The sequence below is a fragment of the Apium graveolens genome, chromosome 2 (genome assembly GCF_009905375.1).
Source record: "Apium graveolens cultivar Ventura chromosome 2, ASM990537v1, whole genome shotgun sequence".
In the NCBI taxonomy this organism is placed as follows: domain Eukaryota; kingdom Viridiplantae; phylum Streptophyta; class Magnoliopsida; order Apiales; family Apiaceae; genus Apium; species Apium graveolens.
The window spans coordinates 62794961-62939139 of NC_133648.1; the positions used below are offsets into that span (position 1 = coordinate 62794961).

The 144179-nt window shown below is 37.1% G+C and overlaps 1 non-coding gene across 1 annotated transcript; it reads left to right on the forward strand.

The window, feature by feature from the left end:
- Window positions 1-48306: 48306 nt before the first annotated feature.
- On the forward strand, window positions 48307-48413 carry LOC141709477 (small nucleolar RNA R71). Its single transcript, XR_012570051.1, has one exon. It is a non-coding gene; the product is annotated as a small nucleolar RNA R71 (small nucleolar RNA).
- Window positions 48414-144179: the final 95766 nt, after the last annotated feature.

Consider the following 144179-nt stretch of genomic DNA (forward strand, 5'->3'; position numbering starts at 1 on the left):
CCTGATGAAGGATTTAAGGATAACCTTAGAAGTTTTACAAGGAGAAAGGTAAAATTCAAAATTCTCAAGAATAGAAATGTTGATAAAGGAAATATGACGTAATTATAGTGATGCCAAGTGAGGCACGTGTTAAACCACGAGAAAGTAGGGATCGAACCAGTAAAGGTCGAAATTGTTCAGGGCAATTAGGACCTAAGATAAAAGATGTTCTAAGTATAATTGAGAGTCAGTCGTGACAGTGATTAACCTCTAAAGACTGAGGCAATAACTTATGGAAAAATGGTGATATTTTTTTTTCTCATCAGATATTAAAGAAAAGCATTTTCACATAAGCAGTGACTGAAATGAGGTAGAAAACTTATTTGGAGGTGGTTAAAATGACATTGACTGTAAGGAAATTTTACTATCAGGAAAGGCCAAAGAGGTGGCCGACACTTTAAGTGTAAGAGGACAATTACAGGCGCTCGTGCCAGAGGAATACAGTGATAATGGTTGAAGCCGTAAAGGTTGTATTATGGTTTGAAAGATTGACATTCCTTCTGATGAATGTGCAATGCCCAACCGTAATAATAGTTGGTAAAGGTTTAATTCGTGTAATCGCCATGAGCGGGCTATCCATCTTAGAAGGTCCTATCTTGAGGATAATCCAGGACCATGTTTCAAAAAGGACTAAACGAACCTTCAAGTTAAGTCTTCTAATTAAGGCATATGATTAAGAGTGGTATTCACCTGCTATCGTTGCTTTGACTGAAACTCTTCTGTAATTTTATCTGCTTCATGTCATGTAAGTACGTCAAGTTCAGGAGTGTTCTTCATGAATCATGAACGGTGATCATGTTACCTCCTTAGAAGAATTAGATACGAGATGTATGGACTCTGTATGGTTAGCTATTAAGACTTCATGGAAAATAAATGACTACGGTGGGTCAGTAGTGGACCATAGTAATGCAGCAATGATTCTGCGAGTAATGAGCTGATTACAACCGTGAGAGTTGTATTGGAATGGATGTTGAGATTGAGTACCACTAATCGGGTCATGGTAGTGTATAAGTTATCATTGAGAGACTAATTAAGTAGAGTATCTACCTATTGAATATTTATTCCCTCTTATGAAAAGAGAGTCGTATTACTATATGAGGAAGGTTGCGGTGCAAGCATAGGATTCTAGTAACGATGATGTCTAGAATGAGACTCCAGATTCGATTTTCGATGTCGAGGGAGTTTCAAAGGTGATTGAGTATAAGCTCGAGGAAGAGCATGGGTCCGTAGAATGATGGGTGGAATAATAAATATTTAGGCATGTGAAATACGATGCTAAAATACTTGATGTTGATATAAATACACATATGTTTTGTTCTCCTATGACAAACCTCTATAGTTCAGAGGTAGGTTCCAAGCCAGATATTTTGTGGCAGTATATTTTTTTTCATATATACAATTCTCTTCAATTCGTTCTTTTCTTTTCATTTCATTTCATATAAACTGAGAAGAACAACCCTTCCAGAAGGGGAGGTATTGCCGAATGACTATCTATCTGTGTGATAGAAGCCGAGTAGGATACCAGCTATTGTTAAATTGCTTGTCAAGTACTAAAGGCTGGCCACCTTCTGTACTAACTATGCGATATAACAAGTGTTCATGATCATAGTGATCTCTCAATAAGTTCTTTTACTTCTATATGATTAATCAAACCTTGGAAAATGGAAACAGCTAAAAAAGGAATAATAAAGTTGTGGTAGTATTTGGAATGGAAACACATTCATGATACTAAGGTTGACGTGGTTATTAAAAGGTTATAGAACGCTAACGAGCAGAAGTATAACCAGTATAATATCAGGAACGGAAGGTAGTAGCGATTACGAACTGGAAAAGAATGGGTAGTGAGAAGCAAAAGCTATAATGCTAGAAACTATGATGAGAGCCGGTGCAATAGACTTGAAAGAATTTGGAATGATCACTTAACGTGGATAAATTATCTCACGATAATCGATCTTATGTCAGTATCGAGGTATCGCCTTATGAGATCCTTGAGGGAAGACAATGTCGATCTCCCTTATGTTAGGATGAAGTTTTAGAGCGCAAGATGCTCGGACCCGCAGTAGTCCAAAGGACCAGGGATATAATAGATCTAATCAGAGGACGGCTGGTAGTAACCCAAGATGGACATAAGAGGTATGCTGATTTGACTCAAAAGGACAAAGAGTATGAAATAGGGGACCTAGTAATGTCATAGGTATCCCTTGGAAAAGATGGATGAGGTTCGGAAAGAAAGGAAAGCTAGGCCCACAAATTGTTGGACCCTTGGATATAGTAAGACGTATTGGGAAGCTAGCATACGAGCTAGCCCTACCCCCGAACCTGTAGCAAGTTCATAACGTGTTCTACGTATCAATGTTAAGGAAGTGTAATTCGGATGCCAGATAAATAGGGGCATATGAGCGCATAGACATGCAACCCGACGTAACCTATATGGAGCAACCAGGAAGGGTTATAGAGTGAAAAGGAACAAGTGATTAGGAGAAGGGTTATCAAACTAGGGAGAGTGTGGTGGTAGGACCACAATGTGGCAAAATTTACTTGAGAGTTAGAAAGTGCAATGCTAAGAGAGTATCCCTATTCATTTTCTATCTGATTCCGGGACGGAATCCTTTTAAGGAGGGGAGACTGTAATAACCCCAATTTTTGGAAATTTTGAAACCCTTATGAATAGTGATTTTGCAGATTATGCTGAATGAGAAAACTTTTCATGCCACACTATGTAGGGGTTCTGTTATTGATCTTCTGGGATATTATTAGTACTCTATGTGGTATATAAGTGTATGTAAAGATCGTCAGAATCTAATTCCGAACACTTTGATTTTTCCCGGAAATCCACTAGATACGGAAAGAATTGAGTATAAGGTAACAGGATAAAAAGGATTTAAATTAAAGGATTATAAGAGAGGATCATAAAAGGAATATAATATACTGAGAAAGGTTAAGGGAACCTAAGTAATAAGATCCCAGGTATGATCCCTCAAACGATAAACGAAAACGAAAGTTAAGCGAACCGTATAACAGATCAGCGGTCATTAGGCAAACAATTAGGAAGTTAATCAAAGAGATTAGTGGGGATGATGTCACCCAACCAATGAGAAGAGGACAAGGAGGGAAAGATGACATCATAGCATGACATAAGCATGACATGGGAAGGAAGGAAATGTGGTGGATTATTAACCACACAAAATCAGGGGCAAATAGGTAATTTACCAAAACAAAACTACAACCAACCAAGCCAAATAATTCATTCTTCATCAAAACAAAAAAAAACCAAGGCATTATTTCTTCATTGCTCTCGGCTTTTACTATTGCAAAGGAAGAAGAAATTCAAAACTCAAGATCAAGGCTTCCTAAATTGGTAAGATAATTCCCTAATCATCCTTATGCATAGTTATGGCTATATCATGAGTTTAAGCTCCCCATTCATTCTCAATCTTCTTCAATAAATCAATGAAGAAGACAATGAATAGTGATTTCAAGGTTTTAACTTTATTTTTCTTGATTTTCCTTTAAGATCCAAGCATCCCTAAGACTTCTCAAGGCTTCTTAAGGCTTCCTAGCTACTCACACCACTTCAAGGAAGGTATATCATCTCCAAACCCTAGCTTTAATTTGTATATTAGGTTGATTATGGTTGTGAGGATAAAGAGTAGCTTGAAACTTGTTTGTTTAAGAGTTTGGGTTGGAATGGTGGTGATTGATTTGTTGAAATCTTATGATTTGGTTAAAGAGTGTAGTATAGTTTAAATTCAAGTTTTTGGATTAAGTAGATTGATTATAATGAGTTGATTTGGGGCTGTTGTAATGTAGTTTAGATGGAAGTTTGGATTGGGTTGTGAATTGGAGTTGAATTGTGGTTGTTTGAATTGGTTTAAATTTGGGAAATCGCGTAAACATAGCCGTCGTAATGTCCGATTTACTTTAGGATGTTTTTGTTCTTAACATTAGGACACGAGAACCCCCTGCTAGATGTTGACCATTGCCATGATTAGATAGCTCATGTTACGAGCTTCGTTTTGATATGTAGTTCGTTCGATTCCGATGCACAGTTTAGGAGAAACGACCGTTTCAAGTAACGGCGTTTCGCGAATGAAACTTTTCCCCTCGCCTTACTTTGAAAGATAGGTTAAAGACCAAAAAGGGTTAATTAATGTATGAAACAATTATGGTAAGTGTGTTAGGCAGTTGGTAAGACACCCGCGAAAGAATCGCCTTAAAACTCATAATGGTTAATTTATTAAAAATGGTGGAGCCGAGGGTACTCGAGTGACTTAAGAGAATCAGTAAGCGCAAAACAAGCGTTAGAATCTAAGTTAGTTAAAGTATAGATTTGCAAGTGACTTTGGTTTAATTCCAACTTACTTGTTGTTTATAGGTTACCAGACTCGTCCCGAGCCTTTTATCACCCCCAGTCGCTGAGGCAAGTTTTCTACCCGTTATACTGTTGTTGTGATGTATATATGTATATGCATTATCTTGCGATAGATGCATGTTGGTTAATTAGCAAATGTTGCGATATATTGAAGCATGCTGATATGGTATATATATGCATGCCTATTTCGTATTCTTGCCATATATATCTGTTGGTTCAGTTGATAATACCTATGCTAGAGAATATCAGTAATTTGCATATACCCTTAGTATAGGGACCCAAAGGTGAAAACATTTTCTAAAACCGGGAGTCGAGGATCCCGAGTAGATTTTATATATATATATATATATATATATGGTTATATTTTTCAAAACTATTAATCGAATAAGGTTTATTCGATAACTTTATTTTATTATTGAATATTATTTCGAATATTCATCCGAGGACTTATGACTCCTTTATTTTATTATTAAATATTATTTCGAATATTCATTCGAGGGCTTATGACTCAGCTTATTTTATTTATTGAATATTATTTGAATATTCATTTGAGGATCTATAACTCCGATTATTTGCTGAGATATATTCTTTATTTTATTAGAGAATAAGGTGTCAATAATCAAACTTATTTTCGATTATTCAAATAAAGATAGTACTTTCATATAAGTATATCTTTGGTTATTTAATATCCATTTCAAGTATAAGTTTTAAAACTTCTACTTCGATTGTTTTTATAAGGATTATCTTTATGAGAATATTATTTAAATAATAATATTCAGATATTTTCTAATATATCGGGACTGATTTATTTTAATAAATCAGCAGTACTCCAAACATTCTTAAAAATGTTTTCGAGTCTTCAAAATGATTTTTAAAGTTAGAGTGGACCCCAAAACTCATTTTTTTATATTTAAGATCTTCCTTTCAAAGGGGATTTAAATACTCGCTCAAAACATAGGGGATCCAGCTCTGTGGTGCATTTTACATTCGCAACGTGGTTGCTGTTTTGAGAAAACAAATGAATTGATTACTTACCCAACGTTCAGGAAGTAAGCCTATCTAATTGAGTCGGCATAAGCGACAGGCCGGGGTACGGTCTATCAAAGTGTAAGTGGCTGGGTGGCAGTCCATCAACGCGTAAGAGGCCGGGTGGCGGTCCAGCACAAGGTCTTTATGTGGCCAGGGTGATGACCGGTGGGGGATTCATCCATCTACTAGTAGAAAAGGTTACTTATTGGTATCTTTGCCTGATCAGCAAGATATCAGGTTTATGCCAAAATTCTTTCCTTTCCAAATTTATTGGATATTGCAATTCTGTTCATACTTTACATGACAGAGGCTTCCAGGAAACGTATGTATATATATAGGTGTATATATATATCGGGACTTAATGAAGTATATCATAAATTCATTTCCTTCAAAATATTTCAAAGATTGAATCTATTCAAGTCTTATCTTGTAGTCTCATCAGTGTGATGAACTTTTGAAACTAATTATAACTTGAACGGTGGTAGTTCAAGTAGTATTTGGAAAAGATATAAGTATATTGGAGTATCTTGTAACTTCATCTTTTAAACTTATATCTAGTAAATGATTATCTTATGCATGACAAAGATTTTCAGAAAAACGTTGAGACAAGGTTAGATATATGAGATCACCTTGCAACGATATTTTTATACGGTTATACACTGGAACTCTGTGTGTATTATGCATGGAAGAGGACTTTCCATATTTTGAAAAGTATATATGTATATATATATACTGAATATTTTGCGACTTCATCGCATTAAGATATTAACTTGGTTCATTTCTTTTGACCAAGACTTTCATGAGTACTATGAGAAGGCTCATATATTGTTAATCATTATACATATTATTTTGGTGGGCTTGTTGCTTACCCTTGCTTCTTCTTTCATCACACAACATCAGATATATAAGATGAACAGGACCAAGCTCCCAATTCGCAAGCGGATAGGAAACGTTTCGCAGCTTTCTGGAAGCGTTGAGGCCGCTGTAGCTGAGGTAGAAATTACCAATAGGCTAAGTTTTCAATTACTAATGTACCAGACTTATGTATATTATGAATTGTAATAATGGCAAAGAAAATGTAAATTTATTCAGAAAACCTTTTAAGGTGTATTGGCAGATAATTGTGGAATAAAATGACTTGTGATTATTTTTGGATATTCATCTCTGAGACTATAACTTGTGGTGTGTGTGTTTATTGTGGGGTCAAAGTACAGAGTAGTTGATTATTTATTAAGATTGGGTGTTATTAAGGGAAATGGAACTCGTGACAACCCGGATCCCCGACCCCGGATTTGGGTGTGTTACAAAATTTATCCCAAGGACGATAATAAAAGCCCAGGCGTTGGCCAAATTCGTCATGGAATGTACCTTCCCCGAAGTCCCAGAGATGCCTAGAATTCAACCCGGAGAAGAAAAGGAGATTAGCAACATAAATTCTTGGACACTGTATGTTGATGGTTCGGCAACAGCAGAAAGGTCCGGGGCTGGCCTAATCCTTACCAGCCCGAACGGATTCACAATCCAACAAGCCATAACCTTCGCTTTCAAAGCAACAAATAATCAGGCTCAATATGAAGCTCTCCTCTCCGGACTCAGGCTAGCCAAATCCCTTGGGGTAAGATGTTTAATCATCTATAGTGATTCTCAAATTGTGGTAAGACAGACCAACGGTGAATATATTGCGAAGGACCCCAATCTGGCTCGATATCAGGAAATAGTGAGGGCTATCCTGGAAACCATCCCGGACTCAACCATCTTATAAATAAACAGAGAAGAAAACGCGAAGGAAGATGAGCTGTCCAAGCTCATCCAGAAAACTTCAGATTTAAGCAGCTCAGTCTACTTCAAGGAGCTCGGGGCACCTAGCACCAACCGGCCCGAAGTCTTATGTATCAGCAGCCCGGGCAACTGAATGACTCCTTACATAGCTTATCTTAAAGATGGGACCCTACCATAAGACCAGAATAAGGCACGCTACCTCAAGTATAAGGCTGCCCGTTTCTTTCTAGAAGACAATCAGCTATACAGGCGAACCTTCTCTTCCCTGACTCTAAAATGTGTTGACCCGGACGAGGCAGATTATTGTCTTCGGGAGGAACACGAGGGAATTTGCAGAGATCACTTAGCCGCTAAAGCTCTAGCCTACAAAGTCATCAGACAAGGCTACTATTGGCCCACCATCCACGCCGATGCGGTTCCCTATGTGAAGAAATGCAGCAAGTGTCAAAAGTTCAGCAATGTACCAAAGCAAAGTCCAAGCCTCCCCGGGTCTGTTCTATCCCTGGTCCCATTCACCATTTGGGGAATTGATATCATGGGTCCTTTTCCCCGGGCGAAGGGGGATTTACGTTACGTGCTGGTTATGACGCCCTCCAAACCCGGGGTCTAGATTTGGGGGTCACTTGCCAATAAACCAAAATAAAATAATCACAGCGGAATAATATAATAAATATGACCCCTTGCTTGCAACTGGATCAATCACAAGTTATAGTATGGAACAGGCACTAATACAAACCAAGTGTTATTACAAACCATAAGTCTAATTAGTTTTACAAATTATTCAAATTTTATTACAAACCTCTAGACTTATTCAAGCGTCCCAAAACAGTCTATCTGGAAAACACACCGTACTACCTACAAGCACTTGACTTCTGATCAAACCTGGATCTCAAGCCTGCTCTGGTTTAGCTGAAAGATTAGATTGATAAACAAGTATGAGCGAAAGAAATGCTCAGCAACCAGTATAAAATGTGCTTGAAATGATAAACCACATTCTGATAATAATTGAACAACAGAATAAAATCAGTAATATTTGATTAATAATAAAAGCTTCATAAGGTATCAACAATAAACGATAATTTTTAGATTGGAATCTAACTCCGACAGACGTACTATCACATGCTGATCATCCCGTGTGATAGCACAAGGTCATGATTCATAGAAATATGTCCCCAAAATATGAGTACTCAAATAAAAAGGCAATATACCTGCCTGTGGCAAAAATAGTGTCATAATATTTCATATAACACATTGAAATAGCCCTCCACTGGACCATCCGTCCCGGTCACTTACGCATTCATCCAATCCATAAAATATTTTGATCAAAGGAGCTGAATCATAGGACATCCTTAACCATATAACTCTCCATTTCTCATGGTCCAGAGTTATCTCAACAATCGATGGCGCAATAACTAGAACAATTAGTTATTCGCTAATCCCAATTCAATGTTCCACTGTATAGAGTGATTTATAGCGAAATATATAAAACGTTTAACTATTCTGAACTTAGAATAGTTTGGAAATTGAAAGAATATAATTCAGAGACAATATCAATTGAATGATAAATGAAGATATAATATTTGCATAATATGATTCAAACTAAACATCACTTGAACAATAAGTGAAGTTAGGGGTACTTGCCTGGTATGCTCGATAACCTCTTACTATAACTCAGCTTATAACTGATAGCTACTATCTCCGTCTAACACTTGACTGCACTCCTTGCTACTCAATTCTATAAACAAAAGAACTATCTTAATTGACAGAACCCAACTCAATCGACATAATTATACGTCTTGACATCTACCCGATCGTTTATAACTAGCATGGTATTTTAAAAATATAAACAGATAGCCTGCATTTCATGTAGCACATAATCATGGCATTCGTATAACACGTAATCACATAATTCATGCAATATATAAGTCAGATCGTTAAAAGATACGTCTCAGTGCGTTCAGAATGAAAATTAAGTCAATATTAGCATTTACCGATCAAATACCGACTCAAACTGATACACAAATCAAATTACATTTCAATACAAAAGAAATTAGGGCTCAAAAGTATTTTTATTGGAAGCGCAATATTTTTCTGAGTCTGTACGCGTTCGTTTCGTATTAAACGGACGAACGGTTTAATTATTATGAATAAAATAAGAAATAAATAGATTTAAATCAATTAATAAAAATATTAATTGATTTTTATATACCAAAATATAATTTTTAAAACCTTAAAATAATTTTTAGGAATTATTTGGATTAATTATAAATAATTTACATTTATTTAACTATTTATAAATAAAATTAATTGATTAATTGATTTTTAATCAATTAATTAAATTTATAAATAATTAACTAAAATAAATTATAAATAATTAAATCAAATTGTATTTTTGAAAATAATTAAAGAGAATAATTTTAGGAATTTAAAATAATTAAGAAAATAATTTTAAAATTACAGATATTAAGTAATTGATTTTTGAAATTAAAATAAATAATTTTAAAACAGAAAAATGAATTTTGATTTAAAAATAAACAAAAACATAGAAACAGAAACTCAGGGCAAGCATAACCGGAAAATGGTTCAAAGGGCGGCCGTCCAAGAACGCGGTCGGAGTTCTTGAAGAAAACCGCCGGAATCTGGGAAAACCCAGAAACCGGCCGGTGAGCTTCGAACTCCGGTCGAGCTCCGGAAGGCCCCTTAGAGGGTCGAAACCACGCGAATCACCCCGTTTTTCTCAGCCAAAACATTCTAAACAATCCCCTAACCCTCCTGGCAGTCTCAGTTCGTCCAAAATCATCCCGGAACTCAAGTTCCGATCAAAATCGATCCCCCTCCGGCGAACCAATTCGGAAAAATCCGAATTCGATCAAATCTCCACCAAAAACAATGTTTCAAGCATCAAAATAAAGCTGGAATCATTTGTAACCTAACTACATCATCAAATACTAACCCAGATTCAAGAACAACCAGAAAAATCAAATCAAAAAAACCCAAAACTCAAGAACGCGGTTTCAATAATCTTGAACTAAAATGATGCAACTAAGTACATAAATCGATCATAAACATCATTCTAAAGTTGTCTGTAACATCAAAATCAACCTAGAATCATCTGAAAATAAATAAGATTTTCAAGAATAAAAAGATAAAAATCGACTTTTCGATTTATTGTACCTCAGATCAAGATATCGGTATCAATGGAAAGCACTCTTCGAGAGGAAGATTTTGGTTACTAGCACGTCTGATTTGGTTTCCAGAATCGATCAAAAACCGTGTTTGAAGTTGAGGAAGAAATTCTCACCCCCAAAGTTGTTCTTGGTGTTTATGAATTTTCTGAATTTTTTATAAAATAAAATGAATAAATTAATCATGTTCAGCAATTTATATTAATTCTGAAATTATATCCCCAAAATAAATTAAGGGTGTTTTTATCCCTAAATTACAATAATTAAGCCCCAAAATAATAATTAGGGGGAATAATTTTAAAAACGATAAAATACAAAATTAATGTCAAAATTTCCCAAAAATTGCGAATAATTCAAAAATGCAAAAATAAAGGATATTTGAAATACGAATAATTTTATAAAAATAAAAACATCGATTTTGTGGGGTTTGTCGTCCCAGTGGAGTCCCGGTCCGTTGATTTTTGAAAAACGGAAACGATCCCTAAATTATCAGAAAATCCCGAAAACACGTAAAATACATTCAAACGCACATAAAATCAAATAAAACGGGTATCTTAATAAAGATGCTGATAAATATGCATCCCGATTGCAGATAAGTTCATATAATTGCAATTTAAACATATTTTTAATCAATTGAAAAATTTTATGGCCCGCACGAAACACACATAACAATTATAACATCTCATATCATGGCAATGATCACTTTAAATTTATAAAACACCTAATACATATTTATTTAACACATAATATTCACAAAATTTCCTCGGATATTACATCCTACCCCCTTAACAGGATTCTGTCCTCAGAATCAGCCTAGGAAAACAAATAAGGATATTTGGATCGCATTTCGCTTTCCAACTCCCAGGTCGACTCTTCAACCTTGGGATTCCTCCACAAGACTCGCACTAAAGATATAAACTTATTCCTAAGTACTCTTTCTTTCTTATCTAAAATCTGCACTGGTTGCTCTATAAAAGACAAATCTGGCTGAATCTCGATTGGCTCGTATTCTATCACATGGTTCGAATCAGGCAAATAACGCTTCAACATTGATACGTGGAACACGTTGTGAATATGCTGCATGTGAGGTGGTAACGCTAATTCGTAAGCAACCTTTCCCACACGCTTCAAAATCTCAAAAGGACCAACATAACGCGGACTTAGCTTTCCTTTCTTTCCAAATCTTGATAAACCTTTCCAAGGAGAAACTTTTAATAGCACTGCTTCACCAACTTCAAATTCCATATCCTTTCTGGCAGGATCAGCATATTTACGGTGACGATCTTGAGCTGCCACTAATCGTTTCCGAATGAGTTCAATTTTCTCTTTCGTCTGCTGGATCAATTCTGGACCCAAAATCTTTCTCTCACCAACTTCTTCCCAACATATTAGAGATCTGCATCTTCTCCCGTACAAAGCTTCATACGGCGGCATTCCAATGCTGGCATGATAACTATTGTTGTAGGAGAATTCAACCAATGGCAAATGTTCGTCCCAACTTCCTTCAAAATCTAGAGCACATACCCTTAACATGTCTTCGATAGTCTGAATCGTCCTTTCACTTTGGCCGTCTGTCTGCGGATGATACGCGGTACTCATGTTCAGCTTCGTTCCGAGACAATCTTGAAAACTTCTCCAAAATCTTGAATTAAATCGAGGATCTCTGTTTGAAACTATGGATACTGGAACTCCATGTCGGGTCACAATTTCCTTAAGATATAACCGAACCAATTTATCCATTGAGAATCTTTCGTTGATAGGAAGAAAATGTGCTGACTTCGTCAATCTGTTGATAATAACCCAAATAGCATCATGATTTTCCCTGGTCCTCGATAATCCAACTACGAAATCCATCGCTATATGCTCCCATTTCCATTCTGGAATGTCCAATGGCTGTATTAGTCCACTGGGCCTTTGATGTTCCGCTTTGACTCGCTGGCAAGTATAACACTTACTTACCCATTCTGTAATTTCCTTCTTCATGCTTGGCCACCAAAAGTTTTCTCTTAAATCTCGGTACATCTTCGTACTCCCGGGATGAAGTGAATATCTAGAGTTGTGAGCATCTCGGAGAATTTCATCTTTCAGCTCGGCTACGTTATGTATCCATATTCTGGAGGAAAATCTTAATATTCCTTTATCATCCTTTTGATTCCCTATCTCTTCTCCTGACAAACTGTCTCGTTCATGGCTCATAACTTCTTCCTAACATCTTCTTATCTTCTCTAATAGTTCTGGTTGAAAAGACATTGCACACAACACCTCTGTAGACATACTTGGGGTACTGATCTCTATTTCCAGCTTCTCAAATTCCTTGATCAACTCCTCGGATGAAGTTATCATATTCAATCTTTCTTTTCTGCTCAGAGCGTCGGCAACCACATTTGCTTTGCCTGGATGATAGTTAATAGTACAGTCGTAATCCTTGATTAGTTCTAGCCATCTCCTCTGCCTCATGTTCAATTCCTTCTGGGTAAAGATATACTTCAAACTCTTGTGGTCCGTGTAGATCTCGCATTTTTTCCCATAAAGATAATGCCTCCAAATCTTCAATGCAAACACTATAGCTGCCAATTCAAGATCATGAGTTGGATACTTCTCTTCATGTGGTTTCAATTGTCTTGAAGCGTAGGCTATCACCTGGTCATGTTGCATCAAAACACATCCCAATCCTTTGTATGATGCATCACTATAAATCACAAAATTTCCTTGTTCGTCTGGCAAGACTAGTACTGGAGAAGATACTAATCTATTCATTAATTCCTGGAAACTTTCTTCGCATTTCTCGTCCCATTCAAATTTCTGATTCTTCCTGGTGAGCTTTTTCAATGGCGTAGCTATCTTTGCAAAATCTTGCACAAATCTTCTGTAGTAACCTGTCAATCCCATGAAACTTCTTACTTCTATTGGTGTTTTTGGCCTCTCCCAGTTGATTATGGCTTCAATCTTTGCTGGATCCACTTCCACTCCTTTATTGCTAATCATGTGCCCCAGAAATCGTACTTCTTTTAACCAAAATTCACACTTGGAAAATTTTGCGTATAATTTCTCATGTCGCAGTATCTCTAGAACTATCCTCAAATGCTCTGCATGCTCCTCTTCTATTTTAGAATAGATCAAGATGTCGTCTATGAACACGATCACGAATTTATCCAAATACTTCTTAAATACTCGATTCATCAGATCCATGAAAGCTGCTGGTGCGTTGGTTAATCCAAATGCCATCACTAGAAACTCATAATGCCCATATCTGGTTCTGAACGAGGTCTTTGGAATGTCTTCAGGCTTGATCTTCAGTTGATGATATCCGGATCTTAAATCAATCTTAGAAAACCATACAGCGCCTCTCAATTGGTCAAACAAATCATCGATCCTTGGTAACGAATACTTGTTCTTAATAGTCAGTTTATTTAGTTCTCGATAATCGATACACAATCGCATACTCCCATCCTTCTTTTTGACAAACATTACTGGTGCGCCCCATGGGGATACACTGGGTCTTATAACTCCTTTCTCTAAAAGATCTTGCAGCTGAGTTGCCAATTCCTTCATCTCCACTTGTGCCATCCGGTACGGAGCTTTAGAGACTGGTTCTGTTCCGGGTGCTAGGTCAATTGCAAATTCAATTTCTCTATCCGGAGGTAATCCTGGTAGATCGTCTGGAAAGACGTTTGAAAATTCGTTGACAACTGGGATCGCTTCTAGTGCTGGAACTTCTTTGCTGGTGTCTACCACATGGGCCAAATATGCTTCGCAATTCTGACGTAATAACTTTTTCATTTGAGCTATCGTTAAGAACTTCTTCTCTTGCCTATTTCCTCGAAATATCACCTTCTTCTTACTATCCAAGGTATGAAGTCTCACTTTCCTATTCTTACAATCAATCTGAGCGTTATTGACAACCAATCCATTCCTAAAATAACATCAAATTCTCCCAACTTAAAAGGTATCAAGTTGGCATAGAAATGATGTCCTCCTATCTCAACATCACACCTCGGGTATACTCGGTCGACAAAAACTTGGTCCTTATTAGCTAACTCTATCATTAACACTTGTTCTAACAACTTAACTTCACAATGCAGTTTATCAACAAAATCTTGAGAAATAAATGACCTTGTAGCTCCAGAATCAAATAGAACTTTAGCATCTACGGAGTTGACTGGAAGCGTACCTGCAACCACGTCTGAACTCTGAACAACATCCTTCATAGTCATGTTAAATGTTCTGGCTTTGGGTTGAGCTGGTGGTCCTTCAATCCTTGGCACACTCTGAGATGGAGCACCTGTAAGCCTTGGCGTGTTACTTGTTATACCTTGTGTTGGACAATTTCTTGAAAGATATGCCCTGGCTTCCCACACTTATAACAACCAGTTCCCAAATTCTGACCTTGAGTCGGATTCTGACACATATTAGCAAAGTGTCCCTTCCTGCCACACTTGAAACACATCACATTGGCATTACAATTCCCAAAATGCTTTTTACCACAGAATTAGCAATCTGGCACTAGTGGACGATTGGGCCTCTGCTGATTTGAATTCTGAAAACGATTGCCTTGTCCTCCATTTCCTGAATGTGGTCTTCTGAATCCCATATTCCTATTACCCTGAAACTCTGGCCTTCTGTTGAAATGGCTCTGGAAATTACTTAGCTGCTGACCTTATTCTGAGGTTTATATCTTCCTTTTCTTCCCATCTTTTCCTTTCTGAGACATGTCACTCTTACTTTCGATCACCATTGCTTTCTGAACCACTGCCACATATGAAGTCAACTCAAACATGGCCACTCTGTTCTGAATCCAAAATTTCAATCCCTGCTCAAACCTTCTTGCTTTCTTTTCATCTGTGTCAACCTGGTCTGGCACGAACCTTGCTAACTCAGTAAACTTAGCCTCGTACTCCGCCATGGTAAGATCACCCTGGGTCAGGTTCAAGAACTTAATCTCCACTTGATTCTTCATATACCTCGGGAAATACTTCTCTAGGAACAGCTCTGTGAATCTCTCCCAAGTTATAAACTCACCTCCTTCCAATGCTCGCGTGGATTCCCACCAATAGTTCGCCTCGCCCTTCAGAAAGTAGCTTGCAAACTTGGTCTTCTGTTCAGTTCCTGCTCCGACTAATTCAAAAGCCTTTTCCATCTCCTTGAGCCATGCATTGGCTTCCACAGGATCAGCACTTCCCTTGAACTCAGGTGGCTTCACAGCTTGAAACTGCTTAAAAGTCAATGCAGGTGGTGCTGCTGCTTGCTGCTGTTGCTGTTGCTGCTGTTGTTGCTACTGCGTAAGATGTAACATCTGCTGTTGCATCAGTCCCAACATCTGGACAATCGCTGGATCCATCGGACTCTCGGTATGATCCTCTCCTGAATTATTCCTTCTCTTTGGTGCCATTATTCTGGTAAGAAAACAAGCAACATATATAATAATCTGTCAAGCATTATGTTAAATATGTAGCAATTCCTTAGCATATCAAAATTCGCAAACACTATCTCTTCTCAAAATATCATAAACTTGCTACCATATTAACACAAGCGACATGATTATCACATAATCCTGCTTATTATCTTGAGAATAATAACACAAAGAAAATTTACTCCGAATTATCCGAACTTTTTAAATCCTTGCTTGAAATCTCAACTAAACCAACAAAATAGCAGGGCAATGACACAAGGCCTAAGGCTAAACGCAAAACGGGAACCTAAACAAATTAATTATAACCCAGCCCAATAACCTAAATCTAATCCTATAAAAGCTAAACTACACGCGCCTATCTTATGTGATCTTCCTATGACTCATCTATGACAATCATACGCCTGTTTCAGTGACCATAACCTGTAGCTCTGATACCAACCTGTGACGCCCTCCAAACCCGGGGTCTAGATTTGGGGGTCACTTGCCAATAAACTAAAATAAAATAATCATAGCGGAATAATATAATAAATATGACCCCTTGCTTGCAACTAGATCAATCACAAGTTATAGTATGGAACAGGCACTAATACAAACCAAGTGTTATTACAAACCATAAGTCTAATTAGTTTTACAAATTATTCAAATTTTATTACAAACCTCTAGACTTATTCAAGCGTCCCAAAACAGTCTATGTGGAAAACACACCATACTACCTATAAGCACTTGACTTCTGATCAAACCTGGATCTCAAGCCTGCTCTGGCTTAGCTGAAAGATTAGATTGATAAACAAGTATGAGCGAAAGAAATGCTCAGCAACCAGTATAAAATGTGCTTGAAATGATAAACCACATTCTGATAATAACTGAACAACAGAATAAAATCAGTAATATTTGATTAATAATAAAAGCTTCATAAGCTATCAATAATAAACGATAATTTTTAGATTGGAATCTAACTCCGACGGACATACTATCACATGCTGATCAGCCCGTGTGATAGCACAAGGTCATGATTTATAGAAACATGTCCCCAAAATACGAGTACTCAAATAAAAAGGAAATATACCTGTCTGTGGCAAAAATGGTGTCATAATATTTCATATAACACATTGAAATAGCCCTCCGCTGGACCGTCCGTCCCGGTCACTTACGCATTCATCCAATCCATAAAATATTTTGATCAAAGGAGCCGAATCATAGGACATCCTTAACCATATAACTCTCCATTTCTCATGGTCCAGAGTTATCTCAACAATCGATGGCGAAATAACCAGAACAATTAGTTATTCGCTAATCCCAATTCAATGTTCCACTGTATAGAGTGATTTATAGCGAAATATATAAAATGTTTAACTATTCTGAACTTAGAATAGTTTGGAAATTGAAAGAATATAATTCAGAGACAATATCAATTGAATGATAAATGAAGATATAATATTTGCGTAATATGATTCAAACTAAACGTCACTTGAACAATAAGTGAAGTTAGGGGTACTTGCCTGATATGCTCGATAACCTCTTACTATAACTCAGCTTATAACTGATAGCTACTATCTCCGTCTAACACTTGAATGCACTCCTTGCTACTCGATTCTATAAACAAAAGAACTATCTTAATTGACAGAACCAAACTCAATCGACATAATTATACGTCTTGACATCTACCCGATCGTTTATAACTAACATGGTATTTTAAAAATATAAACAGATAGCCTGCATTTCACGTAGCACATAATCATGGCATTCGTATAACACGTAATCACATAATTCATGCAATATATAAGTCAGATCGTTAAAAGATACGTCTCAGTGCGTTCAGAATGAAAATTAAGTCAATATTAGCATTTACCGATCAAATACTGACTCAAACTGATACACAAATCAAATTACATTGAAATACAAAAGAAATTAGGGCTCAAAAGTATTTTTATTGGAAGCGCAATATTTTTCTGAATCTGTACGCGTTCGTTTCGTATTAAACGGACGAACGGTTTAATTATTATGAATAAAATAAGAAATAAATAGATTTAAATCAATTAATAAAAATATTAATTGATTTTTATATACCAAAATATAATTTTTAAAATCTTAAAATAATTTTTAGGAATTATTTGGATTAATTATAAATAATTTACATTTATTTAACTATTTATAAATAAAATTAATTGATTAATTGATTTTTAATCAATTAATTAAATTCATAAATAATTAACTAAAATAAATTATAAATAATTAAATCAAATTGTATTTTTGAAAATAATTAAAGAGAATAATTTTAGGAATTTAAAATAATTAAGAAAATAATTTTTAGAATTACAGATATTAAGTAATTGATTTTTGAAATTAAAATAAGTAATTTTAAAACAGAAAAATGAAATTTGATTTAAAAATAAACAAAAACATAGAAACAGAAACTCAGGGCAAGCATAACCGGAGAATGGATCAAAGGGCGGCCGTCCAAGAACACGGCCGAAGTTCTTGAAGAAAACCGCCGGAATCTGGGAAAACCCAGAAACCGGCCGGTGAGCTTCGAACTCCGGTCGAGCTCCGGAAGGCCCCTTAGAGGGTCGAAACCACGCGAATCACCCCGTTTTTCTCAGCTAAAACATTCTAAACAATCCCCTAACCCTCCTGGCAGTCTCAGTTCGTCCAAAATCATCCAGGAACTCAAGTTCCGATCAAAATCGATCCCCCTCCGGCGAACCAATTCGGAAAAATCCGAATTCGATCAAATCTCCACCAAAAACAACGTTTCAAGCATCAAAATAAAGCTGGGATCATTTGTAACCTAACTACATCATCAAATACTAACCCATATTCAAGAACAACCAGAAAAATCAAATCAAAAAAACCCAAAACTCAAGAACGCGATTTCAATAATCCTGAACTAAAACGATGCAACTAAGTACATAAATCGATCATAAACATCATTCTAAAGCTGTCTGTAACATCAAAATCAACCTAGAATCATCTGAAAACAAATACGATTTTCAAGAATAAAAAGATAAAAATCAACTTTTCGATTTATTGTACCTCAGATCAAGATATTGGTATCAATGGAAAGCTCTCTTCGAGAGGAAGATTTTGGTTACTAGCACGTCTGATTTGGGTTCCAGAATCGATCAAAAACCGTGTTTGAAGTTGAGGAAGAAATTCTCACCCCCAAAGTTGTTCTTGGTGTTTATGAATTTTCTGAATTTTTTATAAAATAAAATGAATAAATTAATCATGTTCAGCTATTTATATTAATTCTGAAATTATATCCCCAAAATAAATTAAGGGTGTTTTTATCCCTAAATTACAATAATTAAGCCCTAAAATAATAATTAGGGGGAATAATTTTAAAAACGATAAAATACAAAGTTAATGTCAAAATTTCCCAAAAATTACGAATAATTCAAAAATACAAAAATAAAGGATATTTGAAATACGAATAATTTTATAAAAATAAAAACATCGATTTTTTGGTGTTTGTCGTCCTGGTGGGGTCCCGGTCCGTTGATTTTTGAAAAACGGAAACGATCCCTAAATTATCAGAAAATCCCGAAAACACGTAAAATACATTCAAACGCACATAAAATCATATAAAACGGGTATCTTAATAAAGATGCTGATAAATACGCATCCCGATTGCAAATAAGTTCATATAATTGCAATTTAAACATATTTTTAATCATTTGAAAAATTTTCTGGCCCGCACGAAACACACATAACAGTTATAACATCTCATATCATGGCAATGATCACTTTAAATTTATAAAACACCTAATACATATTTATTTAACACATAATATTCACATAATTTCCCTGGATATTACAGTGGTAGTGATTGATTATATGACCAAGTGGGCAGAGGCCAAGGCCATGAGGAGCATCAACCAGCAGGAGTGCATAAAATTATTGGATTCGATTGTAATGAGGTTCGGGATTCCAGTGATCCTGATCTCGGATAACGGGCCGCAGTTCGTTGGTTCGGATTTTGAAGCTTACCTGAAAGAGCTCGGGATAAAGCACAAGAAAGCATCTGTGGCCCATCCACAAGGAAACGGACAAGTAGAGGTCACCAACAGAACCATACTCCGAGGTTTGGAAAAAAGGTTGGAAGAGTCTAAAAAGAACTGGCCAGACGAACTCCCGAAACTCCTGTGGTCCTACAGAACCACCTCCCGGACTGGAACCGGAGAGACTCCATTTAAACTCGCCTATGGCACCGAAGCTCGGCTACCGCTGGAAACCGGAACCCCTTCCCACAGAGTGGTCAACTTTAATGAAGTGTCCAATATAGAAGGCCTTAAAACCAACCTTGAACTCTTGGATGAAGTAAGAGAGCGGGATGTAGAGAAAATGGAGAGCTACAAAGAAAAATAAAGCTTTACTTTGCAAAGAGGGCCAAGATAAGAGAATATGTGGTGGGAGATCTAGTACTCCGGGACACCGAAGCCTCGGACCCAACTAACAAGGGAAACTGCAGCCGAACTGGGAAGGCCCCTACACAATCAAGGAAATGCTCCGACCGGGAACATACAAGCTGAACTACCTCAGTGGGACCGAGGTCCCCAATACCTGGCACGAAACCCGGTTAAGGAAGTTCTACCAGTAAGAGAAAGGTGCATTCTGGGAATATTTCTATATTTATACTATGATATTTTGATGTAAACACTATTCTCATTCACCCCGGAATGTAATTTTTTCTTTCAATATGAATGAAAAACTCGACTTTAAGCATCCCATAGCTTGAACCAATTTCATTATATTGCTTCTTAGAAAATTTCTATTAATTGGAAATTTTACCCCTACCCGGGGTTACTTAAAAACTTAGCCCATGAGTACATGAAAATTTTTATAAGTTGAAAATTTTACCCTATCCCGGGATCTGCAAAAATGCAGCCCATGTGTACTTAGAAAATTTCTATTAATTGGAAATTTTAACCCTACCCGGGGTTATATAAAAGCACAGCCCATGTGCACTTATAAAAATTCCTATAATTTAGAAATTTTACCCCATCCCAGGGTCTGCAAAAACATAGCCCATGTGTGTTTAGGAAAATTCCCAACTATTCCTAAATTTCTGAGATAGAAATTCTCATATGTGAATCAAAGCGACAAGTGAAAAGAAAGAAAAGCACAACTACATTAAACTACCCCGGGGAAACACACCCCGGGGGGCAAATCAAAATCATCCAAGTTACAAAAAAAATTAAAATAGCCAAAAGGCTGAGTTCAGACGATACTTAAAAAAAAACAGGAAATGGAAATTACATGCCAAAAAATGGCAAGGTATTCAAGCTTCTGCTGCTGGCTCGGCAGGAGGAGACGGAGGCTGCTCAGGATCGTCTTCCGGGAGCGGAGGCTGCTGGGTGAGGGGTGACTCGAGAAGAGGAGCGGCGCTGCTGGAAGCTTCGACCCCGGACTCCCTTGCCTGGATGGCTTCTTTTCCTTGCTCTAACCGGGTCTCCTCCTCAATGTACTTCTCCAGGAAGACGTCGATCGTACCTTGAGGTTCTTGCCAAGGTACTTGGAAGCAATCCTCCAGCAAATCTGGATCTTCTCCAGCGCTTTGTCGTTCAACTCCTCAGAGTATGCCGGAGTACCCCGGAACCCATCCAGGACCTCTTCAGGAGTGGGCCGGGCGGCGAGATCATCCTTCAACTTCTTGTTTTCCACCCTCATTTCCCGGACTGAAGCTTCGGCCCGGTCCTGTCTCTTCCGGATTTCATCAAGAAGCTTCTTATGTGTTGCTGCCTCCTTCGCATTCGCCTCCTACAAGTCCTTGACCTCCCGTGACAGCTTCTCAGTTTCGGTTTTATAAACCTCGGCAGCATCAGCCTTCGCCTGCAAGCTCCGGGCTATGCAAACCAATCCAGCAACCCGGGAGTTTTCCTAAAATTATTACACATCACGCTTAGACTATACAGATACACGAAAAAGGCAAGTGCAAAATCAAGGTATTACGAGGAAAAGCTTATAGCGGTAATCTCCTCCTGAAGTCCGACCAGGAAGTCATCAAGGGGCTCTTTCCTGTACTTCTTCCTTTCGGCGGTGCTGGCATAGTTTTCAAAGAGCTCCCTTCGGCGAGTCTCCGGAGTAAAGCTAGCCAGCAAGGCCTTCAGGGTCTCCAGGGTATCCGGGGCCAGCTCAACTGCAGCCTTCTTGGAAGCATGGCCCTCAGAGCCCTCTCCTCCTCTCTCCTCGGGACCTGCAGGGGCACCCTTCCTCTTCCGGGGCACTGGGACCCTCATCACATCCCCCTGCTGCACATCCTCAGTCCAAGGTTCATTGATCACAATCGTGGTCCTCCCCGGCCGGGTTGGCGCCGCCTTCCGGACTGTATCTTCGCCCTCACCAACCTTCTTCTTCTCGAGATCCACACTTGTCACTCCTCCAATCCTTCGCAGCTTAGCTGACAAATCCTTGAGCTGAGCAGACATGTTCGGGGGATAGGGAATTAACTTGGGAATACCTGAAAAGGAAATAACAAGATGCCAGTCCGGGATACAAGCAAACAATAAAAGATAGAGTAATGAAATGAAGCTAGAACAAAAGACTTACAGCCGGCAGCATGCATATTTTCATTGCTATTAAAGGTGTCCCGGGTCCATTGCGTCCCAAGTGCCCCACAGAAGGCATAAACCATCGCGAGAGCTGCTTGCCCGAGCCGGTAGATCGGAAATTTATCTGTTTTAATTTTGAGCTTATAGAGTGGCATGAACTCCAAATCCCCACCCCGAACAAAGATAAACTCCCGGTGCCACCCCTTAAGTAATGTCAACATGCTGACCGGGAGTACCATCTTATCTGAGTGATATCCACAATCCTCGATCCGGAATAAAAACTCATACATGGTCCGGGATGTGGATCTCTTAATCTTGAAAATATGGTGGAAAAGTTTGAAGGTGGGGAGGTAGTTTTTGGCATGACAGCAGGCTAAAAACTAACTTATCCACTTTACTGAATTCGGGGCCAATTGGGTGAAAGGAATCCCGTACACATCCCGACATAGAGATTTGGTGAATTGATGTAATCCAAGATGCATGCCCTGGAGGTGTTCCAGGGGAATCCCGACCCATCCCCCCTCTGGTCTGTGATACACCCTCTCATGAATCTCGGGCCATCTCCATTCGTATTTATCCTCAAGGTTAAAGGCGAGCCTAAGGGCACTATCTACCTCGACATCTGTATACTTATCCTGGATCTCTTTATGAACCGCCCCACACTCGTACCTGGTCCCCGGGGCGGTAAAAAACTTCATGTTCATGTCATCCTCGTTATAGGGCTCCCTACCGCCTAGCCCATTCGGGCCCCCATACGCCTCAGATAAATCCCTGTAATAAAAACCCAGGGGCTTAGGGTTTATTCGGCACTGGACGAAGTATTCATCTACATCCTCCTAAGACCCATCTAGATCGAACAAAGTACCCCCGGGGCCTAGAACTAAGGTTTGCGCCAACACTTGGGCAGGCGGTTCAGCTCGAGGAGGCATCTCTGAAAAGCTACTACTAGAAGAAGAAGAGGTGTAGGCTAACAACAATTCGCTTAAACCGCTGGGCAGCTCGGGATACCGGATTCTAAGGTTAGCAGTATTCTTAAAGTGACTACCTGGCATATACTATATATATACATACGTATGTACCCCGAAGTCAATGCCAAACCCCGAACCCAAATACAAGAACAAAACAGAAAACAAGAGAAGTTTACATACATCTACAAAATAAAAACATATGCCAAGAACATACCCCGGGCTCAACACGTTTTAACCTTCAAAACCCAATGTTTAACCGCACACAAACCATACAAAAACAAATTTCTATATGCGCTTATAACAACAAATCACTCCAAAAAACTCCCCACGAGACAAAAACACAACAAAACCTCCTTAAAAACTCCAAACACACAATTAAACAGTCACAAAACTCGAACAAAAAATACACAGTAGCGAAACAAAAACTCACACAAACACGATGATATGCATGGCATAAAATGAAAGGACAGAAGAATGAAGAACTTACAAGTGAAAAGGAGAAATATGAAGGCTTCAAACTCGCAGAAATGATTCTCTCCAAAAGCTTCGATTTCCCAATTTCACTCTCAAACTCCTTTATCGCGTAAAAGAAAAAAGAAAGTGAAGAGGCTGGTATTTATAGAAGGAAGAGGGACAGGTGAAAGATGAAAAGTCTTTTGGGGTAGAAATTAACCCCCCACTCCATGTGGCACACTCCGATTGGTCCCAGAAAATAACTGCACAGCAGTTATTACACGACTTGTCACGTAATCATTATGTATGCACGACTTTTTAGGAGAAAAAGGGGGGAAATTAAAAAATGGTACACTCAAAAGATACAAATATATATACGCGTGTATTTTTGATCCCGGCTGGAATCCCATTAGTCTTCTGCCCCTCCGGATTTTCAACATCAGCTTTTCAGAGTCAAATCAAATGTCAGGATTGTCCTTATCCACCAAACCTTGCCCAAAATTCAAATTACAAAATCATATGACTAGCCAAGTCAACCCCGGAGTCTCATTCCCATTTGACCCCGGGGTTAGGGGGCAACAAATCAAATAACCCCCAAAAATTTTCTAAGTACTTCAAGGAATCCCACCTTGAACTAAAATCAAATGATTAGGCAAGTCAACCCCGGAGTCTCATTCCTATTTGACCCCGAGGTTAGGGGCAACAAATCAAATAAACCCCCAATTTTTTTTAAGTACTTCAAGGAATCCCACCTTGAACTAAAATCATACGATTAGCCAAGTCAACCCCGGAGTCTCATTCCCATTTGACCCCGGGGTTAGGGGGTAACAAATCAAATAAACCCCCAAAATTTTTCCGAGTACTTCAAGGAATCCCACCTTGAACTAAAATCAAATGACTAGCCAAGTCAACGCCGGTGTCTCATTCCCATTTGACCCCGGGGTTAGGGGGCAACAATTCAAATAAACCCCCAAAATTTTTCTTAAGGCGTTGCGGCACAATGATAACTAATCTACTCCCCCATCCGGGCAAACCCGCATAAGGGAGTGGGGGAAAATGATAGCCTATATTAGTACAGGCCCAATAACAGAAACCCAGGGCCCAATAAGAAAAACCCAGGAAGCACTCAGCTTTAACCTTGGAGAGCCCATGACGCGTGACAACATCACCACCGTCCAAGTACCCTGGATCCAGAACATTCCTACGGTCCGGATTTGATAGTACTTCGGCACATCCAGGCGTCCACACGCCCTACAGTCCAAAAGACACGCCTACGGTCCAGATTAAAAGGTACAAACCCCTAAACCCTAGTAGGAGGCCTATAAAAGGCAGAACAAAAGCAAGGTTACAGGTTATACACTCTCTCTCTCACACAAACTCACATATACACACACGCGCACACACCACCATATTCTCGTATAATTCATGTTTTGCTCCTTTTCTCTTTCAAAACCCTCTCTCATTCTCACACCGGAGGTGTCGCGGGGACGCCACCCCCTTCCGGTTCTGTTTTGTAGGTTCCCACCCTACAGCTACACCACACGCCGCCGTCATCTCTGTCGAAACAGAGCTTGAGACCGGGCCCAGCAAGTAGAGGACCCCGGGGGCGAATTGGGATTATCAAGAGCCAGAATAGCACTAGGTAAAAAAGTGTCCAGTATGAATAAGGAGTAGGATTTATGGAACAAAAGCCCTCTTCCTCTCAAGATAAACCCAGTTCATAAGAAAATTCCCATTCTCGTTCATAAGGAGAAGCCTATTTGTGAGTCTGTTGTTATTCTTGAGTACATTGATGAAGTATGGAATAAAAAAGCCCTCCTATTGTCTAGTGATCCTTACCAGACAACCCAAGTTAGGTTTGGGGTCGATTTCATTGACAAGAAAGAAGGTATCATTTCCTTTCCTCTTGATAGTATTTTTTTACACAATGGTTTTCAAAAGTTTTTAACTAATTAACAAATTTTAAAATAAAATGCTAGATCTTTGATGCCACCATTTCCATTGTTGCTTTCACACAATCTCTGATGGAAAACCATTTTGGAAGAATTAGCTACCAATATTATTTTAGGAACACTGGAAAATGAAAGTTCCCACCGGCTGTACTGCAGAAATCAGTGTAGATATCGAGACTAGAAGATATTAATGGACCAATTGAGTTATTCATACTTCTTGTGAAGGAAGCCGAGTGTCCTGGATTAGCGAGACTTAGCCTTATTGTGGAGCTTCTTGTGACAATGCAGAAGAATGAACACTTAAAACAACAAAGAGGCGGTCATACAACACATTAACATCAAAATTACTGTCACTAATAAATTCACTGCCTTGAGCATCATTATTATTTCCTGGATTAGTTGCAGTGATAATCATCCTCTGTTCAGACTGATTTGAAAATTGTGATAAAGACTGTAAAGTTGAGTAGGGAGGAGCCAGGATGTTGTTATGTAAGGAAGGATATAGATTGTCACCGGTAGTACTACAAGCACGGACAGCAGCCATGTTGGTGGGATTTGAGTAATAATTATCAAATATATTTGGTCCGAATAAATTTCCCTGACTTGTATTAGTGGCTGAGAAATCGTTATCCTTGGAAAATAGATGCTAAAGCAGTGCACCACACAGTGTCCGGTGTGCTATATAACTGTCACGCCTGTAACAATGAATCAATTTATCAAAAGAGTAGGTATTGATAATCCCAATTCGCCCCCGGGGTCCTCTCCTTGCTGGGCCCGGTCTCAAGCTCCGTTTCGACAGAGATGACGACGACGTGTGGTGTAGCTGTGACGCCTTCAATCTCGGGGTTAGGAAATGAGGACCCACACACCTTTAATCTAATAATTAAATAAGCATAAACCCCGATTAACTACTAACATGATCAAACAGGATAAAGTATGAGACAAGATTACAACCACCAATCATAAAATATAACTTACAACCCCAAAATAATATTAAATAAATATAATCGATTCCGTCTTGGAACCGACAGATAACCCATTATATTTTTACAACCTTTTGGCTAAGCGCTTTCTCACTCAAAAACACCACTACCTGCTCTGGCAACGAAAAGCCCTCAACACGGTAAGGGCCACCAGGTACGCTCTTACGAGCAGTGCGCCTAAGTCTGGCCATCTTCTTGCTTAACTACCATGGTTAGATTAATACAAAACATATGAGTATAAAACTCAGCAAGTAACTATAAAGCAGTACTATGATATAAAATCCACAATATAATTACCAATCTCAGGGCATTCTACTTTATTTGTTCTAGGTGGCAGATTTCCATCTTTCGGGTTATGAAAGGGTTATGAAGGAAAAATGTGGGGTTTTCAAGGAACAAGGCTCGAAGCAGGGTGAAAACCGACATTCATCACAAATCATTAAAGGATCAAAACAGATCTTTCAGAAAGGAAAGCAACAATATTTCACTATATGGAACCAATTATATGACCAACAAATTAAAATCAGGGTTCACGAGATTTAAGTTTCACAATATCACAATCAATTATTTTCAAAGCAATATAAACCATTTCCATTTTTTTCAAAGAATCAATTACTGAGTAGGAAGTTTCAATTCCTTTTTAAAATCAATATAGAACCCTTGATTGGACCATTTTATTTTTTCATTTCATTATAATACGGGTGATCAGCCCGTACCAACCTCCATCCGGTCTTTAAGGTACCATACGGCATAATTTCAGCCTTAAACTGGACTAGACCCGCTAGCCTCTTACAATGACTTGAATAGTCTCACTAGCCTCTTACGTCCAATCCAATCCATCAGGAATTCGTTTGGAAAAACTTGAGTTGGAAAAAGTAGGTTTTCTAAATTCATTTTATCATTACCAAGAATATGAAATCATTGGGACTCTTTAAAGTCGAACCTCATTCTTAGATTCAATTTCAAGAATTCAAAGTTAAGGAAATGAATCAAGGATAAACAAGATGAAATTTTAGGGGTTTTGAATCAATGATAACTAGGTACTTAAGTTAAAAGAATCAGACTGTTCCAAGGATCAATAGGGGATATGGTGATCAAAGAATATGGCATCATTACAAGAGGATTCGTAAAGGTAATTATAGGGTTTATAATAGTGCATGGCATAACAAATAAGTTGAACAGAAAAGATAGGTTACCAAAGGGTTGTATCAATAAGCTTATCAGTAACAGTTTTACAAGATCAAAGACAGGGTATCTCAAATCGATATCAGGGGTTCATCATTTTAACAGTTCAGTACTCTACATGGTATGAACAACATTCTTTCTATAACCATTTACACAAGTAATTAGAGTTACTTTCCTGAATTCGCTTTCCTGTTTCACAAAAGTTGAACTACTGCCACCTAGTATACCTTTCCCTTTCCTAGCCTGAATGCCCTCACGTTCCGAATCTACAATCAAAACCAAAATCTCAATTAGTTTCTTAACTCTCGTTCCAGGCACGTTCACTCAATACGATAGCTCGATTATACTTCTGACTCGAACTATACGTGTATAGCTTATATACACACATGCACATAGCACATAACATATTCTTTTCTTATAGCCTTTATATCTCTATATATATTTTCGATCACCAACTTATACTCGCTAAATCTTGACTACTCTCTAAATCAAACATTTATAACTCATACGAACACACAATTTTATTTATAGCTAATTACTTACGACCATAGCTATTACTTATCAATTAAATTAATTCCCTTTTTCCTTTTATCCTTAATTCGAACCAAAACCACAATCAAACAAACAATTCCAAAGATTTTCACATATAAACACTCAATCATTCTATCAATTTCCAAAAATCAGATTTTGACCTTTAATTCCTATGGCCTATTCGGCCTTAACACTTATCATAATCAAGAATCAAACATGCAAAACCCTTATTTGACATGCATCAAGTATATCATCCCAAAATAGTTTAATATCATTCTTACAACTCATTTAAACTCATAATTCAATCATAATCATGGATGATCACTCAATTTAACACTTAATTCAACTTAATCAAGTAGAAACATTCGAAATTTCCAAGAATCACAACATGCATGCATCAATTTGGACTTTTAATCATAATTCATTCTAATTACTCTACAATTTATAAAACAATCATCAATAGATCATTTGCACCAACAAATCAACATGATTTTCCAGAAAAAAATAGGAACCATTCGGCCTCTTCTAAGAATCCTCACATACAAACTCAATTTCAAACTTTTGCATCTTTAATCACACTAATCTCTTAACATTAAGCTATATTAACATTCATAATCAACAAGAATCAACTCATCAACTTGTAAACTACAAAACCATTCAACCTTTCAAAAGAAACCACATGCAAACACAAAATAATTGATTAAATACTAGAGCTTAGTGTTTAACATCATTGCTCACCACCGGTTCACCGGAGTACATCACCGGTGGAGGTGGCATCTCGGTGGTGCCCCCATTCGGGGGTTTCCAACCAACAACCACCAATTTTCTCAAGTAATACACACATGCAAACACATATCTTCACTCTAAATCATTTAAGAACAAAAACCCTTTTGTTTTCATGAAAACTGAATTCAAAACCACCAAATCCAACTTTGGTTTTTCTCAAAAACTTGAAAATAGTGACATGCATGTATGTATATGGGTAGATATCACAAAATCTCACATAATCATGGTTCTATAACCGAAAAAGAGTGAAGAACAAGTGAGAGATTGAAGAGAGAGTGTACCGAGAGTGAGAGAGAGAGAAATCCCGAGAGGGATGAAAAATTGAGAGAAAATGAAAGAGAAGAGAGAAGCTCGGGTAAAAAGAAAGAAAAGAGGAGGTGGGTGAGATTATATACTACCAAGGGAGGGGTAGTATGGTAATTAGGTATCTCATTTATGATTCACTTTTTATTCTTAAAAGAAAACGAATTTGATTTGCAAATGTCTCTCTCGAAAAGATGAATTTGATACAAATGATAATTTTAAAACGTGAATCTCGAAATTAGATTTCCAACCATTACTCATAATATGATTTTGAGCGTATGGTTGATTTTATATGATTTTTACAAGTTTGTGCTAATAATAACATTTTATCACATAAAAATCAATTTAAAATGCAACGATCACCAAATAAATCCGTCCATCATTTTTAGAAAGTCTACAGGATTATTACAAAGATAAGATAACAAATCTCATGTAGTTATCTTACTTAGATAATTTTATAAAAATGTGTGAAGGTTAAATAAACTTTTATTTAAATCAATTAATTCCCTTAAATCCATAAAAATGTGAACATATCACGTAATCATGCATACAGATAAGTAAGCACACATACGAACACATCTCAACTCATGTTTGATCATAGAAATTATCTTTCTTTAATATTATTCCTTTTTACGCGTTCCGGGTCACGTTTTGCCTGACGGCCCGACGTTCAGCGTTTCAATTACGCTTCTCATTATCATGGTATCATTATCTTTATCGACCGACATGTCACTAGGATGCAATACTTTATTTAAACATTCATTTCATACAATCATACATATTTCACATTTTATATACTTTAAATCCTTATGAGGACGGGTTCCGTTCTACCTGACGGCCCGACAACACAGCTTAACTCCTAAGCTGACTCTTTAAATTGGAACGCTTCTATTTACGCTCCTAGATTCTAAAAGACAATCAACCAACACTTAATCACATAATTATAATCACATCATACTTTATTGACTTATTTACGTCGCAAAATTCTTAGTCGTCACAATCTACCCTCCTTAAAAGGATTCTGTCCCCAGAATCTAGTCTAAGCGAATAGATGGGGATACTTTTCTTTCATTTCACTCTCTAATTCCCAAGTTGATTCTTCTACTAATGGATTTCTCCACAACACTCTGACTAGAGGTACTACTTTATTTCTAAGTGTCCTCTCCTTTCTGTCTAAGATTCGAACTGGTTGTTCCATATAAGACAAATCCGGTTGAATTTCCACTGGTTCCAATTCGATCACGTCGTATCAGCATTATACTTCTTCAGAAGAGAAACATGAAATACATTGTGTAGATGTTGCATTTGCGGAGGTACCGCTAATTCATATGCCACCTTCCCAACTCGTCGCAGTACTTCAAATGGTCCAATATACCTAGGACTCAACTTCCCTTTCTTTCCGAATCGGGTTAAACCTTTCCAATGAGATATCTTTAACAAGACTTTGTCTCCAGATTCGAATTGCACATCTCTTCTTTCTTGATTTGCGTACTTTGCTTATCGATCTTGAGCTGCGATTAATCTTTTTCGGATCATTTCTACCTTTTCTTTGTTTGTTGAACCAGCTCTGGGCCAATTAATTTACGCTCACTAACCTCGTCCCAATATGTAGGGGACCTACATTTTCTTCCATACAACGCTTCATAAGGCGACATGCCAATACTCGTGTGATAACTGTTGTAGTAGGAAAACTCAATTAACGGCAAATGATCATCCCAAATTTCCTTTAAAATCTATTGCGCAGGTTCGCAACATATCTTCAATTGTCTGAATTGTCCTTTCACTTTGTCCGTCCGTCTGCGGATGGTACGCCGTACTCATTTTCAGCTTAGTTCCCAAATGATCATGGAATTTTTTCCATAATCTCGAGTTAAAATTTGGATCTCTATCAGACACGATAGATATAGGGACTCCGTGACGCATCACAATCTCATCCAAATACAATTTGACCAACTTTTCCAACGAAAATCTTTCAATTATCGGCAAGAAATGTGCTGACTTCGTCAACCGATCGATTACCACCCAAATCCCATCATGATTGGACTTGGTTTTAGGTAATCCTACCACGAAATCCATCGCTATATGTTCCCATTTCTATTCTGGTATATCCAGCGGCTGAAGCAATCTGCTTGGCCTCTAATGTTCCGCTTTGACTCTTTGACACGTATAACACTTACTTATCTATTCCGCAATTTCCTTTTTCATGCTTGGCCACCAATAGCTTTCTTTTAAATCCTGGTACTTTTTCGTACTTCCAGGGTGAATTGAAAATCTCGAGTTATGCGCTTCTTGCAAAATTTCGTGCTTTAGTTCCACGACATTAGGTATCCAAATATGTGAGTTACCACAGTATATTCCTTTTCCATCCTTTTGAGCTTTAATTTCTTCTCCTGTCGACTTATTCTTTTCGCGATTCATCACTTGCTCTTGACAGCATCAAATCTTTTCCAAAATTTCGGGTTGAAATGACATCGCATATATAGCTTCACCTCCAAATTCTGGAGTCTGCACTTCTATTTCCATCTTTTCAAAATCCTTGATTAATTCTTCCGATAACGTTAACATATTCAACCTTTCCTTGCGACTTAGAGCGTCCGCTACCACATTTGCCTTTCCAGGATGATAGTTTATCGCACAATCATAATCTTTGATCAATTCTAACCATCTTCTTTGTCTCATATTCAATTCCTTTTGAGTGAAGATATACTTTAAACTCTTATGATCTGTATAAATCTCGCACTTTTCCCCGTATAAATAATGCCTCCAAATCTTAAGGGCAAACATAATTACTGCCAATTCCAAATCATGTGTTGGATACTTTTGCTCGTGCGGCTTGAGTTGCCTTGACGCATATGCTATTACCTTCCCGTGTTGCATTAACACACATCCAAGTCCTTTATACGAAGCATCACTGAATATTACAGATTCTGCTTTTTCATCAGGTAACACCAACACTGGGGCAGTTACCAGTCTCTTCTTTAACTCTTGAAAGCTTTCCTCGCACTTTTCCGTCCATATAAACTTCTCGTTCTTCCTTGTTAACTTTGTTAATGGGACAGCAATCTTAGAAAAATCTTGCACAAACCTTCTGTAGTATCCAGCTAATCCCAGAAAACTTCTGACTTCCGTAGGAGTCTTGGGCCTTTCCCAATTCATTACAGCTTCTATCTTGCTGGGTCCACTTTGATTTCTTCTTTATTAACTACATGACCAAGAAATTGCACTTCGTATAGCCAAAATTCACACTTCGAAAACTTAGCGTATAGCTTCTCTTTTCTCAGAATTTCCAAGGAAATCCTCAAATGCTCCTTATGATCTTCTTCAGTCTTGGAGTAAATCAGTATATCATCAATAAACACAATAACGAATTTATCCAAATATTGCTTGAACACTCTGTTCATAATATCCATAAATGCGGCTGGCATATTCGTCAAACCAAATGCCATTACCAAAAACTCGTAGTGTCCATATCTCGTTTGAAACGCTGTCTTGGGTATATTTTCCGCTTTAATCTTTAATTGATGATACCCCGATCTTAAATCAATCTTAGAGAAACACGAAGCTCCTTTTAATTGATCAAACAAGTCATCGATTCGCGGTAGAGGGTACTTATTCTTAATCGTCAACTTTTTCAATTCGCGATAATCAATGTACAACCTCATACTCCCATCCTTTTTTTACAAACAATACTGGTGCGCCCCACGGGGATACACTCGGCCGAATTACTCCTTTATCCAACAATTCTTGCAACTGAGCGGCCAATTCCTTCATCTCGACTGACGCCATACGATAGGGAGCTTTCGATACTGGTTCCGTTCCAGGAGCCAAATCAATCGTAAACTCGATCTCTCTATCTGGAGGTAGTCCAGGCAATTCATCAGGAAACACATCCGGAAAATCTCTTACTATTGGAATATCCTCGATCCTTACGGATTCTTTCTCCACATCCATAACATGAGCCAAATAAACTTCGCATCCTTGACGTATTAATCTCCTCGTCTCGATCGCCATTAGGAATTTCTTATCTTGCCTCTTTCCTTTGAATATCACTTCATCACCATCCTTGGTCCTCAACTTCACCTTCTTACTTTTACATTCTATTTGCGCTTCATGGTTTGACAACCAATCCATTCCTAGTAAAACCTCAAATTTTCCTAACTTAAAGGGAATCAAGTCAGCAGAAAGGTGCCGACCTTCTACTACCATATCACAATCGGGACAAATCTTATTAACAATAACTTTCTCTTGATTTGCTACCTCTATAATCAAATTAGGTTCCGGAGGGTACGCAACACAATTTAACTTATCAAGAATACTTTCAGAGATAAAAGATCTAGTTGCTCGAGAACCCATCAATACTTTTACTTCTACTGAGTTAATAACAAGCATACCTGCTACCACGTCCACATCTTGCATTGCATCTTTCATTGTCATATTAAAGGTTCTAGCTCTGGGTTGAGCTGATGGTGCTGGGAGAGACGGCGGTCCAGCAATCCTAAGAACATTAGCCTTTTGAACAGGCTCCTTGTAATTCCTGGCCATATGGCCCACCTTTCCATACTTGAAACAAGCCAAGTCAGGCTTCTTTGCTCCGTTTGGACATTCTGAAGAATAATGCCCTTTCTGGTTGCACTTAAAACAGGTCACATCCAACTTATTACACCTTCCCGGGTGTCTCTTTCCATAATTCTTGCACTCTTGAATCTGAGGTCTATTATCCTTCCCCGGTTGTCCTGCTTTCTGGAAACGGTTCTTCTGAGCTCTGTTACCGGGTTTAAACTTCTGAAACTTTTGGTTCTGACCTCCACCATTCTTGCCAAACTTTCCTCTAAACTTTGAACTTCCTTTCTCTTGCTCCGAGCTTTCAAATTTCCTTTTTCTTCCTTCATTTTCTCTCCTCGCAGCTTCACGCTCTCCTTCTACTATCATTGCCTTCTGTACCAAGGCAACATAATTCTTGATCTCCAACAACGCTACTTGACTCCTAATCCATGGCTTAAGTCCCTGTTGGAACCTCTTAGCCTTCTTTGTCTCCGTATTCACATACTCAGGTACAAATCTAAACAGCTCCGATAATTTAACTTCATATTCCGCTACCGACATATAATCTTTCCTAAGGTCTAGAAATTTCATCTCCAACTGATCTTGCATATAGCTTGGCAAATACTTCTCCAGAAACATCTCTGTGAACTTCTCCCATGTTAAGTCCTTTCCTTCCAACAACGCTTTCGAAGACTCCCACCAGAAACTCGCTTCATCTTTAAGGTAATAACTTGCATACTGAGCTTTCTTATCGTCCTTAACTTCTGCTAACTCAAAAGCTTTTTCCATTTCTCTTAAACACAACTGTGCTTTAATCGGGTCTGGCAAACCTAAGAATTCTGGGGGATGAACATATTGAAAGTGTTTGAAATTCCCAACTTTAAAGGCCACAGGTTGTTGCAAAAGCTGAGCAAGTATGCTCATTATGGTGGTTTCTGGGTTTACTTCTGGGTCATGGGTTGGTATTTCTTCTTCTTGGTGATCTGGTGAGTTGGCCATTTCTTACAAACCTGATTGAGCAATTATTTAGCAATGCGATAGTATAACATGTATACAACAACATTTTATTATGAAATCTTTTTGCGGGTTTTAAGCTTTACCCAAATTTGCTCATGCAATCCTATTACTACATAATTCTCATATCAGTGTTTTTTTTATCATGGCACAGAATAGGGTATTACGAATTTTAAACATGGTTGTACGGAAACATGATATTTAGAACAGTTTATGAGATATTTAGAGTGCACAATGGAAAACAAGATAATGGATTTATTTAAACAAAGGGTACATAAAGAAAAGTCTGGTTACCACAAGTTCAGAAATAAGGTACAATAATATAACAGGGTTAAACAGAGGAAAAACTGGAAATAATCCCCATATCTACCCCTAACTTCTAACATCTACTACTACAAGGTTCCGAAATACAACATAACAAATGAAAAAGGGATCCCGGCATCTGACCCAGTATCCCAAAGCCTACTGGTGCTGAAAAACAACAATCTACGGGCTCAACCAACAGTCCCGTCTAATCATCCAGAATCTCTCTCAACACAACCAACATCCAGCGAATGATCTTATGCAGCCTCCGGGCCTCAGCATCAGCATCACTAGTGGATGGTCCCTCATCTAGTCTCCTCCGGGCAACCTGCTCCACCATCTTAACCCAAACTCGCCACTCATCATCCATAAATAAAGTGTTCTGCCTAGTCTCTCGAGCTAGCCTATCCACCGAAGCTCCCAACTCAGGAATACGGGAGTAAACAAAGTCTCGGTCCTGGGCTAACTTGCCACCAACACTGACAGGTACAGTCTTAGGCATCTCAAACTCTGGCTCAGGGGCAGGAGTCTCTGAATCTGGCCTCAAGAGTGAAATCTGCATAGGGATCTCACTACTCTCAGAGGGATCCTCCTCTGGGTCTGAACTAACATACACAGGCTCCTCTGGAGAGGGTAGAATGGGGTCCACTGGGGTACCGGTCAAACTAATCTCGGAATCTGAATCACTACCACTACTGGGATCCTGAGAGAAAACACAAAACAACAACCAAGAAACAACGTTAGGGTTAAATAAAGCTTCCAGCTAACTCACACCCTAACTCTAGTTTCCACTTTCACTAATACACACTTTCCTTAGACTACACCTAATAGTCTAACTCAACTCTATATGAGTCGAACTCTCTCGCGATATAAATATACCCAAAATACCCTTTTTAATCCTAACTTGTCTCAGGGACTAGATCCTGTAGCTCTGATACCAACTTGTGACGCCCTCAATCTCGGGGTTAGGAAATAAGGACCCACGCACCTTTAATCTAATAATTAAATAAGCATAAACCCCGATTAACTACTAACAATATCAAACAGGATAAAGTATGAGACAAGATTACAACTACCAATCATAAAATATAACTTACAACCCCAAAATAATATTAAATAAACATAATCGATTCCGGCTTGGAACCGACATATAACCCATTGTATCTTTACAACCTTCTGGCTAAGCGCTTTCTCACTCAAAAATACCACTACCTGCTCTGGAAACCAGAAGCCCTCAACACGGTAGGGGCCACCAGGTACGCTCTTACGAGCAGTGCACCTAAGTCTGGCCATCTTCTTGCTTAACTGCCATGGTTAGATTCAAGCAAAACATATGAGTATAAAACTCAGCAAGTAACTATAAAGCAGTACTACGATATAAAATCCACAATATACTTTACCAATCTCAGGGCATTCTACTTTATTTGTTCTAGGTGGCAGATTTCCATCTTTCGGGTTATAAAGGAAAAATGTGGGGTTTTCAAGGAACAAGGCTCGAAGCAGGGTGAAAGCCGACATTCATCACAAATCATTAAAGGATCAAAACAGATCTTTCAAAATGAAAAGCAACAATATTTCACTATATGGAACCAATTATATGATCAACAGATTAAAATCAGGGTTCACGAGCTTTAAGCTTTACATTATCACAATCAATTCTTTTCAAAGCAATATAAACCATTTTCATTTTTTTCAAAGAATCAATTACTGAGTAGAAAGTTTCAATTCCTTTTTAAAATCAATATCGAACCCTTGATTGGACCACTTTATCTTTTCATTTCATTATAATACGGGTGATCAACCCCTACCGACCTCCATCCAGTCTTTAAGGTACCATACGGCATAATTTCAGCCTTAAACTGGACTAGCACCGCTAGCCTCTTATATTGACTGGACTAGTCCCACTAGCCTCTTACGACCAATTTAATCCATCACGAATTCGTTTGGAAAACCTTGAGTTGGAAAAAGTAGGTTTTCTAAATTCATTTTATCATTACCAAGAATATGAAATCATTCGAACTCTTTCAAGTCGAAACTCATTCTTAGATTCAATTTTAAAAATTCAAAGTTTAGGAAATGAATCAAGGATAAACAAGATGAAATTTTAGGGGTTTTGAATCAATGATAACAAGGTACTTAAGTTAAAAGAATCAGACTGTTCCAAGGATCAATAGGGGATGGTGATCAAAGAATATGGCATCATTACAAGAGGATTCGTAAAGGTAATTATAGGGTTTATAATAGTGCATGGCATAACAAATAAGTTGAACAGAAAAGATAGGTTACCAAAGGGTTGAATCAATAAGCTTATCAGTAACAGTTTTACAAGATCAAAGACAGGGTATCTTAAATCGATATCAGGGGTTCATCATTTTAACAGTTCAATACTCTACATGGTATGAACAACATTCTCTCTATAACCATTTACACAAGTAATTAGAGTTACTTGCCTGAATTCGCTTTCCAGTTTCACAAAGGTTGAACTACTGCCACCTAGTATACCTTTCCCTTTCCTAGCCTGAATGCCCTCACGTTCCGAATCTACAATCAAAACCAAAATCTCAATTAGTTTCTCAACTCTCGTTCCCGGAACGTTCACTCAATACGATAGCTCGATTATACTTCTGACTCGAACTATACGAGTATAGCTTATATACACATGCACATAGCACATAACACATTCTTTTCTCATAGCCTTTATATCTCTATATATATTCTCGATCACCAACTTATACTCGCTAAATCTTGACTATTCTGCAAATCAAACATTTATAACTCATAAGAACACACAATTTCATTTATAGCTAATTACTTACGACCATAGATATTACTTATCAATCAATTTAATTCCCTTTTTCCTTTTATCCTTAATTCGAACAGATTTTCAAACAAACAAACAAACACTCAATCATTCTATCAATTGCCAAAAATAAAACACACAATTCCAAAGATTTTCACATATAAACACTCAATCATTCTATCAATTTCCAAAAATCAGATTTTGACCTTTAATTGTTATGGGCTATTCGGCCTTAACACTTATTATAATCAAAAATCAAACATGCAAAACCCTCATTTGACATGCATCAAGTATATCGTCCCAAAATAGTTTAATTTCATTCTTACAACTCATTTAAACTCATAATCCAATGGTAATCATGGATGATCACTCAATTTAACACTTAATTCAACTTAATCAAGTAGAAACATTCGAAATTTCCAAGAATCACAACATGCATGCATCAATTTGGACTTTTAATCATAATTCATTCTAATTACTCTACAATTTATAAAACAATCATCAATAGATCATTTGCACCAACAAATCAACATGATTTTTCAGAAAAAACAGGAACCATTCGGCCTCTTCTAAGAATCCTCACAAACAAACTCAATTTCAAACTTTTGCATCTTTAATCACACTAATCTCTTAACATTAAGCTAGATTAACATTCATAATCAACAAGAATCAACTCATCAACTTGTAAACTACAAAACCATTCAACCTTTCAAAAGAAACCACATGCAAACACAAAATAATTGATTAAATACTAGAGCTCAGTGTTTAACATCATTGCTCACCACCGGTTCACCGGAGTTCATCACCGGTGGCGGTGGCATCTCGGTGGTGCCCCCATTCGGGGGTTTCCAACAAACAACCACCAATTTTCTCAAGTAATACACACATGCAAACACATATCTTCACCTTCAATCATTTAAGAACAAATACCCTTTTGTTTTCATGAAAACCGAATTCAAAACCACCAAATCCAACTTTGGTTTTTCTCAAAAACTTGAAGATAGTGACATGCATGTATGTATATGGGTAGATATCACAAAATCTTACACAATCATGGTTCTATAACCGAAAAAGAGTGAAGAACAAGTGAGAGATTGAAGAGAGAGTGTACCAAGAGTGTGAGTGTTAGGGCGAAATCACGCACTAATATTCACGCAAGTATACGCGTTCGCAAGTAATATAGAATACTTTCTAGTTCGTTCCCTCAGAGACTCAGACTAATTTATTGTCTAATTTAACTCACTCACCAATGTATGACTACTTCTCAATGTTAAGATAATAACACTTAAAATTGTTTATTAAATATTAACTATAATTAACTACTTAATTAACCACTTAACTAACACTTCAATTTATCAATAATAAAACACTCATGAGATCACAACTTCATTATTACTTCCTTCTATAGCCATTGTTATTACCTTTAGCATGTGACAGTGATGATATTAATCGAATAACACAAAACTGATAAAAGCCAACTTTCATTGTACTAATACCATTCTACCAAACATCCACAATTAAGATAGAAGTTGAATAGTCATCAATTATGTTGAGTTCCTATATGTCTACAGAAATTGACAACACAACGATTTAAGCACAAGTTATTCCTTTTTGATTACATAGGGCAAATAAAACTGTTAGAGTTACCCACTAATCATGCACAACGTACATGAACCTATGCTAGCATGGCAAGTTCTAAATCTCAAGATCCACCGTCGCTTCACAAGAGATTAACACCCTATCTTATATGTTCGCGACGCACATAAGACGAATACGCACAACCAATACTAGATATCATGCAATCATCACATACTAAAGTATTAAAAAATTAACTAAAGAATTCAATAATAAATCCGTTGCAACCCCATGATCACGATTAGCCCATAATAGAACTTATCGCCATCATGGGTTCATATGAAATCATGATAAACAAACACAAGAAAATAATAACTAAACTGATTATATTAAAACAGAGTACGTCACAAGAGTAAATAAGTCAAAGCAAGAAAACTAGCATCCAACGTTACAACGAAACAAGAATCACAAGAATATATGCTTCCTCTTCGTTGCTGTGTGCTAAATCGGTCTTCTTCCTTATCTCCTTCGCTTCTTGCAAAACACAATCTAAAACATAATCTCCTCTTAATCCTCTGTGAAAAACGTCTCAAATCTACCTATATAATAGTCCCATAAAACTCAGATTACATAGAAGTTGGAAGCCAAACAGAAGTAGAAGTCTAAAATAATATATCTTTTTCCCCGACCCTGCGCGGCCGCTCAGCATTTCTGCGCGGGCGCGCAAGGCTGCTGCGCGGCCGCTCAGTATTGCTGCGCGGGCGCGCAAGACCCTACTGGAAAAATTCTAGGTTTGCTCCGTTTCTTCGCCGTAATCTGCCCGTTCTTTTCCTCTCTCAATGGTGAACACATGCCAAGGCTTATTCTTGATGATTCCTCCTCCGAAATGCAACTAATACCCTGAAATGCATAAACACTAGAAAAACGCATCAAATACACAAAATACTTGATTTCAAGACACCAATTTAAGCCATTTTAAGACGTTCTAAGTGGTATAAAATGCCACTTATCACACCCCCAAACTTAAATTGATGCTTGTCCTCAAGCGTCACAGACTCAAAAAAATATGCATGAATGCAATCTATATAAAAATGCAACGATCCCCCTTACTACAATTAACCAACCAAATTGTCACGTCTCAACGAATGCAGTTAGACACTAAAGATCAATAAACTCATGCAAACAAACATACAGCCAGAAACGTGGTGTGTGCAAATGCTTAACAGATATGCTTCGGAACTAGACCAATTACTATGACTAGACTATCCTCAAGGCAATCCTACGATTATACAAAGAATAAAAATTCTAGGCACAAAGTGATATACAACACTACAAGAACTCTGGAGCTTACTACGGAATCGTGCTTTTTATTTACAACTCAAATGCTTATTTGACCGTGCAATGAGTGAGGTCCACAAAAGACTTATACAATGGTATCCATGTAATGAGCGTTAGGTTAGCGGATCCCAGACTCTAAAAGCCTTAGGTCACTAGGCACAAAGTCCCCTAAGAACTTAATAACTCGAATACCAAAGAGCCCACTCTTGATCAATTATGCAAATTTTTTTTTTCTCTGAGCAAGTGCGTTTCGCTCTATCTTGCTCAACCCTAGACTACTCGCATAACATGCGAGCCGGCTACTAGCCATTTGACGCCTAGCCACAACTAGCAACAAATTCCATTTTTACTCCATTTTTTTTTTCTTTTTCATGCCCTTACCACTAAGAACCTATTATCAAATTCTAAGCATAATAAATAGATTATCCTCGAAAATAATCAGATCATAACAACAATCTAGCCATTAAGCATTCTCTAAGACTTAGTGAAAATACAAGTGCTTCTGCATGCATATCAACCTACACAACTTAATATCACTTTAATGCTATCACTACACTCGCATCAATATCACAATTCAGTCGATAAATCATTGCAAAAGGGATCATGGTATATGCATGAGCTATATGATATGACAAACAAATAAAGCTATATATAAAAAAAACTATATGGCAAAAATTATGCAACTATATGAACTAACTATCATGAATATGCAGCTATATGACACACACAAAATATTCCTTAACTACCACCCCCAAACTTAAAATCTTCACTGTCCCCAGTGAAGGTAGTAGAAAGGAACACAGGGTATACCTACTCGGAGTCATCATCTTCATCACCCTCAGTGGGTGGAGTATCAGGCGGCGGGTATGCAGAGTCCTCACCAAAAACTGGCCACTGGATATCAGCTCCAAGGCCTCGAAAAGCAGTCCCTAACGCAAGAGTGAGCTCCTAAGCAAACCTGCTCTGCATCTCATACATGGCATCCATCCGCCGTGAAAGCCTCCTATACTGGGCATCACCCATCCCAGCACCCTCCTGAGCTCTCGAAGAACTAGCCTCACCACGCCCTGGCCTGGCCATAGTAGCACCTCGTGCTGGACGCCCTCCTGGAAGACGATAACCCAACCCATGCTCCTCAGGCTCACCACCGGTCCACTCCTGCATCCCATTCAGAGTGCCAGAATCTATCGGAGCTGCTGGCAACTGCAACTGCTCATGAGCCGGCCAGTTCACTCCTACTGCTCGGCATAGCTTTGTAACCGTGGATGCATAAGGGATGTTCATATGCTTTGCTCCCCTCAAAAACTTCAGAATTCCTTGGTAGATAAACTCACCAAGGTCCACATAGTATTCCTCATTCAGAATTCCCCACAACAACTGTGCTCTCTCAACTGTGACCTCATGTGCATGTGAAGAAGGCAAAATATTAGCACATATAAATGCATTCCATGCACGGGCATACCTGTTCATGGCGATCGCCGGAAAGTGACGATACTCATTATTGGCTGGACTGCGGTTCCAAACTGTGCCCGGTCGACAGAGAGTCGCACAAATCAAATCCAAGTCAAAATCCTCAGCAGTCTTTTCATTCCAGTTCTCCTCCTCGGGCTTTCTCTCTCGCTATCCAATCACACGGCGAATCGCCGCAGGATGATAATCAACCGTCAGCCCACGAACTACAGAAAACCCATTCTTTTCAGCCTTCGCGTTCGCGTAGAACTCGCGAACAACACTCATCGGTACTGCTTCGGGTGACTCACAAAAAGCTATCCACCCCTTCTCTGCAATCATGGGCAACAACTCACCATCCCTCCCTGATAGTAAAAACCCCCTCTCCTTCAGAATCGGCTTCCCCAACAGCCTAGTGTACTCCTCCTCCGCAACTCTGTCAGTTAACCGAGGCCTTGCAGCAGTACCCCTTGATGAATCAGCAGTAGGAACTGTGCTACTGCTGTCAATAGTGCGTGCTCTCTTGGGTGCCATTGATTTGTGAATAAAAGTGTGTAAGAACTGATTTTTGATGTTTATGAGAGGGTTTGAGGGTAGGAAGTTGTGAGAGATATGTAGGATAGGTGTATGTATATATAGGGTGTGGAGTAGGTTAAATTAGATTAGGAGTGAGGTTGAGGGATAAAATCATGGGGTAATGGGAAAAGAATTCGTGGGTTTATGGGCTGTAATGGGTTTTTGTGTTTTTTTTTTTTTTCTGAACTGATAAAAATTTTCTGGAACTCGACCCCTGCGCGGCCGCTCAGCATTTCTGCGCGGGCGCGCAGCAAGATGCACGGCCGCTCAGCATAGCTGCGCGGGCACGCAGAGGGTCTCTGGAATTTTTTTTTTAGCCCCTGTTTTCTGATTTTTTTTGTGTTTTTGGATAGGTTATTAACTTCTAAGGGTTCCTGTAACAACAATTCATGGGTTGCCTCCCACGCAGCACTTCTTTTTCGTCATTAGCTTGACGTTCCGTACCTTTCTCAAATAGTCAACAAAATGGCACTAACCACCTCTCGGTTTGCCATATCCCCATAGTAGTGCTTCAACCGCTGACCGTTAACCTTGAATGCTTGGTCCGAATCATTCTCAAAAATTTCCACCGCTCCATGTGGAAACACAGTTTTGACAATAAAAGGTCCATACCACCTTGATTTCAACTTCCCAGGAAAAAGTCGGAGCCGAGAGTTGAATAACAGAACTTGTTGCCCTGGCACAAATAACTTAGGATGTAGCTTCCTATCGTGCCACCTCTTCACCTTTTCCTTATACATTTTGTTATTCTCGTACGCTTGAAGTCGAAATTCATCAAGTTCATTAAGCTGAAGCATTCTTTTCTTACCAGCTGCATCTAAATCCAGGTTCAATTTCTTCAATGCCCAGTAGGCCTTATGCTCAAGCTCCGCCGGTAGATGACATCCCTTACCGTACACCAACTGAAACGGTGACATCCCAAGTGGAGTTTTGTATGCTGTTCTGTAAGCCCAAACAACTTCATCGAGCTTTAAAGACCAATCCTTCCTTGACGGACAAACAACCTTCTCTAGAATGCGCTTTATCTCTCTGTTAGACACTTCCGCTTGACCATTTGTTTGCGGATGATAGGCAGTAGCTACTCGATGATTCACATTATGACGCTGCATCATAGAAGTGAACTTACGGTTGCAAAAATGCGATCCTTCATCACTTATGATTACCCGAGGTGTTCCAAACCTTGTGAAAATTTGCTTATGAAGAAAATTTAGCACTGCCTTTGCATCATTTGTCGGTAAAGCTTTAACTTCGACCCATTTTGAGACATAATCGACTGCCAGCAAGATGTACTGATTATTGCAAGACGAGATAAAAGGCCCATGAAATCGATTCCCCATACATCAAAGACCTCGACTTCAAGCATCACATTTAATGGCATCTCATCCTTCCTTGACAAATTTCCCACTCTTTGGCAACGATCACACCTTAAAACAAACTGATGAGCATCCTTGAACAAGGTAGGCCAAAAAAAACCTGCTTGCAGAATATGAGCTGCCGTCTTCTCACCTCCATAGTGTCCACCATAAACCGTGGAATGGCAGTCTCATAATATCCCCTCCATCTCACAGAACGGGATACATCTCATGATGATCTGGTCAGCTCCCTGTCTAAACAAATATGGTTCATCCCACATATACCACTTCACCTCATGCAGAAACTTCTTCTTTTGCGCGGATGTCAAATTAGGAGGCATTATATTGCTGACAAGATAGTTTACAATATCTGCAAACCATGGTTCTTCCTCCTGAATTGCAAACAACTGCTCATCCGGAAAAGATTCATTGATTAACGTCCTATCTTGTGAAGTAGAATCGGGATTCTCCAACCTAGAGAGATGGTCAGCTACTTGATTCTCAGTACCTTTTCTATCTTTGATCTCTAACTCAAATTCTTGAAGTAAAAGCACCCAACGAATGAGTCTCGGCTTCGAATCCTTCTTAGAAACCAGATAGCGAATAGCTGCATGATCAGTGAATACTGTCACTTTCGTACCAAGCAGATAAGATCGAAATTTCTCAAAGCCAAAGAATATAGCCAAAAGCTCCTTCTCAGTAGTGGTGTAGTTCAATTGGGCCCCATTTAAAGTCTTACTCGCATAGTAGACCACATGGAAGAGATTTTTCTTGCGCTATCCCAGAACTGCACCTACCGCATAATCACTCGCATCACACATCATCTCAAACGGTTCTGTCCAATCTGGTGCTGTAATAACTGGTGCCGTGATCAAACTCTCCTTGAGAGTCTCGAATGCTGCCAAACATTCATCATCAAATTTGAAAGGCACATCTTTCTCAAGTAGATTGCACAACGGCTTAGATATCTTTGAAAAGTCTTTGATGAATCGCCGATAAAAACCCGCATGACCGAGAAAACTACGGATTCCTTTCACCGAATTAGGTGGGGGAAGATTTTCAATGACTCCCACCTTGGCCTTGTCCACCTCCAGACCTTTGCTAGAGACCCTATGCCCAAGGATAATGCCTTCACGCACCATAAAATGACATTTCTCCCAATTAAGCACCAAATTAGTTTCCACGCATCTTTTGAGTACGGCGCGCAGATTATTCAAACATTCATCATATGAGTGTCCAAAGACAGAGAAGTCATCTATGAACACTTCGATGTTATTTCCAATCATGTCGGAGAATATAGCCATCATACATCTCTGAAAGGTGGCCGGGGCGCCACATAACCCAAACGAAACTCTACGAAAAGCAAATGTGCCAAATGGACACGTGAAGGTAGTCTTTTCCTGATCCTCTGGTGTAATACAAATCTGATTATACCCGGAATAACCATCCAGAAGACAAAAATACTCATGTCCCGCCAATCTGTCAAGCATTTGATCAATAAATAGAAGAGGGAAGTGATCCTTCCTTGTGGCTTTGTTCAATTTTCTATAATCCATGCATACTCTCCATCCTGTAACTGTTCGAGTAGGGATGAGCTCATTCTTTTCATTTGCGACCACAGTGATACCTCCTTTCTTAGGTACACATTGCACGGGGCTCACCCACGAGCTGTCAGAAATAGGATAAATGATGCCTGCATCTAGCCATTTCAGAATTTCTTTCTTCACCACCTCCTTCATGATCGGGTTCAGTCTTCGCTGCTGTTCCACAGTTGGCTTACTTCCTTCCTCTAGCAGAATTTTATGCATACAATATGAAGGACTTATCCCCTTGATGTCTGCTATGGTCCATCCTATAGCCGATTTGAATTCTCTCAAAATCCTTAAGAGCTTGTCTTCCTCACTACCTGAAAGATCAGCTGAAATAATAACAGGTAACGTAGATGAATCACCTAAAAAAGCATACCTCAAGTGTTCAGGTAATGGTTTGAGCTCTAAGGTAGGCGCTTCCTCTATTGATGGTTTGAACTTCCCTTCAGCGTTCTTGAGGTCAGAAGTACCAAGAGATTCAAATGGTATATCCAGCTTTCGCTTCTAGGGAGAAGCGTTCAGATATTGTCATTGCTCGTTGCTATCTTCATCATCACTGTCAAATTCCCCCACTAGGGCCTTTTCCAATGCATCAGACATTAGCATGTGATCGAGTTCTGAAGTAACCGCAGAATCAATCACATCCACTTTTAAGCACTCCTCATCTTCTGTAGGGAATTTTATTGCCTTGAATACGTTGAAGGTCACATCCTGATCTTGGACCCGCATAGTAAGTTCCCCTTTTTGCACATCTATCAAGGTACGACCAGTAGCCAAGAAAGGCCTCCCCAAGATTATGGGAATCTTCTTATCTTCCTCAAAATCCAGAATAACAAAATCTGCAGGAAAGAAGAGCTTATCCACCTTGACGAGCACATCCTCAACTATGCCCCTTGGGTAAGTAATGGAACGGTCAGCCAATTGTAGCGACATGTATGTGGGTTTTGGATCAGGCAGATCCAGCTTTTTAAAGATCGACAACGGCATCAGATTAATGCTTGCTCCCAAATCGCAAAGGCACTTGTCAAAAGTTAGATTGCCAATGGTGCAAGGAATGGTGAAGCTTCCTGGATCTTTCAGTTTTGGTGGTAACTTTTGTTGCAGAACTGCGCTGCATTCTTCCGTGAGAGCAACGGTTTCAAGGTCATCCAGTTTCACCTTCCTTGAAAGAATAGTCTTCATAAACTTTGCATAAATAGGCATTTGTTCCAGAGCCTCAGCGAAAGGTATATTGATGTGAAGTTTCTTGAACACCTCCAGAAACTTCCCGAACTGTCTATCCAGCTTTTGTTGCTGCAATCTCTTAGGAAAAGGTGGTGGAGGATAGAGCTGTTTCTCCCCTGTATTAGCCTCAGGCAGAGTGTGTTCAACAGTAGTCTTCCTTGGTTCCGCCGCTTTCTCCTTTTGCTTAGATTCTTCATCTCTAACTTCAGCTTCGACTTCTTTTGCCTTTTCAGCATCAACTACTTTTCCAGACCTTAAGGTAATAGCCTTGACTTGCTGTTTAGCTTCCTTCCTTCCTGGTACTTCCGTGTCACTGGGAAGAGTGCCAGGTTGACGATTGAGCACTGCATTGGCTAATTGACCGATTTGATTTTCCAAGGTCTTGATAGAAACCGCTTGAGTCTTGCACAACAGCTTAAGTTCCTCAAAATCAGCACTAGTAGGTGCAGCTGCACTTCCCTGTTGAGGATATGATTGCCTTGTAGCATACTGCTGTGGTTGCTGGAATCCAGGTGGGTTAAACTGTTTACTCACTCCTTGCTGATATGGTGGCTGAATAGCATTCTGATTATTCCCCCAGCTGAAATTTGGATGATTTCTGTTGTTAGGATGATAGGTCGCTGGCACAGGCTGCTGTTATCGCTGATAATTATTCACATACTGAACAGATTCGTTGACAAGAGAACACTGATCCGTAGCATGAGAACCTGCACAAAGCTCACAAACCATAGCTATTTGATTAACTCCATACGTAGCCAAAGAATCAACCTTCATTGATAGCGCTTGGAGCTGGGCTGCAATAGCGGTGGCTGCATCAACTTCCAGAATACCTGCTACCTTGCCTGACGTCATCCTCTGAGTTGGGTTTTGATGCTCATTTGCAGCCATCGTCTCGATAAGATTATACGCCTCAGTATAGCTTTTAGCCCATAAGGCGCCTCCAGCTGCTGCATCGAGCATGGGCCGAGATTGGGCCCCCAAACCATTATAAAAACCAGTGATTACCATCCAATCCGGCATTCCATGATGTGGACATTTTCTCAACATTTCCTTGTAGCGTTCCCAAGCCTCGCACATAGATTCTGTAGGTTGCTGCGCAAACTGAGTAAGAGCACTCCTCATAGCAGCAGTCTTTGCCATTGGATAAAACTTCACCAGAAACTTTTGCACAAGATCTTGCCACGTAGTGATTGACCCAGCTGGTTCAGAATGTAACCAGTCTTTAGCCTTATCCCTCAGTGAGAATGGGAAAAGCCTCAACTTGATAGCCTCATCAGTCACGCCATTATACTTAAAAGTGCTGCAGATCTCGACAAAATTCCTTATGTGCATGTTGGGGTCTTCAGTTGCCGCTCCTCCAAAAGAAACAGAATTCTGCACCATCTGAATAGTGCCCGGCTTGATTTCAAAGGTGTTAGCTTGAATAGCCAGATGAAGGATGCTTGACTGAATGTCATCAATTTTAGGCCGAGAAAAATCCATAAGAGCTGGATCAGCTTGAACAATACGATCTCCCATGTTTACTGGTTCTTTCTGCTCAGTTCCTGAATCCGAATCCTCAAAATCTAATTCTCCGGTGTATCAAGAACTTCGTCTTTCTCCTCATCTGTATCTAAGATCCTCTTGCGAGCACGAGAACGAGTTTGCATAAACGTTTGCTAAAGTACCTGAAACACAACCGAAAAGAGTAATTAACTACTACGTCCTAATCACTGAGTCCTAATGACCAATGATGGTAAGTACATAAACTAAACAAATACGCCGAGTCCCCGGCAGCGGCGCCAAAAACTTGTTAGGGCGAAATCACGCACTAATATTCACGCAAGTATACGCGTTCGCAAGTAATATAGAATACTTTCTAGTTCGTTCCCTCAGAGACTCAGACTAATTTATTGTCTAATTTAACTCACTCACCAATGTATGACTACTTCTCAATGTTAAGATAATAACACTTAAAATTATTTATTAAATATTAACTATAATTAACTACTTAATTAACCACTTAACTAACACTTCAATTTATCAATAATAAAACACTCATGAGATCACAACTTCATTATTACTTCCTTTTATAGCCATTGTTATTACCTTTAGCATGTGACAGTGATGATATTAATCGAATAACACAAAACTGATAAAAGCCAACTTTCATTGTACTAATACCATTCTACCAAACATCCACAATTAAGATAGAAGTTGAATAGTCATCTATTATGTTGAGTTCCTATATGTCTACAGAAATTGACAACACAACGATTTAAGTACAAGTTATTCCTTTTTGATTACATAGGGCAAATAAAACTGTTAGAGTTACCCACTAATCATGCACAACGTACATGAACCTATGCTAGCATGGCAAGTTCTAAATCTCAAGATCCACCGTCGCTTCACAAGAGATTAACACCCTATCTTATATGTTCGCGACACACATAAGACGAATATGCACAACCAATACTAGATATCATGCAATCATCACATACTAAAGTATTAAACAATTAACTAAAGAATTCCATAATAAATCCGTTGCAACCCCATGATCACGATTAGCCCATAATAGAACTTATCGCCATCATGGGTTCATATGAAATCATGATAAACAAACACAAGAAAATAATAACTAAACTGATTATATTAAAACAGAGTACGTCACAAGAGTAAATAAGTCAAAGCAAGAAAACTAGCATTCAACGTTACAATGAAACAAGAATCACAAGAATATATGCTTCCTCTTCGTTGCTGTGTGCTAAATCGGTCTTCTTCCTTATCTCCTTCGCTTCTTGCAAAACACAATCTAAAACATAATCTCCTCTTAATCCTCTGTGAAAAACATCTCAAATCTACCTATATAATAGTCCCATAAAACTCAGATTACATAGAAGTTGGAAGCCAAACAGAAGTAGAAGTCTAAAATAATATATCTTTTTCCCCGACCCTGCGCGGCCGCTCAGCATTTCTGCGCGGGCGCGCAAGGCTGCTGCGCGGCCGCTCAGCATTGCTGCGCGGGCGCGCAAGACCCTACTGGAAAAATTCCAGGTTTGCTCCGTTTCTTCGCCGTAATCTGCCCGTTCTTTTCCTCTCTCAATGGTGAACACATGCCAAGGCTTATTCTTGATGATTCCTCCTCCGAAATGCAACTAATACCCTGAAATACATAAACACTAGAAAAACGCATCAAATACACAAAATACTTGATTTCAAGACACCAATTTAAGCCATTTTAAGACGTTCTAAGTGGTATAAAATGCCACTTATCAGTGAGAGAGAGAAATCTCGAGAGGGATGAAGAATTGAGAGAAAAAGAAAGAGAAGAGAGAAGCTCGGGTAAAAAGAAAGAAAAGAGGATGTGGGTGAAATTATATACTACAAAGGGAGGGGTAGTATGGTAATTAGGTATCTCATTTTTGATTCACTTTTTATTTTTTAAAAGAAAACAAATTTGATTTGTAAATGTCTCTCTCGGAAAAGATGAATTTGATACGAATGATAATTTTAAAAGGTGAATCTCAAAATTAGCTTTTCAACCATTACTCATATTAAGATTTTGAGTGTACAATTGATTTTATATGATTTTTACAAGTTTGTGCTAATAATAACATTTTATCACATAAAAATCAATTTAAAATGTAACGATCACCAAATAAATCCGTCCATCATTTTTAGAAAGTCTACAGGATTATTACGAAGATAACTGAACAAATCTCATGCAGTTATCTTACTCAGATAATTTTATAAAAATGTGCGAAGGTTAAATAAACATTTATTTAAATCAATTAATTCCCTTAAATCCATAAAAATGTCAACAGATCACGTAATCTTGCATAAAGACAAGTAAGCACACATACAAACACATCTCAACTCATGTCTGATCATAGAAATTATCCTTCTTTAATATTATTCCTTTTTACGCGTTCCGGGTCACGTTCTGCCTGACGGCCCGACGCTCAGCATTTCAATTGCGCTTCTTATTATCATGGTATCATTATCATTGTCGATCGACACGTCACTAGGACGCAATACTTCATTTAAACATTCATTTCACACAATTATACATATTTCACATTTTATATACTTTAAATCCTTATGAGGACGGGTTCCGTTCTACCTGACGGCCCGACAACACAGCTTAACTTCTAAGCTGACTCTTTAAATTGGAACGCTTCTATTTATACTCCTAGATTCTAAAAGACAATTAACCAACACTTAATCACATAATTATAATCACATCATACTTTATTGACTTAATTACGTCGCAAAATTCTCAGTCGTCACAATAGCAGTAGGGTGGGAACCTACAAGACAGAACCGGAGGGGGTGGCGTCCTCGTGGCACCTTCGATGTGAGAATGAGAGAGGGTTTTGAAGGAGAAAAGGGGCAAAACAGGAATTATACGAGAATATGGTGGTGTGTGCGCGTGTGTGTATATGTGAGTATGTGTGAGGGAGAGAGTGTGTAACCTGTAACCTTCCTTTTGTCCTGCCTTTTATAGGCCTCCTACTAAGGTTTAGGGGTTTGTACCTTTTAATCTGGACCGTAGGCGTGTCTTTTGGACTGTAGGGCGTGTGGACGCCTGGGATGCGCCGAAATACTATCATATCCGGATCGTAGGAATGTTTTGGATCCGGGGTACCTGGACGGTGGTTGGTGATGTTGCCACGCGTCCTGGGCTCTCCAAGGTTAAAGCTGAGTGCTTCCTAGGTTTTTTTTATTGGGTCCTGTGCCTCTATTATCGGTCTTGTACTAATATAGGTTATCAATTCTCATGCTGAACATGTCATTGTTCTGACTTGTTTCACTTTGGTGAGGCTTGTTGGTTGGAGACTTTCGGTAAAAATGTGAAATTGTAAAGTTTGAGTATTTTTTTATTTATTAAGGTCTCACCTGTTCTATACTAGACGGGATTATGTTAATTTTTGTTTCGGTTAGTGGAACTTTTAGATTATTTTACACTAAATGTGTCTCTAAGTTATGTCATTCAGGGTCTCTCAACTATTCTATACGTGTCTGTGACTAAAGTCAATTTTATATATTAAGGTCTCTCAACTATTCTACACCTGTCCTTATTTAATACATTCTCTGAGCTATTGTACAGTGTACGTCAGGTTCTACACTAAACACATATGTGAATTATCTCAATTTTTGTAATAGGGGGCTCAACTATTTTACACTTGTCCTTGAGTTATGTCATTATGTTAATATAAAGTAGGGTCTATCAACTATTCTACATCACATATGTCAATTTTATTTACCGGATTCTCTCCACTATTTTTACAAACATGTCTTCTCTTACTCTTATAAACTTCTTTCTTCTTTTTTCTTCTTTACTTGACTTGTTGAATATTCTAAATTGTTTATGAAAATTATGTTTTTTCTCTATGTTTGATAATGCCTTTATGACTTATTAGATTATTTAGTTAACTTTACATATTTTTTATTTCCTAGGGTCACAGATAAAAATATTCCCACTACTTTGTTTCATAACTCCTATAATCTTAAACTAATGAGTCAATTTTCACAAAGTTTTAAGTAACAATATTCACTCTAAAATTTAAGTAACATTCACAATCTTGATTACATTATTATTATATGAATGGTTCTCAGTACAATATGGATGTATGGCTATAATAATAAATACTTCACCAATTGTGACCGATTTATGTTGAATTTTTTATCAAATATATATTTAATTTAAACTTTTATTTTAATTATGTGTTAAATGAAAACACATGTAGCCACTGATATGATAAAATTTTCTAAATATTAACATTGTCTTTAATAAAAAATTATGAAAAACATTTGAACTACATTTTTATCGTGAGATAATTACAATTTTTTTGTTAATTGGTGCTACGTAATGAATGCAAAAGTATAAATATAAAATAAAGTGGTGAAACAATTTAAGATATATATTACACTTTTTCAAATATAGGAAATTATATGTCTATATGTATATTATAAATCTCTATAAGTTTATTATTAATATAAAATAATATATTTATTTAAGAATCAAAAAAATAATTTTTTGTTTAATAAAAATGTATATCTAACTAAATTTTTTCGGTTCGTTGTATGAAGTTTAGATGTTTATTTTGGTGCTAAATTGTATTTTGTCTAAAGTTATATATTATTAATATTAAGTTAATAGTTGTATTGTAACAAAATTAATTTTAATAAACATTTAACGGAGTGGTAGGAATAAATTTTAGCCATATTATAATTTAGAATAGAATTTTTTTAAGCAAATTATGACTATATATTATGAAATATTTTACATGTTAATTATATTATTTGTTCGAAACATGAAAATTTAAAAGGTGATGATCTAAAATGCCTATTTTTAATTTCACGTCTCTTCTTACCACAATACTCGTCGGCCATATTTAGCATGTGATACATATTTCGAATTTGCGCATTGGGGTTAAGATATTTTGGTGATTCTTTCTAATTTAAATATGAATAAATTTGTTGAGTAGACTCTCGCATAGAATTCTCATAGTTGACTTTACAAAAATATTTCTAAGTAGTTGATAATTTGTGCAAACACAACCCAAAATTAAAAATTTTAAAATTGTAAACGTAATATTCGTAGATAATTGATCTTGCATAATAAATCTGAAATAGACATAAATTAAAATATTAAATTATTTAAATAGTAGTACTTGTAGAGAATTCAACAGAATGAGAATGTATTATAAATACATATTATTAAATTATGTTTTTATGGATAATCGACATAAGCGAATTTAAAGAAGCTAAATTAAATAAATTATTCTTATATAATTATGTGTTGGTAGATAATTCCAAGTCAAGAGTGAAATGAATTCAGTCGAGTACCAAAATTTAGGATTTTTCCTATTTTTAAAGATTATAGAGAGGTTGAATTAAAAAAATTAACATTATTTGTATGTTATTAGTTATGAAGTTTGTATTATTTCCTAAACAACACCTTAAAAAGTTAGAATATATATGTCATAAAGTTTGTATTGTTTCCTAGACTTATATATTTACTGTTGGAGACTTATAAACCACATAATTTGCATCTAAAATATTTTCTGCTAGGAAATGGTAGTTACTCTTGCCTATATATTTTTGGCTCACATGATGGCTTCTTGTGTTAACTACTATAAATTAAAGTAATTTTAGGCTTCTTGCGCCAATAAGTATAAATTGATAGGGATAGGAAGGATAAATAAAGAGTACTTCCATCTCAGTTACTCTCCTGCCTTATATAAAGTTAAACCTTATACAGTTATACGGTTGAAATTAAATAAAAAATTTACTTAATTCAGTATTTTCACTATTTTATCAGGATTTGAAATACACTGACTCCATTTTATTGCTATAACTTTAAAAGATAATGATTGATTTCTATTTATATGCATGCCAATACCTGCTTAGTTTGTTTTTTAATTGTGTTTAGCACATACTTATCACGCATAAAAGACTAGCTAGTTACATATATCTTTTCAACATTTATCCCGGATAACTTCAAAAGACATCTTTAATTTGCATTATATGCATGCAGATGTCAACCTAGTTTAGTCTTATTTGAACGAGGCACCTAATTGTTTTCAGTAAATCAAGAGTAGCTGCAAAATAAATACAAGGTTTTGTTCTTATACTACTCATGCACATCGACTAAGTAATTATTATCCAGAAGTTACAGATGGACACCAGATGAAGTACTTACATATTTGTACTTGTATATGATGTGTTCACTTGACTTAAGTAATGACACTTCATATACATAATTGTGTTTTTTATATACTCACCTCTAAATTTTAAGGTGTGTCACACTGATAGGGATAAATAAATCCTGATTGTGTAATTAAATATTACATTGATTATATGAGGTGTGGGCTGCTAGGCCCAATAAGAAGATGTATGATATTCAGACCAGAAAGGTTAACATGTTGATCAGGCCTGATGGACCAGATCAGGCCTGATGGAACAAAGAAGACCCAAAACCCTGATTATTTATTAATTTCATAATTAATTAATAAGGGAGAAAAACAGCTATTAAGATAAGTCCTAATGGGGATATAAATCCTTGTAGATTGGCCTCCAAGGAACCTCATAGGATAAGGAATCAGCTTCCTACTTCCTAGGACTCCTAAGTCCATCCTAATTCAGAGACTTGACCACCAAATCTCCTATACTAAGTACAATTCAAGGACTCCCACATCTATATAAGGGGCCTCACCCCATAGATCAGAACTACGTTTTTTGGCTTGATTCTCTAATTCACATAGATACGTAGGCATCTCGTAAAGGCAGAGTTAAGCTATGAAACACGAGAGCAGCCATTAAAGGCCTTGAGCTTCCGAACATTGGGTACGAATATTCAACTATTGTAACCACTAACCTCCCTTATGGGATGCCCCTTTACCCTGAGGTTGGAGGAAGTGGACATGCTGGACGGAGTGAAGCACGAGGGCGATCGCCCCCTTACATACGAGATTTGGCTCCTATCCCTGAGGATCATGAATTTTCTGGTCCTTACACTGAGAGAGACTCTGAATCTTCGAATGATGAAGTAGCCCCAAGAAGGAGACGTGCTGGCAAAGAACCGATGGCTGATGGAAGTCAACATCCCCAAAGCACCCAAGGGACGAATCCCCAAGAAGTACAGGAAATGATCAGGGCTCATGAGGCTGAGATTCAAAGGCTAAGGCGTGACTTGGAGGCGCATCAGACTTCTAGACCCCCAGTACCCCCTAAGGGGAGAAATTCTCCTCCTATCATAGACCTGGATGGTCCAGTACGGAGAAGGGCTGTTGTCCCAAGGGCTGATCCAAGCAATCTTCTTCCCCTTGGAGATCCTGATGATCCTACTCCGCCCTTCACTGAAGAAATAATGAATGCCCATATCTCAACGAAATTCAAGATGCCAACTATCAAATCCTATGATGGCACGAGAGATCCCACTAATCATGTTAGGACATTCTCTAATGCACTGCTACTGCAACCCGTGAATGACGCTATTAAGTGTCGGGCTTTCCCTCAAACCCTGTCGGGTATGGCTCAAAGGTGGTATAGTCGCTTGCCCCAAACTCTATTGGGTCATTCATAGAATTAAGTCAGGCTTTTATTAAGCAATTCATCAGTGGGAGAGTTCATGAGAAAAGTTCAGCATCTCTTATGAGCATCGTGCAGGGAACAAAGGAATCCTTGAGAGATTACCTGAATCATTTCACAAAGGAGGCTTTAAAGGTCCCAGACCTTGATGATAAGGTAGCCATGATAGCACTGCAACAAGGAACTAGGGATGAGTTTTTTAAGATGTCCTTGGCCAAACGTCCCCCTGAAAGCATGTTGCAGCTCCAGGATAGGGCAGGGAAGTATATCAAGGTTGAAGAGAGCATGAGGAAGATCGTAGTGAGTAATGAGCCCACTGGAGGTAAGAAGCGGAAAAATGGTATGGAGTATATCACCAAGGACAAGTATCCTAGAACCGAACAAAACCCTGATTCAACCCCCAAAAGGGGATGACCTGGGCAAAAGTTCACCGAATACGCTAAGCTGAATGCTCCTAGAAGCCAGATCTTGATGGAAATCGAGAAAGATCGGGATATTCGTTGGCCTAAGCCCCTGAAGGCTGATCCTGCCAAGCTAGACAAGAGCAAGTATTGCAGATTTCACAAAGATGTTGGTCACAACACCGATGAGTGTAGGCAGCTGAAAGATGAAATTGAGTTCCTCATTCAAAAAGGAAGATTGAACAAATACACTGGAGAAGGAGGGGACATGAATAATAATGGAAGGAAGAACTTTGAAGATCGTAGGAGGGACCAAGACGATCAGGGGAGAAACCCCCAGCCTAGAGGACCAGTGATAAACACAATTTATGGAGGGCCGCGACCTCGAGGGCCTGTGATAAACACAATCTTTGGAGGTCCAACTACTACTAGATTATCCAAAAACTCCAGAAAAGCATATACTAGAGAGGTTATGCATATTGTTGGAGAAGCCCCGAAGAGAGCTAGGACAGAAGTAACATTGGCTTTTGATGATTCAGACCTAGAGGGTGTGAAGTTTCCTCATGACGACCCGTTGGTCATAACACCGATAATAGGAAATAGCCCGGTCAAGAGGGTCCTTGTGGATAATGGTGCTTCGGTGGATATCTTGCTCCATGACGCCTTTCTAAGGATGGGGTATAACGACTCCTAGTTGACCCCGACCGACATGCCGATATATGGATCTGTAGGAGTAGAATGTCCCGTGGAAGGGATAATCAAGTTGTCAACCACCATAGGTCAGGAACCAAGGCAAGCAACGCAGATGTTGGACTTTGTGGTGGTAAAGGCTAGTTCAAATTATAATGCTATCATGGGGAGAACGGGGACACATGCCTTCAAGGCAGTCCCTTCTTCCTACCATTCAGTTATGAAGTTTCCCACCCGGAATGGGATTGGAGAGGAGAGAGGAGATCAAAAAATGGCTAGAAGCTATTATGTAGCCTCCTTGAGGGTAGATGGAGTTGGGGGGCAGGTTCTTCCTATTGAAGATCTGGATATTCGAGAGAATGATGAGAAAAGAGGAAAGCCAGCAGAAGACTTGGTTTCAATTCCTTTGGCCCCTGAAGATCCTGGGAAGGTGACTTTTATTGGAGCAACGCTCGAGGAGCCCCTTAGAGGGAAGTTGGTGAAATTTTTGCAAGAAAATAGTGATGTTTTGCATGGTCAGCAGCTGATATGCCAGGCATAGACCCGGAACTGATTACTCACAAGTTGAATGTGGACCCAAATCGGAAGACGGTAAAACAAAAGAAAAGAAGTTTTGCTCCAGAAAGGCAAGAAGCGATCAAACAGGTGGTGGAGAAGCTCTTAGAGGATGGTTTCATTGAGGAGATTCAATTTCCAGAATGGTTAGCAAATCCTGTAATGGTGAAGAAGGCTAATGGAAAATGGAGGATGTGTGTGGACTTCACTGATCTAAATAATGCCTGTCCTAAGGATTGTTTTCCATTACCAAGGATCGATACTTTGATAGATGCCACTGCTGGGCATGAAATGCTGAGCTCCATGGATGGATTTAGTGGATACAATCAGATCAAGATGTACAAGGACGACATTCCAAAGGTATCATTCATCACTGACTTTGGTGTTTATTGTTATCTTGTTATGGCGTTTGGTCTCAAGAATGCAGGAGCCACCTATCAAAGGTTGGTAAATAAAATTTTTAAGGATCTTATTGGCAAGACTGTGGAAGTTTATGTTGATGACATGCTAGTCAAAAGTCTAGTAAACACTGATCATTTAGCCTATTTAAGGGAAGCTTTTGAGGTCCTGAGGTACCACAAAATGATGTTAAATCCTGCAAAGTGTGCATTCAGAGTAGGATCTGGAAATTTTTTGGGATTGATGGTGTCCAAGAGAGGGATCGAGGCTAACCCCGATAAAATAAAGGCAATCCTGGACATGGACCCACCAAAAACTATCAAGAATGTTCAGAAGCTCACAGGAAGGTTTGCTGTATTGGAACGATTCATCTCCAAGTCAGGAGACAAGTGCCTATCATTCTTCAAGTCACTAAAAAACATTAAGGACTTTGTATGGAGTGAGGAAAACCAGAAGGCTTTCAAAGAATTGAAGAAATATATGGCGTGTAACACCCCCAAATCCGGGGTCGGGGATTCGGGTTGTCACGAGTTCCATTTCCCTTATCAATACTTAATCTTAACAGTCAACCCACTACTGAGTACTGTGACCCCACTATATACACACACACCACAAGTTATAGTCTCAGAGATGAATACCCAAAGATATCACAAGTCCTTATATTCTACAATTATAAACCGTTACACCTTAAAAAGGTTTCTGAATAATTTTACATTTCTTTGCCATTATTACAATTCATAAAGATACATAAGGCTGGTACATCAAAAGTTGAAAGCCTAGCCTATTGGTAATTCCTACCTCAGCTACATCGACATCAACGCTTCCAGAAAACTGCGGAACGTTTCCTAACCGCTTGTGAATTGGAAGCTAGGTCCTGTTCATCTTTTCTATCTGTTGTTGTGTGATGAAAGAAGAAAGCAAGGGTGAGCAACAAGCCCACCAAAATAATATGTATAAAGATTAACAATATATGAGCATTCTCATAGTACTCATTAAAGTCTTGGTCAAAAGAAAAGAACCAAGCTTATATCTTAATGCGACCAAGTCGCAAAATATTCAGTATATATATACATATATACTTTTCACAATCTTTGAAATCCTCTGATATGTATTATATACACAGAGTTCCAGTTTATAACTGTATAAAAAATATCGTTGCAAGGTGATCTCATATATCTATCCCTGTCTCAACGTTTTTCTGAAAATCTTTGACATGCACAAGATAATCATTTACTAGATATAAGTTTAAAAGATGAAATTACAAGATACTCCAATATACTTATATCTTTTCCGAATACTACTTGAACTACCACCGTTCAAGTTATAATTAGTTTCAAAAGTTCATCACATAGATGAGACTACAAGATAAGACTTGAATAGATTCAATCTTTGAAATATTATTGAATGAAATGAAGTTATGAGATACTTCATTAAGTCCCGATATATATATATATATATATATATATATATATATATATATTCATATATATATCTCCTATACGTTTCCTGAAAACCTCTGTCATGTAAGTATGAACAGAGTTGCAATATCCAATAAATTTGGAAAGGAAAGAATTTTGGCATAAACCCGATATCTTGCTGATCAGGCAAAGATACCAATAAGTAACCTTTTCTACTAGTAGATGGATGAATCCCCCACCGGTCATCACCCTGGCCTCATTAGGAACTTGTGCTGGACCGCCACCCGGCCTCTTACACGTTGATGGACTGCCACCCAGCCACTTACACTTTGATAGACCGTACCCCGGCCTGTCGTTTATGCCGACTCAATTAGATGGACTTACTTCCCGAACGTTGGGCAAGTAATCAAATTGTTTTCTCAAAACAGCAACCACGTTGCGAATGTAAAATACACCATAGAGCCGGATCCCCCAGGTTTTGAGCGAGTTTTTGAATCCCCTTCGAAAGGAGGATCTTAAATATAAAAGAATGAGTTTTGGGATCCGCCCTAACTTTTAGAAATCATTTTGAAGACTCGAAAACATTTTTAAGAATGTTTGGAGTACTGCTGATTTATTAAAATAAATCAGTCCCGATATATTAGAAATATCTGAATATTATTATTTAAATAATATTCTCATAAAGATAATCCTTATAAAAATAATCGAAGTAGAAGTTTTAAAACTCATACTTGAAATGAATATTAAATAACCAAAGATATACTCATACGAAAGTACTATCTTTATTTGAATAATCGAAAATAAGTTTGATTATCGAAACATTATTCTTTAATAAAATAAAGAATATTATTAAATAATAAGCGGAGTCATAATACCTCGAATGAATATTATAAATAATATTCATTAAATAAAATAAACGGAGTCATACATCCTCAAATGAATATCCAATTAATAATTATTAAATAGAATAAACAGAGTCATAAGTCCTCGAATGAATATTCAAATAATATTCATTAAATACAATAAAGTTATCGAATAAACCTTATTCAATCAATAGTTTTGAAAACTATATCCCTATATATATAAATATATATATATAATATACTCGGGAACATCGACTCCCGGTTTAGAAATATGTTCACCTTTGGGTCCCCTAGACTAAGGGTATACGCAACTACTGCTTATTTCTAGCATAGTTATTATGCAACTATAAGCATTGAAATCAACAGATAGATAACCAGATTATAAAAGAGACATGCATATATTCCATATCAGCATGCTCTAATATATCGCAAAATTTGCTAATAACAATCATGCACTTATCACAAGATAATGCATATACATATATTTACATCACAACAACAGTATAACGGGTAGAAAACTTGCCTGAGTGCTCCCGGATAGACTTAAGCTTAGAGTGGGTCCAATAACCTATGAACAACAACATAAGTCGGAATTAAACCCCGGTCGCTTAAGAAACTAGACTTTAACTATTTAGAGTCCTAACGTTCGCTTTCGCGCTTAACGATTTACTTAAGTCGCTCGAGTACCCTCAGCTCCACCATTTTTAATAAATTAACCATTAAGAGTTTCAAGGCGATTCTTTCGCGAGTACCTTACCAACTGCCTAATACACTTATCATATTTGATTCATACCCCAATTAGTCATTTAAAGTCCTTAACCAAGGTTTCAAAGTAAGGCGAGGGGTAATGGTTCGTTCGCAAAACGCCGTTACTTAAAATGGTCGTTTCTCCTAAACCGTTCATCGGATTCAAACGAACCACATATCAAAACGAAGCTCGTAACATGAGCTATCTAAACATGGCAATGGTCAAAACCTAACAGTGAGTTCAAGCGTTCTGATGTTAAGAACAAAAACAGTCTAAAGTAAATCGGACATTACGACGACTATGTTTACGCGATTACCAATTTTTATACCACTCCAATCAATCCACAATTCAACCCACAATCAACATTAAAACCAAAATCCCTCCAAACCTCACCACATCAGTCCATTACTTCATGTTTTATCCAACTTATTCAATCACAACAAAAGCTACTAACCATACTAAGGTTCATTAACTAATAACCAAGATTCAACCATCAAAATCTCTACAAACTCAACCAAACTTTAAACAAACAAGCATCATGCTTCACATATACTATATCAATCATAACCATTCCTAAATACTTAAAACTAAAAGCTAGGGTTTGGAGTTTATTCCTTCTTGAAGCTTCTTAACACAACACAAGAGCTTTGAATGCTTAAAAGAACCTTGATCCTTGCTTGTATAACCTTAAACTTTCATAAAAATTCAAGAAAACTAAAGTTATTTTTTGAAAGTTACTATTCACCATCTTCTTCCTTGAATTATTGGAAGAGATTGTGAAGGAAATTGAAGCTTAGATTCATGGGATAGCTATATCTATGTATAAGGAACCTTGGATAATTACCTCATGATTTAACAATGCTTGGATCTTGGATTTTGATTTTTTTCTCCTTGAAAATGAAGAGAAAGCCGAGAGCTTCCTCTAAGAAATGGAGTGTTTTATGTTTTTTGATGTTATGATTTATTTTTGGCTTGGTTGATCCACTTTGTTTGTTTAATTAACTTTTTACCATGGTAAAGAATGAATGGTTCACAATCAACCAACCAATCCCTCCTTTTTGTCATGCTTAAGTCACCATGCTTATGTCATCTTCCACACTTGTCTTCTTCTTGTTGGTGTGATGACATCATCATCCACTAACCCCTTGATTAACTCCTAATTGCTTGCCTAATGACCGATGATCTGTTATACGGTTCGCTTAACTTTCTTTCTCGTTTATCATTTGAGGGATCATACCCGGGATCTTATTACTTGGGTTCCCTTAACCTTTCTCAATACATTATATTCCTCTTATGATCCTCTCTTATAATCCTTGAATTTAAATCCTTTTAATCATGTTACCTTATACTCAATTCTTGTGGTATCTGGTGGATTTTCTGGAAAAAATTAAAGTGTTCAGATTTGGATTCTGACGATCTTTACATACACTTATATACCACATAGAGTACTAATAATATCCCAGAAGATCTATAAAAGAACCCCTACATAGTGTGGTATGAAAAGTTTTCTTATTCAGCATAATCAGCAAAATCACTATTCATAAGGGTTTCAAAAAGTCCAAAATTTTTGGGGTTATTACATGGCGCATGCCCCGTTGTTGGCCAAGCCAGTTTTGAATGAAGTTTTATTCTTGTACTTAGCTGTTTCAGAGAGTGCCTTGAGCGCTGTATTGGTTAAGGAGGAACTGAAAGTCCAGAAACCCGTATACTATGTCAGCAAAATTCTGCATGGTGCAGAGTTGAATTATTCAACTATTGAGAAATTTGCTCTAGCCTTGGTGATGGCTTCAAGAAAGTTACGTCATTACTTTCAGGCTCATCAAATTGAGGTGCTAACAAATCAACCCCTGAGAAATATCATTCACAGTCCCAAGGCTAGTGGGAGGTTGATCAAGTGGGTAATAGAGCTGGGAGAATTCGACATTAAGTATAAGCCACAGACGGTAATAAAAGCCCAAGCATTAGTTGACTTCGTGGTGGAATGTACCATAGCCAACCAAGAAGTCGGGGGAAGGAAGATTGTGGCGTCCTCCAAACCCGGGTCAGAAGTTTGGGGTCCACAACACATACACAAAATATAAACCTGTATATAAAATATTATTTGCAAGGACCCTGCTTTACTTAACCACGGATCGCAACAGGTTAAAGTATGAAAACAAGCCACAACCTTAACTTTTATTACAACGTACCAAATCCCAACTAATTTAATTTACAACTGATATGAAATTATTCTTACAACCTTACTATCTCACTACTGCATTAAGCTCCTGCTAGCTCGATCAATCATAATCTGGACTCCTAGCTCAAACATTGAACTGGGAAACCTTGCTATCAACCGTATCATTCTTAACTGTAGAATACATAAAAAGGTTCGCAAGAGTGAGCTAACTAGCTCAGCAAGTCATATTATCAATAACTGAGGTTAAACAATAATAAACGAGGTGATTCAAAAGAATCAAGTTTCCTGTTAAACAGTCAATAGAATTGGATATTCATTTTAAGTTTTTTTTTAAAACCAAGGTTAGGCTGCTGATCAGTCACGCACTAACCCCGAGCAAAGCACACAGCACTGCTCTAACTACTGGATCCAAGGCACACATTGGCCTAACTTGACCATCGATATGGTGTGACCACGAATCTGGTCCACACAAAGAAAACTATCCAATTCTAAAGCATTTCAATATGATAAGCAATAGAGTTCAATAAAATTAGATCATAATCAATAACCATAAAACATTTGTAAAAGAGCATGGTAAAAATTCATAGTTACCAAAAAAGGGTATGTCAAAATACATAAAAGAAGTGGCCTCCAGCCGGTAGGATAATCGTATATTAGATGAATAGTGTTTTTATAAGGTTTTAGTACTTTGATATCACAAGGTATGGTTGAGTATAAAAGTTTCTGTATGTGTAAACAATTCTGTTCCAGTGTTTGGTATATATGATGGATATATATTTGTGGAGTAGTATCTTATTTGTGTGGTTTAGTATCTGGTAAATCAACAAGAAATGGTTTACAAAGAATAAGGCTTATGGCTCAAAGATCAAATGCTGTGGTTCAGGTTCAAGGCTGAAGGATTCAAAATGTGTACAGTATAAAACAGAACTATTTTGGGTATTAACAATATGTCACAAGAGAATTTAGAAATATTTGTATGGTATCTTGAAAAAGATTTAGAAATACTTGCCTTATCATAATCGATTTCAACTTCACTTGTACTTGTCTAATGACCCCATTCAACAATCACTCGTCTGCTTCTCCTATGCCTCGCTTCTATCCTCTGATCACTTATTGTATTTTATACATGTAAATTCTATTTTCTGATCACCTGCTTCTCTTTCTTACGCCTTTCTTACTCTGCTAGGCATCATAAGTATCTATTAATATTTAACTCATACCATTCTATTCGACATACACTTCTATTCACCCTTCATTTTACCCTAATCCGATTAACGGATTGAAAGTTACGCTATAAACAAGTAATCACCGAACATATAGACCGACAGTCAACCAACAAGTCACATATAACACATAACACGTCAAATAATCAATGACATCTCATTTATAAAGAAGTCTCGGGTCATAAACAGGCTTTCGGGTATTTAAAATGATTTTTAAAACATTTTTCGGAATTAAAACGGGTCGTTGGATCAATTTCAGAGTAATAAACAAGGTTCGGTTGGCCAATTCTGGCTTCGAAACAATTTTATAATAATTATCGAGCCTTGGAAATAATTTAAAATAATATTTTAAAGCTCGAAACTATTTTTCGGAATTTTTAAATCATTTTTAAATAATTAACTCTAATTAAATAATTAATTAAAATCAATAATTAATTAAATCAATTAATCAATTAATTTTCGAATTAATTGACTAATTAATCAATTAAAAATTAACTGAAATTAATTAAATAATTAATTCAGATTTATTTTTGATTTAAAAATAATTTTTTTGGAATTAAAATAATGATTTGTGAAATTAAAATAATCATTTTCGGATTTTTCTGATATTAAAAACAATTTTAAAAATAATTTATAAAAAGAAATCCGAAATTTGAAAGAATTCAAAACAAGAATCCAGAATTTTTAAAGTTCTGGAAACTTCAGGTACTAACTTGCAAAAATTCCAAAAACACTTCTGATTTAGGGAACTTTTGGATCAAAACCGGGTCAAACCGGGTCGGAATTCCGGGTCACCAAGAACCGAAACGGGTCGCGAAGAACCCAGTTTCCGGTGACCGGAAAATAACCCCGGTGAGCCCCGATTCGATCAAAAACGACATGGTTTTACATGATTCAGGTGGGGTGTTCGTTCCAAATCACGTCAGGAGTTCAAATCAAACCACAAACAAACCAAATGATATCTGGAAACAAAAATCCGGCCAAAAGCTTCAAGAACACCAGCGAGAACTTCAAATCGCAACTCACTCCTCTACAGGCCTCGTCGATTTGCACAACTTATACGAATCGATTACAAATTTCAAGGGGAACAAAACCCACCCCTCTAGAACGTCTATCAATTCCGAAATAAGAAACCCCCAAATCGAATTGAAAACATTCAAAGTAATATAAACCCTAATTTCTAAATTCCGAGAATCAAACCCAAAATTAAACATGTTATTGAACTCCAAATTTGAAGTATAATATATCAAAATGATCAGGAAAACAAGCTCTACAACATATAATCATCAAATCATTCAAACCATCATCCGTACAAAAATTCATAATTTAAATACCAAGAAATTCGAATATAAACAATTAAATAGGAAATCACCTGATGTTTCTGGGTTAAAATTGATGGAAGATTTGGATTCTAGATTTCAATAGCTTCGTTTTGAATATATGTACGCCAAAATCGGATATCAATAACGCCTTCGAATTTGTGTTTGATTACGAAGAACAAAATATAATTATAGTATTTTCTCTGTAAAAACTCTGTAAATATTGTTTGCAATTGATTTCCGGTACAAAATAAAATACGGTAGAGGCTATTTATAATTACGGAAAATTAGTATCCCGTTGGATCATTCCAGATATAAAACGGTACGTTTATTTATAAAAACTGATCCAAACGGTATCGGTTTTCATGATAATTATCCAAATCAGTACAATTTGTACTGCGGTCTTGGTCTCAGCGCCTGGTTACACGTATTACGAAGTGATAATTGTAATAGTTTAATAAAAAGCTCCCGTTTATCGAAAATACGAGTTTTATTGATTTACCGAAAGGAATATTGTATCGAAAATGTTGCGCCGGGACCCGCGCAGGACAAACCGTACGCCGGATCGAAAAAGTCAAAACACGGAATATGCTCGGAATATTACAATTAGGTTAGGAAGGAGTTCTCGGAAGAGTTTCGGGTTCTAAAAATGTAACAATGGATGACGTCGGTTGGTTCCCGTTTTTATAAAATAGATTTTAAATACCCGGAAAAAGATTTTATAAAATTCATATGATTCCTATATATTCATAAATCAACATAAAAATAATTAGGAAGATATGACAATTATCTATATTTTATTTGGAACATATAAAAATTGAAATACTTAATTAATAACATTTTTAAACATTGAAACACATTTAACACTTAAATAATTCACAGAATAGATACTGAATACATATAATAATTATCTATTAGCAAAAATAATTGCACGATATATCCCGGATATTACAAAGATACCATATCTCAAGACAAGGAAGTCGATAATGGGGATAAAGAGAAGGATGATAAGGAGAAAGAATATTGGGTTCTCAATTTTGATGGAGCATCAAAAATGAACTCCAGTGGAGCAGGATTGGTTTTACAAAGCCCTGATGGGTTCTTGATTGGGTATGCCATGAAATTAGACTTCCCAACCACAAACAACGAGGCAAAATATGAAGCCCTGATAGCTGGCCTTGGCCTAGCTGGGACACTTAGAGTCAAAAATTTAAAGGTCCGTGGAGACTCGAAGCTAATCATATCCCAGGTAAAGGGAGAATTTGTGGCAAGGGATGATACGATGGCTAAGTATGTCCGCCTAGTAAGGGCTGTGATGACCCAATTCAATGAATGCCATGTTGAGCACATTCCAACGGAGGAAAATGCTAAGGCAGATGCATTATCAAAGTTTGCTTCATCCGAGATAGAAGAAAGTTCAGGAAGTGTGTACTTCCGTTTTTTGAAGACACGAAGCATAGATGTTATGCTTGTAGCTCCTATAGGCCTGGGGACGTCATGGATAGATCCCATTAAGGCCCACATTCAAACCGGTTGGTTGCCAAACGATACAACTGAAGCACGGAAGTTAGCTGTTCGGGCACTAAGGTACTCTTTGATAGATGAGATTCTGTACAAAAGATCTTTCGTGGTTCCTTACTTAAGGTGTCTCAGGCCCAATGAGGCACGCTTCGCTCTTGAAGAAGTGCATGAAGGTATTTGTGGGCAACACTTAGGGGGCAGGGCCTTGGCTCATAAGATGACCCGTTTAGGCTTCTATTGGCCAGAAATGATGGCTGATGCCAAAGAATATGTAAAGAAGTGTGATCGCTGTCAGAAGCATGCACCTATTATTAGACAACCCCCGAGATGCTGACCTCTATCAACTCGCCCATCCCCTGTGCTATGTGGGGAGGGGAATGGATATTCTGGGGCCTTTCCCCATGGCCACGGCATAAAGGAAGTTTCTGATTGTAGCCATTGATTATTTCACTAAGTGGATTGAAGCCAAACCCTTGGCCAAGATCACAACTAAGCAGGTTGCACAATTTCTATGGGAAAATATTATGTGCCGGTATGGAATTCCCCGTATCCTAGTCACCGACAACGGAACACAATTCAACAACGAGGAATTCAAGAAGTACTGTGAAGAAAATGAAATAGAGTTACGGTTCACCTCTGTGGCTCACCCGCAAGCCAATGGGCAAGCGGAAGTAGCAAATCGAATAATCCTGGATGGACTAAAGAAGAGGATCGAGAAATCAAGAAATAATTGGGTGGATGAGATACTTCCAATATTATGGGCTTATAGGACTACCTGTAGAGTCACGACTGGAGCAACTCCCTTCATGTTGGCATATGGGGCAGAAACAGTTGTTCCCGTGGAGATATCACATTCCTCTCCCAGGATTTAAGCTTTCAATGCTGAGGAAAATGAGGAGAGACAAAGGTTGGCTCTGGACTCAATTGATGAAGTGCGAGATGAGGCACATGCAAAGATAGTAGAATATCAGAAAAAGGCTTCATTCTACTACAACCTAAGGGTTAAAGAAAGGTTTTTCAAACAAGGTGATCTAGTCTTGAGGAAGATAGAAGCTTCTGGTGTAGGACAGAAAGGGAAGCTTGCCCCGAATTGGGAAGGGCCATACAAAGTCAAGAGTGTTCAAGGTAGAGGAACCTACAAGCTGGAGACTATGGATGGTTCTGAAGTCCCAAGAACTTGACATGCACAAAACCTGAAGGTTTACTATGTGTAGGGCAACTAAATACGATTCTTACTTGTCAAGATGACAAGTAGGTTGAAAAGCACCTTGAAGCTTTGCTTGCTTAGGATTTATATGTTCTAGTTTTATTTTGAAGTTTATTAAGACTTGTGTAAGGGACGAATCCCAAACAATTTATGAAAATTCATAAAGTTTTCGAAATATGTTTAAATGTCTATGGCCAGGCAAGTAAAACCAAATACATGAAATGCAAGCATAAAATCTGATAAATAAAGTAGATCAAATAAATATTACAAGAGTTTGATAAATAAAGTGTCGAAAATAAGATGAAGAAAACAAGCCACGCAGGCTGGAAAAGCTATAAGGAGCTGAGGTGCCCTCGGCATCCATATCATCATCCCCTCCACTCTCGCTAGATGTCTCTGTCGTCTCGGAGGAGGAGGAAGAGCTGTCGTCCTCAGCAGGCCTGGAAGAAGACTCGGGAGGAGGAAGGAGCGGGTCCTGAGGAACGTGATCTGAGACAACTACTCGGGTACGAAACCTCTGTAGCAAAGCCTCGTCATCAGGGCAGACATAGTCCGCCGGGTTAATATCAGGACAAGCCTCGTTCACGGTCCCAAGGGCCGTGTCCCAACCAGTCCTAAAAAACTCGGGGAAGACTGAGTCATCCCTAATACTCATAGACTGGGCAAACTCCCCCGAGTCCAGATAGTTGTCTATAGCTTTATCCTTCTCAACCCGAAGTACCACCAGCTCGGCGTTAGATTCTCCGAGTTCTTCCTCCTTGCGCTTGAACTTCTTCTCTAGAGCAACATACTTTTTCTGCTGCTTCCTGAGGGCATTGTCAGCCTTGTCAGAAGCCCACTTCCATGACTCGGCTTGCCTCAAAGTGCCTTGAAAATAGGCGTTGGAATGAAAAGAAACAATAAATAAAATGTAAGGCAAGTGAATTCTAAAAGTAAGAAAGATAAGTCCAAAAAAAAAAGGAGAGGGAGGCATACCGAAGCCAGAAATTGAGCTCCCATGAGCTTTATCCTCTCTAGGTTAGGGGTGGCAACCACGTCAGTGAAATCTTTGGGAGTCACGCCATGATAGGACCAATCCCAGGCATATTTGGTGGATCCCACCACGGAGTCCCCTCGACGGAATCCCCAGAGAGGTTGGAAAGCGCCGGTAGCAACAGCAGCAGGAATAGGAGCACTGTGGCCCTCAACTCCCTTAATTAAAGCCTCCCCTTGGGCTCCTTGTGTTTCCTCAAAAAGATAGGCTCCTTGGCCTTTCCTCGAGTGTCCGGGCCTGCAAGGAGAGCTTTTTTCATCCTAGCAGTCTCTTCAATGGGAGGTACATTGTCCTCGTTGATCTCTTTAGCAGCTGCAAAACAAGACAAAAAGATAAAATAAGTGGAGTTAATAATGCATGAAACAAAATAAAATTGAGAAGGGAAGAAAAATACCCTGCTGAGAAACAGAGGATAATCCCACATGAATGAGGGAGAACTCCTCTAAGAGAGTCCAGCTGGTAGTAGTGCCGTCATCCCGAGTAAGCTCATTATAAATAGTAGTTTCCTCGGAAGTTAAGTGAATGGATTTGAGGCTACCATCACTAACCTTCCTGAAGGAAGATCTGAAGAGCGTGCCCCAGTCGCCATTCTCTCAACGTAACCCGACAAAACTATTCCTCCAATTTTGGTTGTTATCGGGAATGGAGGCGCTGTTAAAGATGTGCTTACATTTGGGCCTTTGCTTAACATATACCCAACCACAAATACTGGAAGAGCTATTATAGCACTGAAAGACCTTCCTAAAAACAGCTACAGAAAGGGGAAAACCTTCCCTAAAGCAGCAGACCATAAAACATAAAATATTCCTCCAAGCGTTTGGAGGAAGCTGACATGGGTTGATTTGTAAATCAGCTAGAAGATGAGGAATGAAGGGATGGAAAGGAAACCTAAGCCCAACATTAAGGGCATCTGTATAAATAAAAAGAGTGTCCGGTTTCCAATGGCAAGTACGATCACCACCAGAAACTGGAACTAATCTAAGAGGAGGAAGAACGTTATAATGTGCATTTAATTTATCGAAATCAATGTTGTGCCAAGTGTTACAATGATTAAAGAATCGAGATGAGCAGTAGAGGGATATTCATCCCCCCTAGTATTAATCATATCGATTAAAGACATGTATGAAGAACGGATCTCGATATCCTTACCTCGTTTTGAAGCCGAGGCTATCTTGGCCGCCCTCTCGGAATTCTTGTCAGCCATTAGTAAAGCTGGAAAAAGCCTGAAACCTCGGAAGGAGAGGCTGGAAAACTAAGGGAGGGAAGTTGAGAGAGGAGAAGGTTAGAAAGCTTGAGAAGGGATAGGGAGAAGTTTATAGAATGAGTGGAGAAGAGAAATAAGAGGTGTGAGGGAATCACACTCTCATCCTACCTTTATATAGCCAAGGAGGGGGGATAATGGGCCTTAAAAAGCGCATTTGGGCCCAAAATTAAGAAGGTTCTGGAATTGTCCAAAAGAATTCCAAGAAACATCAAAAGAAAAACTTAAGTTTTTAAAGATTCTGGTAGAATCTGGAAAAATACTAGAGGACCCTGGGATTTGGGCTCAGAAAAAAGGCCCAATTCTAGAAAAACTCAAGCCCAGTTAAGGGCCCAAGTGTTTAAAAAGCCCAGCCTGATTCAATAATAAAGGAGAAAGCCCATTGAGAGAAGCCCAAAACTAAGGCATAAGCCCAGAAAAGGGCCCAACTGATTAAAGTTAAGGGCCCAAATACAAAAGCCAAGTAAAGAGGCCCATGGCTAAGGCCCAGTATGTTGGAATAAAATTAAAATAGGCCCTTGAACCAAAGCCCAGTTGAATAGTTGGCCCAAAAGAATCCAGTTCATGGGCCCAAATCCAAGTATATGCAAAAAATATATATTCCTGACCCAATTCGATCAGGACTTGCAATAGAATCCTAGTCGAATGGATTGAGGTCGAATTTCCTACGACCAGGGCTGAAAAATGAGCTATTTCGGTCAAGAAAAGAATCCTGACCAAAAATTCCTAGTCGAAAATGACTGTTTTATTCGACCAGAATGCCAGAATAGTTTTAGATATTTTTCTTGACCCTGTCGACCAGGAAGCAGGGTAAAATTCTGACCGAATGGACCTTGCCCGAATTTTTGTCGACCTGGGCAACCAAAAGGGGGTTAATTCGGTCAAAAATGGAAATCCTGACCGAAAATCCTGACCGAAACAAAAATTTCCTGCTCGAAAACATTCTGCTCGGAAATTCAAAAAATAACATAGGGAAAATCCTGGCCGAAATTGGACCAGGATTCTTGCTCGAACTCATCCTCCTCGAAACGCCTTCGACTAGGGCTGAATGAAGGATAATTCGACCAGGATCCTGGTCGAATGGGATTCCTGGTCGAAATCTGTATAAAAAAAAGAAAAAAGAAAGAAAAAAGGAAAAAGGGGGAAGAAAAATAAGAAAAACTTTATGAAAGAATTTGAAACACTTTATGGAAGCTTTGGTGCCACTTCCTAGACTAGTACTGGCTATGCTATCATTCTTTTTGGATGTCTTAAGATCTGACCCCTTATCAGTAGGAGGAGATTTTCTTGTGACACTTCAATGGATTGTACCAGATTCTTGATTCGAGAACCGATTATTGCATCCCTTTGTCTTTTGTTGTTTCTCCACCTTAAGAGCAAGTTTATAAACATCTTGATAAGTCTAGAAAGGTTGCATATTGATGACATCACTGATTTCCTCCTTTAGCCCACCAAGGAAACGAGCAATGGTTTGTTCCTCTGGTTCTACCACCTCGCAGTGCATTATGAAATTTTCAAATTCTGTCATATAATCTTCCACAGACAGATTTCCTTTTTAAAATTATGGAATTTGAGAAAAACATCTTGCTTATAATTGTCTGGCATTTTTTTTTCTTCGGAGCTCTTTCTTCATCTTTTCCCAAGTGCAAATCTTAGCCTTTCTATCACGAACTCGTTGCTTCTTAAGATGTTCCCACCACAAGGAGGCATATTTCTTCAACTTCACCGCCACTAGTTTAACTTTTTGTCGATCAGGCACATCATTGTATTCAAAAACTCTTTCCACCGTATTGAGCTAATCAATAAATTCATCTGGATGGTTTCTTCCTTCAAAATCTTGAATTGTGATCTTAACATTGTAAGCACCTTGAAAATTGTCGAATTCCCTGCGAGGTCGTCTAGCAGCAGATGCATGACTTGAGTGATCATCTGATTCTTCATGGAATGGATTGTAGTCCTCATCATCTGGTGTTGATGAGCCATTTTCTGAGTTGTGGCTGCCTGCGTTATGCCCTCTTCCTTCTCTTTGGGCAAGTTGCTCCTGCAGTAGCTCCACTTGTCTTCTTAACTCTTCAAACTCAATATCATGCACATTCCTTCGACATGGAGCATGGATCTGATACCAAATTGATACCAGAAACAACAAGTGAACGTAGAATTGGATTAACACTTACCACTCTAAGGAATCCACCCTAGAGATAAGAGTAAACTCGCCACCCAAGGAAATCCAACCTAAGGGATAAGAGTATGAAATCAATATTCTTTTTACTCAAGAAATATTTGATTTTTATTTTCCACTTCAGAATATCAATTACATATTTGGAATAGTCTTAATATAGACTTGGCCAGAAACACCGATCTTTCCATAGATATATGCAATGTACTTGGAATAAATGCTAATCTTTTGACATTCTAGACTTGGGAAACTAAAAGATATAATTGATATCAATCTTAGGGACTTGCGAATATATGAACTAGACTAAGAACACAAGAAACTAACCTTAATGCAAATACTTTAACTCTGAATGTACCCTTCTGGACAGTCTGACCACCTCTGACTAAAAATGGGATAACTTTCTGTAGAAAATATATTTTTTTGATTCGTAAAATTTGCTGAAAACTAAACTTCTATGCCTTTCCACTGGTATATCACACTGCACCTAGAACTTCCTAGAGTAAATCAGTTTATTCATCAAAGTGGACTCAAAATATTATCAGAATTCTGATTTTCTGCATCAATGATTTTATATATACCTTAATTATTTGAACATTAATTGAATGCAAATAAATTTCTCATAGATAAACTGATATTTTTCCCTTTTTCTTGCAGATAATGAGGCGGAAGCAGTGATAGCACTGGGAAAAAAAATTCTCTTGTGAGTTTTGCAACAAGAAATTTAACATGCAAATTCAGAAACGGGCACACAATTTATCATTTTCCCTTAGTAATGACAAAAAAGAAGATGGGAAGCGAAAGGTATATTTGTGTCCCAAAATAACTTGTGCTATGCATAATCGATGTAATGCATTAGGAGATTTTACCAGCCTAAAAAACATTATAACGAAAACCTGGTGAAAAAATATTGAGCTGCCCCAAATGTAACAAGATGTATGCAGTTCAGGCTGATCTCAGAGCTCACTTGAAGACTTGTGGCACTAAAGAGTACAAGAGTGAGTGTGGCGGTGCTTTCTCAAGGTAGTCTAAAAATCGTAATTGTTGATAATAAAAAATGTAACACCCTCCAAATCTGGGGTCTAGATCTGGGGGTTACTTGCCAACTAACAACATTATCAAACATGTACAGTAGTTATATAAACATATATCTAACTCCTTTCTACTACTACTCAGGATCTTTAAGGTTAAAGTATGAAGACAAGAATAATTCACTACTTTATTACAAACCCAAATTAAAAGTCTTACAAAGTTCCCTTTTATTACAAACTAGCTATCTACACATATTTTAAAGCTAAATTCCTTTTTATTCAAACACTTACTACATCTATATACACTACACCTGTTGCGGTAGTTCAAAACTCTCTTCTTGAATCGGGATTAGCACCCTTGGTGCCTGAGGGTCCCGCCTTTTGACACGCTTCTTTACCACACGAGTGCGAATATGTTTCATTTTCTTTCTTTGCTGTAAAACAAAGCGAGTAACAACAAAAGGGGTGAGCCATAATTGCCCAACAAGTCCACAATATATATAGTATTAAAAGAACGTTAAATGAACCGATAATCTGATTTAAACGAAACGAAAGCCATTTTACTCATAAAAATGAATTATTTTCAATAAAAATATTTTTAAATCTTAATTTTTTAAGGAATCGAGTCGGCTTTCAGTATATATTTATTTATAGACACTATTAATTATAGAGACAAGTCCAATAAATTCTGAAAATTAGGGAACGAGTCAGATATTGTTCGATAATGCGAGTATTGATCCGATTTCGATTCTAAAAATGTTTTAAAGCCTGGAATGACTATCTGACTTATGTGCTATGTGATTTATATGGTTAATCGAGTCCTAATTGTTAGATAATTATTATACAAGTTAGTTAGAATCGTACGGGTCGACGATAAGAGCAGCGTAAAGTCAGATTGATATTCGATTAAGACATGAGTCGACTAAATAAGTATCTTTCTTTGATAGATACGACCCCAGCAAGGCGGATCAAGCTAGTGTTAGGGAACTGTGATATACCTGAAGTAGATCATATATTAGGCAAGTTTTTCCCCTATTCTAAATCCAGAATAGTGAATTGCTTTACGTTATTCAAATTCTCTACCCGATAAGTATGATAATTCATGTTTACAAACACTGATAGACAATTACTGTTTCCCTGATTATATTTCACTTTGAGTCCTGGTTTCTTTTGATACATTGAATACTCTATTTATACTCCAATATATTATGCAGTACTTATATCCTGATATATATCTTGTAATATCCGGGATATATCGTGTAATTATTTTGCTGATAAATAATTATTATGTATGTTCAATATCTATTCTGTGAATTATTTGTTAAGTGTTAAATGTGTTTGGATGTTTAAAAATAATATTAATTGAGTATTTTAATTTTTATATGTCCAAAATAAAATATAAATAATTGTCATATCCTCCTATTTATTTTTATGTTTAATTATGATTTTATAGGAAATATATGGATTTTATAAAATCTTTTTCCGAATATTTAAAAACTATTTTATACAATAAGGAACCAACCGACGTCATCTATTTTAACGTTTTTATAACCCGAAACTCTTCCGAAAACATATTCCTAACCTAATAGCAATATTCCGAGCATTTTTCATGTTTCGACTTTTTCGATCCGGCGTACGGTTTGTCCTGCACGGGTCCCGATGCAACATTTTCGATATATTATTCGTTTCGGTAAATCAATAAAACTCGTATTTTTAATAAACGGGATATTTTTATTAAACTATCACAATTATCACCTCGTAATACGTGTAACCAGGCGCTGAGACCAAGACTGCAGTACAAATTGTACTGATTTGGATAATTATCCCGAAAACCAGTACCGTTTGGATCAGTTTTTATAAATAAACGTACCATTTTATATCTGGAATGATCCAACGAGATACTAATTTTTCGTAATTATAAATAGCCTTTACCGTATTTTATTTCGTACCGAAAATCATTTGCAAATAGTAATTATATAATTTTCCAGAGAAAATACTTATATTCATAAACCTTTCTGAGAATCAAACCAACAAATCAAGGTGTTAGTGAAGAGTACTATCAGAATCTGTGATCCATACACCTGTAGAATCAAAGGTTTATTTTCTGTAAATTTATTTATTTTCGAATTATTTTAATTAAAAATATGAATTGTTGTTCGAATGATTGTTTGAATGATTTGATGATGGCATGTTGTAGAGCTTGTTTTCCTGATGATTTTGATATATTATATGACTGATTTGGAGTTCAATAACATGTTCAAAATTGAGTTTGATTTTCGAATTTTGAAATTAGGGTTTATAACCCGTATGAATGTTCTTAATTGAAATTTAGGGCTTTTTGATTTAGGGGTTATTAGTTGTTGATATATAGTGGGTTGTGTTCCTTATGAAATTTGCAATCGATTGGTATATAGCTCGTTAACAGAGGATTCATGAATCGAAGGGAGTTGTGTTTTGAAGTTTTCGTCGGGTCACCGGAAACCGGTGAAGTTCTTTGTCATTTTCCGGCCAAGTCTGGGGTTATTAGAATGAAATGATTGTTGGGATGTGTTGCTCATGAATTGTAGATGATATCTGGAGCTCCTGGAGGTGTGACGATTCAGGGAACGCCATCTCCGGCGAACCCGATTGTTTTTCCGGCGAGCTCTATAAAATTTGCAGTTTGGTACCTAAACTTTTGGGGACGATACAGATTAGTCCCTGAGGTTTCCAGAAGTTTCAAAAACTGGATTCCTGTTTCTAAATTATTTAAAAATCATATTTTGTATTTATTTTAATTATAAAAATTCATTTTTAATTTCTGAAAATTCAATAAAATTATTATTTTAATTCCAAAAATTATTTTTAATTCAAAAATAAATCTGAATTAATTAGGTAATTAACTTCAGTTAATATTTAATTGATTAATTGGTCAATTAATTCAAAAATTAATTGATTAATTGATTTAATTAATTATTAATTGATTTTAGTTAATTATTTAATTAGATTTAATTATTTAAAAATGATTTAAAAATTCTGAATAATAGTTTCCAGCTTTAAAATATTATTTTAAATTGTTTTCAAGGCTCGATAATTATTATAAAATTATTTTGAAGCCAGATTTGGCCAACCGAACCCTGTTTATTACTTTAAAATTGATCTAATGACCTGTTTTAATTCCGAAAAATATTTTTAAAATCATTTTAAATACTCGAAAGCTTGTTTACGACCCGAGACTCCTTTATAAATGATATATCATTGATTGGTTGACATGTTATGTGCTATATGTGACTTGTTTGTTGACTGTAGGTCTATATGTTCGGTATTTACTTGGTTATAGCGTAACTTTCAATCCGTTAATCGGATTTGGGTAAAACAAAGGGTAGATAGAAGTGTGTATCGAATAGAATCGTATGAGTTGAATATTGATAGAAGCTTATGATATGTGAGCAGAAGAGGCAAGGCGTAGGAAAGGGGAACAGATAGTCGAGGAGTAAGACGATTGTGATTGGAAGTTAGTGCAGTATAGCAAGCTAGTACCAGGCAAGTGTTCTGAACTTTCTCTAGATATATTATAGTTGATTGATAATCATGTTTTATATTGCAAGTGCTCTGAAGTATTGAACCCTAAACCCTGATTCCAGTTATTGATCTTGAGCCGTAAACCTTATTCTTTCTAAACCATTGATTGTTGTATACCCAAATATGAACCATAAATATACGATACTACTCCACAAATACATACAAACTAAATACCAAACACTGAACCGAATTACTTACATATTCAAACCATTGTACCTTATGCTTTGAAAGACCAAATCCTTGAAACCTTGAAACGTTGATTCCTTTGTTATCCAATTCTTTCATTACCTAACAACCAAGCTTTGAAATTGCCATATTGATCCCTTATGAAGATTGAAACCATTTCATTATCAAACATCCAATGTTGTTTATGATTCTGTTTATTGCTTTACACTGTTTATTCTGTTATTATGTTAGAATTGGATTGTTTTTATAAAATTGTGGACCAGATTCGTGGTCAGACCAGATTAATGGTCAAGTTAGGCCAATATGTGCCTTGGATCCAGTAGTTAGAGCAGTGCTGTGTGCTTTGCTCGGGGTTAGTGCGTGACTGATCAGCAGCCTAACCTTGGTTTTTAAAATGAAAATATAATATCCAATTCTAAATCATAATTCATTGTTCACTTGATATCATAACCCTTTTTACTTGATGATCATTATTCTCAGTCTTGTCATTGAGACTTGCTGAGATAGTTAGCTCATTTGTGCGATGTTTTTTATGTTCTTTTCCAGTTAAGAAGGAACCAATTGGTAGCGAGGATCCCCAGTCCAGCGCGAGAGCTAGGGGTTCAGGTTGATCGAGTTAAGCTAGTAGGCATCTTTTGAGATAATTTAAGTTTGTAAAAGTTTGTAATAATGCTTACTACTCAGTTCTGAGTTTGGATAGTTGGGATTTGAACGGTTTGTAATATAAGTAGGTGTGTTTGGCTTGTGTACATACTTTAACCTGTTACGGTCCGTGGTAGTTGGTAAGTAGAGTCACTGCATATTATTATTATCTTTATTATTGTTATAAGCAGGTTATAAATAAGGTGTGTGTGTGTGTGTGGACCCCAAACTTCTGACCCGGGTTTGGAGGGCGCCACATATCTCAATGATTGAGATGACATAGAAGCATACTAATAGTTCCGGATGCTTGTCCTATGGACTAGAAGGTTACGATCAGGGCCAGGAATAAACTGGACCCTTGAATAAATTATGGAGGCCAGAAATGAGCCTGGGTACCTTGTTATGACGTAGGTCTATGTGAATAACATAGATCTGTACTGTATTTGACTGATCAGCAGATTACAATACTGTGATTGTTGAGTCTAGTCTAATTCATTGGTAATCGCCGATAGCGGCCTTCATTATTCTTTGCAGAAATATATGGTTACTCGAACAATCAGATCACCGATTCATTTAACGTTCTTTTAATACTATATATATATATATTATGGACTTGTTGAGCAATTATGGTTCACCCCTTTTGTTGTTACTCGCTTTATTTTATAGTAAAGGCAAAAAATGAAACCTATTCGCACTCGCGTGGTAAAGAAGCGAGTCAAAAGGCAGGATCCTCTCGCACCAAGGTTGCTAATCCCGATTAAAGAAGAGAGTTTTGAACTATCGGAATAGGTGTAGTCTAGATAGATGTAGTAAGTATTTGAATAAAAAGGAATTTAGTTTTAAAACATGTGTAGATAGCTAGTTTATAATAAAAGGAACTTTGTAAGACTTTTAATTTGGGTTTGTAATAAAGTAGTGAATTATTCTTGTCTTCATACTTTAACATTAAAAATCCTGAGTAGTAGTAGAAAAGGGTTAGATATATGTTTATATAACTACTGTATAGGTTTGTTAATGTTGTTAATTGGAAAGTAACCCCCAGATCTAGATCCTGGATTTGGAGGGTATTACAAAAAATTTGCATGATTTTTATTATTATATATGTTGAGAGTAATTCGCACTTTGTAACCCATTTCTTTAGGTATTTTTTTAATTCGGGTCTATATTTTGTTTTCTTACAAGTTGCACCTTTAACTTTAAAATTCGATTTGTTTTGCTCCCCCTGGACCGTTTTTAACTTTTGTATCAGGGGTAAAATCAGAAATTTATGGTCTCCAAGAACAAATTATCAGATCCTTCAATTTTCCAGTACAAACCTACAAATAAATACTTGAATCGATTGCAAATAATAAGAAAAAGCTATCTATCATATCAAATTTCATGAAAAATGCCCGAAAATCAAACCCCAGTTCGAAGTAACCCTAGAATTGAGTATAAATTTTATTTTTTTACCTCTTTTTACTAATTTCGAGCGTAGAATCTGTTAGGGCTTGATTGGAGTTTCGATTTGGTTACCAGAACTTGCAATTTTAGCTCAGTAATATCTTCAAAATTGGTTTTTGATCTTTGGAATTTGTAATTATGAAGTGTATTATGTACAACCTAAACTTCGAACAAAATTTTCCCATTTTATCCCTGGTGAAACTAACAATTTCAATAGAATTTTGTTCCAAGGGTATGAAACGAAGCGAAATTCAAAATTAAAGGTGCAACTTGCAAGAAAACATAATATAAACCTGAATTAAAACCGCCCAAAGAAATATGTTACAAAGTGCCAATTACTCTATATGTTGATCAGTAGATTAATTATGTCCTTCTCATCACTTCAACTCAATGTACTGTTAGAACACACACATATTACATGATAAACAAACGCAATGGCGGATTTAATGTAGTGCATGGTGTGTCAAGTGACACCATTATGTTTGAGTGTAAAGATATTTTTTTAAAAGCTTTTAGATTAGACTTGTGTCTTTATTCTCCTTTTGTAGAACATGTCCTATTTTCATTCCCCTGGTTTAACATTTATTCCCAAATTATGTCATTTGTTACAATTTGTTAATTTACGGTTGAAGAAGCACAGGTAGTGCCAATAAGTCTTACATGAATAAATAAAAAATTTAGTAAATGTATCAAATGTTCTTATCTCCACGTGAATTAAGTTGTTTACGCACCATTGTTATCATTCACTTAAACGAATATACAAATTACTTTGTTCTCTCTCTGACGACTCATACTGTCACGTATGTAGATTTTAATAATAAATGGTTGTATAAGTAGTTTCACTTCTGATTCGTGGCTTCCATTTCTTTTGTTGTATTTAATATTTTAGTAGTTGTACGACTCGTTTGATTGACAATGATCCTAATAAATTTTTACCATTTAAGTAGTTTCACTTATTTTTTTCAGGAAAAAAGTAGATTCTCATCTAGTTGTACATGCATGTTGATATTCTTGATTCGAATCGACTATTAAATATTGATTTATTTTCCTATTTTAAATGTATAAGTTTGTAGGAATGCTATACTGTTCCATGCTGAATCTATCTATAATTTAGTTCTCTATTCTTTAATCATAGAACCTTTGATATTTTTGGATATCTACATAAAAGGAACTGAATGTTAAGATTAATCAAGTTTATTAATTATCAATATTATAAGCATTCACGGAACTTTTTAAATAACAAAAAAATCCTCTTGTACGCAATCATGGATAATTTTTGAGATTTTAAAATTTTCTAGCTTAATATATATAACAGTGTTTGATTTGCAATAGTGCGGAATGAAAGAGTAATAGAAATCAAACACTAAGTAATAAAACACAGGCTTCAGAACTTTCTAGTGGATTTGAAAGTATCCACCAGATATATATATATATATATCAGATTGAGAACTATGTGAAGCTTTTAATAGCTCACAACTGCTTTACAAGTTGAACAAACAAAACTACAGAGAAATTCTTACAGAATACAGCTTGATATATTTCTCTGAAAAATAAGCTTGCTTAGTTAAATGTTCTACTTGCTACATTTGGTTTATATATCACCAAGTTACATGACAGTAAGACAAGATAAAAAAAAACTATATCTAGTCTAACTCCATGCTACTTCATTACTCTATTACAGCATTTTTGAATATCTTCACATTAGCATGGAAATGGTAATGCTTCTTTGTTCTCAAAATCCTGCTTAACAGGCTGCCACATTTCTTTTGCAAACACCCGACACATCTGACTGTGTTGTCACTATCAACAACTATTTTGAATATGATCATCTGTCGAGAGTAAGTTGAATATCTGTCGGGAGCCTTGTAGATCATCCGTTGAGAGTCTATCTGTCACTTGACTCTATTTCACTTATACAGAATTACAAGACATCTCATATTTACAATTAGTCAACCTATTCTGTATATCAATCTAGTAGTCAACATGACTTAGAGAACCCTACACAATCTACTAGACTAATACATGTTATTTGCAGAAATGTGCTACATTACTTATTTGTTACTTAAGCTACACTCTCAATGGATGTCAAATTGTCATCCGTCGGGACTATAAAGTTCATCTGTTAGGACTATACTAGATCATCCATCGAGAGCTACAAAATTCACTAAGTCAAATCTACTAAGGTGTTTTGTTTAACTTATCATCAAGTTCACAACATATTTCTAATAATCTCCCCCAATTTATGTCTACTGGAATTGTAGCCATAAATTAAGAAAAACTTGATGATAACAAAACACCCTAAATATACTGATTAAAAGATAGCAGATAAAACTGACAAGTGCTACAAGTTTATTGAAAATTCAGTAAAGTAAAGTGTACAAAGAGTTCTCACAACCATTATCAAGGTGCTCCTTTAGTCGGAGCAGATGATTTCTACTTCCTTGACTATCTGGATTTCTTCCCAAGCTTCCCGTCATTCTCTTCTATTTGATTTTGAAGTTATCTGTGGAATTCAAGTTCATCAGCTTCAAATAGATCCAGCTTTTCTTGCATTTCCAATAGAGTCTCATTGCTAGAGATACTCAATTAGTCATCCAGACTAAAGAATCTTCTAACACCCTTGTTGTCCATGAATTTTATTATCCAATAAGGCCTCAAATGCACTCTTCTTCCTGTGAAGGGAATTGTTAGTGTTCTTGGAAGTGCATTCTTGGCTTTGTCACTCCTTAGATCTTCTATCTTCTTTAGGACCAATTTCCTAGTAGTTACATTAAAACCAAAGTTTTTCTTGAAGGATGAGAAGACCTTTATCAGTACAGATTGGCTTTCATGAAGAATCCTGTGAAGTGGCCAGGTGATTTCTTTCCATCCCTTGTACTTAAACACCAGTCTTTCAGGAAGATGTCTATAAGCATCAATCCCTCTTACTTCTTCCGATTCATCCTAGTAGAGGTTTATATCTAAAAACTCCTTGATGTCACATATATATAAAAGATCTCCCTTGTTGACTGTAGGTTGAGATTTGGTTAGGGTCTTGGTTCTGAGAGACACGGGCTTGACTTTCTTGGTTGCTCTTATCTTTGTTTTTTTGGCTTATTGAAGATAGGTAAATTAAACTCAGGAATTAGAAAACTTTCCCAGTCTATTGGATCATCCTTAGGAATTATAGGTTCACCATGAAAATTCTTTGTTGCATCTGCCTTGAATTCCTCATGTACCACTGAGGGCTTGGAAGTTTGAGTTGAAGTTGTAGACTGTTTGGGAATGTAGTCTTCCATTTCCTCATCACTAAGTCCAATTTCTTTTGAAATGTAAAGCTTCTTAGCATCTAAAGTAGCTTGCCTCTTTTCTTGATTACTTCTTTCTTTTTCTTCCCTTTTTGCTGCTACAAACTGAGGGTGTCCAGCCACCACACAGATCTCTTTTCCATTCCTGTAAATTTTGGCAATTCTCTTTTTTTTGTGCTAAATCAGATGGATCTTTGTAAAATGCTATGGACCTTGCCAACAGCTTCTTTTCATCTGGCTTTGGAGTCTCAAACATGAGATCCAAGGGATTCTTGTCTGATGACTTTGGATAGTTCTTTTTAGGCTTCATAATTAGATTGGCTTTTGGAGATTTGATGCATGAAGTTTGCCCTTTTCCAAGCTACCAAGACTCATTTCATTCACTGAGATTTGCTTGACTTGAGAATGGTGATGAAAAGTCTTGTCTAGATTCTGTAGCTGACCAAATTTCTTCTGAATATCTGTATCAATCTTGTTCCATTTTTCATCTAGTTCCTTCTCAACAACTATAACATCAAGCATCTTGGGATTTGTCTTTGAATTAAGTTTAGCAGCTGCTATTTGGATCAGATCAATGCTGTCCGATACTGGTGGCTTTGGAAAAATAATTTCTTAAACTATTACTTGACTGATTTGAACATTTATCACATGCTCCCCCTCACTGGTTGGCTCTCCTTGATTATCAGGGATTTTTGGATCTTTCTCCCCCTTTTTGTTATCATCAAGTAAAGTGGAGGTGGAAGTTTGTGCAGCCACCAGCTTTTGGAGCAATTGAGTTTGTTGTGCTTGATGAAGATGAATAGTTGTGAGAGAGGCTTCTACTGCTCTGAGTCTTGTGTCCAATGAATCCACTTTAGTGGCAAGATTAAAATTCTTCCTCAGCTGTCTGTTGATGTCAAGCACTGTTGTATCTGGAAATTTAGCATCCAATCTATCAGAGACATCCTTTTTGACTTGGTCAATCTCTGTTTTGATTGAAGTGACATCTTGGTTATGTTGAAGGGCTTGGATTTGATGTAGTTGTAGAGAATTGAGGTGTTCCTGTAGAAGCTGCTTACTGCTAGCATTGGTAGTGGCTTAAAGAGCATTGTGTGTTTGTTGAGTGATGTAGAAAAGAGTTATTTTGAAATGCTGCTCATCACACTCTTTAGAAAACACCCAAGGAGGACTGGTTGACCTAGAGCTAGGGCCTGCTTCTCCCCCTATATCCATGAATTCTTCTCCATCACCATCCTCATCTCCAAAGAAGTCTTCAGACTCACCATTACCATAGTCAACATCATCACCAGCTTTAGGTGGCATGGCTGTGATGGCATCCTTTGCTCTTTGTATTGATTCAGTTATATGCACCAAATTAAGCATCTTTTCTACATTCTCATTGCCCTGTCCAGCCAAAAGTTGATATGCTAGAACAGGATGAGTAAATGTCTCAGCATCCAAAGAGATGGAATCTATGGCAGCTTGATCATGCTGAAATAGTTTCTCTGTCTACATCATTGACATTCATTGACTCACTAACAATGATGTCCATCCTTATTTCTCCTGTACCTGCATTTCTCTCATTTTCTTTATGTTCTTGCATCAAGGGCTCCCCTTAGCTCACCACCCTCATACCCTGACCTTCACCTTCTAAAGTGGAACTCCTCTCACTCTCTTTTTCCAGGCTGGAAGAAATAGCCTGCATGAGTTCACTCCTTTCCTCTCCTTTTGCCTGGGAGCAACCCAGCCTCTCACTCATTTCACTCCCTTCCCTCAGTCCTAAGAGTGATTGTACAACTACTAACTCATCTACACTTGTAACAATTGTTGAAATTTTAGTGTGTGTAGAGAGTACCAACGGATGAGGAACATCCATCGGGATAGTAGTTAGGCTAGCTGACGGATGACTGTTGTTAGGCACATCCGTCGGGATATAATCACTAACCGATGGATGAACAATATCCATCAGAATAAAAAAAATGAATGAGTTTGGAGTGGATACTATTGTAGACTCTGTGCAGATTGATGAAAATTTGGGCACAGATGTCTCAATAGTCCTGAAAGAATTAGCAAGTGAGCCAATAAATCATCCAAAAGATGATGTGTTAGGTCACACAACACTGTAGAAGGGGGTTGAATACAGTGTTTATACAATCAATTCGATTTAACACAAGTATATAACAAAGATCAAGTATATTGAATAAACTCTGTTACAATAAAAACTGTTGTTCTCTCTCAGTGATGAACAAATATCAATAAGAGCTGCTAGGTTACAATGTATAATCTTCTCGATAATGATAACACATATAGTGTAAACCCTAAGTCTGTGTTTATATAGTACACAATTACAAGATAATTTATAATTGATATTGAATATAATTTTGTCTCCTAAAATATATCAATCAGATATCATCTACAAGTCTTCCAGTCTTCTAACTCTTTCCATGCATATCTTCTTTTGTTTTAGTCTCAATCTTCTACCGTAAATCAGCTTCCTTCCTTATATGAAAGTCTTCCCGCACTTAAGTTCTGATATTAAGTTCTGACTTCCAGTAAGTCTTGATTTTTGTAAGTCCTGATATGTCCTATTTGTTAAGATCTGAAAAACTAAACATGAATCATATTATACATGACATCTCAAATATATCTAACAATCTCCCCCAACTTGTAAATTATGCAAAATATACAAGTTAATAGATTTGATGATGTCAAAAACATTTAAGTACAAATGCAATTAAGAGTTTAACTAGATAACTAACTACGACTTACAATCCTTGTAGCTTTTACCAATCTCACTGAGTCAATCTGAATCCATAATGATTCTTGACAAAGCTTGATATCAGCTTTTCTTCTTTACTCCTCAGGACTTGAGACATTGTAGCTTTAACTTGCTTCATCTCTTCATCTTGACTCCCAATCTGGTAGATTGCAGTCCTTAAAGCAGAGAATGGTTTCTTTCTAAACCATCATTCAGTCTTATTACCCTAGGATGAGAAGAATCTTCATTGTAGCATAGACATTTCTCATTCAGTAATAATTCAAGCTTAGCAGAATCCTTCTTCATTGGAGTTTCACTTCCATCATCTTCAACAATATTATAAATAAATACTGTAACCCTTGAACCAGAAATTCTTGCTTTATCTCTGATGGTCTTCAATATGAAATTTTACCATCTCCTGGTAATATCAGACTTTACCTCTAAAAGGTAATGAAAGAATTGAAGTTCTTTCAGTAAATTTGTTTAGCACATCTGATTCTGACATCTGATATATCCTTCCATCTTCAAGAAATAGAATCATATTTTCCTTGACATTGTGCTTGTCATGAGCATCCAGTACCACTTGAACAGAGATAACCTTATCAAGGTGTTTCTGTGTAACATCTTCAAGAGGTCTGTCAGTCAATAGAAATGGATCTCTAGTAGCAACTTCAACTCCTTTCTTGATCATTGCTTCATCAGAACCTAGTCCAGCCATGTCTCTTGGTTCTCTAGCATTTAATCCAATAGTCATGAAAGTAGACAACAATTGGCTTTTCTTTGGATCTGATGGTTTGACATTTTTCCATAGAAGTTTCTTTTTATCAACTACTTCCATCTTGTCTAAATCAACTTGAGCACTGTCAGAGGTTGATATTTTGATAACTCTATCAAAACTTGTTGTTTCTGTTGTAGCTTGCAGTTCTTCACTCTGAACAACTTGAGCTCTCTCAGAGGTTGTCTTTGAATCTTCAGAAATCTTCCTTCTTTTCAGAGTTTGAACATCTTCATCTTCAGCAAGAGTATCATCAGTAACTTGAACCATTTTACACACTGGTTTTATGAGGATTTGAGGAATTTTCATCTCCAGTGGCTTGGTTGGTTCATCAACTTTTCCCTTCCCTTTGTCTTTGGGATCAATCTTAGATTGTGATCTTGTTTTGGGTTTTGATGCCTCAGTATGTGACTTCTCCTTGATCACAATGCCTTTTACCTTAGGCCTTGGAGGTTTCTTTGCAACAGAAACTTTTGGCTTCAGATTTGTCTTTTCAGCTTTAAATCTAGCTTCTTCCTCCTTGAGATTTTCTAAGTCCATTTCTGGATTATGCTTAAGAAATAATCTTCTAGCAATTTCCTCATCAAGTGTCTGAATCTTGGGATCTTTGTAGTAGACTATAGTCTTCTTTCCCTTGAGTTTCAGAGTTTGCATAAACCTTTGAGAATCTTGACTTCCACCTTGTATTAGAACATCAGGCTTCGTCATCAGACTTTGCTCATTAGAACTTGATTTCAGATTTTGAGTGTCAGCACTGGCTTTCAGATTTTGAGTTTTAGCAGCTTCAGAACTTGTCTTCTTTTGAATAGAAGATCTGCTTGCATCAGTAATTAGTTTCCTAGAAGAAACCTTGTTGTTGTGCTCTTTACTTTGAACTTGACCTCTACCCTTTCTAGGGTTTCCCTGGTCATCAGCTTCATCATCTTTCTTCTTCAGTATTTGATCATTAGAGCATTTGGACTTAACTATCTTCTCCCCATTTTTGGCATCATCAGATAGTAGGAGTGAGAGAAGAAGTTCCACTGAAGATTGAATATCATTCAATTGAGCCTGTTGAGAAGCTTGATTAGCCAGGACCTCAGAGATTTGTGCCTATTGCTTCTCTTGAGCTTTCTCAATTGCTTCTACTTTCTCAAGTGTAGGTCTGATAATCCTTGTCTTGTCAAGCTTGATCCGCATATCTAGCTTATTAGCTGATTCTTGTAGTTTATCAAGCTTTGCTTGAGTTTCATATTGTAGACCTTGAAGGCTTTTGGTAGTTAGAGCTGTGATTTTAAGTTGAGTCTTGAAATCAGTACAAGTCATCAGCTCATCAGCCTTACCAATGTGCTATGTCAGAAATTTAGAGCTTGGAATGAAATCAGAATTATTCCACTTCTTGGTCCACTCTACTCCTCTATGAGTTTCATCCCAAGTTACAGGAGCTTCCTGTTCAACAAATTTCTTGACCAATGCTTCCTTTCCAAGTACAAGAGCTGGAGTATGTACAGAAACACTATCTCCAGAGCTTGAAGAAGACTCATTATCCTCTGATAACATAACAGTGTGTGAGGCTATAAGAGTTTCTGATTCAACTTCATCTAAATTCTGATCTTCAGGTTCTTGATCCAGAATTGGTGTAGATGGTATCTCAGCATCAGCATTTAAGATTGGAGAATGAGTTGGAGATGGCGGAGCTGCTGTAGGAGCTTCTAGATAAAGAATAGTAGGAATGTGCAGCCTATTGATGTCAATTTTAAGACTTAATCCTGAATCTTCAACTGTAACATCTTCATGAAGAGGAGAGACAGGAGGTGTAACCACTGTCTCCTGAACAGTGTCTTTTAGTTCTGGAAGAGCTTCAATGATAATTGGCTCTTTTGAGATCATAGATTCCTGATCTCCTTCCTTAGCTTCTTCAATATCTTCTGATGGAGGAGGCTTAGCCAAATACCTTCTGTCCTTCATTTTCTTCAATCTCCTTGACAGAGAAGGAGTTGCTTCAATAGCATCAGAACTTACAGATCTCTTTCTCTTCAAAGTATCAGAACTTTGAGCTTCAGCATTTACCTGATAGGTTGCCCCTTCAGCTTCTATTTCATTCTGAAAAACCACAGTTTTAGCTACAACAGTCACAGGTTCTGATGCATGAACCTATACTGGCTCCTCTTCACTATCAGATTCATCCCTGAGAATCATCTTTCTTCTCTTTTGTGGAGGTTGAGGAACAGACTTTGCCCTCTTAGGCTTGGAAGATGAAGGTCTGATGGTATGTGCTGATGGTTGTTGTTGTGAGGATTGAGTTGATGGTTGAAAGTAAGTTCTGATGGTAGGTTTAGATGGTTGAGGTTGAGAAGTTGTTGGTTATGTAGTTGTTGGAGGTGCTGATGGAGGTTGGGTTGGTTGTACATCAGGATATAAGGCAGTGTAGGTGGCTGGATCAGAATTTACTAAAAACTGTTTGACTGATTTGGGAATTTGGAGGGATCTCAAAATAGTTTTCTTATTATCAGTAGATAATAAGTCAGTAAAGGCTCTCTTAGCAAGCTTAAATGGTTCAATTAACTCACTTGCTAATTGGGGTGCATCAGAACAACAAAAACTATAAATAAGCTGACAGAATCTAGCAAAGTAAACTGTATTTCTATCTTCTTTCATCCTATCCCCAATAAAGCATAAAATAGCATTTGTTTAATCAAAATGAGTTTGATTAATGAGAGCATACCTGATTTGTTGACTGAGAATTGGAATTGCATCAAAATTAGAATATTTTTTTGCAAAAGTTCTGGTGATGCAATCAAAGAAGAAACTCCATTCCCTCCTTATGTTTGGTCTCTTCAACTATCCCAGCTTTGCCAAAGTTTTCATATAGCCTAGATTGGCCATTAGCTGTTGAAGAACTGGCTCCTCAACTATTGAATATATGCAGTTCTCAGGCAATTACAGTGCTTGGCAAATTGTAGCCACAGTCACCACATTTTCATCCTCCCCTGTTGAAAAGATAAGACTAGGGGACCCATTTGCTCCATCATTATCATACATACCACTTCTCCAAAACTCCAGCACTTGAGTTCCTGAGATAGATTGAGGTTGGGTCAAAGCATACCCAATCTCACTGTTAGCAAGGAAATCCTGGATGAAATGAAGATCTGTTGGAGCTTTATCCTTGCTGAGAATAGCTAAGTAATTGTTAGGAACAAACTTAGCTCCATTAAAAATAATATCTTTTGGTGCCATTTCTGTTAAAAATCAAGTGAGAAAAAGAGTGTTTGCAAGGTGTTTGATAAAATGCCTGTATAAAAAAAAACTTCTGGGAATATTAGTGGGTGAGAGAAAATAAGAGAGATAAGAGAATGAGAGAAGTAGGTAAAAGATTTGTTGTGTATATGTTGTGTACTTGATGATTTCATGAACAAAACACCTTGGTAGATTTTACTTAGTGAAAAATTGTAGCACTCGACGGATAAGGATTATAGTCCCGACGGATGATGATTTATTATCCATCGAGTGAGTAGCTTATGTAACAATAAGCCTGTAGCACATTTCTGCATTCACAATGTTTAGAATCTGTAGTAGTACTTGAGTCATGATTGAATTTAACTAGATATGCAGAATAGGTTGATTAATTTTACATACAGCACCCATACTGGAGTCAACACCAATCATCTGTACTAAGACCACCTTTGATATTTAACAACAACGTAAGTATCACCATAAATCAGAATCTGAATCAAAACTGCATTTTACCATTATTCCAAAACAGAAACAGTTGATAAATCATTTATTCTATGAATATCAAAAATGATATGATAATTTAGATTAGGATCATCCTCTGACGGACGTACTATCACATGCTGATCAGCCCGTGTGATAACACAAGGTCATGATTCGTAAAAATGTGACCCCAAAAACACGAGTACTCAAACAAAAGACAATATACCTGCCTGTGGAAAAAATTGTGTTATAATATTCCATATGGCACTTAGAAATAGCCCTCCGCTGGACCGTCCGTCCCGGTCACTTACGCAATTATGATCCAATCTTAAAACCTTTTTATTGCAATGGGGTCATAATAATTGACACACGAAATAATTTTATTCCCCCAATTCTTGGGTAGGAATATTCGCAACCAAAACACTTTTCTCAAAATCTAAAACATTTATAAATCCGATAATTGGATAAGTAAAATCGGTTGATTATACTGAATATAGAATAGTAGATGAGTATTTGCATAAACAGAATTATTTAATTCAGCGATATGTAAAACATTTATCTAATCCGAACTGAGAATAGGGAAAGCAATACTTGCATAAGAAGATTTAAAATAAATATCACTTGAACAATAAGTGATGATAGAGATACTTGCCTTTGGGATTTAGCAGTTAGTCACACTCATAAAGACGCATTTATTCCGACATTCTGTCTTAAAATATCACCGTCTTTCTTTTCAACACTTCACCGATATGCTGCTTCTGCGATTGCTAGAAGCCAGATATCCAATGTCATTCCATCTCATTCTTTATCCAACGTCTTGTCCCGATCAAGTCGAGAGATCCGCATCTATAATTAAAATATAGAACTTTAGTCGCCTAAACGATAATCACTCGATGAACTGCGCGTCAAAAGCATATCGACTACCCATACGATAGCCCATACATAAATATAACAAAAAAACACATGACCCTTGATCCACATACACACATAATTTACATAGCACATAAGTACAAAACTCATATATCACATAATTTATATAACACATGACTTGGTTCGATACGCTTAGAACGGAAATCTGGTCAAAATATGATTTTTCGATCAATAATCGACTCAAAATGACTCATAAAACAAGTGACCCTTCTAAACAAATGAATTTGGGTCTCGAAAGTATTTTTAGTGAAAGCGGAATATTTTAGTCTGTACGCGTTCGTTTCATTTTAAACGGACGAACGATTGATTTTCAACAAATAAAATAAGAATTAAATCAATTAATAATAATATTAATTGATTTTTAAATACCAAAATATAATTTTTAAAAGCTTAAAAACAATTTTTTTATGATTTATTTGAATTAATTATGAATTATTAACATTTTATTTAACTTTTTATAAGAAAAAAATCAATTGATTTAATGATTTAATCAATTAATTAGATTCATAAATAATTAACTAAAACGAATCATAAATAATTAAATCAAATTGGATTTTATAAATAATAAAAGAAAATAATTTTAGGAATTTAAAATAATTAACAAAATAATTTTTGGAGTTCAAAATAATAAGCAAATGATTTTTGAAAATAGGATAAATGATTTTTAGAATTTTAGAAATGAATTTTGATTTATACTTAAAAGTAACTTTCCAGAAACAAAATTAGGAATGGGGGTTAGGGTTTTGAAGAATCAAAACCGGGTCATAGGAAAATAAAACGGGTCAAGGTTCGGGTCAGAATATGCAGAGACGTCAGATAGAACAAGGCGGGTCGGGTCATCGGAAATTAGATTACGGCCGCTGTGGCGCCCTCCAAACCCAGGTCAGAAGTTTGGGGTCCACACACACCTTATTTATAACCTGCTTATAACAATAATAAAGATAATAATAATATGCAGTGACCCTACTTACCAACCACCACGGACCGCAACAGGTTAAAGTATGCACACAAGCCAAACACACTATTATATTACAAAGTTCAAATCCCAACTATTCCAAACTCAAAACTGAGTATTAAATATTATTACAAACTTTTACAGACTTAAACTATCCCAAAAGAAGCCTACTAGCTCAGCTCAATCAACCTGAACCCCTAGCTCTCGCGCTGGACTGAGATCCTCGGTACCAACCGGTTCCTTCTTAACTGGAAAAGAACAGAAACAATATCGCACAAATGAGCTAACTAGCTCAGCAAGTCACAATGACAAAACTGAGAATAATGATCATCAGGTGAACATGGTTATGATATCAAGTGAACAATGGATTATGATTTAGAATTGGATATTATATTTTCATGTTAAAAACTAAGGTTAAGCTGCTGATCAGTCACGCACTAACCCCGAGCAAAGCACACAACACTGCTCTAACTACTGGATCCAAGGCACACATTGGCCTAACTTGACCATTATATGGTCCGACCACGAATCTGGTCCACAATTTTATAAAACAATCCAATTTTAACATAATAACAGAATAAACAATAATAAACAATAACCAGAATCATTAACAATATTTGATGTTCCATAATGAAATAGTTTTAATCTGCATAAGGATCAAAAGAGTATTTTCAAAGTTTGGGTGCTAGGTAATGAAAGAATTTGATAACAATGAATCAATGTTTCAGGGTTTCAAGGATTTGGTCTTTCAAAGCATAAAATACAAAGATTTGAATGTGTAAGCAATCTGGTTCAGTGTTTAATATTTAGTTTGTATGTATTTGTGGAGTAGTATCGTATACTTGAGGTTCGTGTTTGGGTATACAACAATCAATGGTCTAGAAAGAATCAGGTTAGGGCTCAAGATCAATAACTGGAATCAAGGTTTAGGGTACAGTGCTTCAAAGCACTTGCAATATAAAACATGAATATCAATCACGACAATATCTCGAGAAAGTTCAGAACACTTGCCTGGTATTAGCTTACTATACTGCACCCGCTTCCAATCTCAACCGTCTTACTCCTCAACTACCTGTTTCCCTTTCCTAAATCTTGCCTCTTCTGCTCACATATCATAAGCATCTATCAATATTTAACTCATAGGATTCTATTCAACACATACTTCTATCTACCCTTCTTTTCATCCAAATCCGATTAACGGATTGAAAGTTACGCAATAAACAGTAAACATCGAATATATAAACCGACAGTCAACCAACATATCACATATAACACATAATACGTCACATAATCAATGACATATCATTTATAAAGACATTTCGGGTCATAAATAGGCTTTCTGGTATTTAAAATGATTTTTAAAACATTTTTCGGAATTAAAACGGGTCGTTGGATCAATTTCGGGGTAACAAACAGGGTTCGTTTGGCCAATTTTGGCTCCGAAACAATTTTATAATAATTATCGAGCCTTGGAAATAATTTAGAATAATATTTTAAAGCTCGAAACTATTTTTCGGAATTTTTAAATCATTTTTAAATAATTAAATCTAATTAAATAATTAACTAAAATCAATTAATAATTAATTAAATCAATTAATCAATTAATTTTTGAATTAATTGACCAATTAATCAATTAAAAATTAACTGAAATTAATTAACTAATTAATTCAGATTTATTTTTGAATTAAAAATAATTTTCGGAATTAAAATAATAATTTTTAGAATTTTCAGAAATTAAAATCAAATTTTTTTATAATAAAAATAAATAGGAAATATGATTTTTAAATATTTTTAAAACAGGAATCCTATTTTTGCAAATTCTGGAAAGTTCAGGGACCTAACTTCATCATCTCCAAAAGTACAGGGACTAAACTGCAATTTTGCACTTTAGTCGCCGGAAAATGACGGGTTCACCGGAGAACTCGTCTCCGGCACCGTCCCACCTCCACAAGCTCCAGAATTAAGCTACACAACATCAGGAATCTGTTCATGCAATCAAATCATTCAAATAACCCCAGACTTGGCCGGAAATTAGCCAAGAACATCACCGGTTTCCGGCGAACATCGGAAAACTTCAAAATACAACTCCCTTCGATTCACTAATCCTCTGTTAATGAGCTATATACCAGTCGATTGCAAATTTCATAAGGAACACTATCCACTATAAATCAACAGCTAATAACCCCTAAATCAAAAACCCCCAAATTTCAATTGAAAACATTCATACGGGTTATAAACCCTAATTTTAAAATTCGAAAATCAAACTCAAATTTGAACATGTTATTGAACTCCAAGTCAGACGTATAATATATCAAAATCAGCAGGAAAACAAGCTCTACAACATGCAATCATCAAATCATACAAACAATCATCCGAACAAATATTCATATTTTTACTGAAATTAATTCGAAAATAAATAAAATTATAGAAAAATAACCTTGATTTCTGCAGGTGTATGGATTACAGAATCTGGTAGAGCTCTTCAAGACCTTCAGATTGGTTACTCGAGCTTTCCAATCTGAATTCAATAACACCTCCAAAAGCTTGTTTGATGCTTAGAACAGTTTATAAAATTAGGGTTTTTCTCTGAAAATTATATAATTATCTGTCTGCAAATGATTTTGATACGAAATAAAATACGGTAAAAGGCTATTTATAATTACGGAAAATTAGTATCCCGTTGGATCATTCTGGATATAAAACGGTACGTTTATTTATAAAAACTGATCCAAACGGTATCGGTTTTCGGGATAATTATCCAAACCAGTACAATTTGTACTGCGGTCTTGGTCTCAGCGCCTGGTTACACGTACTACGAGGTGATAATTGGGATAGTTTAATAAAAAGCTCCCGTTTATCAAAAATACGGGTTTTATTGATTTACCGAAACAAATATTGTATCGAAAATGTTGCGCGGGGACCCGCGCAGAACAAACCGTACGCCGGATCAAAAAAGTCGAAACATGGGATATGCTCGGAATATTACAATTGGGTTAGGAAGGAGTTCTCGGAAGAGTTTCGGGTTCCAAAAACGTAACAACGGATGACGTCGGTTGGTTCCCGTTTTTATAAAATAGATTTTAAATGCTCGGAAAAAGATTTTATAAATTTCATATGATCCTTATAAATCCATAAATCAACATAAAAATAATTTGGAAGATATGACAATTATCTATATTTTATTTTGGACATATAAAAATTAAAATACTCAATTAATATTATTTTTAAATATCCAAACATAGATAATACTTAACAATTAATTCACAGAATAGATACTGAACTCAGATAATAATTATTTAATAGCAAAAATAATTACACGATATATCCCGGATATTATAGCCACCGTCCTACAGGTTCTCTGGCGGCTCTGTCGGGGCCAGAACGAGTCCGTTTGAACCTATTTTTAGTCCGAAGTTAATCCAAATCATTTCTACAATTCAGAAACGACATCGACAACAACAAACAACCGTCGAGTCCTCATTTCCGGCCAACCTGCCATTAAAACCGGCGACAAGCTCCAAAATCCGGCGAATTAACGATTGGCTTCGTTTCTATACCAAACTCAACTTTCTATGCACAAAAATAAAGCTTATGCGATATGCAATCTAACACAATCGTCCCTAATATCAAACAATCATTCAACAGTCCATAAAATCAAATTAAAATGAAGAACATCAATCCAAGTTTGACTAGCATAAAATCGAACACAAACAATCCAATTATGCATATAAATCGACTACAAATACGAAGATAAATCTATTACTATCATCAAAAACATCTGAATAATTATCACAAACTCAAAACCCAATCCGTGTTCATAAAAGAAAAAAAATGAAATTTCGCAATACTCAACCTTAGGCAAATATGTTGGTATCAATAAAACGGGCTCGATTAGAGCTTCATTTTGGTAATCAGAACGTCCCAAACTGATTTGTAAATCTCTGGGAATCATTTGACTTATGTCAAGAACGAGATTATACCCCCAAGAACAATGTTCTTCACTTTCTATTTTCTGAATTTTTTTTAATAAAATAAATAACTTCTGCAGCTATTTATATTTTTAAGAAATTTAATACCCCAAAATTAATTTAGGGTGTTTTATCCCCTAATTATAATAATTAGACCCAAAATAATAATTACGGTGAATAATTTCAAAAGCGATAAAATATAAATTTTGTATCAAAATTCCCAAAAATTGCGAATAATTCAGAAATACAAAAATATTAGGTATTTAAAACACTAATGATTCTATAAAAATATAAACATGAATTTGTGGTATTGACGTCCCGGTGGGGTCCCGGTCCGTTTATTTTTGAAAAATAGAAACAATCCCTAACTAAATTAACTGAAAACCTCGAAAACACATAAAATACATTTAACGCACATAAAACGAGATGAAACGAGTAACTCGAATGAACACGTGCCCAAATTATGGATCGATTCATATAAATGCATCGCAAACACGTAACACATATCATATTGGATCATATCGCATCCGAAAATAGATTACTTAACCGCTAAGTAACTATATAACGATACAATTAATATCAGATTTGGATAAGTATCAAAATTGGACTTCCTATAAAATACTTTATACAGAAATAAAGTAATATTATCCCACCTTCCGAGAATTCGGATTTTTATCGATCTATAAAATGATTAGCGTATCAAAATTTTTACGTCGGGACTCGTACTGGTCAAACCGTAATCCGGATTGAAAAAGTCAAAACACGAAAAATGTCTGGAATTACCGGATTAGGATAAGAAGGAGTTTTCGGAAGAGTTTCGGGTTGTAAAAATGCAAAAACGGTTGAGGTTGAACGATTCCCGGCTTTATAAAATAATTTTGTAATTATTCAGAAAATAATTAATAACTCATAAATCATTATAAAATCATATAACACTCCAAAAATTACCAGAAAAATATCACAATTATCTATATTTTATTCTGAACATATAAAAATTAGAACACTCAAGGAATATCACATATAAACATTCAAACATCAATTCCAATTATCAGATAATGCACCAAAATTCACATTAAAATCACATAAACAATTCCAAATAATAATAAAATAATATTGAAAATATGGGATATTACATAGTCTATTACAATGCTACTTCATTACTTTATTCCAGCATCTTTGAATATCTTCTTCATAGCATGGAAATGACAATGTTTCTTTGTTTTCAAAAACCCAGTTAAATAGGCTACCACATTTCATTTACATCCACTCGACGTATGTGACTGTGTTGTCACTGTCAACAGATGTTTGAATTCTTTATCCGTCGGGTTCATGATCATCCATCGAGTTAATGATTATCCATCGGGTTGTTGATCATCCATCGAGTGCATTGTTGTTTATCCGTCGGGTAGCAATCAGGCACTTGACGTCATTTCACTTATACAGAATTATAAGACATCATCTATGTACAATTAATCAACCTATTCTGCATATCTAGTTAAAGTCAATCATGACTCAAATACTACTACAGATTCTAAACAATGTTTATACAGAAATGTGCTATAGACTTATTGATACATACGCTACTCACTCGATGGATAATAAGTCATCATCCGTCGGGACTATATTGAGTCATCCGTCGGGACTATAATTCTTATCCGTCGAGTGCTACATAATTTCACTAAGTAAAATCTACCAAGGTGTTTTATTCATGTAATCATCAAGTACACAACATATACACAACAATCTCCCCCAATTTATGTCTACTGGAATTGTATGCATAAATTAAGAGATACTTGATGATAACAAATCACCCTAAATATGACGCCCTCCAAATCCGGGGTCTAGATATGGGGGTCACTAGCCACTAAACTAAAATAAAATAATCACAGCGGAATAATATAATATATATGACCCCTTGCATGCAACTGGATCGATCACAGGTTATAGTATGAAACATGAACTAATACAAGCCAACTATTATTACAAACTATAAGTCTAATTAGTTTTACAATTTTATTCAAAATTTATTTCAAACCTCTACACTTGCTAAGCGTCCCAAACTGTCTACCTAGAAAACACACCAAACTATCTACCAGCACACAACCTCGGGTCAGACCTGGAACTTAAGCTTGCCTGGCCTAGCTGAAAGAATCAGGATATGAAACAAGTATGAGGGAAAGAAATACTCAGCAAGCAGTAAATAGCTTATGATTTTGAACAACAACAACAATATATCTGATGAACGAAACCAAACCACAATATCTGAACAATATTGAAACTGATATATACTTGATAATAAACAACATTTGCAATATATTTTATTTTGGCATTAGAATCCTCGAACGACGGTGTGTTGCCGCCGGTGATCAGCCGTGGAGCAACACCGGTATGCCGAAGCATATCCAACTAAACAAAAGGTACCCAAGGCACATATCGGCCTAGCAAGGTGTTATATCCTGTATAACACATAGCTCACGATGGACCGCCGCCACGGTCTCTTACACAACCATCCAACCCATAAAAACAATTTTCCGTCAAAGAAGTCGAATCAAATGACATCCTTAACCACATAACTCCCCATTTCTCATGGTCCGGAGTTATCTCAACAACCAATGGCGAAATAACCAGAACAATTAGTTATTCGCTAATCTCAATTCAAAGCTTCACTGTATAGAGTAAGTTATAACGAAATGTAAAACATTTAACTATTCTGAACTTAGAATAGTAGAGAAACTGAAAGAATAGAGTTCAAAGTCAATATTACTTGAATGATAAGTGAAGATATAAATACTTGCATAATATGATTTGAAATAAACGTCACTTGAACAATAAGCGAAGTTAGGGCTACTTGCCTGGTATGCTCGATAATCTCTTATTATATCTCTGCCTATAGCTGCCGACTACTATCTTCGTCTAACACTTGACCACACTCCTTGCTACTCGATTCTATAAACAAAAGGACTATCTTAATTGACAAAACCAAACTCAATCGATGTAATTATACGTCTTGACATCTACCCGATCGTTTATAACTAAGCATGGCATTTTAAACTATAAATAGACAGCATACATATCACATAGCACGTAATCATGGTATTCGTATAACACGTAATCACATATTTCATGTAACACATAAGTCAGACCATTAAAAGATATGTCTTAATGCGTTCAGAATGAAAAACAGGTCAATATTAGCATTTACAGATCAAATACTGACTCAAACTGATACACAAATCAAACACCATTGCAATACAAAAGAAATTAGGACTCAAAAGTATTTTTATTGAAAGCGCAATATTTTTCCGAGTCTGTACGCTTTCTTTCGTATTAAACGGACGAACAGTTTAACTATTATGAATAAAATAAGAAATAAATGGAATTAAATCAATTAATAATAATATAATTGATTTTTAAATACCAAAATATAATTTTTAAAAGCCTAAAAATAATTTTTATAAATTATTTGAATTAATTATAAATAATTTACATTTATTTAACTATTTATAAATAAAATTAATTGATTTTTAATCAATTAATTAAATTCATAAATAATTAACTAAAATGAATTATAAATAATTAAATTAAATTGTATTTTTGAAAATAATTAAAGAAAATAATTTTAGGAATTTAAAATAATTAAGAAAATAATTTTTAGAATTAAAAATAATAAGTAAATGCTTTTCGAAAACAAAATAATTGATTTTTTTTTTGTAAAACAAAATGAATTTTGAATTAAAATTAAAAAGAAAAAGGCAGAAACATTTTTCAGAATTCAATTTCAGGATTAAAGAATCAAAGTCGGGTCAAACAAAATAACCCACCGGGTCGCCAAAAACCCAGGCGGGTTGGGGAAGAACACCACCGGAGTTCTGGATTTTCCAGAATCCGGCCGGTAACTTGCCAACTCCGGCCGAATTCCGTCATCCCTTCCCTGCCCTGTTTCGTCTGGTTTCAGTCTAGTTTTCATGCCAAAATCGATTCTAAATTACCCTATCACCTATTACCAATATCAACAACCCGAAACAATCGTGCCCAGCTTCCATTCAAGCAAGAACCGAGAACTATCCGGTGACTTCATCGGAAAAGTCGAAACCACACAAACCTAAACGAAATCTAAGGTTCTATATACGGAAATGAAGCTTGTAATCCCAGGAACTCAGTCGTATATTCACAATCATCAAAACATCATCAATAAGAACATAAAATTCAATCAAAACTTCGACTTATTAAATCGAATTCGTATTACCAATTGTAGCAATCATTTGATGCGTTTTTATATAGGAATACGTTCAAAATCATCTCAGGAATCTAATTCAAACATCAGAAACAACTGACAATTAACAGAAATTAAACACCCAATTTGATTAAAACGAAGAACATCGTTTTTGTAAAATACTGAACCTCAGTTCGAGATGTTTGTGGCAAAGGAACGGCCTTGAATCCAGCTTCAATTTGCAATTAAAATTACAGCAAACAGATGTCTCTAGCTATATCAATCAATCGAATTTGTTCAAGAACAAACCCAAGAACCCTAAATCCCCAATTTTATAATTTCTGATTTTTAGGTTATTTTTAGTAATTTCTGAAAATAAAGTAGAATAAAATAAAATAAATCTGCTATTTATATATATACATAAATTAATACCCCAAAATAAATTAAGGGTGTTTTTATCCCCTAATTATAATAATTAGGGCCCCAAAATAATAATTACGGGAAATAATTTTAAAAAGGATAAAATACAAAATTAATGTCAAAATTCCCCAAAAATTGCGAATAATTCAAAAATACAAAAATAAAGGGTATTTGAAATACGAATAATTTTATAAAAATGAAAACACAGATTTTTTGGGGTTTAACGTCCCGGTGGGATCCCGGTCCGTTGATTTTTGAAAAACAGAAACGATCCCTAAATTACCAGAAAAACCCGAAAACACCTAAAATGCATTCAAACGCGTATAAATTGAAATAAAATGAGTATCTTAATAAAGATGTTAATAAACACGCATCCCAATTGCTGATAAATTCATATAATTGCTTAAACGTATATTAATCAATCGAAAAACTTTCTGGCCCGCACGAAAACACACATAACAGCTATAACATCTAATATCATGGCAATAATCACTTTAAATCTATCAAACACATAATATTTATTCATTTAACACATAATATTCACATAATTTTCCCGGATATTACATCTTACCCCCCTTAACAAGATTCTGTCCTCAGAATCAGCCTAAGAAAACAAGTGAGGATACTTGGATCGGATTTCGCTTTCCAACTCCCAGGTCGACTCTTCAACCTTGGGATTCCTCCACAAGACTCATACTAATGACACAGACTTATTTCTCAGCACTCTTTCTTTCCTATCTAATATATGCACCGGTTGCTCTACAAATGATAAATCTGGTTGAATCTCGATTAGCTCAAATTTTATCACATGGTTCGAATCAGGAAAATAACGCTTCAACATTGACACATGGAACACATTGTGAATATGCTGTATGTGAGGTGGTAACGCTAATTCGTAAGCAACCTTTCCCACACGCTTCAAAATCTCAAAAGGGCCAACATAACACGGACTCAACTTTCCTTTCTTTCCAAATCTTGATAAACCTTTCCAAGGTGAAACCTTTAATAGCACTGATTTACCAACTTCAAATTCCATATCCTTTCTGGCAGGATCAACATATTTGCGTTGACGATCTTGAGCTGTTACTAATCTTTTCCGAATGAGTTCTATTTTCTCCTTCGTCTGCTGGATCAATTCTGGACCCAAAATATTTCTCTCACCAACCTCATCCCAACATATTGGAGATCTGCATCTTCTCCCGTACAAAGCTTCGTAAGGCGGCATTCCAATACTGGCATGATAACTGTTGTTGTAGGAGAATTCAACCAATGGAAAATGTTCATCCCAACTTCCTTCAAAATCTAGCGCACATACCCTTAGCATATCTTCAATAGTCTGAATCGTCCTTTCACTTTGACCATCTGTCTGCGGATGATACGCGGTACTCATATTCAGCTTCGTTCCGAGACAATCTTGAAAACTTTTCCAAAATCTTGAATTAAATCAAGGATCTCTGTCTGAAACTATGGATACTGGAACTCCATGTCTGGTCACAATTTCCTTAAGATATAACCGTACAAATTTATCCATTGAGAATCTTTCGTTAATAGGAAGAAAATGCGCTGAATTTGTCAATCTGTCGATAATAACCCAAATAGCATCATGATTTGCCCTCGTCCTCGATAATCCAACTACAAAATCCATCGCGATATGTTCCCACTTCCATTCCGGAATGTCCAATGGTTGTATCAGTCCACTGGGTCTTTGATGTTCCGCTTTGACTCGCTGGCAAGTGTAACACTTACTTACCCATTCTGTAATTTCCTTCTTCATGCTTGGGCACCAAAAATTTTCTCTTAAGTCTCTGTACATCTTCATACTCCCGGGTTGAATTGAATATCTGGAGTTGTGAGCGTCTCGAAGAATTTCATCTTTTAGTTCGGCTACGTTGGGTATCCATATCCTGGAAGAAAATCTTAATATTCCTTTATCATCCTTTTGACTCCCTATTTCTTCTCCTGTCAAACTGTCTCGTTCATGGCTCATAACTTCTTCCTGACATCTTCTTATCTTCTCTAATAATTCTGGTTGAAAAGACATTATACACAACACCTCTGTAGACATACTTGGGGTACTGACCTCTATTTCAAGCTTCTCAAATTCCCTGATTAATTCCTCGGATGAAGTTATCATGTTTAACCTTTCTTTTCGGCTCAGAGCATCGGCCACCACATTTGCTTTGCCTGGATGATAGTTGATGGTATAGTCGTAGTTCTTGATTAGTTCTAGCCATCTTCTTTGCCTCATGTTCAATTTCTTGTGGGTGAAGATATACTTCAAAATCTTATGGTCCGTGTAGATCTCACACTTTTCCCCATAAAGATAATGCCTCCAAATCTTCAATGCAAACACTATAGCTTCCAATTCCAGATCATGAGTTGGATACTTCTCTTCATGTGGTTTTAACTGTCCTGAAGCGTAGGCTATTACCTTGTCATACTGCATCAAAACACATCCCAATCCTTTGTACGACGCGTCACTGTAGATCACAAAATTTCCTTGGTCATCCGGTAAGACTAGCACTGGTGAAGATACTAATCTATTCTTTAATTCTTGAAACTCTCCTCGCACTTCTTGTCCCATTCAAATTTCTGGTTCTTCCTGGTGAGCTTTGTCAACGGCGTAGCTATCTTTGCAAAATCTTGCACGAATCTTCTGTAGTAACCTGCTAATCCCATTAAACTTCTTACTTCCGTTGGGGTCTTTGGCCTCTCCCAGTTGATTATGACTTCAATCTTTGCTGGATCTACTCCTTTATTGCTAATCACGTGCCCAAGAAATCGTACTTCTTTTAACCAAAATTCACACTTGGAAAACTTTGCATACAATTTCTCATGTCGCAGTATCTCCAGAACTATCCTCAAGTGCTCTGCGTGCCCCTCTTCTGTTTTGGAATAGATCAGAATGTCGTCTATGAACACGATCACGAATTTATCCAAATACTTCTTAAATACTCGATTCATCAGATCCATGAAAGTTGCTGGTGCGTTGGTTAATCCAAATGCCATCACTAGAAACTTATATTGCCCATATCTGGTTCTGAATGATGTCTTTGGAATGTCTTCAGGCTTGATCTTCAGTTGATGATATCCAGATCTTAAATCTATTTTAGAAAACCATACAACGCCTCTCAATTGGTCAAACAAATCATCGATCCTTGGTAACAGGTACTTGTTCTTAATGGTAAGCTTATTCAGTTCCCGATAGTCGATACAAAGTCGCATACTCCCATCATTCTTCTTGACAAACAATACTGGTGCGCCCCATGGGGATATACTGGTGCGCCCCATGGGGATACACTGGGTCTGATAACTCCTTTCTCCAAAAGATCTTGCAGCTGAGTTGCCAATTCTTTCATTTCCACTGGTGCCATCCGGTACGGAGCTTTAGAAACTGGTTCTGTTCCGGGTGCTAGATCAATTACAAACTCAATTTCTCTATCGGGAGGTAATCCTGGTAGATCATCTGAAAAGACATCTGGAAACTCATTGATGACTGAAATTGCTTCTAGTGCTGGAACTTCTTTGTTGGTGTCTATCACATGGGCCAAATACGCCTCGTAATTCTGACGCAATAACTTCTTCACTTGAGCTATCGTTAAGAACTTTTTCTCTTGCTTATTCCCCCGAAATATCACCTTCTTCTTACTATCCAAGGTCTGAAATCTTACTTTCCTATTCTTATAATCAATCTGAGCGTTATTTTCTGACAACCAATCCATTCCTAAAATAACATCAAATTTTCCCAACTTAAAACGTATCAAGTTGGCATATAAATGATGTCCTCCTATCTCAATATCACACCTTGGGCACACTCGGTCGACAGAAACTTGATTCTTATTAGCTAATTCTATCATTAACGCTTGTTCTAACAACTTAACTTCATAATGAAGTTTTTCGACAAAACTTTGAGAAATAAATGACCTTGTAGCTCCAGAATCAAATAAAACTTTAGCATCTACGGAGTTGACTGGAAGCGTACCTGCAACCACGTCTGAACTCTGAACAACATCCTTCATAGTCATATTGAATGTCCTGGCCTTGGGCTGGTCCTTTGCTTGTGGTCCTTCAATTCTTGCCACATTAGCTGCTAGTTCAATTATCTGACAGTCCCTGGCAATATGCCCCATTTTTCCACATTTGAAACACACTGTCCCTGATTTCTAGGCTGTAGTCTGGCTTCGACACTCGTTAGCATAGTGTCCCTTCTGATTGCACTTGTAACACAACACATTAGCCTTACAAATCCCAAAGTGCCTTCTACCACAAAACTTGCAGTCTGACGCCGGTGGACGATTGAGCCTCTGCTGATTTGAATTCTGGAAACGATTCCCATTTCCCGGCTGTGGTTTCTTAAATCCCACACTCTTATTATCCTGAAACTCTGGCCTTTTATTGAAACGGCCCTGGAAGTTACCTTGTTGCTGGCCTCCTCCTGAGGTTTCTATTTTCCTTTTCTTCCCATCCTTTCCTTTCTGATACATATCACTCTTACTTTCAATCACCATCGCTTTCTGCACCACTACCACATATGAAGTCAATTCAAACATGGCCACCCTATTCTGAATCCAAAATCTCAATCCCTGTTCAAACCTTCTTGCTTTCTTTTCATCTGTGTCAACCTGGTCTGGCACGAACCTCGCTAACTCAGTAAACTTAGCCTCGTACTCAGCTACAGTAAGATCACCCTGGGTCAGGTTCAAAAACTGGATCTCCATTTGGTTCTTCATATACCCCGGGAAATAATTTTCCAGGAACAGCTCTGTGAATCTCTCCCAATTTATAAACTCACCTCCTTCTAATGCTCGTGTGGATTTCCACCAATAGTTCGCCTCACCCTTCAGAAAGTAGCTTGCAAACTTGGTCTTCTGTTCAGTTCCTGCTCCGACTAATTCAAAAGCCTTTTCCATTTCTTTGAGCCATGCATTGGCTTCCACAGGATCAACACTTCCCTTGAACTCAGGTGGCTTCACAGCTTGAAACTGCTTAAAAGTCACTACAGGTGGTGCTGCTGCTGTTGTTGCTGCTGCGTAAGATGTAACATTTGCTGCTGCATCAGTCCTAACATCTGGACAATCACTGGATCTGTCCGACCCTCGGTACGATCCTCTCCTGAATTATTCCTTCTCTTTGGTGCCATTATTCTGGTAATAAGCAAGCAACATATTTAATAATCTGTCAAGCATTGTGTCAAATATGTAGCAATTCCTTAGCATATGAAAATTCGCAAACATTATCTCTTCTCAGAATATCATAAACTTGCTACCATATTAACACAAGCGACGTGATTATCACATAATCATGCTTAGTATCTTGAGAATAACAACACAAAGAAAATTTACGAAAAATTATCCAAACCTTTTAAATCCTTACTCAAAATCTCAAATAAACCAACAAACAGGGGATAGGGTTGTAACACAACCTCCCAACCTCTTTTCCAACACTTCTTACCATTCTCAAAACCAACAAAATAGCAAAACAATGGCACAAAAGCCAAGAGCTAAACACTAAAAAGGAAACCTAAACAACTTAACTATAACCCAACCCAATAACCTAAATTTAATCCTATAAAAGCTAAACTACACGCGCCTATCTTATGTGATCTTCCTATGTCTCATTTATGACAATCCAAAGCCCGTTTCAGTGACCATAACCTGTAGCTCTGATACCAACCTGTGACGCCCTCCAAATCCGGGGTCTAAATTTGGGGGTCACTAGCAACTAAACGAAAATAAAATAATCACAGCGGAATAATATAATAAATATGACCCCTTGCATGCAACTGGATCGATCACAGGTTATATTATAAAATAGGCACTAATACAAGCCAGCTGTTATTACAAACTATAAGTCTAATTAGTTTTATAATTTTATTTAAAATTTATTTCAAACCTCTACACTAGCTAAGCGTCCCAAACTGTCTACCTGGAAAACACACCAAACTATCTACCAGCACACAACCTCGGGTCAGACCTGGAACTTAAGTTTTCCCTGGCCTAGCTGAAAGAATCAGGATATGAAACAAGTATGTGCGAAAGAAATACTCAGCAAGCAGTAAATAGCTTATGATTTTGAACAACAACAACAATATATCTGATGAACAAAACCAAACCACAATACCTGAACAATATTGACACTGATATATACATGATAATAAACAACATTTGCAATATATTTTGTTTTGGGATTGGAATCCTCGAACGACTGTGTAACACCCCCAAATCCGGGGTCGGGGATTCAGGTTGTCACGAGTTCTATTTCCCTTATCAATACTTAATCTTAACAGTCAACCAACTACTGCGTACTGTGACCCCACAATATACACACACACACCACAAGTTATAGTCTCAGAGATGAATATCAAAAAATAACACAAGTCATCTTATTCCACAATTATAAACCATTTCACCATAAAAAGGGTTTCTGAATAATTTACGTATTCTTTGCCATTATTACAATTCATAAATATACATAAGTCTGGTACATCAAAAGTTGAAAGCCTAGCCTATTGGTAGATCCTACCTCGGCTACAACGGCATCAACGCCTGCAGGAAACTGCGGAACGTTTCCTAACCACTTGCGAATCGGGAGCTTGGTCCTGTTCATCTTTTCTATCTGTTATTGTGTGATGAAAGAAGAAAGCAAGGGTGAGCAACAAGCCCACCAAAATAATATGTATAATAATTAACAATATATGAGCATTCTTATAGTACTCATGAAAGTCTTGGTCAAGAAGAAATGAACCAAGTTTATATCTTAACGCGACCAAGTCGCAAAATATTCAGTATATATATACATATATACTTTTCACAATCTTTGAAATCCTCTGACATGTATAATATACACAGAGTTCCAGTTTATAACTGTATAAAAATATTGTTGCAAGGTGATCTCATATATCTAACCTTGTCTCAACGTTTTTCTGAAAATCTTTGTCATGCATAAGATAATCATTAACCAGATATAAGTTGAAAAGATGAAGTTACAAGATACTCCAATATACTTATATCTTTTCCGAATACTACTTGAACTACCACCGTTCAAGTTATAATTAGTTTCAAAAGTTCATCACATAGATGAGACTACAAGACAAGATTTGAATAGATTCAATCTTTGAATATCATTATAAATAATGAAGTTACGAGATACTTCATTAAGTCCCGATACATATATACACCTATATATATACATTTTATACACTCCTTGAAAACCTCTGTTATGAAAATTATAAACAGAGTTGCAATATCCAATGAATTTGGAAAGGAGAAAATCTTGGCATAAACCTGATATCTTGCTGATCAGGCAAAGATACCAATAAGTAACCTTTTCTACTAGTAGATGGACGAATTCCCCACTGGTCATCACCCTGGCCGCAATAGGACCTTATGCTGGACTGCCACTCAACCACTTACGCATTTGATGGACTCCCACTGAGCCACTTACACTTTCATGGACGCCCACTGAGCCCATGTTGCTTATGCCGACTCAAATAGATGAACTTACTTCCCGAACGATGGGCAAGTAATCAAGATGTTTTCTCAAAACAGCAACCTCATTGCGAATGTAAAATACACCACTGAGCCGGATCCCCCCAGATTTTGAGCGAGTATTTAAATCCCCTTCGAAAGGAAGATCTTAAATATAAAAATGAGTTTTGGGATCCGCTCTAATCTTTTAAAAAATCATTTTGAAGACTCGAAAACATTTTTAAGAATGTTTGGAGTAATGCTAATTTAATGAAATAAATCAGTCCCGATATATTAGAAAATATCTGAATATTATTCATTAAATAATATTCCCATAAGGATAATCTTTATAAGAATAATTGAAGTAGAAGTTTTAAAACTCATACTTGAAATGAATAATAAATAACCAAAGATATACTTATACGAAAGTACGATGTTTATTTGAATAATCGAAAATAAGTTTGATTATCAAAACATCATTCTTTAATAAAATAAAGAATATTATTTAATAAATAAGCGGAGTCATAAGTCCTCGAATGAATATTCAAAATAATATTCATTAAATAAAATAAATGGAGTCATAAGTCCTCGAATGAATATTCAAACTCATATTCATTAAATAAAATAAACGGAGTCATAAGTCCTCGAATGAATATTCAAACTAATATTCATTAAATAAAATAAACAGAGTCATAAGTCCTCGAATGAATATTCAAACTAATATTCATTAATTAAAATAAAGTTATCGAATAAACCTTATTCGATTAATAGTTTTGAAAACTATATCTATATATATAGATATATATATATATATATATATATAATATACTCGGGAACATCGACTCCCGGTTTAGAAAATGTTCACCTTTGGGTCCCCTATACTAAGGGTATACGCAACTACTGCTTATCTCTAGCATAGATATTATGCAACTTATAAGCAATTGAATCAACAATTAGATATCGAGATTACGAAACAGACATGCATATATACCATATCACATGCTTCAATATATCGCAAAATTTGCTAATTAACCAACATGCATCTATCACAAGATAATGCATATACATATATACATCACAACAACAGTATAACGGGTAGAAAACTTGCCTGAGCGACTGGGGGTGGTAAAAGGCCCGGGACAAGTCTGGTAACCTATAAACAACATATAAGTTGTAATTAAACCAAAGTCACTTAAGAACCTAGACTTTAACTAATTAGACTCTAACGCTTGCTTTTGCGCTTAACGATTCACTTACGTCGCTCGAGTACCCTCGGCTCCACCATTTTTAATAAATTAACCATTAAGAATTTTAAAGCGATTCTATCGCGAGTACCTTACCAACTTCCTAATCCACTTAACATAATTGTTTCATACCCCAATTAGTCATTTAAAGTCCTTAACCAAGGTTTCAAAGTAAGGCGAGGGGTAATGGTTCGGTCGCGAAACGCCGTTACTTAAAATAGTCGTTTCTCCTAAACCGTATATCAGATTCAAGCAAACCACATATCAAAACGAACACTCGTAACATGTACTATCTAATCATGGCAATGGTCAAAACCGAAAAGTGAGTTCACGGGTCCTAATGTTAAGAACAAAAACAGTCTAGGGTAATCGGACATTACGACGGCTATGTTTACGCGATTACCAATTTCGTACAACTCCAATTCAATTCACAAACAACCCACAATCATCACCATTCCACCATCATTCAACCTCAATACAATATCATTCAACCATAACTCAATATCTCAACTTATTCATCTAAACCAAGTCAAAAATATGGCCAAGAACTTTAAATCCAACAAGTATCACTCCTAACTCCAAAATCAACAAAACCACTTACTAAAAAAAGCACTAAACATGATTACACACCCGTTACACTAACCCATCATATAAACATTAGGAAATCCAAACAACAAACTTTAGACTAAGATCATGAAGAGTTATACCTTCCTTGAAGCTTTTAATCCATGAAAGATCCTTGGAATACCCATGGAAGCCTTAATCTAACCTCCTACAAGCTTGATCTTTCAAAGAAATCAAGAACACAAAAATTAATTTCAAGAAAGTACTATTCACCATCTTCTTGAATGATTTATAGGAAATGCTAGGAAAGGATTTTGAAGCTAAGATTCCTAGGAAGTATGTAACTTAATAGGAGAAGCTAGGATAATTACCTTGTAAATTAGCAAGTGGAGGAGCTTGGACTTCCCTTTTGCTAAGAAAGAAGCTGAGAGCTTCATGAAGAAAAGAGAGAAAATGAATTTTTCTGCTTGGTTGGTGTATTTGTGTGGTGTTTTGTTAGCTTGGTTAGTTTAGAATTTAACATGGTAAATAATGCTTGGCTACAAATCAACCAACAAAACAATCTCACTTGTCATGCTTATGTCACCTTTCTTATGTCATCCATTTTCCACATGTCTTTGTCTTGTGGTTTGATGATGTCACAATCCTTGGCTTCTTGTACAAGCTTGTCTCTTGGTCGCTTATTTGTTTTACGGTTCGCTTAACTTTCGTTCGCGTTTATCGTTTGAGGGATCATACCCGGGATCTTATTACTTGGGTTCCCTTAACCTTTCTTAATTCATTATATTCCTTTTATGATCCTCTCTTATAATCCTTGAATTTAAATCCTTTTTATCCTGCTACCTTATACTCAATTCTTTCGGTATCTGGTGGATCTTCGGGAAAAATCAAAGTGTTCGGATTTGGATTCTGACGATCTTTACATACACTTATATACCACATAGGGTACTAATAATATATCAGAAGATCAATAAAAGAACCCCTACATAGTGTGGTATGAAAAGTTTTCTTATTCAGCATAATCAGCAAAATCACTATTCATAAGGGTTTCAAAAATTCCAAAAATTGGGGTTATTACAGTCTCCCCTCCTTAAAAGGATTCCGTCCAGGAATCAGATAGAAAAAGAATAGGGATACTCTCTTAGCATTGCATTTTCTAACTCTCAAGTCAATTTTCTCACATTGTGGTTCTACCACCAAACTCTGCCTAGTTTGATAACCCTTCTCCTAAGCACTTGTTCCTTTTCGATCTATAACCCTTCCTGGTTGCATGTCTATGCGCTCATATGCCCCTATTTGTCTGGCATCCGGATTACACTTCCTTAACATTGATACATGGAACACGTTATGAACTTGCTACATGTTCGGGGGTAGGGCTAGCTCATATGCTAACTTCCCATTACATCTTAATACCTCAAAGGGTCCAACAATTCGTGGGTTTAGCTTTCCTTTCTTTCCGAACCTCATCCATCCTTTCCAAGGGAATACCTATAACAGCACTAGGTCCCCTACTTCATAATACTCTTTGTCCTTTCGAGTCAAATCAGCATACTTCTTATGTCCATCTTGGGCTACTACCGGCCGTCCTCTGATTAGATCTATTATATCCTTGGTCCTTTGAACTACTGCAGGTCCGAGCATCTTGTGCTCTACAACTTCATCCTATCATAAGGGAGATCGACATTGTCTTCCCTCAAGGATCTCATAAGGCGATACGTCGATACTGACATACGATCGATTATCGTGAGAAAACTTAATCCGCGTTAAGTGATCATTCCAAATTCTTTCAAGTCTATTGCACCGACTCTCATCATAGCTTCTAGCATTATAGCTTTTGCTTTTCACTACCAATTCTTTTCCAGTTCGTAGTCGTTACTATCTTCCGTACATAATACTATACTGGTTACACTTTTGCTCGTTAGCGTTCTATAACCTTTTAATAACCACGTCAACCTTAGTATCACGAACGTGTTAGAATCAGAATACCACCGCACTGATACTACTCCTTTCTAGCTGCTTCTATCTTCGAAAGCTTGATCCATCATATAGAAGTAAAGGAATTTGTTGAGAGATCACTATGATCATGAACACTTGTTCTATTGCATAGTTAGTATAGAAGGTAGCCAGCCTTTAGTACTTGACAAGCAATTAAACAACATGTGGTATCCTACTAGGCTTCTATCACACATATAGATAGTCATTCGGCAATACCTCCCCTTCTAGAAGGGTTGTTCTTCTCAGCTTATATGAAATGAAAAGAAGAGAAAAGAACGAATTGAAGAGAAATGTATATGAAAAAAAATTCTGCCACAAATATCTGGCTTGGAATCTACCTCTGAACTATAGAGGTTTATCATAGGAGAACAAAATATATGTATCTATATCAATATCCAGTATTATCGCATCGTATTTCACATGCTTAAATATTTTTGCTATTCCGTCCATCATTCTATGGACCCATGCTCTTCCTCGAGCTTATACACAATCACCTTTGAAACTCCCTCGACATCGAAAATCGAATCTAGGATCTCATTCTAGACATCATCATTACTAGAATTCTATGCTTGCATCGCAACCTTCCTCGTATAGTCATTTTTCCGAGTCTGTACGCATTCGTTTCGTATTAAACGGACGAACGGTTTAATTATTATGAATAAAATAAGAAATAAATGGAATTAAATCAATTAATAATAATATTAATTGATTTTTAAATACCAAAATAAAATTTTTAAAAGGATAAAAATAACTTTTAGAAATTATTTGAATTTATTATAAATAATTTATATTTATTTATTTAATTATTTATAAATAAAATTAAGTGATTAATTGATTTTTAATCAACTAATTAAATTCATTAATAATTAACTAAAATGAATTATAAATAATTAAATCAAAATTGTATTTTTAAAAATAATTAAAGAAAATAATTTTAGGAATTTAAAATAATTAAGAAAATAATTTTTAGAATTAAAAATAATAAGTAAATGCTTTTCGAAAACAAAATAAATGATTTTTTTTGTAAAACAAGTTGAATTTTGAATTAAAATTAAAAAGAAAAAGGCAGAAACATTTTTCAGAATTCAGTTTCAGGATTAAAGAATTAAAGTCGGGTCAAACAAAATAACCCACCGGGTCGCCAAGAACCCGGGCGGGTTGGGAAGAACACCGCCGGAGTTCTGGATTTTCCAGAATCCGGCCGGTGACTCGCCAACTCCGGCCGAGTTCCGGCGTCCCTTCCCTACCCTGTTTCGCCTGGTTTCAGTCTAATTTTCAAACCAAAATCGATTCTAAATTACCCTATCACCTATTCCCAATATCAACAACCCGAAACAATCGTGCCCAGCTTCGATTTCGGCAAGAACCGAGAACTATCCGGCGACTTCATCGGACAAGTTGAAACCACACAAACCTAAACGAAATCTAACATTCTATATACGGAAATGAAGCTTGTAATCCCAGGAACTCAGTCGTATATTCACAATCATCAAAACATCATCAATAAGAACAGAAGGTTCAATCAAACCTTCGACTTATTAAATCGAATTCATATTACCAATTCTAGCAATCATTTGATGCATTTTTATATACGAATACGTTTAAAATCATCTCAGGAATCTAATTCAAACATCAGAAACAACTGACAATTAACAGAAGTTAAACACCCAATTCGATTAAAATGAAGAACATCGTTTTTGTAATATACCGAACCTCAGTTCGAGATGTTTATGCCAAAAGAACGGCCTTGAATCAAACTTCGATTTGCAATTAAAATCACAGAAAATGGATGTCTCTAGCTATATCAATCGATCGAATTTGTTCAAGAACAAACCCTAGAACCTAAATCCCCAATTTAATAATTTCTGATTTTTAGGCTATTTTTAGTAATTTCTGAAAATAAAGTAAAATAAAATAAAATAAATCTGCTATTTATATATATACATAAATTAATACCCCAAAATAAATTAAGGGTGTTTTATCCCCTAATTATAATAATTAGGGCCCCAAAATAATAATTACGGGGAATAATTTTAAAAACGATAAAATACAAAATTAATGTCAAAATTCCCCAAAAATTGCGAATAATTCAAAAATACAAAAATAAAGGGTATTTGAAATACGAATAATTTTATAAAAATGAAAACACAGATTTTGTGGGGTTTGACGTCCCGGTGGGGTCCCGGTCCGTTGATTTTTGAAAAACAGAAACGATCCCTAAATTACCAAAAAAACCCGAAAATACCTAAAATACATTCAAACGCGTATAAATTGAAATAAAACGAGGATCTTAATAAAGATGCTAATAAACATGCGTCCCGACTGCAGATAAATTCATATAATTACAGTTTAAACGTATATTAATCAATCGAAAAATTTTCTGGCCCGCACGGAAACACACATAACAGCTATAACATCTAATATCATGGCAATAATCACTTTAAATCTATCAAACACGTAATATTTATTCATTTAACACATAATATTCACATAATTTTTCTGGATATTACACTAAAAATACAACTATGAAGAGAAGTAGATAATACTGAAAAGTGCTTCAATTAACAAAATGTACAAAGTTTAGCTCACAGTCATTTTCAAGATGCTCCTCTAGCCTAAGCAGATTTATCTAGTTCCTTAAAGGTTGATAAGTGGCATTTTATACCACTTAGAACATCTTAAAATGGCTTAAATTGGTGCCTTGAAATCAAGTATTTTGTGTATTTAATGCGTTTTTCTAGTGTTTATGCATTTCAGGGTATTAGTTGCATTTCGGAGGAATAATCATCAAGAATAAGCCTTGGCATGTGTTCACCATTGCGAGAGGAAAGAAAGAGGCAGATTACGGCGAAGAAACGGAGCAAACTCAGGAAAAATCCAGTAGGGTCTTGAGCGCCCGCTCAGCTATGCTGAGCGGCCGCGCAGGGTCGGGAAATTAAATAATTATTTTTAGACTTCTACTTCTGTTTGGCTTCCAACTTCTATGTAATCTGAGTTTTATGGGACTAGTATTTAAGTAGATTTGGACTAGTATTAAATAATTATTTTCAGACTTCTACTTCTGTTTAATACTTTAGTGTGTGATGATTGTATGATATCTAGTATTGGTTGTGCGTAATCGTCTTATGTGCGTCGCGAACATATAAGATAGGGTGTTAATCTCTTGTAAAGCGACGGTGGATCTTGAGATTTAGAACTTGCCATGCTAGCATAGGTTCATATACGATGTGCATGATTTGTGGGTAACTCTAACAGTTTTATTTGCACTGTGTAATCAAAAGGAATAACTTGTGCTTAAATCGTTGTGTTGTCAATTTCTGTAGACATATAGGAACTCAACATAATTGATGACTATTCAACTTCTATCTTAATTGTGGATGCTTGGTAGAATGGTATTAGTACAATGAAAATTGGCTTTTATCAGTTTCGTGTTATTCGATTAATATCATCACTGTCACATGCTAAAGGTAATAACAATAACTATTGAAGGAAGTAGTAATGAAGTTGTGATCTTATGAGTGTTTTAATATTGTTAATTGAAGTGTTATTTAAGTGATTAATTAAGTAATTAATTGTAGTTAATATTTAGTCAACAATTCTAAGTGTTAGTGTCTTAACATTGAGAAGTAATCATACGTTGGTGCGTGAGTTTAATTAAACAATAATTAATCTGAGTCTCTGTGGGAACGAACTAGAAAGTATTCTATATTACTTGCGAACGCGTATACTTGCGTGAATATTAGCGCGTGTTTCCGCCCTAACAAGTTTTTGGCGCCGCTGCCGGGGACTCGGCGTATTTGTTTAGTTTATGTACTTACCATCATTGGTATTAGGACTCAGTGATTAGGACGTAGTTGTTACTTATTGTTTCTGGTTGTGTTTCAGGTACTTAAGCGAGCGTTTATGCAAACTCGGTCTCGTACTCGCAAGAGGACTTTAGATACAGCTGAGGAGACAGATGAAGTTCTTGATATTCCGGAGAAGATAGATTTTGAAGATTCGGATTCAGGAACTGAGCAGAAAGAACCAGTAATCATGGGTGATCGTATTGTTCTGGCTGATCCAGCTCTTATGGACTTTTCTCGGCCAAAAATTGATGACATTCAGTCAAGCATTCTTCATCTGGCTATTCAAGCTAACACCTTTGAAATCAAGCCGGGCACTATTCAGATGGTGCAGAATTCTGTTTCTTTTGGAGGAGCTGCAACTGAAGACCTCAACATGCACATAAGGAATTTTGTCGAGATCTGCAGCACCTTTAATTATAATGGCGTGACTGATGAGGCTATCAAGCTGAGGCTTTTCCCATTCTCACTTAGGGATAAAGCTAAGGACTGGTTACATTCTGAACCAGTTGGGTCCATCACTACTTGGCAAGATCTTGCGCAAAAGTTTCTGGTGAAGTTTTATCCGATGGCAAAGACTGCTGCTATGAGGAGTGCTCTTACTCAGTTTGCGCAACAACCTTCAGAATCTATGTGCGAAGCTTGGGAACGCTACAAGGAAATGTTGAGAAAGTGCTCGCATCATAGAATGCCCGATTGGATGGTGATCACTGGTTTCTATAATGGTTTGGGGGCCCAATCTAGGCCCATGCTCGATGCAGCAGCTGGAGGCGCCTTATGGGCTAAAAGCTATATGGAGGCTTATAATCTTATCGAGACTATGGCTGCAAATGAGCATCAAAACCCAACTCAGAGGATGATGCATGGGAAGGTAGCAGGTATTCTGGAAGTCGATGCAGCCACCGCTATTGCAGCGCAGCTCCAAGCGCTGTCGATGAAGGTTGATTCTCTAGCTACATATGGAGTCAATCAAATAGCTATGGTTTGTGAGCTTTGTACAGGTTCTGATGCTACGGATTAGTGTTCTCTTGTCAACGAATCTGTTCAGTATGTGAATAATTATCAGCGACAACAGCAGCCTGTGCCAGCTACTTATCATCCTAATAACAGAAATCATCCAAATTTCAGCTGGGGTAATAATCAGAATGCTATTCAGCCACCATATCAGCAAGGTGTGAGTAAACAGTTTAATCCACCTGGATTCCAGCAACCATAGCAGTATGCTCAAAGGCAATCATACCCTCAACATGGAAGTGCAGCTGCACCTACTAGTGCTGATTTTGAGGAACTTAAGCTGTTATGCAAGAGTCAGGCGGTTTCTATCAAGACCTTGGAAAATCAAATCGGTCAAATATCCAATGCAGTGCTGAATCGTCAACCTGGCACACTCCCCAGTGATACGGAATTACCAGACAGGAAGGAAGCTAAAGAGAAAGTCAAGGCTATTACCTTAAGGTCTGGGAAAGTTGCTGATGCTGAAAAGCCAAAAGAAGGAGAAGCTGAAATTAGAGATGAAGAAGCTAAGCAAAAGGAGAAAGCGGCGGAACCAAGGAAGACTACTGTTGAACACACTCTGCCTGAGGGTAATACAGGGGAGAAACAGTTCTATCCTCCATCACCTTTTCCTAAGAGATTGCAGCAACAAAAGCTGGATAGACAGTTCGGTAAGTTTCTGGAGGTGTTCAAGAAACTTCACATCAATATACCTTTCGCTGAGGCTCTGGAGCAAATGCCTAGTTCTGCGAAGTTTATGAAGAATATTCTTTCAAGGAAGGTGAAACTGGATGACCTTGAGACCGTTGCTCTCACGGAAGAATGCAGCGCTGTTCTGCAGCAAAAGTTACCTCCAAAGATTAAAGATCCAGGAAGCTTCACCATTCCTTGCACCATTGGCAAGTTGACTTTTGACAAGTGCCTTTGTGATTTGGGAGCAAGCATCAATCTGATGCCATTGTTGATCTTTAAAAGTTGGATTTTCCTGATCCAAAACCCACATACATGTCTCTATAATTGGCTGATCGTTCTATTACTTACCCAAGGGGCATAGTGGAGGATGTGCTAGTCAAGGTGAATAGGCTCTTCTTTCCTGCAGATTTTGTTATTCTGGATTTTGAGGAAGATAAGAAGATTCCCATAATCTTGGGAAGACCTTTCTTGGCTACTGGCCGTACCTTGATAGATGTGCAGAAAGGTGAACTTACTATGCGGGTACAAGATCAGGATGTGACCTTCAATGTGTTCAAGGCAATGAAATTTCCTACAGAAGATGAGGAGTGCTTAAAAGTGGATGTGATTGATTCTGCGGTTACTTCAGAACTCGATCGCATGCTAATGACTGATACATTGGATAGGGTTTTAGTGGAGGATTTTGAAAGTGATGATGAAGATGGCAACGAGCAATTACAATATCTAAATGCTTCTCCCTGGAAGCGAAATCTGGACATGCCGTTTGAATCTCTTGGTACTTCTGACCTCAAGAATGCTGAAGGAAAGCTGAAACCGTCAATTGAGGAAGCACCTACCTTGGAGCTCAAGCCATTACCTGAACACTTGAGGTATGCTTTTTTAGGTGATGCATCTACTTTACCTGTTATTATTGCATCTGACCTTTCAGGTAGTGAGGAAGACAAGCTCTTAAGGATTTTGAGAGAATTCAAATCGGCTATTGGATGGACCATAGCAGACATCAAGGGGATCAGCCCTTCATATTGTATGCATAAAATTCTGCTAGAGGAAGGTAGTAAGCCGACTGTTGAACAGCAGCGCAGACTTAATCCTATCATGAAGGAGGTGGTGAAGAAAGAAATTCTGAAATGGCTAGATGCAGACATCATTTATCCTATTTCTCACAGTTCTTGGGTGAGCCCCGTACAATGTGTGCCTAAGAAAGGAGGTATCACTGTGGTAGCAAATGAGAAGAATGAGCTCATCCCCACTCGAACAGTTACAGGATGGAGAGTATGCATGGATTATCGAAAGTTGAACAAAGCCATGAGAAAGGATCATTTCCCTCTTCCTTTCATTGATCAGATGCTTGACAGGTTGGCTGGTCATGAGTATTATTGTCTTCTGGATGGCTATTCAGGGTATAATCAGATTTGTATTACACCAGAGGATCAGGAAAAGACTACCTTCACTTGTCCATTTGGCACGTTTGCTTTTCGCAGAGTTTCGTTTGGGTTATGTGGCGCCCCAGCCACTTTTCAGAGATGTATGATGGCTATATTCTCTGACATGATTGGAAATAATGTCGAGGTGTTCATGGACGACTTCTCCATCTTTGGACATTCGTATGATGAATGTTTGAATAATCTTCGTGACGTACTCAAAAGGTGCGTGGAAACTAATTTGGTGCTCAATTGGGAGAAATGTCATTTTATGGTGCGTGAAGACATTATTCTTGGGCATAAGGTCTCTAGCAAGGGTCTGGAGGGGGACAAGGCCAAGGTGGGAGTCATTGAAAATCTTCCACCACCTATTTCTGTGAAGGGAATCCGTAGTCTTCTTGGTCATGTGGGTTTTTATCGGCGATTCATCAAGGACTTTTCGAAGATATCTAAGCCGTTGTGCAATTTTCTTGAGAAAGATGTGCCTTTCAAATTTGATGATGAATGTTTGGCGGCATTCGAGACTCTCAAGAAGAGTTTGATCACTGCACCAGTTATTACAGCACCAGATTGGACAGAGCCGTTTGAGATGATGTGTGATGCGAGTGATTATGCGGTAGGTGCAGTTCTGGGGCAGCGCAAGAAGAATCTCTTTCATGTGGTCTACTATGCGAGTAAGACCTTAAATGGGGCCCAAATGAACTACACCACTACGGAGAAGGAGCTCTTGGCTATAGTCTTTGGTTTCGAGAAATTTCGATCTTATCTGCTTGGGACTAAAGTAACGGTATTCACTGATCATGCGGCCATTCACTATTTGGTTTCCAAGAAGGATTCGAAGCCGAAACTCATTCGTTGGGTACTCTTACTTCAGGAATTTGAGTTAGAGATCAAGGATCAAAAAGGTACTGAGAATCAAGTAGCTGACCATCTCTCTAGGTTGGAGAATCCCGAGTCTACTTCACAAGATAGGACATTAATCAATGAATCTTTTCCGAATGAGCAGTTGTTCGCAGTACAGGAGGAAGAGCCATGGTTTGCAGATATTGTAAACTATCTTGGCAGCAATATAATGCCTCCTAATTTGACCTCAGCTCAAAAGAAGAAGTTTCTGCATGAGGTGAAGTGGTATATGTGGGATGAACCATATTTGTTTAGACAGGGAGCTGACCAGATCATCAGGAAATGTATCCCGTTCTGTGAGACGGAGGGGATATTACGAGACTGCCACTCCATGGTTTATGGTGGACACTATGGTGGTGAGAAGACAGCAGCTCGTATTCTGCAAGTAGGTTTTTTCTGGCCTACTTTGTTTAAGGATGCTCATCAGTTTGTTTTAAGGTGTGATCGTTGCCAAAGAGTGGGAAATTTGACGAGAAAGGATGAGATGCCGTTAAATGTGATGCTTGAAATCGAGGTCTTTGATGTTTGGGGAATCGATTTCATGGGGCCTTTTGTCTCGTCCTGCAATAATCAATACATCTTACTGGCAGTCGGTTATGTCTCAAAATGGGTAGAAGTCAAAGCTTTACCGATAAATGATGCAAAGGCAGTGCTGAATTTTCTTCATAAGCAGATTTTCACAAGGTTTGGAACACCTCGGGTAATCATAAGTGATGAAGGGTCGCATTTCTGCAACCGTAAGTTCACTTCTATGATGCAGCGTTATAATGTGAATCATCGAGTTGCTACTGCCTATCATCCGCAAACAAATGGTCAAGCGAAAGTGTCTAATAGAGAGATCAAGCGCATTCTAGAGAAGGTTGTTTGTCCGTCAAGGAAGGATTGGTCTTTAATGCTCGATGAAGCTGTTTGGGCTTACAGAACAGCATACAAAACTCCACTTGGTATGTCCCCATTTCAGTTGGTGTACGGTAAGGGATGTCATTTACCTGCGGAGCTTGAGCATAAGGCCTACTGGGCGTTGAAAAAGTTGAACCTGGATTTAGATGCAGCTGGTAAGAAAAGAATGCTTCAGCTGAATGAACTTGATGAATTCCGACTTCAAGCGTACGAGAATAACAAAATGTACAAGGAAAAGGTGAAGAGGTGGCACGATAGGAAGCTACATCCTAAGTTATTCGTGCCGGGGCAACAAGTTCTCTTATTCAACTCTCGTCTCCGACTATTTTCAGGGAAGTTGAAATCAAGGTGGTCTGGACCTTTTATTGTCAAAACTGTGTTTCCACATGGAGCGGTGGAAATTTTTGAGAATGATCCGGACCAAGCATTCAAGGTTAATGGTTAGCGGTTGAAGCACTACTATGGGGACATGGCAAACTGAGAAGTGGTTAGTGCCATTTTATTGACTATTTGAGAAAGGTACGCAACGTCAAGCTAATGACGAAAAAGAAGCACTGCGTGGGAGGCAACCCATGATTGGTTGTTACAGGAACCCTTAGAAGTTAATAACCTATTCAAAAACACAGAAAAATCAGAAAAACGGGACTGAATTTTTTTTTTTCCGGTGACACCCTGAGCGCCCGCTCAGCTTTGCTGAGCGACCGCTCAGGGGTCGACTGCCAGAAAATTTTTTAGTTCAGAAAAAAAATAAAAAAAATAAAAAAAATAAAAAAACCAATTTTAGCCCATAAACCCACGATTTGTTCCTACTACCCCATCATTTTATCCCTCAACCCCACTCATAATCTAGTTTTAACCTAATTCACATCCTATATATACATACACCTATCCTACATATCCCCCACAAACTTCTACATTCAAACTCTCTCCCAAACACAAAAACTCAGTTCTTAAACACTTTTATTCAAGATTCATTGGCACCCAAGAGAGCACGAACTATTGATAGCAGCAGCACAGTCCCTACTGCTGATTCATCGAGGGGTACTGCTGCAAGGCCTTGGTTGACTGACAGAGCTGCAGAGGAGGAGTACATGAGGATTTTGGGGAAGCCGATTCTGAAGGAGAGAGGGTTTTTACCATCGGGGAGGGATGGTGAGTTGCTACCCATGATTGCAGAGAAGGGGTGGATAGCTTTTTGTGAGTCGCCCGAAGCAGTACCGATGAGCGTGGTTCGTGAGTTCTATGCGAACGCGAAGGCCGAGAAGAATGGGTTTTCTGTGGTCCGAGGGCTGACGGTTGATTATCACCCAGCGGCAATTCGCCGTGTGATTGGGCAGCGAGAGAGGAAGCCTGAGGAGGAGAACTGGAATGAGAAGACTGCTGAGGATTTCGACTTGGATTTGATTTGTGCTACTCTCTATAGGCCGGGCTCGGTTTGGACCTTCAAGATCGGCACTAATGAGTATCGTCACTTCCCGGCGATCGCTATGAACAGGTATGCCCATGCATGGAACGCATTTATTTGTGCTAATATTTTGCCTTCTTCGCATGCACACGAGGTCACAATTGAGAGAGCACAATTGTTGTGGGGAATTCTTAATGAGGAGTACTATGTGGACCTTGGTGAGTTTATCTACCAAGGAATTCTGAAGTTTTTGAGGGGAGCTAAGCATATGAACATCCCTTATGCATCCACGGTCACGAAGCTTTGCCGAGCAGTGGGAGTGAACTGGCCGGCTCATGAGTAGTTGCAGTTGTCGGCCGCTTCGATTGATTCTGGGACTCTGAATGGGATGCAGGAGTGGACCGGTGGTGAGCCCGAGGAGCATGGGCTGGGTTATCGTCTTCCAGGAGGGCGTCTAGCACGAGGTGCTACTATGGCTAGGCCTAGGCGTGATGAGGCTGGTTCTTCAAGAGCTCAGGAGGGTGCTGGGATGGCTGATACCCAGTATAGGAGGCTTTCACGGCAGATGGATGCCATGTACGAGACGCAGAGCAGGTTTGCTCAGGAGCTCACCCTTGCGTTAGGGACTGCTTTTCGGGGCCTTGGAGCTGATATCCAGTGACCAGTTTTTGGTGAGGACTCTGCATACCCGCCGCCTGATACTCCACCCACTGAGGGTGATGATGATGATGACTCCGAGTAGGTATACCCTGTGTTCCTTTCTACTACCTTCACTGGGGTAAGGAATATTTTGTGTGAGTCATATAGTTGCATATTCATGATAGTTAGTTCATATAGTTGCATAATTTTTGCCATATAGTTTTTTATTTATTTATAGCTTTATTTGTTTATCATGTCATGTAGCTCATGCATAAACCATGATCCCTTTTGCGATGATTTATTGACTGAATTGTGATGTTGATGCGAGTGTAGTGATAGCATTAAAGTGATATTGAGTCGTGTAGGTTGATATGCATGTTAGAAGCACTTGTATTTTCACTAAGTCTTAGAGAATGCTTAAGGGCTAGATTGTTGTTATGATCTGATTGTTTTCGAGGTTAATCTATTTATTATGCTTAGAATTCGATAATAGGTTCTTAGTGATAAAGGCATGAAAAAAGAAAAACATGGAGTAAAAATGGAATTTGTTGCTAGTTGTGGCTAGGCGTCAAATGGCTAGTAGTCGGCTCGCATGTTATGCGAGTAGTCTAGGGTTGAGCAAGATGGAGCGAAACGCACTTGCTCAGAAATTTTGAAAAAAAAAGAGAGAAAAAAAAATTGTGTTTATGCATAATTGATCACGAGTGGGCTCTTTGGTATTCGAGTTATTAAATTCTTAGGGGACTTTGTGCCTAGTGACCTAAGGCTTTTAGAGTCTGGGATCTGCGAACCTAACGCTTGTTACATGGATACCATTGTATAAGTCTTTTGTGGACCTCACTCATTGTACGGTTAAATAAGCATTGTTGTCGTGAATAAAAAGCAAGATTCCGTAATAAGCTCGAACAATTCTTGTAGTGTTATATGTCATTTTGTGCCTAGAATTTTTATTCTTTGTATAATCATGTGATTGCCTTGATAATAGTTGAGTCATAATAACTGGTCTAGTTCCGAAGCATATCTGTTAAGCATCTGCATACACCACGTTTCTGGCTGTATGTTCGTTTGCATGAGTTTATTGACCTTTAGTCGCCTAACTGTATTTATTGAGATGTTGCAATTTAGTTGGTTTGTTCGTAGCAAGGGGGATCGCTGCATTTTCATATAGATTGCATTCATGCATGTTTTTATTTGTTTTTGAGTCTGTGACGCTTGAGGACAAGCATCGATTTAAGTTTGGGGGTGTGATAAGTGGCATTTTATACCACTTAGAACATCTTAAAATGGCTTAAATTGGTGCCTTGAAATCAAGTATTTTGTGTATTTAATGCATTTTTCTAGTGTTTATGCATTTCAGGGTATTAGCTGCATTTCGGAGGAGTAATCATCAAGAATAAGCCTTGGCATGTGTTCACCATTGCGAAAGGAAAGAAAGGGGCAGATTATGGCGAAGAAACGGAGCAAACTCAGGAAAAATCCAGTAGGGTCCTGAGCGCCCACTCAGCTATGCTAGCTGAGCAGCCGCGCAGAAAGCTGAGCGCCATAGCTGAGCGGCCGCGCAGGGTCGGGAAATTAAATAATTATTTTTAGACTTCTACTTCTGTTTGGCTTCCAACTTCTATGTAATCTGAGTTTTATGGGACTAGTATTTAAGTAGATTTGGAGACATTTTCACGAGGAGAGATCGTGGTATTAATCAAGGAGCGAAGGAGATAAGGAAGAAGACCGTTTTAGCACACAACAACGAAGAGGAAGCATATTTTCTTGTGATTCTTATTTCGTTGTAACGTTGGATGCTATTTTTCTTACTTTGAACCTATTTACTCTTGTGACGTACTCTGATTTAATATAATTAGTTTAGTTATTATTTTCTTGTGTTTATTTAACATGATTTCATATGAACCCATGATGACGATAAGTGCTATTATGGGCTAATCGTGATCATGGGGTTGCAACGGATTTACTATGGAATTCTTTAGTTAATTGTTTAATACTTTAGTGTGTGATGATTGTATGATATCTAGTATTGGTTGTGCGTAATCGTCTTATGTGCGTCGCGAACATATAAGATAGGGTGTTAATCTCTTGTGAAGCGACGGTGGATCTTGAGATTTAGAACTTGCCATGCTAGCATAGGTTCATGTACGATGTGCATGATTAGTGGGTAACTCTAACAGTTTTATTTGCCCTGTGTAATCAAAAGGAATAACTTGTGCTTAAATCGTTGTGTTGTCAATTTCTGTAGACATATAGGAAATCAACATAATTGATGACTATTCAACTTCTATCTTAATTGTGGATGCTTGGTAGAATGGTATTAGTACAATGAAAATTGGCTTTTATCAGTTTCGTGTTATTCGATTAATATCATCACTGTCACATGCTAAGGGTAATAACAATAACTATTGAAGGAAGTAGTAATGAAGTTGTGATCTCATGAGTGTTTTAATATTGTTAATTGAAGTGTTATTTAAGTGATTAATTAAGTAATTAATTGTAGTTAATATTTAGTCAACAATTCTAAGTGTTAGTGTCTTAACATTGAGAAGTAATCATACATTGGTGTGTGAGTTTAATTAAACAATAATTAGTCCGAGTCTCTGTGGGAACGAACTAGAAAGTATTCTATATTACTTGTGAACGCGTATACTTGCATGAATATTAGCGCGTGTTTCCGCCTTAACAAAGGTCTGGATCTTCTTCCAAGCTTTCTGTTGTTTTCTTCAATATGATTTTCGAGTTGCCTGTGGAATTCTAGTTCATCAGATTCTGAGAGATTTAACTTTTCTTGTATTTCCAAAAGAGTTTCATTGCTAGAGATACTCAATTGGTCTTCTAATCTGAAAAATCTACTTAGTCCTTTGTCATCCATGAACTCCATCAGCCAGTAAGGCCTTAGATGCACTCTTCTCCCTGTGTAAGGGACAATTAGAGTCTTTGGAGTGCATCTTTAGCTCTCACACTCCTTAGTTCTTCAATCCTCTTCAGTACCAGTCTTCTTGCAGTGACATTGAACCCAAAGTTCTTCTTGAAGGATGAATAAACTTTAATCAGTATAGCTTGGCTTTCTTGAAGGATCCTGTGAAGTGGCCACTGAATCTCCTTTCCTCCTTTGTACTTGAACACTAACCTTACAGGTAGGTTTTTATATGCATCAATTCCTCTTACTTCATCTAATTCATCTAGATAGAGGTTTAGATAAAAAAATTCTTTGATGTCACACAAGTACATGTAGTCTCCCCTATTGACTTTGGACTGAGCTTTGACTACAGATTTGGATTTGAGAGGTGACAGCTTCACTTTCTTGACTGCTCTTGACTTTGTTCTTCTTGGCTTGCTAAGGATTGGTAGATTGAAGTCAGGAATTGGTATGTTCTCCCATTCTATTGGCTCATCCTTGGGCACAATAGGTTCACCATGAATATTCCTGTAGGGATCCACCACCCTAATATCTTCAAATACCACAGAGGGCTTTGATGCTTGAGTTATAGATGGTGTGGATTCCTTAGGAAATTGATCTTCCAATTCCTTGTCAACAATATCCAGTTTCCTTTTAGTTCTTTTAGCCAATCCCTTGATTCTTGGAGATTTCTTCTGTTGTTCAACTTGCTTCTTTGATTCAGTAATTTCAGATGGCTGAACAGGAATTTGTTATGATGAATTTACAGCATGTAGCTTGGCTAAGATAGCAATTTGCTCTTTCTTCTGTTTAGCCTTTTTAGCATCTAGAATAGCTTGCTTCTTTTCCTGCTTCAATCTAGCCTTTTCTTCTCTCTTTGCTTGAGCAAATTGAGGATGTCCAGCTACCACACAAATTTCTTTCCCATTCCTAAAAATCTTAGCAATCCTCCTTTTTGAAGCTGAATTAGCTGGATCTTTGTAGAAAGCAATTGATCTTGACAGAAGCTTCTTTTCATCAGGCTTAGGTGTCTCATACACAGTATCCAAGGTGTTCAATGATGATTTTGAGTAGTTCACCCTTGGTTTAAGAATTATTTCAGCCTTTGGAGACTTGATGCAGGATGGCTGTCCCCTTTCCAGATAGTTCATGCTCATCTAATTCACAAAAATCTTCCTGACTTGAGAGTGATGGATGGCTGACTTGACTGGCTCCTTGACTAGCCTAATTTTTTCTTGAATATCCTCATCAATCTTCTCCCAGTTGACTAAACTCAACTTCTCCTTATCAGCTACTTTCAAGTTGGTTGCTGCAGCATGAATCAGATCTATACCATCTGTAACTGGTGGCTTTGAGATAGTAATTGAAGGCACAATTACTTTACTGATTTGTATCTGAAGCTTCTCCCCCTCACTTGGTCCTTTCTCCCCCTTTTTGTTATCATCAAGTTGAGTTGTGGAGGGGGTTTGAGCAGCCACCTATTTTTGGAGTAAATCTGTCGGTTGGGCTTGATGGAGATGAATGGCTGTCAAAGATGCTTCCATAGCTGACACTCTTATATCCAAGGCATCTATCTTGGTTGCAAGATCAGAATTTTTCCTTAATTTCCTCTTGATATCAAGCATTGCAGTTTCTGGAAGTTTAGAATCTATTTTGTCTGAGATGGCCTTCTTCATCTCCTCAATATCACCCTTCATGGTGTTAACATCCCTAGCATGTTGGAAGCCCTGAATTTGTTGAAGTTACAGGGAGGCTAGATGTGCCTGAAGGAGCTTCTTGGTGCTGTCATTAGAAGTGGTTTGAAGAACAGTATTTGTCTGATTGATTAGTTGGATTAGGGTTATCCTGAAGTAGTGCTCATCACAGTGCTTTGAAAATGCACATGATGGCAGACCTGATCTTGAACTTGAACCTACTTCTCCCCCTAAGTCCATTGCCTCATCTTCACTATCTCCACTTTTATCACCAAAGAAATCAGCTGAACCCCCAGTCTCATAGTCCACATCACCAGCTGTAGAAGGCAAAGCTATGATGGCATCCTTAGCCCTTTGCATAGACTGAATGGTATGCACCAGATTGAGCATCCTTTCTGCATTGTCATTGCCCTGTTCAGCTAGAATTTGATAAGCTGGAACAGGGTGAGTAAATGCCTCAGCATCAAGGGAGGTGGAATCTATAACAGCTTGAGGTTGCTGAGATAGTCCCTCCCTATCTACATCCTGGACATTCATTGACTCACTAGCAATGACATCCATCCTTATAGCTCCAGTACCTGCATTTCTCTCGTTTTCTCTATTTTGTTGCATCAGGGTCTCACCCTGGCTCCCCACCCTCACACCCTCACCTTCACCTACTAAGGTGGGACTTCTTTCACTCACTTTTACAAATCCTGAAGAAATGGATTGCATAGTATCACTCATTTCCTCTCCTTTTTCCTGGGAGCAACCCAGACTCTCACTCAAAACACTTTTCTCTCTCAATCCTAAGAGTGACTGTATAACCACTAAATCTTCTGCACTTGAAATAAATGAAGTTTAAAGTTGTGCTGAGATACCCAACGGATGAGTGATATTCATCGGGTTAGTGGTTTTGCTATCCGACTGATGACTGCTGTTAAGCTTATCCGTCGGGATCCAATCACTACTCGACGAATGAACAATATCCATTGAGAGAGTAGAAATGAATGAGTTGGGAAAAGAAACTATTGTTGACTCTGTGCTGATTGAAGATATTTTGGGCACAGATGATACAATAGTTACAGAAAGAATTGGCAAGTGAGCCAACAAATCATCTAAAAGATGATGCTCACTTTCATTGGATTTTGGCTTCCCCAACAGAGTTAAAGAAGGGGAATCAGGAATTGATGTGTTTATCATATCCACATCCAGAGAATTTGTTGGTGAGTTTGGTGTTTGAGGTGCTTCTATAACTAGAGATTTTGGCTATTACTCCATATTTATTGGAGCCACATCAGACTGAATTTGTGAAGGTGCAGTGACTGTGTCTGTTGCACCAGTTTGCACAGTGTGTGTACCCTGTGCATCCCCAAGGGTTTTAGACTTTTTCTTTCTGGCATAAGTTTGGGGTGAGCTTGTGTCCCTAACCCTCTTGGCCCGTGCTCTTGGTTAAGAGCTTTGTTCAATAAGTACATCCTTTTGGGAGGATGCAGCTAGAAATGAGCTTTTATCCTTTTTAAGCACTGCAGTTTGTTGGGAAACTGCAGTGTGGCTAGGCTGGGATTCACTCAACTCTCCAACCTTATTCTTGGGGTTTCATTTATGTTCACCCCTTCCCTCACCTAACTTACCCTCCTTCACACTCCCCTCTTTGGCTTTTATGGATTTTGCAACTGGCATCTTTTGAGAGATACTAGAGGGGGCTTTCTTTGATTTGGATTTTGAAATAATTGAAGGTATGGTAGCTTGGGTAGGCAACTGTTTGATCATTGACACAGTTTCCATAGCCACACTAGAACTCAAAGAAATAGTTGAGGTTGGAATAGTTGTAGGGATGGATGAACTTACCTTACTTACCCGAGGTGCTTGCATTACAGGAAAATAGAACAATGGCACATCCTTGTGATGATTGGCCCTGTTCAAATCTGCAATGAGCCTTCTCTCTTGAACCCAACAATCTAGTTTGTTGTTAAGGTTCTCAAGCACAATCTCTTCACAGAGGTGGTTATCTAACATCATAAAGAATCTAGCATAATACACATTTTTACCTCTTTTATGTAACTCTCCTAGTTTAAAACCTAACTCAAACAGAACAAGGTCACTAAAATTGAAATATTTATCTGTAACTAGCATGTAGAGCATGTTAAGCATGGAAATATTCACTGAATCAAAATTGTTGATCTTTCCTGAGAAAACCTTTGTAACTACATCACACATAAAACTCCATTCTTTCCTAAGACCCATTCTCCTAATATCACTCAATTTAGAAGTAGTAAGTGCATAGTTCATGGAATTAAGCATATTGATTATATCAGTGTCAGTGTGTGGTGAGGTCACATTGTTATCAGGAATTTTGAAACATGCTTTTATCACATCACTATTGATACATAATTCTTTACCTTTGATGGTTAGAGTGATGGTCTTATCTATTGAGTTGTAGGTAGCAGTGGTCCACATCTCTTCAATAACTTCACAGAAGATTGTGGGTGATTCCAGCATGGCATAATTGAGCTTGCAATTCTTCATAAAGTCCATCATCTTATGATAGTCACCCGATTGCTGAATACCCTTGTTCACTAGTGCAGTGAAATTGTTTTTCTCATAAATGAACCCAGTTTGAGACATAATCTTTACAACAGGTGCCATTGTTAGAGAATAAGAGCTTGAAGAGAAAGAGAGTAAGTGCTTTGAGAGAGAATGAAATTAGAAAAGTTGAATTGAGAATGATAAAAGAAAAAGCTATTGAAATGAAATAAGCTTTTATACTATCTCAAAAATAACTGTTAAAAATAATAAAGAAAAATAAAGTAACCAATATAAATTGCTTAAAATAGCCGTTTAAAAAAATAAACTGTAAAAATTCCACCCACTATCCGTTGTGTTATGCTTACAAACTGTAAGTATACTCGATGGATGATGTTCAGGAAATTAACGGCTAAGATTAAGACAATTCGACGGATGAGGATAAACTATTATCCGTCGTGTCATAAAATATTCCAGAAAAGTAATTGATTTTTATTAGCAAATAGTATTCCGACGGATGACCAAACTCGGTGGATAAAGGTCATCCGTCGAGATGTAAATTTTGACTTAGCCAAAATTTCATTCAAGACTGAAAAATCAATTAAATTTCTGGCTGCATTCCAACTTGCCAATAAACTCATAAAGATTCATGAATAATTAAGCATACCTAACTCACTTACCAACCTTGAAAAGGTGGATTCATCCAGTGGCTTGGTAAAGATACCTGCAAGTTGCTTCTCACTTGGAACAAAATGTAGTTCTATAGTACCATTCATTACATGTTCCCTTATGAAGTGGTACTTGATATCTATGTGCTTTGTCCTTGAATGTTGTACTGGATTTTCAGTGATGGTAATTGCACTTGTGTTATCACAGAAAATAGGAATCCTTTCAACTTGGAAACCATAGTCTAGCAATTGATTTTTCATCCATAAAATTTGTGCACAGCAACTACCAGCAACAATATATTCAGCTTCAGCTGTAGAAGTAGAAATTGAATTTGCTTTTTACTGAACCAGGACACAAGCTTGTTTCCTAGAAATTGACAGGTTCCTGTTGTACTTTTTCAATCAATTCTACAACCTGCATAATCTGCATCTGAATAACCAGTTAGATCAAAACTAGAATCTCTAGGATACCAAATGCCAAGTTTTGGTGTTCCCTTGAGATATCGGAAAATTCTCTTAATAGCTATTAAGTGAGATTCTCTAGGATCAGCCTGAAATCTAGAACATAAACATGTAGCAAATATTATATCTGGCTTACTAGCTGTTAAGTACAGAAGTGAGCCAACCATGCCCCTATAACTTGAAATATCCACAGACTTTTCAGTAGTGTTTAATTCAAGCTTAGTTGCAGTGGCCATGGGAGTTTTTGCAGATGTGCAATCCATTAGATCAAACTTCTTTAAAAGATCAAAAATATATTTAGTTTGACTAATGAATATTCCATCACTAACTTGCTTAACTTGTAAACCAAGAAAGTAAGTTAGTTCTCCCATCATACTCATTTCATACTTGCTTTGCATCAATTTGGCAAACTTTTTGCAAAGTTTCTCATCTGTAGAGCCAAAAATAATATCATCTACATAAATTTGAACAAGTATACTAGAGCCATTAACATTTCTGAAAAATAAAGTTTTATCTACAGTACCTCTTGTGAAATGATTTCCAAAAGGAACTTTGATAAAGTGTCATACCAGGCTCTAGGTGCTTGCTTCAGTCCATAAAGTGCTTTCAAAAGATAATAGATATGTTCTGGAAAATTTGAATCTTCAAACCCAGGAGGTTGACTGACATAGACTTCCTCCTCCAAATCTCCATTCAGAAAGGCACTTTTGACATCCATTTGATATACCTTGAAATTGGCATGGGCTGCATAGGCTAAGAAGATTCTGATGGCTTCAAGTCTTGCAACAGGAGCAAATGTTTCATCAAAATCTATTCCTTCTTATTAACAGTAGCCTTTGGCAACTAATCTAGCTTTGTTCCTGACAATTATGCCATTTTCATCCATCTTATTTCTGAATACCCACTTGGTGTCTATTGGATTCTTTCCTTTAGGCTTGGGCACCAACTTCCATACATTATTCCTTTCATATTGGTTTAGCTCCTCCTGCATAGCTAAAATCCAATCAGGATCCAACAAAGCTTCTTCTACCTTCTTTGGTTCTTCCTTGGAAAGAAAGCTGCTATATAGACATTCTTCTTGAGTTGCTCTCCTTGTTTGAACTCTTGAAGATACATCACCAATTATTAGTTCAAAGGGGTGATCTTTTGTCCATTTTCTGTATTGGGGTAGATTGGGTCTAGATGAAGAGGTCTCATTGTTGTCTTGAAGTGTGATTGAGTTTTGAATATTAGAAACTCCCCCTGAGTTTGTGGATCTTTGATTTAAGAAAGGGAACTTTCTATAGGTGATCTATCTTGATTTCCAGCTTCTCTTGATAACCCGACAGATGGTGAATTTTGAGTACCGACGGATGAAGCTGGTAGTCTCCCGATGGATAACACAGATTGCCTCCCGATGGATGAAGCATTATGTAACTCGACAGATGTTGAGTTTTGTGCTTCATTGGTAGTGGATTTTTCTGCATTATCCTTTGACGCTGTTTCTTGATCACTTTCATCATCACTGTCATCACTAATCATCTCCACATTGTCAAATTTGAGGCTCTCATGGTAATCTCCATCTTTCAGTCCTTCAATCTTTTTATCATCAAACACAACATGTATTGATTCCACAACAATGTTGGTTCTTACATTGTAGACTCTATATGCTTTACCAACAGCATATCCAACAAAAATTCCTTCATCTGCTTTATCATCAAACTTCCCATTTTGATCAGTTTGATTTCTCAGAATATAACATTTGCAGCCAAAGACATGAAGAAAATTTAGAGTTGGCTTCTTATTCTTGAACAATTGATAGGGAGTCATGCATCTTGCTTGATTAACCAGGGAAATATTCTGAGTGTAGCATGCAGTATTTACAGCTTCAGCCCAGAAATATGTTGGCAGTTTAGATTCTTCAAGCATTGTCCTGGCAGCTTCAATGAGTGATCTGTTCTTCCTTTCCACTACTCCATTCTGTTGTGGAGTTCTTGCTGCTGAAAACTCATACAGAATCCCATTTTCTTCACAAAATGCTCTCATTACAGAATTCTTGAACTCAGTTCCATTGTCACTCCTGATTCTTCTAACCTTAAAATCAGGATGATTATTGACTTGCCTTATGTGATTGATTATGATTTCACTAGCCTCATCTTTAGACTTTAGGAAATATGTCCAAGAGAACTTTTAGAAATCATCTACAATTACTAGGAAATATCTTTTCGTTGAAATGGACAACAGATTGACTGGTCCAAACAAATCCATGTGTAGCAATTGCAAAGGTTCTTCAATTATTGAATCAAGTTTCTTCCTGAATGATGCTTTAATCTGCTTCCCTTTTTGACTGGCATCACACAGTCCATCCTTAGAAAACTCCACTAGAAGAATGCCTCTAACCATTTCTTTCTTTACTAGCTCATTCATGGTCTTGAAGTTTAAATGGGATAGCTTCTTGTGCCATAGCCAACTTTCATCCTGACTTGCTTTACTGAGAAGACAAGTAACATATTCTGCATTAGATGAGTTAAAATCAGCTAGGTACACATTTCCTTTTCTCACACCAGTGAGAACCACTTTGTTGCTTCTTTTATTAGTCACAACACAGGCTTCTGATTTGAAGGTTACTGAATTGGCTTTATCACAAAGCTGGCTGATACTCAACAGATTATGTTTGAGACCATCCACTAAGGCAACCTCCTCAATGATGACATTGTCCTTTGAAATCAAGCCATATCCCACAGTATAACCCTTGTTGTCATCTCCAAAAGTAATACTTGGGCCAGCTCTCTCCTTAAACTCTGTGAGCAGGGTAGAATCACCAGTCATGTGTCTTGAACAACCACTATCCAAGTACCAAAGATTCTTTCTGTTTCCCTGCACACATCAAAATCAAATCAAGTTGATTTTGGTACCCAAGTTTCCTTGGGTCCTGCCTTGTTAACTTTCTTTTTCTATTTCTTAGGCATTATCTCATTTGACTTGGGAATTTCAGATTCATCCTTAGTGATTTGAGTTGGGCCTTTGAAACCATTCATTGCAACAGAATTATCATGCATATTATGACTAACAGGAAATGACATGCTATTTGTAAATATGTTATTCCAGTAAGGCATGCTAAATGGCATTTGTGGCATACTATATGCAGCATAATAAGGATTAGGTGCAAATAGCATATTAGAAAACTGTGCATTCATGTTCTGTGTAGACATAGCATTAACAGGCATGGAGAGCATGCCATTCATGTTAGGAAATTGAGGTGGCACAGACATGGAAGTAGGCATGGCAGATTTGCAATTAACAGACAAATGATTTACACTACCACACTTGACACAGATTTTTCTAGGAGCATATTTATCAGGTGTGTAGTTATTATGTTTGTTAATCCCTACTTTACCAGTTCTATTGTTTTTCTTTTTGGTTTCTGTTTTTACCTCAATCTTTTCAAGTCTGTCACTTAACTGTTTGACAGTCATGTGACCAACATTAGCCTTTTTCCCTTTCTTTACTTGACTCGATTCTCCTGAAACAAAGTTATTGGAAACAGCCCCATACTTCTCATTCAGCTTAATAAGTTTGGCTTTACTGATAGGCTTGCTCACAGCCGACGGATGAGGATTTTCATCATTCGACGGATAACCCTTTTTGTTATCCGATGGATGATCCTCATCATCCGTCGAGTCTACATCTGTTAGCACTCCATCTACCATATTGGTTCTAGTTTCTCTTTGTTCTTTTTCCAGGCTACATCATAGAAAGACTCAATTCCTTGAACTTTGGTGATTTGAGCATGGACATCCCTGGATGTTTTCCATGCCTTCATCACCTCTTGTTCACGCTCGAGCTGCTTCTTTAAAATTTCTTCCTTCTTCAAGGACTCAGTTAATTCCTCCTTGGCAATCTTACACTCAATTCTTAACTTCTCAAAATCAATGAACTGAGATTCAAGCACATTATTCCTCTCACTTACAAATAAATTGTTTTATTTGATTTTAGCATTTTCTTTAGTAAGAGACTTAAGTGTAACACACAAATGATATAACTCTATAGACATGTCATTTATGGCATCATTACACTCAGCTTTAGATATATGTGCAAGGTTTGTAGTAATTACCTGATTACTTGAGGAACTTGTTTCTGTCTCATCAGACTTGGCCATTAGGGCTAGATTAACATAACTGACATCTTCATCTTCATCCAGACCATCTGCTGCCCAGTAATTTTCTTGTGTAATAAAAGCCCTTTCCTTTTGTTTGAGCAGATCAAAGTATTTTTGCTTATAATCCACAGGCTCAAACTTTTTCTTGCTGGAATCTGACTTTCTACACTCACTGGAAAAATGCCCTGCCAAACCACATTTGAAACATTTGAATTTTGATTTATTCACAATGTTTCTATTTGGCTTGGCTGCTCCAAAGTTCTTCTCGAATTTGAGCTTGGCAAATCTTCTGAAAAGAAATGCTAGGTGTTCATCAATGTCCTCCATGTCATTTTGGCTCAAAAAATCTTCAGTTTCAGCTATCAGCCCCTTTCCCTTGCTTTCACAGACCCTTGAAGTTGACTCAACAGCTTCCATCTTCACTTCATTCTCTTTTTCCAGCTCAGCAACTAGTGCAATGGATTCTCCTTTCTTCTTTCCTCTCTCCGTCCTCACATCTTGCTCTATTTCAAGCTCATAAGTTTTCAGGATGCCATATAGTCTCTCCAAAGTAAACTCCTTATAATCTTGTGAGTTTCTTAATGAGACTGTCATTGGTTTCCATTCCTTTGGAAGAGATCTAAGGAATTTCAGATTGGAATCTTTAGTCTGATAGACCATTCCATGCAACTTTAGAGCATTTAGTAGTTTCTGAAACCTACTAAAAATGTCAGTGAGAGACTCACTTTCTTCATTATGAAAATGCTCATATTGTTGAATCAGAAGCTGCATATTGTTTTCTCTAACTTGCTCAGTGCCATCACAGATGATCTGTATTATATCCTAAACTTCTTTGGCAGTTTTGTAGTTGATAATGTTGTCAAACATATCTCCATCAACTCCATTAAACTGGATATTCATGGCCTTTTTATCCTTCATGACTTGTTTAATGTCAGGATCAGACCATTCATGCCTTGGCTTGGGGACTGATGGCTCGTTTCCTGTTGCAGCTCTCATTGGAACATGAGGGACTCTTTCTATGTAGTCCACATAGGCCTCATCTTGAGAAAGCATATGAAGATGCATCTTTACCTTCCATTGATGGTAATTATCTTTATCCAGAAAAGGAAACTTGACTTCAACATCCTTCTTGTTCATCTTGCTGAATTGTTTTGATCTTTAAACTCTTTGTAAGTTAAGAGTTTGCTCTGATACCAATTGTTAGTCCCTTAACAATATGACAAGAATTACAGAAGGGGGGTTGAATGGAATTCTTGAAACTTTTTCTTGAATAAAAATGTTCTAACTCAAATATATATATAGTGTGAATTGATTGGCAGAATGCGAAATAAAAGCTTAAGTGAATCAAAGCACAAGTAATTAAAAACAAGAGTCTTTAAAAAGTTTCTGGTGGATTTGAATGATTCCACCAGAGATATATATTATTTATCGAGAGAACCCTGTGTGCAAAATGCTCACAGCTGCTTGCAACAATTGAACAACTAAGAGTACAGAGGAATGCTAAGAATTCTGCTTACAAATGTTTCTCTGCTTTTTGCTTAGATAATTTCTTAGTTGCTACTTCTTGGTTTATATATCACCAAGATTACAAAGTAATGAGACAGGATAATAAAACAAAAACTATCTAATCTATTATAATGTTACTTCATTACTCTATTCCAGCATCTTTGAATATCTTCTTCATAGAATGGAAATGGCAATGTTTCTTTGTTCTCAAAAACCCAATTGAATAGGCTACTACATTCCATTTGCATCCACTCGACGAATGTGACTGTGTTGTCACTGTCAACAGATGTTTGAATTCTTTATCCATCGAGTTCATGATCATCCATCGAGTTAATGATCATCCGTCGGGTTGTTGATCATCCATCGAGTGTATTGTTGTTTATCCGTCGGGTAGCAATCAGGCACTTGACGTCATTTCACTTATGCAGAATTACAAGACATCATCTATGTACAATTAATCAACCTATTCTGCATATCTAGTTAAAGTCAATCACGACTCAAATACTACTACAGATTTTAAACAATGTTTATGCAGAAATATGCTACAGATTTATTGATACATAAGCTACTCACTCGATGGATAATAAGTCATCATCCGTCGGGACTATATTGAGTCATCCATCGAGACTATAATTTTTATCCGTCGAGTGCTACATAATTTCACTAAGTAAAATCTACCAAGGTGTTTTGTTCATGTAATCATCAAGTACACAACATATACACAACAATATACCTTAGTGATGGTGATTGATGACTACTCTTATTAAACAAAGTTGATTTTCATGCGTTCTCAAAGATAAGACATCACAGATGGCGATTGGTCACATCAAAGAAGATTAAGCTGGAAGCAACTGTAAAAGAAATGATCTTGTGGTCAGATGATGGGACTGAATTTAAGAAGCAGTTCTGATTATCATATGTAACATCAATAATATTCTGAGACATATTCGGCAGTGGGAGCTCCGTATCAAAATGGAAAGGTACAAAGGAAGAACCAGAACTTGATTAAAGCTACAAGGGAAATATCAAGCTAATCAAGACTTTCTAAATACGAAAGGGCTAGAGCAATCAAAACAGTTTGCAACATGTAAGATCAAGCCTTGATCTGGATGTATACATGAAGACCACTAATGAGTTAATGGCCAATAGAAGAAAACACTGGATAACCTGAAACTGTTTGGAGAGAATATTCTACAGAAGCAAATAATAAATGTTTTTAGTTTTTTGAAGCAAACACTGGAGACAAAGGGTTTGATGTCAATATTATTCCCAGAGTCTAGTTCTTAAGTGATCCAGATGGTGGAGTAATGATTAGCAGGGCTACTGAGTGTGAATGATTATTTCTCTAGCTTTCTATTTGAAGAAGAAACTGAGAAAGTTACAGAAGCTCTTATAGATCTGGATTGATTGAGTGATTGTAAAACAAGATGAACTTAATCAGTCAGCAAGCAGATTGTAGGGAAGCTGGTATCCAAACCAAATGACAATATTGTAATTGGTACAAGAATAACCAGAAATCAAAACTGGATGACAATGGCATTGTTACGAGGGACAAGGCCAAACTGGATGCTAGGTTATTATCAGGAAGCAGTATCTAACAGATAGCACCAGTGACGAGACTTGAGGATATTACGACATATCAGGCACCTGATACATATTACACTTGGAATTGGACTCTAGTAGATGTGTACAAGTGCACTCCTGGTTGGTGAGTCAAAAGAGGAAGTAAATGCATAATAGTTCATGGACTTTGCAGTAGTAGATCAATTGAACTCTGTATATCTCTTCTTCACAAGCTCACTTCAGGTTGGTATGAACTAGTATACTACTCAAGCAATCGTCAAGGACATGGTATGGCACTCTAACTGAAGTTACAGGTTTAAAATGAACTAGTAGAGTCATCATATTAATAACTCTCTTATCACTAGGCACACACATATTGTTTTATATGTGCAGTGATATAATGATAATGTTATATGTTGGTGTACTAACAAAGAATTGTGCAAGATTATTTGCTAAGTAATTGCAGAGTAGGTATGGAGGAGCATGTTAGAAAGCTTGCAATTCTTTTTGGGATTACTTTAAGCAAGCCATTAGAATAATTCTTTTAGGAGCTCAAGCAAGCCAAAAGAACAATTCTTTTAGGAGAACAATTAAACCAAAAGAATGATGGCACTACAAGTAAGTTAAGGATCTTTTGAAGATGTAAAATTTAGAAGATTCTGAACATGCCAAGACTACTTACGAACAGAAACCACTAGAGCTTGATCAGTGCAACCCAGGTATAATGACAAGCTATAGAGGTATGACGAGCTCACTCTTTTACTCAAATGCTAATAGACAACATGTAATGTTCTCAAGATTCCAATGTGCAAGGTTCCGAGTGGATCCTAGAGAATCCAATCTTATAGCTATTAACAAGATTATTAGATATCTAACAGGATTACCAACTCTTGGAGTATAGTAACCTAAAGATATTATGCTTAACATGTTTGACTATATAAATACAGTTTAAGAAGATTGTAAGAAAGACAGGATGAACATCTCTGAAGCTGTCAACCTAAGTGACAGGAGAAGCATCTTAGGAAGCTGTCAACTTCGTGGAAGAAGATTGATTTCTTATTTTGATAAGAAATAACCTTAAATACAACAACTCTGTGGAACACTCTATGATAAAGCACCTTCACACCAGGTATCATTTATTTCGAGAGCATGTCTTTTAGTCAAAGAGTCACTTGCAGAAACACTTATTAAATCACTTTTTAAAATTAATCTATCAAGACTGGTTTGTAAGTGTGGGATACCATTCATTGCATATTAGCTGGAAATCCCATCTATAAGGAATTCTTCATATAAGCTCACAAGTATTAAATCTTCAATATTTAAAGGACTTGTGAATTTATCAGTAATCCAGTACCTCGTACTTAGTGCTATTATCTTGATTATCATGATTATAATGTCAATAAACATTTGTGGTAGTTAAGTATTATAGCATTAAGTTTGAATTTTATTTTAATTGATTTAAATTATGACTGTAGAAAATTCCATTCCATATCAGACTCATAATTTAAATTATATTAAAATAATATGCAGCATAGTTATTTGTATCATGTACAAATAATTGTGATACTTTTAGTATTAGTGATATTATTTAGAATTTTTGTTCTAAGTAATCAATGCTTATTTCTAAAATCACTAATATTGAAAGTTGAAGTGTTTTCTAAGTTATGTGTATAAAACTCTCAATATTTTATATGCTTAGAAAGTATTTCTAAAATACTAATTATCCAAAGAGTGATTGCCATGTATATAAGTCATATATCATATTCGTGCTTACTCAAGGATAATTATAAATATTAAAGTGCTAGTATCTAACTCATAGATATTTAGTATTTATTTAGTTAATACTTATTTTGGGTTGTTTGGATTATGGAATTTGAAGCAATTCAATGATGTTATTTGCTCCATAAATCAAACTAACTTAAAATAAATAAGCAACATGATTGAGTATAACTAAATTTGTCAACAATTGATATCTAGTATATAACGACTCGTGTATTTTATTTTATTTTATTTCTAATATTTGGAAGTGTAATAAAGGTTTACGTAAATAAATAAAATGTGTGTATTGGTTTTGGCAGCAGTTATGGATTTTTTAATTATTTACGATTTGTTGATATGTGGAATTTGAATTGTGTGATTTATTGGTGAGTAATATGATTTTATTTCATTTCTAAAAAAAAATTATTGTAGTTTTAATTCCATAAATAGTTGGGTTGTCTTTAAAATTGGTTTTCTAATTTTATAATTTCAATAATTATTTTTAGGACTTTATAAAATTGAGAAATCAATGTTTCGTTAATTATTCATTTTTAAATGATTTTCTGAGTGTTAAATGCTAAAATCTATATTTAATTATGGGAATCTTTAAAAATTATGAAACTTATATTTTATTAAGTTCGTATTATTCTGAGAATTTTAAAATTATTTTGGAAATTTTCGGAAATCGTTTTACCCGCGCGTTGTTTCGTTATTCGTTAAAAAGCGGGTATAAAGCGTACCTAAAATATTATTTAAAAAAATTTCGAAATTTACGTTTTTATTCTCTTCGGGATATTTATAATATATTAATATAATTTTCATAATTTTCTGAAATCATTTTAAGTGCACCTCGATCTGTTAATTTTGAGATTCAGAGCAATCGGGCCTTAAAGGTTCGTAATTATCTTTACAAACACGTGTCAATTTTACAAGCAGGGGGACACGTGTTGTAGTTTCCTCAGCAGCATCTGTCAAGCAAAATAATTAAAAATATATACTCCCCAAACCCACCCCCTGTTCCTCGCCTCCTGCTTCGATCTCTCTGTTTCTTCTCTCACGAATCCCTCTTGGATTTTTCTCTCTCGATTCTAAGCCTTCTCCTCTCTTTCTCTTCCCGGTTTCTCTTCCTTCTTTCTTTCTCGGCTCCGTCGCCGCTCTGTTTTCCGGTAATTATTTTCCGGCCGTCTTTCTTATTTCGGCTGTCTGATTTCGATTTGTTCATGCGGTATATACATATATATCTCCATATATATATCTGTGTGCTGTGTATGTTAGTGATTGTGGGTGTGTTTTTGTGTGTGTGTTGTGTCGACGGGTGTGTGTGTTTGTGCTTGAGGCGATGGTTCGCCTGTGTTGCTGCTTTGTTCTTCTCTGTTTGCGCGTGTGGCGCGTGGCTGTTGGGTTAATTTGACATTATTTAATTAATTTTTTGCAGTATTTTACTTGAGTAATTTCGTGATATAAATTATCGTATGTGCGGGAAATTTTTAATTAATCGGTGAGGTTTCGCGTTGGAAACCCGAGAATTTATCGGGTACCCGTGAAATTTTGCCGCCGTCCGCGATGACTTTTACGAGCGGACGGTGGACGGTGGACGGTGATGACGATGTTCTGAGTCCTAATTTTTATAAATAAATAAAATGATTATGTAGAATATTTTTCGGTCTTAAATAATTAATTTTGATTGGTATTGGGATGTACGTTGTATAAATGGTGGCGTAATATTGTGGTTTGTTTTGATTATGGATGTCGATCGTAACCGACGGGTAGTCTTATAAATAAATAAGATGATACCAAAATTTCCTAAAAATATGTTCGAAAATATATGTATTTATAGGTGTTACCCCTAGCAATATTTCTGACTACGTGACTATGTGATTACGGGTTTATGTGTATAATAATGATACGAGTCAGGTTATCGGTTTGAGTTGTTAGAATTTGAAGATATCAAGCTTGTCGGTGTAACTGATTAGGGTACTCTGTATTTGTAGATTTCGAGCGAGTTTTTTCAGGATTAAAGTCAGCGTGAAAGCTACTTAGGGTTTTGTAAAGCGTTGCAAGGCAAGTACCCTGACCATTCTTTTATGGTTCAGTGCATATGAATTGCTAAATGTTTTACTTACGTAATGGAACATAAACGTTTTAAGTTATGTATCCCATGTGTTTGAAAATGTTGTTTAAAATCATGTTTTTGGGGAAAAGTAACTTCTGAAAACACCTATCTCTAAACGTGATTTAAAATGAAAAGAGGATTTGAATAGTGTACTGTGACAGAATTGATTTTGAAAAAGAGATAGGTAAAAGTGATGATTTTGAAAAACTGGATTAAAATGATCAGATATGGGATACATTGGGGCCAGAGTAGGCCTATTGAGTTGGCGTAAGAGGCTAATTCGGTTGCGCGCACTGTATAACCGATTAGTCCAGTAGGTGAGAGACCTAGCTAGTCTCTGAGTTCCGGAACAGGTAAATGAGATGGCAGTTGGAGCCATAAATGAGATGGCAGTTGGAGCTGTCTAGTGTTGATAGCCTGATCAGTTGTCTTCACGTATCCATTACGTATCTGATTTTGGATTTTGTGATTCCCGTAAGGGTACGAATAATTGATATAGTAATTTTACAAGTGTGACTAGCATGCTAAAATTGGACTCTGGTGTTTTTATTGCACACTGCTGTGTTGTTTTGATGAAGCATGCTAGTTAGTGATATCCAGTTTTTCTCTGATTTTGTTACATAATGTTGCTATCATGATTACAGTTCTGTTCCTATTATTGTTACATTACTGCTTTATCCTGTTATTCATATTTTGGTACTGCTGAGCGATTATGCTCACCCTTGCAAACTGTTATGTATAATTCGCAGATGCCTAGAAGATCAGTTAGACCGACCTATGTTCCAGCCCCTACTGGACCCGGCTCCTCCGAGGTAGTTTGTATCAGGCCCTGAGGTCTGAGGAGTTGTTGAATAAAGTTAGTGTGTCTTAGATATTGAATAAAAAGTTTGTAATAATGAAAACCTGAATTATACTTGAACCTGGATCGGATCTTGGCTTGGGGTCAAGTTAGTATATTTTAATAATAATTATGTTGTTTATATTTTTGATAATTGTGTTTAGTGACGTCAACTCCTGACCCCGGGGTTGAGGCCGTCACAGTTGGTATCAGAGCTACAGGTTCAAGTCCCTGATTCTGGTTAGAGATTGTGTCAAGTAGGTGATAACGTAAGTCTTTAAGTGTGAGTCAGCAACTTATATAGAGGAGCAAACCTTTAGAGTCAGTCGAGGGTTCCAATGGCATTACCCTGGCATCTATTAAATATTTTGATAGAATTGCCTTGACCTGGTTGTGTCTTGCCTGTATATTTATTATGTTGGCAGTGGCCTATTATGATTTCGAGTTCTCCATCTCGGGAGAATCCTTCTGATTCGGATAGCTCAGATTCTGAGAGACCCCCTGATGTGGTTACTGAGGAGACCCCTATGCCTCCTCCCCCAGTCCCTTCTTTTGTGCCTCGAGATATTCTTGGATCTGGTCCTCGTCCCCGTTGGGTACGTAGGTCTGTGTCTGCTGTCAGGGATTTCCCTCCCGGCTGCGGTCCCAGTTCTTCCATGATGAGACCTCCGGTACCTCCTGTGGCCCCTAGTGGTACTTCTTCACCGATCCCTTACCATGTATATAGGGCGGTGAATACTTCCTTTATCAGAGATCAGAGTCCAGAGTTTGCT